At 38.9% G+C, this 144179-nt stretch overlaps 6 protein-coding genes across 12 annotated transcripts; 2 read left to right on the top strand and 4 right to left on the bottom strand.

The window, feature by feature from the left end:
- Nucleotides 1-879: 879 nt before the first annotated feature.
- On the bottom strand, nt 880-13787 carry LOC103706680 (phosphatidate cytidylyltransferase 1-like). Of its 3 annotated transcripts, none has more exons than XM_039116218.1 (13): nt 13408-13787; nt 13187-13268; nt 11478-11576; nt 10778-11031; nt 10477-10633; nt 9308-9449; nt 8460-8616; nt 4739-4786; nt 4567-4653; nt 3986-4114; nt 3847-3903; nt 1328-1411; nt 880-1243 (listed from the first exon to the last, which is right to left on the bottom strand). In XM_039116218.1, exons 5-13 carry the CDS (start codon nt 10607-10609, stop codon nt 1154-1156), a joined length of 927 nt encoding a protein of 308 aa, XP_038972146.1. In that variant the 5' UTR covers nt 10610-10633; nt 10778-11031; nt 11478-11576; nt 13187-13268; nt 13408-13787; the 3' UTR covers nt 880-1153. The 3 variants fall into 3 exon arrangements, with proteins under 3 accessions (XP_038972146.1, XP_008789103.2, XP_038972147.1); XM_008790881.4 differs by having other exon boundaries at nt 10477-10628; XM_039116219.1 differs by lacking the exons at nt 10477-10633; nt 10778-11031; nt 11478-11576; nt 13187-13268; nt 13408-13787 and adding an exon at nt 9530-10470.
- A 15424-nt stretch (nt 13788-29211) lies between these two features.
- Nucleotides 29212-38994, bottom strand: LOC103706689 (probable acyl-activating enzyme 18, peroxisomal). 4 transcript variants are annotated; one of them, XM_008790911.3, is made up of 15 exons: nt 38637-38948; nt 36849-36978; nt 36633-36665; nt 36406-36550; nt 36026-36227; nt 34340-34380; nt 33388-33516; nt 32173-32249; nt 31857-32077; nt 31668-31762; nt 31361-31577; nt 31137-31262; nt 30179-30277; nt 29861-30070; nt 29212-29613 (listed from the first exon to the last, which is right to left on the bottom strand). In XM_008790911.3, the coding sequence occupies exons 4-15, from the start codon at nt 36516-36518 to the stop codon at nt 29500-29502; spliced, it is 1644 nt and encodes a 547-aa protein (XP_008789133.2). In that variant the 5' UTR covers nt 36519-36550; nt 36633-36665; nt 36849-36978; nt 38637-38948; the 3' UTR covers nt 29212-29499. The 4 variants fall into 4 exon arrangements, with proteins under 4 accessions (XP_008789133.2, XP_008789114.2, XP_008789122.2 ...); XM_008790892.3 differs by having other exon boundaries at nt 36406-36665; nt 38637-38977; XM_008790900.3 differs by having other exon boundaries at nt 32173-32246; nt 36406-36665; nt 38637-38975.
- A 20910-nt stretch (nt 38995-59904) lies between these two features.
- On the bottom strand, nt 59905-66298 carry LOC103706713 (glucan endo-1,3-beta-glucosidase 4). Of its 2 annotated transcripts, none has more exons than XM_039116216.1 (5): nt 65893-66298; nt 63921-64060; nt 61840-63096; nt 60359-60386; nt 59905-60262 (listed from the first exon to the last, which is right to left on the bottom strand). In XM_039116216.1, exons 2-5 carry the CDS (start codon nt 63982-63984, stop codon nt 60214-60216), a joined length of 1398 nt encoding a protein of 465 aa, XP_038972144.1. In that variant the 5' UTR covers nt 63985-64060; nt 65893-66298; the 3' UTR covers nt 59905-60213. The 2 variants fall into 2 exon arrangements, with proteins under 2 accessions (XP_038972144.1, XP_038972143.1); XM_039116215.1 differs by having other exon boundaries at nt 59908-60267; nt 65893-66293.
- Nucleotides 66299-75973: 9675 nt separating this feature from the next.
- LOC103706723 (rRNA biogenesis protein RRP5) lies at nt 75974-123672 on the top strand. The gene is made up of 40 exons (XM_008790941.4): nt 75974-76285; nt 76390-76601; nt 78655-78795; nt 79021-79197; nt 82676-82772; nt 83094-83206; nt 83320-83442; nt 83539-83610; nt 85727-85819; nt 86340-86453; nt 86571-86693; nt 87165-87350; nt 87494-87568; nt 87755-87891; nt 89589-89723; nt 90443-90588; nt 90676-90741; nt 98779-98885; nt 99108-99188; nt 99275-99349; nt 99434-99535; nt 102424-102592; nt 102684-102817; nt 103045-103128; nt 103243-103343; nt 106910-107063; nt 107161-107235; nt 107339-107492; nt 108169-108814; nt 110163-110223; nt 116022-116167; nt 116250-116433; nt 116511-116609; nt 116766-117130; nt 117228-117404; nt 121028-121124; nt 121198-121353; nt 121418-121648; nt 121737-121820; nt 123160-123672. The coding sequence occupies exons 1-40, from the start codon at nt 76117-76119 to the stop codon at nt 123265-123267; spliced, it is 5769 nt and encodes a 1922-aa protein (XP_008789163.2). The 5' UTR covers nt 75974-76116; the 3' UTR covers nt 123268-123672.
- Nucleotides 123673-126938: 3266 nt separating this feature from the next.
- LOC103708106 lies at nt 126939-129780 on the top strand. Its single transcript, XM_026804202.2, has 6 exons — nt 126939-127102; nt 127218-127287; nt 127366-127490; nt 127581-128100; nt 128189-128278; nt 129459-129780. The coding sequence occupies exons 1-6, from the start codon at nt 126970-126972 to the stop codon at nt 129628-129630; spliced, it is 1110 nt and encodes a 369-aa protein (XP_026660003.2). The 5' UTR covers nt 126939-126969; the 3' UTR covers nt 129631-129780.
- A 5376-nt stretch (nt 129781-135156) lies between these two features.
- On the bottom strand, nt 135157-138352 carry LOC103706732 (40S ribosomal protein S28). Its single transcript, XM_008790950.4, has 2 exons — nt 138273-138352; nt 135157-135655 (listed from the first exon to the last, which is right to left on the bottom strand). Exon 2 carries the CDS (start codon nt 135652-135654, stop codon nt 135457-135459), a length of 198 nt encoding a protein of 65 aa, XP_008789172.1. The 5' UTR covers nt 135655; nt 138273-138352; the 3' UTR covers nt 135157-135456.
- Nucleotides 138353-144179: the final 5827 nt, after the last annotated feature.

Genomic DNA, 144179 nt, shown 5'->3' with positions numbered 1-144179 from the left:
ACCAGAACCTCAGTTTTTAGAAATCATTCAACAGACCAGTATGCAATAAAGGATAAGTTATACTTTGTTCGCAGAAATATCAACAAATGACGAGGATAGCATATGGTTCTTTCTTTTCCTTCAAGAGAGAGAGAACGGCGAGATGCATCGCATTTTAAACTTCATTGGTAGCAAATAGCTTTCACCGTAGGCAATTGCATTCTAATTACCAATCATAACTCGTGCTAGATCCAAATTTGATGGTGGCAAAGCTACTTGTCAAGGAACTAGAGTATCTCATTTTTATTTTTTTTCTAAAAAAGCCTTCAACATTAAAGAGGCATTAAAAACCTAATTTTTATTAAGGGTATAATAGAAATTACACATAACTTTTCCAAAAAAGTGGATAGTCAACGAAACATAAGTACTCTGAAAATCTATCACTTTTTCATTATCAACCAAACATGACAAAAGTATTTTCCTAGGCATTCTCTTTCCAGTAATCTACTTTCCAGAAATCATATTCATAGAAGAAAAAATGCTTCCCGCGAACCAAACGAGCCCTAAAGGTGCATCGATTTCATGGTTGGCTGCCACCTATTACTTCGAAATATTTAGGCCATAATAGGCAGAGACATTGCCTTCCAAGCCAAGCATGTCCACAGAAAAGCCAATGAAGCTATAAATTTGGTAGCTTCATATGTGGCAAACCACTTTGGGAGAGTTTTCTGAATTGATGAAAGAAAGCTGTCTAGAGTACTCCGAGATTTGTTACATTTTGACTTTTTTTGGATATTCAAACTAGAAGTATATGAGTCATCCATTGTAAGAAAAAAAAAAGCTATCAATGAACATTTTCCTGATCATTTTCTCCGCGATAAAAAGATCTCATCAACCATTTTCAAAACAAGTAACATATCCCCTTCCAATTAGTGATTGTCATGCAAATGTTTCAAATATAATGTTCGTTTGCTCCTTATAAATAGCCACCGGATGTGAATAACATGTGAAGCACATATGACAACTCCAAGACTGTACAAAGGCGTCTGAACTGAAAAAGCATATTGACATGGTTTACGGGGCTATACAAAGCATTTAAGACCATGTGATCGATAAAATGTTTAAAGCATATCGTTTTACAAGCACTGCAAGTAATGAATTTCATCAGACAGTTTTAGGCGAGCATAGATTGTCTGTCCTGAAAGATCTTCCCAAGTTGCCCGTACAGAATTTGCTGCTCCTCAAAGGTAAGGTTCCTCAGTATCTGCAGCCCATCCCCAATTAGTCACTGATTGAGAGCCAAGAAGTGGAACATGGAAATCAAGAATGTAAGAAGAAAATGCTGTACCTGGTCCAGAATCATTTCAACTGAAAAGCTCTGAGGCATGACAAAAGATTGATGGTATATGTATGCAAAAACTGCCATAACCATCTGCAGCAAAATGCAAGCAGAAAATCATTTAGAAGTACCTATACAGTTTAGTGTTATATGTGGCGTGCATGTATATCTGCATACAGGTCCATTTTCAGGCATAACAAATGAAAGAAATATAAACAGGTACAAAAAAAAAAAGGCCATAATCAACTTCAGCACAATGGCACCACACTATTCTTTTATTTCTTGGAAATGTAATCATTAGTAATCAGTGCATTTCTTTTTGAAAGGTGGGCAACCATCAAGATAAAGAGTAACAAGATGAATTAAAGCAAGAAGATGGAGTTTTGTTTTTGCTATATTTCTATTACCTCATAAATAATAGATTCATATTGATCAAACTTATTCTTTGCATACATCTATCATTCTATCGTAGCAAACCTTCTACACTTGAATTGCCGTACGACCTTAAATAGAGCAAACATGTGTTCATATGATTTTAAAAGACCTTATTCTTGGCAACACTGAAAAAAAGAAGATAGAAAAAAATGCCTACGATGGACAATACAGCTACAAGATTGATGTTATACAAGGTGATCTTTTCTGGATCAGATAATATAGAAGCTTCTTAGTGACACTTGCATTGGTGGACAAGGTGATATAAACTCCACTGGAGAACAAAGCAATGGTGTGTGCGCTACAATATGAAAACATCTACTACAAAATTGGATGGCTGATGTAGGACGGTCCCTGAAAGGACACCAATTAGGGTTTAAGATAAAACTTAAACTACAGATTCTGAAAATTTTAATTGTGACCTAAATGTTAGTTAAAATTGAAGCATGAAGTCTGACATGTCAATGCAAAATTGAAAGTAGATACAGTGATGAATCAAAAGAATATGAAACTAATCCTCAAGTAGGAATTTGGCGGATTTCAGAGTGCTTAGAAACACATCAAGTGACTTGCTGTCCATTCAGTTTCAAGTATGGATTTTCTTATCAAGAGAAATGACAAGATAAAGTGGCAACCGGAAATAGGGTTTGGAATCCAATGCAACCTAAAGTTTTGAAACCTATGTGGCGTGTGCATGCATAAGATAACAAGACAGGGACTTAAAAGACTGCTAGATAACAGATCTGTGCTGCAAAGATTCAAGGTTGCAGGAAAGCTGGTTAGGATAATAAAACCAAGTTTGGGGATTGATGCTTGGAAGGAAAACAAGGGAAAAGAACCAGATGTAGAGAAAAATAGAGATACAGAAAGTTAACATAAGAACGAAGAGGAAGGATGACACTGGAATTGCTCTGGTGACTAGAAATTCACACCTATGATCTGAAGGTCTCGCACCTCCGTTACCGAATTGCATCCCAAGAGAACAAGAATACATCCTTTGAATCATCATTTTCTATTAATCAACTATCCACTCTATTACACAGAACCCTAAAGCCCTGCTTTAACAAAAAGAAGCCCTGACAGTTTACTTAATTCCAGAATTAACCCTTGTAAGGCATGGTTACTATCATGGTCATCGTAGCATGAATAGTCACTTTGAAGTTTGAACAGTACCTATACAAAAATCATGCCCATCAAGCTGTTAAATAAGAACTGCAATTTTTTTAATCTCAACTGATTCAAAATAACTCACTAAAAACTTAAAATAACTAGTTAAGGAGGGAAAAAAACTAGAGCAAGTTAACTAAGATTAAATCTAAGAGAAATCCCCAGTCCCGCAGGCCTCTGATGCATCATGACATGAAGTTGGATCTCCATCAATGGATCTTATTATATACATACATACACACACACACACACACACATATATATATATATATATTTATATATGTACATGGATGTATACATACATAAACACACACATACACACATACATACATACATACATACATACATACATACATACATATATACATACATACATATATATATACATATATATATATATATATACCTACATACACACACATAAATACATACATACATACATACATATATATGTATGTGTGAGTGTGTATGTATATGTGTGTGTGTGTGTAATTAGCAAAACCCAATGGAAGATTCACCCAGACCCACACATTGTATAGAATGCATAAGCATACATGGAGATCATTGCTGGACATAAGAGTTGGATGGAGGTAGAGAGGAACAATTTACAAAAATTTACGTCTACATTCTTCAATAGGTGTCAATACAGAAGTAGATTCCCTTCAGCAAACCAAGAAAATGGAATAATGCTTAAAGGGAACTATTCCTCTACTTTGTCTTAAGCTTGTGATACAGTTATAATGACAATACAAGAGTCCAGTTCTTTGCTTTACCAAAAAAGCTCTGAATGAGCTACAACTGTCAAAATAGTTGATTAGAAGCAAATATGAGTATCATATAGCAAATATCTTTCAGTGTCTCATACTTTTGCAGACTAGAATATACTAGACTGTTCAATTCTTGAATGATATCTTAAATTCACGACTTACTTGGCAATCCATTCTATCAGTAATTCCACCATGTCCAGGGATGCTATCGCCGAAGTCCTAATATTATTGAACGGGAAAAAAGATGTCATTATTTACCAACTTTCTCAAATGTTTAATCCTATGGTTCAAAAATGAGCACCTTAAACTTAAATGCTCTTTTGAAACCACTTGCAAAAAATCCTCCAAATGGTGCTATTATTGATGCAAATAGACCAAGGGCAAGAGCATGCCACTGCACAGGCAAAATTGGCACCTCTTTCCAGGGAAACTGCAGGAAGAACAGGCAAATTAGATATAAATTGAAAGAGATAAATAACAAAATTAATATATACTATAAGAAAAGGAACAAATATATCTATAGTCTAAAAAGAGCACATCAAATATGTTTAAAGCATAAACAACTTCTTACAGATATCATAATGATATATCAACCAATGACACAGGCCTTTTATAGAATTTTTGAAATGTATGCTATAGTTAAGACTGACAAGGGTGACGGGGGAAAAAAGAAACATTAATTTAGCAAGAACATAATGGAAGCAGCACTGCGATTAGTTCCATAAAGACATTTTTCTTTTTTTGCATTTATGTTAAGAATATTTGTGGTGAAAAAAGAAGGGAAAATTGACCTGTAATCCAACAAGGAATCTATTTTAAAGAAAATTTCTAATGGAGATAAATTTACACAAGGAAACCAATTCTAGGATTTTGGGCTCTCACCCAGTGAGACACCCATCCTGGTAAAGGATAATATTCTGGTTTAAACATTGGACCAGGATCACAGTGAAGCCATCCCGTTGACAAGTCCTGTAAGTATTCCGATCATGAGATTCAGATAACCAACAACATCAGACAATATTGACATAATTGATGACTGCATACAAAAGGTTACCTTTCTTGGGCATGTTAGCCACTGGAAGCGGCCCATTAGATTTGCTAGCTGCACAGAGAATATTTGTAATTTAAAATATATTGGACCATATAAAGAGTTTGTGTGTGTATGGATGTAGCTAATATAAAGCTGATTTGTTAAAATATAATAAGCAGAAAGGCCTACAAAAGCTTTAAAACATATCATGAACTATTAAGTTGAACTAGAAGTCAAACAAATGGCAATGTCTGCCCAAGTGCAGGACCCCGAAAAAAAAGGGGAAGCTAATTACCTTTCAATGTGAAACATTTTCTATTTAAGTGCTGATACAAGTTTAAGCACTATAATGCGGAGTTGTTTATTTTTTGATTCACATTATACTTCAGGGTTTATATTGAAATGCTGTGAGAATTTTTTGAGTATCTTTCATAAATTTTAGATCGTGCCTTTGCTGCAAAAAAATATTTCCTTGAAAAATTAGCCTTCTAATATTTATTACCATAATCATTGATTTCACGTGCTAATTTCCTAAATGATTCCTATTTTTAGCATTTACCATTAGACCTTATGACCTTATGATGAGTTACGAACAGTGTAGCCAAGATATGAACAGTGTGACTTAATGATAAAGGCATGTAAGATGTCCAAGATATGCTGTATAGCCAACCCATGCTCTTGGACTGAGAGAATAGGGAAAGGAAAATGTCCAGTCTATTCAACACAGCTTAAATTCAAATCAAACCCAAGTTCAAGTACCAACTTGCAACTGGTGAAACTGTTTGTTTCTGCAACTGTGCATATAGCAGTCCGAGCATTTGCATCAATAATAGAAAAAAGGACAATATCCAGCAAATATAAACTGTAGAAGAGAGGTTTGCATGTCAAGTTCAAGCATAAATACTAAGGCATGAATTTTAGAGAGTGATATCCATCAGCACTAGTACCAAAACAACCTGTTCATACATAGAAAATGTAAGGCAATTAGAACTCTCACTTGGCGTAGAAGAACCAGGCCCTAACAGCAGCTAATGTATATATCTTAGAACTCGTACAGGTTTACATTTTTTGCTGTTTCACACTTGCTTTTTATGTCACTCTTTATCACTTCCCCCTTATTTCTATTGATTAGAATGTTTGAGTTAGGCCATAACAAGCCAACTCTGTCTCTTTCTTCATATATGGTAATGGTTTCAACGAAAGGGAACAATCATTGGAGACCTTAAAATCCAGGGGAGTAAAAGAGCCTTGTGCAAATAACAATATGATCTTCCACTTCAGAGAAAGCTCTGGCGACACTTGTAACAAACATCACATGGTTGTAAGTTTTTTTTCCTCTTTTCTTTTTCTTTCTTCCATTTGGATTTTGTTCAATTAAACATGGACCAGGAAGTTTGTAGATAAAGCAGCAATCAGCATTAGATTATTAATGATGCATGCTATACCGATAAAGTAATAAATGGGTTGATTCATTTCTTCATGAGTTTCCTAAGCAGGTGCTCCCCATGAGAGACCATGCTTGGTAGAACTTTGGAATTGTCTAAGGATAACAACATAGATCCATTGCTAAATTAGATGAATAGCTCCACCAGATACTGGACTTTTCCAAATTCAAAGGCACAATCTTTCAAGCTTAATATAAATCAATCAACAAATTCACTAAACTTTTCCATATGAATGACAGAATATAACCTTTATTAAATTAGGAATTTGAAATGTCTCAAGCCATTACTAAAAGAATAGGGGAAATAAGGACTTTGTCAAATTTGAAGGTGCATTTTTTCAAGATTACTATAAATTAATCAACAGAATCACCAAACTACTCTATATGGATTACAACATACACATTCATTAAATTAGGATGTTTCAGAGCATTAGCACAAGATTTTTTTTTTTTTTGGGGGGGGGGGGGGGGGTGGTGTTGGGGGGGGCGTAAAAATCATCCATTTGAGTGCAGGTTACTTACGCAATATAAGATCATAGGGAACAATTACCAATGAAAATCAAGTATAACATATTTAAAGATTACGACATAAGGTCACATGTCTACCCAGTGAATTTTTTCTGCAACATAATTAAATAGAAATGGAGCTTTCTATCTAAAATTATTCTAAAGAAAATTTCCTTTTGCTTCACAAGACAACAAAATTTTTTACTTCTACAACATACATGACCTGTAAGTCATAGAGTACTTAGGCAAACAACAAAGGAAAGAAAAAACAATAAAGCTTATTTCCAATAAAATCACCAAGAAACAATGACCAAACAGGGATGAAATCCACCGACTTTCTGCGTGCATGTGTGTGTGTTAGTTTGTGCATGCACGCGTGCGAGAGAGAGGCTGCAATTTGCATGGCTAGCAAATAAAAGTAAGCAGAAACTTTTTATCTTTTAACAAGAAACAATAGTTTCTGGTGGTGGATAGCATTTAAGGCAAAGAAAAATTTTCTTGGGTAACAAATTCATGGAAAGGAATGAGAAAAGAATGCCAAGGAAAAAGGGTGAGTGGCAGCCTATTGGTGTTTATCCTGCGAAGTTTCAAATGACAGATTCGGAATATTTCAGTTTTTAAATAAAATTATATTCATTATGCCTCACATGATACTCGAAAAACAATGTACAATTAAAAGATGCATGTTTCTTGAAATCAGAAAATGTGTCTGCAAATCATACTTTATGTACAATTAAGAGAGATCACTCTCATCAATTCAAAATCCGAAGAACCAAAAGAAAAGGTGCATGGAAGACATTGCAGTATTTCCGCATGAGTGCACATTTGGAGCAGAAATGTATGCATCAACAACTATCGAGTGGGCTGAAATTTAATGAAAAAGCAACATTCAAAATCATGTGGATATCCTTCAATGATTAGTACCCAACTCCTCCCTAAAAGTCTCAGCAGTTAAAACAAAAGAGAAGAAAATGCAGGATCAGCCCCCTTGAAACAGCAAGACAAGAGAAATTCATATTTAGTAGCAAGTTAGCAACAGTATAAGTGTTTAGACTTGCATGAAGAAACAGGAAAAAACGTTGTCGCATATATCAAATGGAGGCTAAAATTCAAATCACCAATCTCGTACAACTGATTACTATATACATAAGGGCTTGCTAATGGAGCGTCATTCAGCTAGTTCCAACTTTTGCAAGCAACAGAACAATTTGATGACCATATGAACTTGCTTACTGGACATCCAGCTCTGCAGTTTGCAGGCGGCTTCTATACCAGGCCAGGTGGAATTTCAAATTTGAAAAACTTTTCAAGTTAAGGATTGCATGTGGTTAGCAGTTGCATCCTGACATGATTTTTAAAATGATTATCAAATAAGTTCATAGTCAGGTTTCGGAGAATTAACACCAGCTGCTGATATTGTGAGAGCTCTCCTTGTAACAACATACAAAAAAAAAATATATAACAAACTGCTAAGCAAAACAGTGCTTTGATAGTTTATTGTGTCCCCTAGGAAGGTTTCAATATTATATATTTCAGTAAATATTTAATTGACACATAAGCAAATAATGAGAAAATATTTTCATGATCAATAAAAATTTGGAAAAGGTAAGTATCATTAGGAAATGCTTAGCTGACATAAAAGAGCAGAGTTATAATTGTCAACATGAATATAATATCCAAAGCTAGCATAGATGCACAAACAAAGTCATCATACCTTAGTGTGTGTGCGTCTACACATATACAAACGAGAACAGAAACATGATTTATAATTAAAAACAAGTTCATGACACTCACCACAAAAGCAGAGAACATAGTCGTGCCTAATGCCCCAATAAAACCCTCCCAAGTTTTCTTTGGAGAGAGCTTGATCAAAGGTGTTCTCCCAAAAAAGAAACCAAAAAAATATGCAGCAATATCATTGATGACAATAAGTGAAGCTGGTAAAAGAAACCTGCATAAAAATACAAGCTAGTTTATCATAAGTAGACTAATATCAGAAAAATCAAAATAATAAAAAGTGATGCTACAGGACATAACATTTAAAAGAAAATATAATGTGAACACTCATCAATCAAAAAAATTGGCCTTGTTCTTTTCTCAGAGCAGCCACAAAAAAAAAATATTCCGAATCAAAACAGGAGAAAGCGCTGCAAATCTTTCTTCACAAAAGAAAAAGAAAGAAAAAAAGAGAAAAGAAACGACCAGAATTGGTGCCATGTCTCCATGAGTCTCAAAATATTCAACACCTTAACCTCAATGAAACCTACCATAAGGACCCTTCCAAAGAATATAATATTTTAAAAATAAATAGATATGTAAATACATCAAATACCTTCTTGTCGAAAACCTGTTACCATGCCACATAACATGACAGAAAAAAAGGAAAATATATATGCTTTATTAATGATCAAAAATATAAACGTGGCACAATTAGGCTGACCGATGAACAGTCAAATAATCTGTAAAGTTAGCACACTACTCCAGAAAGAAAACATCAGGCCTTTTTTGGTAAATCAAACATCAGGCCTTTCAAAAATAATTTGTACATCGCCGAAGTACTACAAATCTGAAATAAATGATGTCGACAAGAAATTTTTTTTTAGCTTAATAACATCATAATAAGGGATAAATAGGCAATTTACCAGAATATTCCTTCAAATATATTTGCCACGGTGAAGGAGGACTGTACAAAAACTGTTAGAAGGATCATGTGAGTCCATGCATACTGGCTAAACTGATACTTGTACATCTTCTTCTTTAGTGTAAGAATAAACCAGACAAAACCTAAGCCACCAATAGACAAAGTTTAATTATTACAGGAAGGCAATAAACTATGAATGCACATATAGGAAAAATATATTTACCACGTTCTACCATGATAACCTAGGCAGGCCTAGCAGGCTGGTGCACCACTTCTGGATCTCCTCAGAAACTAGTCCTAACACTCTGCTTCCTAAGTGTTTTCTCATTAATTTTCCTTTTTTAAGAGACCTGCTTTCCCATACCCACACCAGACCCCTTCCAGTAACCAAGCCTCAAACTTCCTCCCACCCCCTCCCCAACCAGAAAAAGAAAACAATAAAAAGGAAAAGAGAGAAAAGAAGCTAAGTTAGTCCATTCCCCTTATGCATCACAAAATGGATACAACTTTGCAACATTTGTCAAGTATGTATTCGTTTTTACATTTTTAGTTTAAAAAAAAGATCTTCAATGCTAGTCATAGATGCAATCGGAAAAAAATATGAGTTACTTTATCATCTATATATCACTTTTTTTTTAATCATAAAGAGTGGATTACTTCCACCAAATTGTTTTTACATAGCAATGGCACTCTTAATTTTTATGGTATTACATCATGATATTTACATATTGACTCTATCATTGAAGTTAGACTCTAAAATCAGAAGTTGCTCTAGTTCTTAACTCCATTAGAATAAAGAATTTTTATGTCTCTTCAAAACTTGTTTTCCTTGTAATGTCAAGAGAGTTCTGTCATAATGTTAAATCATTCACATTTTATTGCATCATTTTGCAGTATGTTTACTCATTCTCTTCCACATTGTCAATTATAATGTGAAATCATAACTGGATAACAGTCCAAAGCAATTGAAGCAGCCATGAAAGAAGGAACAAGATGAACCACCAATGTTCTGGTTTTGTTCAAACTGATGGGAGGAAAGAACAGAAAGCATCTGGAAATTCTTCAATAGCACATAGGGGGAACATACAAAGATCATGGTTGCAAAATTTTTTATTTTAGAATGTGATAACAGCAGATTCTCATATATGATAAAAGAAAGAAAATGAAAACCTGCGATATAAAGGAAATAACAGATAACCATCTGGTATTTGATAACCCAGCTCACAAGCTGATATAGCAATTTATCTGAAGTTACAGTGTTGACAAGCTGTCTGCTGAGAAAGCGTCCATAAGTAAACAACATCGCGGTGAAGAAAAAATGCCTGCACTGTGAAGAATGGATAAATTAAATGAAACTTAATTCAAACCACAAGCACTCATTCAAATTCTTTAGGGAAAAAATCGTAGTCCAGTTGATTAGTACTGGCTACTAAACATGCTGGGAATTTTGTCAAATAGAACAGAAATATACCAATTTAAAAGCCTGAATCCTGGAAGCTGTCTGTCTTCATTAGCTTTCCTAAGTAGATTAAACAGCTCCCTTGCCATAACGATTTGGATGACAACAATCATGGCCCAAATATATAGATGGCCCATATAGATTATAAATGCGAAACCCCCAATCATCCACAATGATGAATACGTACGAATAAGCATTGATTTGTATTTGTTGCGGTCATTAACAAGCAAATTTGCCCCATTGGTTTTATTTGCATCCTGAGAAACCTGAAACAAGGAATAATTTTCTTTATAAGTTCCATCGAGAACTGCAGCAGTCCAACAATCCATCCAGTTAGCAGTAATAAATTTTACTCCACTCACTAATATAATCATCAATTGTTGCACCTAACAAATGAAGCTATACTTATCATTCTAACAATGATTGATAATGCAGTTACCCAAAGTCACATTGCGAGTAAATGGTAAAAAGATCCAGTGACAAATCAGACTAGAAAAGAGAAAATGATTTTTAATCCATCAATTAGCTTTCAGTGGTGTAAATAACCATAAAGTTTAACAACGAATCCTAGGCAGCATTGTTGCTGTTTTACCTCCATTGATTCCTCAAAACACTCACTTACGAGAATCAAAAGGAAATCAAGATGTCTAAACAAATGATTACAGAACAAGAAAAATAACTAGAAATGAACCAAGACAAGCAAGGAAACTACCTCACTCGAGCGTTTGCGATGCCGAACTCGACCCAGGTGATTTGATGGAGCTTCACTGTAGCTGCTATCCTTTTGCATTGTTGCTTTATTTTTTATTATCTACCGAAATGACCAAAATTGAAACAAAGTTCTTGATTAAACAAGTTAAGAACCATAACATCCACCAAAAAGAGACTTCGAATAATTATACCTCTGACTGTCAAACATTAAAGTTTGCAATTTTTTGATTCAACAGAAAGAACAGCAGCACATCCAAATAAAAAACAAGATTCATAAGCAGCTATTATGTGCAATTTTCCCCAATTCCCATGATATATTTTGTTTAAAGCAGGAAGCATAGTTTGCAAGCAACTTCAATTAGTTAAAACAAATTACATGCACATTTATTCAATTAATTATGTGCCATATAATTTGAGCTCCTCACTAACTTTAAACAAAAAAAATTCTTGACAAGATGCATGATTTAAATGATACTTAGAGCAACTGTACAGATAACCTAATTCCCTCATTGTTTACCCTATTTTCATTAGCACTGGAATTTATTAAACATTTTTACAGTTCAAGCATGTTGATTGATTGGTTAATCAAGAAAACAATAAAAGGTCTGTTAGCTCCAATCAAGGCACACTATGTCAACCCCTTCTACTTGCATGCTTCAGCTGCTTCACATTTAACCTCAGCCATTCTGCTTTCCATCTTCAGAAAACTACTGCTAGCAATGTCTTAAAAAACCAGCACAATATTTTAAAAATCAATCGTAATTTCAAGAGGGCACCCAATGCAACGTGGGTCAACACTAATACTTGCAAATGTTTAAATTGACTTGCATATCGATCTTTCTTTTCCCTTATCTTTCTTTAGGTCAAGTTTGATACCTGTCATTGGCTTATGACTAAATTCCTCAGTTCACAATTCATTGCTCTGATGCAACAGGTGTTTGAGCATGCTCTTATCCAGCACCTATTGGTATATAATCAACTTAAGATTGATTTTTATAGAGGTTATTGCCAACAAAAATATGAACTATTTATTCCAAATGTAGGCAGGAATAAACACATACGCATGCTCTAACTTGGCTCTCCAGTTGGAATGACTCTGGTTTGCCCTTTGCTCAACAGTGCTTCAAATCAAGCACTTTCCTTATTGATTTTTCACTTTTCGAGCTTTACTCCACACTAGGCTCACATTCGATGTATCCACTTTGAACCTTTGATATATTTGACTTCATGCTCTTTCATTGCATGAGCATTCCTTGCCCACATCAGCCAGATGTTTTCGAGCTTCAAGCTATAAGCCCTTTGCCCCCCTCAAGCAAAATACATAAACTTGCTACTCTAAAACGTTCTGCTTTGAGACTTCAATTCCACTGAAATTCATGGCTGCCCTTTAGTTTCATATATTCATCCACCACTCCCATTTACTTAACCAATACTCGAGTTGTGTAATTACAAACAACTTCCGCGTTCTTTCCAGGCCCAAACTTTGCATCAATTTTAAACCTAAAGAAAACCAATCCAATTCCCAACCCTAACCGACCTGCTCGAACAAAAGCACCAGCCACACAGGCGTAAATTACAAATCAAGAATTGCATAAATTACAAATCAAGAATCGCGTCCAAAGACCGTCTCCCCAATCCAAACAAACACGCAGATGTTTCTTCATATTAGATGCAACGATAGCAAGAAAAGGGAAGGAACACAAATCTTACCTCCTTTGAAACAGCTTCCCGGGGTAAAGATCTCTCGTTCCCTTCTCTCGGCTCGACAACCAGAACCACACAACAAGAAATCCTGCACAAATAACAACAAAAAAAAATCATACACCGCAAGAGATTCTCTTACTTTCCCAAGGCGCCGATCCCTTTCTCGACAGTTCGAAAGTCGAGAATAAAAAAAAGAAAAGAAAACAAGAAAGATCCTCTATAATCACCAAGAAAGGTATTCCGACACAGTAGATAGTAGCAATTGTTCTTGTTCCCTTTGGGCTTCGGGAGCTCGGAGAGAGAAGGGAGGAGAAGCTCACGAGTCTTTGGCCCGAACAAAAATCAAGAAACGCCGCCAAACGGCGTCCGATGGAGAGGGATTGCCGATGGAAAGAGTAATAAAGATAGTATCGAGGTCTAGATAAGAGCGCAGCCTTCTGGCATTTTCTTGGGGCGAGGGGGAAGCGGGGAGAAGAAGAGGGAAAGGGAGGTGGCTTCAGCACCAGGATGGAGGAAAAGAGAAAATGGGCGAGGGATGAGTTCTCGCCATCGGGGAAAGGGAGAACTGGAGAAGTGCTTGTGGTGGGGCTGTGACAATCTAAGAAGTATTCCATTATTTTAGGAGTGGGTCTATATTCTATTTGGCTTTTCCCCCAGTGTGTATCGGTCCGTCCCAAGCAACGGCTGTGATAAAAATGGGAAGTGATGGAATATGTGGTGCTAGATACTGCCACGTGTGACGTGCTTTGAAATGGACTTGCACCTGTTGGATGGCTGTGATGCTGTCAAAATAATTATTTAGCTTTTTTTTCATATAAACCCTTGCAAATATATTTATTGTATATTTATCCTTTGAAATTCCTATGCACTTATGTCTGCTCTTCAAATAAACTTACTTTTGCAACAATATCTCTATCAATAGATTTTGACTAACAGTACTAAAAAAATAATTATTTTAGGTTAAAAAATAATTTTTTACCTTTCACACTACTATTTTTAAAAGATGTATGCAGAAAAATCTTTACAGTACAAAATGAATATTAATTTTTTTAAATATTAATCCAAAAAGGATAATAATACCATTTTCATACTTAAAAGGGTTGTTGTCCGATATCTAATAATATTACCAACAATCCTATTAGTTTGGATAAATATACAGAAATTTTTATTCATAATAAAACAAACATACATGCAATCTTCTTTTTTTTTGTGTGGGAAAAATGCATTTATTTGTCAATAAAATTGAAAGAGGGTCAGCTGAAGAAATGGGATCCATATAATAAAGCTCCAGGAGTTAACACTAGCATTTGTAGAATATGGAAGAGACAAAGGAGAGAATGAAATATGTTCAAAAATTAGAAAAAATATACAACAAATTGCAAAATTGAATGTGAGAGGAAGGAAAAACATCATTGCTCCCTTAAATAGCACATGCCTTTTTTTTTTTAATTTGTTGTTGAAAGTTATGTTGATACTTATCAATTACTATGGCTGATGTTAGGAGGAAATGCTGACTTACTGATGTTCTAGTTTTGCATATAAGATTATCATGGATCATTTATTAGCTAACTTAATGAACAAATTTTAGATTGGTGATGTTGAATGTATTTTTGATAACACGAAGTGTTTTATATGAAATTATCTGATTGTAAATTTTTAAGAATTTTTTTTCTGAAAATATAGTGGTTTTCCTTCGCCGCTAAAATTTATCAGGCTAGCATTGCATCTTATAAATAAATAAATTTACTATATGTTTAATTATTTTGTAGAATTATGGGCAAATATTTCGACAATACCTCTGCTTTTCTGATACTTTGATATCATGACCCGTAAATCAATTCACGAAAGCTTGTTGTCGACGCGTAAATAATTGACATAACATGAGCCCTCTAGAAAGAGATGGTGCTGGGACGAAGCAAAAAGTCATGGAGCACTCTCAAACTTCAAAGATTTAAGCAAGGTATTGATTCCTTAGACCATCTAACATGGAGAATATTTAAAGCTGAAGTAATTGATAGATGTAATTGAAGTTATGACATTTCAATGATTTAGGGTATTTTAGTGGGTTTCACATGGGAATGTGAATTGATTCTTGGAAGGTGGGTTGCCTTTTCAATTATAAACTGCTTCACAAATATGGTTGAAGATGTTACTGTAAAGAATCCGTAGTTGCAGAATCCAGAAAACTTGCTTTTATATTTTTTTCTTTTCTTTTTTTTTTTTCTGGTTGTAGAATCCGTAGTTGTAGAATTCAGTATCTTTACTTTTCGGAAAGAATTTCTTTCAATGTCTATAAGATATGGCAAGGATGCAAGAAAGGTCATGAGTCGGTTCCATGTGTTAGCGAGATATGGAGCTCTTGTTGGTCCCAAAAACCGTCCTACATGAAGACGCTTGTTCCGATTTTCAAACACGCGCAAGGACTCCAAAGGAGTAGGTAGAAATTTGAAGGTGCGTTTATTGATGACGTGAAACTGTTATCAATCCTGAATAGATCCAGCAATGAACTGAAGGAAAATCAATAGAGTAGAAAACTTACAAGGATGTAAACAATTTTTTGAAAAACATTTACACATCATGACTAAAATGGCGAGTCTCAAAGCAACATTGAAATTGGGAAGACTCGTGATACTCAAAGAAAGTTTAGAGGTCAGCACGTGCATCATTAGCAATTGGAGCATGGATTCGTGGCATGCAATTTGCGCTGCAGAGTGTTGTGCTGCTCTCCATCAACAAATGGACACCTACCAAAAAAGGAGGCCTTACATGCCATATATGGTGTGTTGCTGTTGATGGAGGCTATCAATGTTACATAGCACTCTGTGGTACAAACCATATACCACATGATGGAAAAATTTAAATACGCACGCAGCCCGAGATTTAGCCGCGTACGCGTTTGAAAAATGGAAATGTCCGCTTAATTACCGCGGACGCGTTCGCAAAAAGACCAAAATAGCCATGCTTAAAATCCCTATGAATACCTCTTGATTTCATCCTATTCGGAACACGAAAAATTAGAAAAAAATATTAGAAAAAATCTGGAGAAAAGTTTTTCCTCTTAGCCACTTCTGATTTTTATTTTTGCAATTATATTTAGTTTATTTTATCCTTTTTATTTCGTTCATCGCTGGATCTGCAAGTTCGATCGGGTTCGATTTGGCTTCTTCCGAGACGTACCGAAGAAGAAGTTTAGAATCATCGTATCTCTGAGGAGGATTGCCGAAAGACCCGTATGTAAGGGCAAACACTTTTTTGAGGCAGCGTTTACGCGCTTCGACCTGCCTTCAATCAGGTTATTTCCTTTAACTTTTATTTTAAATTTAATATTAGCATATATGTAGTATTTATAATTTTATGATTTAAATATATTAAATGAATAGATTTATTTTGTGCTGGAATAGATTTCTTTTGAGTTAAAATAGAATTATTTTGATGCCGAATAATATATATATATATTATTCCCTTTAAGATTTTTCTTAATTGTAATTTTTAGATTTATTTGTTTATTTAGATAATATATTGCTAACAATCCAAAGAAGTGTTTGTTTATTTTTTTTGTTAATAATATATAATTCAGTAAATCATTCTAAAAAGATAATTATTTCTTTAACATTCAAGAGATTTATTATACCTCTATTTGGACTCCTCAAGGAGTAATTTTCAGATCCCATTCAAACGAAAAATTCGAAAATTGGTTAATACATAATAATTAATTCATTGAATTGACTTATTAGATCTCAATCAATTATTCTAATAAGGTAATAAATCTTATAATTCATTGAATTGACATTTTAGATCTCAATTACAATAATTGATTTGCTATCACAAAATTAGTAATCAATTATTCTAATAAGGTAATAAATCTTATAATTCATTGAATTGACATTTTAGATCTCAATTACAATAATTGATTTGCTAGCACAAAATTAGTAATTAATTATTCTAATAAGATAATAAATCTTATAATTCATTGAATTGACATTTTAGATCTCAATTATAATAATTGATTTGCTAGCATAAAATTAGTAATCAATTATTCTAATAAGATAATAAATCTTATAATTCATTGAATTAATATTTTAGATCTCAATTATAATATTTGATTTGCTGTCACAAAATTAGTAATCAATTATTATTAATTCAAAAAATTTCAAACGGAAAATTTGAAAATTGGTTAATTTATAACAACAAATTTAAGTTTGCACTTAGGCTTTTGCAAAAATTGAATTTGTGTGATTTCTAGTGAGTATATTCACTAACTAATAGTGTCAAAGAAAAGATTGTCAAAAAGGCATACGTGCCTAAGAAAAGCTAGTACTTAAGTGAGCCTAGTGCTCCACCACCGATCTAGAGCTGATCTGACTATTATTTTTTGGGTATATCAACTAGACATTCAAAATTCAATCCAAATTTTAGTGCAATCTTTTAACATCGACTTTTTGCCTTTATTAAGGTTTCTATTTGTTTTCTATAACCTTGAACCTATAGCCTCAAACACTAGTGACCACCTTAGTGCCAAACCTGAAAAATTTGATGACCATACTTTTAGGAGGTGGCAGAACCAAATGTAATTCTGGCTCACTACATTAGGGTTGATCTCAGCCATAGGTGAAAGCACTACTGAAGTTGATTGCGGGTCCAACCCAACTACTTCACGATATGCTACTCGCCAAAACTCAAATCGGAACTCAACCTCCTCCAACACTGAATCTTCTGCCTCCACCAGCACACCCTCTAGGACACCTAATGAGATAGACTATTATTGCATCCATAGAATCCTAAGTGCCCTTTTTGAGAGGTTGTATGATATCTATTACACAGCCAAGAGTGCCAAAGAACTCTAGGACACCCTAGATAGCAAATATGGTCTTGATGATGCTGGGGTGAAGAGGTTCAAGGCCTCCAACTTCAATAACTTTAGATGGTGGACTCAAAGTCTATGAATGACCAAATCCATGATTTTGAAATTCTGATCCACCAGCTTAGTGCTAATAGAACCAATTTGGATGAATCATTCCAAGTAGCCTGTCTGATAGACAAACTACCTAATTTCTAGTCTGATTTTGCTAAGACTCTGAGCCATACCCAAGGAGGTCTCACCCTAACCCAAGTTTTGAACTCCATTAGAATAGAAGAGCAGCATAGGCTCAGGAGTAAAACATCTACTGGACACAAGAATAATGCTTATAATATAGAGGCCCTACCTAGGAAAAATCAGAACCGATCCTTCAAAAATAAGCATTACAAAAAGAAACCTTACAACCCTAGAAACCCTAACCACCACAATGGAAAACCTATCCAATCCTAGGAGCAGAAGAAGAAGAAAGAGGATGGTGGTATCCGTTTCTGTTATGTGTGTGGTCGAACCAACCATTTGTCTCCCCAGTGCTTCTATAAAAAGACTGCACCTCTTCAATTCAAGAAGAAGGGTCCACACACAACTAGTGCTCAAGTGAACATGGTGACTTCTGGCGCTGGCTCCTCTGAGACAGCTTTCAGGTCTGTTTATTTCACTCATGAAGTTAACACGACTTTACAAACACTTGATTGGTGGATTGATATCGGAGCTGGTATTTATATTTGCTCGGATCGCTCCTGATTTTCTTTTCACCAGATCTCAAGTGGAGGAGCTGTGATCATGGCAAACAGCTCGGAGGCGCGTATGCTAGGAGTGGAACGAGAGGACTTAAAGCTTACCTCTGAAAAAGTTCTGTCCCTGCACGGCGTCCAACATGTTCCAGTAGTTAGAAGAAACCTCATTAGTGGTTCCTTATCCAGCAAGGCTATCGGTTTATTTTTGAGTCCAATAAAGTTATAATTTCTCATGGTGTAATGTTTATTGGAAAAGGGTTCCTAAGTGAATGATTGTTTAAGTTGAATGTAATAGCTCCTTCAATGAATGAAAATTCTTTGATTATGAATATAGATCCTCCTTCTATTTGGCATGGTAGATTAGGTCATGTAAATTATAATTCAATTAAGCAACTTATGAATCTAAATCTAATACCGAAAAGTGATCTTAAGAACCATGAGAAATGTCAAATTTATGTAGAAGCCAAACCTCCTAGGAAGCCTTTTAAATCTTTTAATAGGGATTCGGATCTATTAGAGTTGATCCATAGTGATGTATGTAACTCAGGTAGAACTTCTAGAGGAGGTAACAGATACTTTGTGACCTTCATAGATGATCTATCCAAGTTCTGTTACATTTACCTAATTAAAACCAAGGTGAAGTGCTTAGCAAATTTAAGATTTTTAAGATCGAAGCTGAGAACCAATAGGAGAAAAAAATTAAAATTCTTAGATCAGATCGGGAAGGTGAATATACATCAAATGACATAACTCAATTTTGTGAAGATCATGGAATCACTTATGAAGTGACTGCATTCTATTCTCCCCAATCAAATGGAGTAGCAGAAAGGAAAAATAGAACTTTAATGGATATGGTTAACTCCATGCTTATAAGCTTCGGAGTACTAGAGAATTTGTGGGGGGAAGCTCTAGATTCAGCCTACTATATCCTCAATAGAAATTCCTCTAAAAATAATGATATAACCCCATATAAAGTTTGGAAACATAGAAAACCTAATCTTAGCTATTTGAAAATGTGGGGGTGCTTGGCAAAAGTAAAAATACCTAATTTTAAAAGAAAGAAAATAGGACCTAAAACAGTGGATGCGATATTCATAGGATATGCAGCCAATAGTAATACCAATAGATTTCTGGTGATTAATTCAGAAGAAAATGATATTAGTAACAACATCATCATAGAAACCAGAGATGCAACATATTTTGAAGACACCTTTCCACTTAGGACTAGAGTAGATAGTGGTATAGCTAGTAGCTCTAGTAGAATAAGGACAAGTAAAATAGAAGTAGAAGCAGAACCTAGGAGGAGTAAGAGATACAGGGTAAAGAAAATATTTGGAGATGACTTCAATACCTTTCTTATAGAAGACTCTCCAACTATCTTTGAGGACGCAATGAAATCCTTGGATTCATCTTTTTGGAGAGAAGCTATGGACAATGAGATGCAGTCAAGCAGACAAAAAAGAAATCCGACAAAGACAAGCATGATCCAAAATCATACTTGGAAATTGACTGATCTTCCTCTTGGTTGTAAAACTATAGGGTGCAAATGGATCTTTAAAAAGAAACTAAGGTCTGATGGCTCTGTAGATAAATTTAAGGCTAGATTAGCTGCCAAGGGTTTTACTCAGAGATCTGAGGTAGATTTCTTTGATGTCTATGCACATGTAGCTAGGATTACAACTATTAGGGTCCTTATAGCACTAGCCTCCATCCATAGATTAGTAATTCATCATATGGATGTTAAGACAGCTTTTCTAAATTGAGACTTAAATGAAGAAATCTATATGGACCAGCCAAAGGGATTTGTAATCCCAGGCCAAGAAAATAAAGTTTGAGACTAGTCAGATCTCTCTATGGTCTTAAACAAGCACCCAAGCAATGACACTTAAAATTTGACGAAACCATGATGACATTTGGATTTGAAATTAATAGCACAGACGAATGTATATATCATAAGAGAGTTGGATACAAATTTGTGATCTTGTGCCTCTACGTAGATGATATATTGATCTTTGGGATGGATCTTCAGATGGTTGATGAAGTAAAACAATTCTTAAGTCATAAGTTTGATATGAAAGACTTGGGACAAGCTGACTTAATTTTAAATTCCAAAATAATTAGAAGTGCAAATAGAATTGAGTTATCCCAAAGTCATTATATTGACAAGATACTCAATAAATTTAACTATTCTGATTATCGGCATGTTTCTACTTCCTTTGATCCCTCTACACACCTTAAGAAGAACTTAGGAATTCCTATCCTTCAAAGCCTATATGCTCAAATCATAGGCTCACTAGGATTCCTAGCAAACTACACTAGCCCAGACATAGCATATGTTGTAAATAGACTTAGTAAATATATAGTTAATCTAAATAGAGATCACTGGACAACATTAGAGAGGATCCTTAGGTATCTTAAGAGTACCAGGTCCTATAGTTTGCACTTTAGTGGGTTTCCTACTGTTCTAGAAGGCTATAGTGATGCCAACTGGATCAGCGATACCTTAGATGTTAAATCCACCACTGAATATGTTTTTTTCCTAGGAGGTGCTGCTGTGTCTTGGAAATCCACCAAACAAACTCTGATATTTAGGAGTATCATGGAGTCTGAACTAATTACCTTAGACATCACTAGCACTAAGGCTGAGTGGCTCGGAGATCTACTAATAGACCTTCATGTAGATGAGTCACCTTTACCACTTGTCTTCTTATATTGTGACTGTAAATATGCAATAGATAAGTGCAACCAAGAAAATGCCAATATAAAAAATAAACAGGCACTTAAAAGTGCGTCATAAATTATTAAGATATAAATTGAAAAATAACATTATTGCTCTGAATTTTGTAAAATCAGAAAATAATTTGGCTGATCAGCTTACAAAAGGTTTATCTAGAATAGTGGTTCTAGAGTCGTCGAGGAGGATGGGGCTTAGCCCACAAAAATAGATCACCACGGTGGAAACTCAACCTTAAAAGGTTCAATGGGTAGAAACAAATCGGAGTGTGACCAAGAGGAGTACTATTTTATGTTTTCCCCATCCCTACGGCGGTAGTGCTCATAAAAGTAAGCTGTAGGATGAGTTTATTTGTATAACTCTTAATGAGTCCGAGACCCAAGAAGCAGGAGCTTCCTTGCTGGCTTCCTCATTAGGACTCATCTATATGTGCAATCGTGAGGCCGCGATCATGAAAAATGGGCGATTTCCTAAAAAGCACATGAAAAATATCTGCGCATGGCCATATTAGCGCAACCCGCTTAGAACCCAGATCGGGCTATATTATGTGTGCTATTGATTTAATCTGAGCCATAGACCGAAGTTAAAGGTTAAGACCACCTTGGCTCCACAGATGTAATCAATTGTCACTAAGTGAAGGTTCAAACTGAAAGGTACCTACATCTATTATATAATATAAGATATCCAGCATTTTATTTAGATTTTAAAATTATTTAAATTTTTGTGGGGGATTGATGGAAAAATTTAAATGCGCATGTGGCCCGAGACTTGGCCGCGTACGCATTTGAAAAATGGAAACGCCTGCTTAATTACCGCAGACGCGTCCGCGGAAGGCCAAAATAGCCATGCTTAAAACTCCTATAAATATTCCTTGATTTCATCCTATTCGGGACACGAAAAATTAGAAAAAAATATTAAAAAATCTAAAAAAAAGTTCTTCCTCTTAGCCACTTCTGATTTTCATTTTTGCAATTATATTTAGTTTATTTTATCCTTTTTATTTCATACTTCGCTGGATCTACAAGTTCGATCGGATTCGATTTGACTTCTTCCGAGACGTACTGAAGAAGAAGTTTAGGATCGTCGTATCTCTAAGGAGGATTGCTGGAAGATCCGTACATGAGGGCAAACACTTCTTTGGGACAGCGTCAACGCGCTTCGACCTGCCTTCAATCAGGTTATTTTCTTTAACTTTTATTTTAAATTTAATATTAGTAGATCTGTAGTATTTGCAATTTTATAATTTAAATATATTAAATGAATAGGTTTATTTTGTGCTAGAATAGATTTCTTTTGTGTTAAAATAGAATTATTTTGATGCCGAATAATATATACATATATTATTCCCTTAAAGATTTTTCATTATTGTAATTTTTAGATTTATTTGTTTATTTAGATAATATATTGCTAACACTACATAGGATTCTCGACCATAGCAATTGAACAAACAATAAGGTTCATAGACGAAATTGGAAACTGAGACCCTTAAAACTAGCTTTGACTAATAAAAAGGTCATTGACTATGAAGGCTCGGTCGGGGCCCGATCCACTGGATCAGCCTGACACATCTCTAGTCCGTGCATGTCATGTGCGTGATAGAAAGTGGAAGATTCCCAAAGAGTCTTCTTCCTCTTCGACGACTCCAACTAGGAGTCGGAGATTTAGGGCCACCAGAGCCCTAGGTCACCTCTATATAAGTACTTCCCCACCTCTCTTGGTCCTCTACCGATGATCATCAAGCTTTCTTCTTTCTCTTTTCTTCCATTGAGTTCGCAGTTGCTCGATCTTGTGCCCGCTGAAAATCGGGACCGTCGGAGTCGAGGTAACGCCCTGTCCTTCCTCTTCTTTTTCTTTTCTTCTTCCCACAACTTGGAATTATGGGTGCCGGCCGAGAAATCGGTCGGAAACCACTCAAAAAAAAAAAGATTCCTTGTTTTGCCCTATTTCACCTCCTTCCCTTTTTTTCGGCCATCTTCGCCACTAGTGTTCATCGCCGAAGCCCTCGACCGCTCCCTCATGCTGGTCCCTGACCGGAGCCAAACCTCTAGCCGCTGGCGAGCAGGTAGAGATCCGAGTACAACCGAACCAAAAATCACCCTTCTTGACCCTATTTTTGGGTTAAATTCGGCCAGCCGCCGCCACCCCATCCCTCTCTCTCTCATATTTTCTCTTTTTTCTCTCTCATCTACTTGTTTCTCTCTCTAAACAGATCCATGAATCCCAGGATATGTCCCATTTACCTGTTCTACGGTCCGTGGGCTATCTTTCTCTCATATTTTCTCTTTTTTCCTCTCCTCTACTTGTTTCTCTCTTTAAACAGATCTATGCCCAGTATGTGTCCCATTTACCTGTTCTATGGATTTGAGTTGACCTTGCAAAAAGGCCCTGAATCGCTCTGATGCTTGGACCGCCTACTAAACTGATCATCTCTGCCCTGTTGAATGTCCCCGAAACCATCATTAATGAACCTATATATTACATCCTCCCGGGCGAGGGGGTGGGGGATGATGGGGAAGAATTTTCATGTTTAGTAGTTAAAAAAAGATACCTATATAGCATGATTCAGGAAACAAAATACCATCACTAAAGCCGCTTTCTACTTTCTAGGGTTCTATCTAAAACAGAACATTAAAAGGTGTGCTTGGTTTCTAGTACGAACCCAAATCTAATAGACCTTCTACTTTCTTGTTTCTAAAAGACCTTGTACAACTCAGAAATTTCAGATCAAAACTAGGGAAGTATAAGAAACATACACATGAGGTGCCTTGATAAAAGAGAGGTACAGCATACCATAATCTATGAGATTAATGTCATTAGCAGGGTGGCTCAATACGATTTGATTTGTAATCATAAGAATCTCATACCAATCTGAGGAGAAGAAAGAGAGGACAAAGATGGTGCCAGCAAAGCTTCTCACACAGTGTCAATTTTCAGAATATCTTCACACTTTTGCCCGAAATGAGCCCCCATTGGTTAAAATAAAGATAGCAATACTGCAGAAGAAAAAAAGACCTAGAAAGAAAAAATAGAGAACCAAAAAATAAACAAGGGCAGCAGTTTTTTTGAAACCAGCATCTATGAGAGCCAAAAGAAACTACTCAACATACTAGATCAAATGCGATTCCTTAATTCCCTTGAGACAACTAGAAATCAATTTCAGAAGAACTGATCTCCAGATATTGCAAAGCAAGAAAAACCAAGAAACTACTTTTCCAGCTAGTATTGCAAGAAAAATATTATAGAATTACTGATATTGTCAGCAAAACAACTCAAAAAGGAATTATAATTGCCCAGATGTAGAACTAGACAGACCAATCTAGGACACACTATATCCATATTTCTTATCATAGTTGAGAATCAAGACGAGAAACTATCCTACAGTGCATCAGATCTTATCTCATCGCTCATGTTCCTTCATGCAAGATACGAGCGTTTCCTTACCTACTTGGAGCCCAATCATGGCACCAAATGGGTCCAATCCAAATGGGTAGTGCTCAAAGTAAATGAAGGCAATACCGAACAGATTTCTGAAACCAAATGGGTCCAATCCAGTTTATATTTCTTCTTCGGTTCTTAAAAACAAAATAAAGTAAATGAAGGCAATACCAAACAGATCCTTAGATATCCATGTTGATACTTTAAAGCATTTCTTATGATCCTGGCCCTACCTAGATTGATCATTGACAATAGGAAGATAAGAAGGTGAACATGAAATGTTAGCCAACGAGAACAACTTTGAATTGCCACTACGATTATCTGTAACATATAAGTTCTTAGATCCGCATACTTAAAATGACCAAGAGAGAGAGAGAGAGAGAGAGAGAGAGTCAAGTTTGATACCGTTTGACGAGGAAATAAATCCCTCTTATTTTTGAATTTGTAAATAAATCTGACCCTCTCACAAATGGGGCTGGCAAATTGGGTTGGATCGGACAAGATACAAATCGGATAGGATATATTATAGATCAAAAATTTATCAACCCAAATCCAATATGTTTATTAAATGGATCTTAGGTCCAAACCTAATCATTTTATTAAATAATTAATCTAGCTCGGTCTATAATGGGCTGAAACAAGTTAAACGGGCTAAATAATTAAGCATTGCCACCCCTATTAATCACAAAAAGTTTGTTTGGCTGACAAGAAATACAAATCCAATGGATTCCCATTTGTTTGGACTTGAAGGTGAAGGGAAGACATATGGAGCCTGAGGATGACGGCATAGGGGGTCACATATGCCTACCTGGCGTATCATATATGGTTGGACAGGAATACTCGGATATTCGGAGACAGACGAGAGTCACCGAGGTGCATTGTGGAGAGAGCCTTCCTTCATGCTGTCGAGATTACCAGAGCCACTACGACAGCTTCATCTGGGATAGCCGGGACATTTGGGACCCCTGCTCTTCTGATTTAGCATCCATGTTCGTCCTTATTTCTTGGGAGCCTCCACCCCCCGGCCATCTTAAGGTGAACTTTGATGATAGTGCTATCGGTAATGGAGACAAAGCAGGTGTGAGTTTTATGATCAGAAGTCATGACTTACAGATTACTGTTACGCGCGGGCAAAGCACCGATGGGCTGATAGCTATCGGGGCGGAGCTCATGGCAGCATGGAAAGGCATCTCCTATGCGAGACGGAGGATGAGGGAGAGCGCATCATCCTCGAGGGAGACTCGGCCACGGTGATCGACTGAATACAAGAGGAGGGGCAGAGGGGGGGATGGGAGTCATCTACTCTGCGACATTTGTCAGATGATAAGAAACTACAGCGCCTTTCAGGCAGTGCATGTATATTGGAAGACGAGCAGGGCCGCCGACTGGATAGCCTCCTATGAAGCACAACACTCTGGAGAGGTCCTCTGGACACACCAGAGGATTCCTCCTTCACAGTTGTACCAGATTGTCACTCTTGATTCTGCTTGCTGCACCTATACTAGAGTAGGGTGAGCAGCTGTTGTACAAAAAAAAAGAAAAAAAAAGAAAGCCATGCTGAGTTGACTCACGCCCTTACGCCCTCTCCATAAGTATCATCCTCTTGCCATGGCTTACCCTCTCTTTCATTCTTCACCTATAATATCTTCACCTAAAGAATCTATCTAGCGGAAGTGTCACTGGTACACCAACCTGGTCCCTTTGGAGGTATTTCAAAACAATAGCAGCTATCACACTCCTAGAGTAATTGAAGAATGGTGAATCTAGTAATGACTTGGATTAAGGGACTGTTAGGCTGTTGCATATTAGATACCTTCAGAGACTTAGATCAAAACATCATTAAAAAAAAAAAGTCTCTGGTTTTCCTCCAAAATTTAGATTTTGTGCCAAACATCTGGCAGCGCATGAAATTAGTTCTTATTATCCTTCTACCATAAATCTATCACTTTTTCATTTCGATGCCTCTTTGTAATATTCTTCATCATCAGCTACTTATACCCATATTGATAATGTATAAAGAGTAGAGAAAATTCACCCACCAAAATGATTTCCAAGACCAAAGCTGGGAGGTTATCCAAACAAAACTATATAAGTACATATTCTTTCCCTCGAAAAGTTGGACAAGGTACGTACTCACACATGGGACTCGAGCCAGAGCTCAGAGGAGTAGCTGAGCCGGGCCCACGGGTGGGGAGGGTATGAGTAAAACCGGTCGGGGTGCCCAACACACGGCCATTTCTGCCCGCATCGAACATTCTCCTGGCGGGGCGGGGGCCCAGTGGGGGCTGCTACGCGGGGATGGGCTTGTCCCTTCCTCCCCCTACCCCTTTTGCTTTAGCAAAAAAAAAAAAAAAAAAAAAAAAAAAAAAAAAAGTTGGACAAGGTATCCAATACCCGGTCACATTACCAACTCAATCAGGTGGCATCCTTACAAAACAATCTCAAAATTGAATAGTAAGGATAACAAATTCACCTAGCAAAGGTTACAGTCACGCTCCCAACCTAAGATCACAAGCCAGGGTCGCAACAACCACCACATACTCATAGAGAATTCTCTCCATAAGCATCCAAGGCATCTCAATATGATATTATAAATAAGCAGCAGAATAAATTTAAATAATTAATGCTCAAACTTTAATTTAAATAACTAGAATCAAATTTTAATGTCTCATACAACCAATAATTTTTTAAAGAATTTATATCAAACTCTAGTCAAATTTTGATCTCAATTAAAGATATCAAATCCGGCCTCTAGTCACTTTGATCATAACCCCTTGCTATCTTAGTTCTCAGAATATGAAAAAAAGAAAGGATAATGAGCTTGACAGCTCAGAAAATAATGAATACTCTAACTAGACAAATCATGTAATAACATAAGATATAATAGTAAAATGCTAATTATCATAAATCAGCATAAAGACAACCAATTCTGTTTCAAAACACAAATCTATTAAAATCCATATCTTTCAGATATTTATATATATAATCATAAATCCGATTCAAAATAATTTATATTCAGCTCAACATCCTTTAATTATGACCACACTTATACTCTATGGCTGAGCTAAAATTAAAAATAAAACTGCACTTATACCTTACAGAGTTGGCCGAAATACTGTACTTATACTCTATGGTAGGGACCAAAATACCATATTTATATCCTATGGCAAGGCCAGAAGTAGAAGCAATGAGCTCAATAATCAAAATGCCAATGCATAACTCCCAATTGGCAGAGTCCGGAACATAGTCAGGTTGAAAGTTCAAATCTGATACACATGATAATTCTTCTTTTTTTTGACTGAATAACATATAGTTAATATTCCAACCACAATCTACATATACGATATAAAATCAACAAACAATATAATAATAATTTGTAAAATATTATTTTAAAATTATGTCAATTTTTCATTTAAACAAAATCTCATAAAATTCATAAATTATGTATAAATCGATTAACAATTTATTTGATATTGAAAATAATATTATATCAACGAAAAATTTAAAAAAGGCGAAACATTACTTACCTTGCGAGCAAAACCAAACTATAGGTCTAATTGGATATCTATTAGAGAGTCTCATGTTACCTAAATTGCACTGTTACTTATTAGAGAACCTCGTGTTACCTAAATTCCACTGATGGAAAGAGGTCGATGGTATATCTGTGGACCGATCAACCTTGAGATCTAACCACTGTTACAATGTTTTTTTTTTTCCCGTTTTTGGGTAAGCAAATTGGATAGTTATATCCTCTGAAAAATAATTGTTATAATATACTTATTGCTTTTTTCATTTTTTTCCAGAAATGTAATTACTGCTTTTAAAACAGTTTCAAGACAGATCTGTTGCATTATAGTCATATACACAATAATGTGGTATCTGTGTGAAACATCATCTGATCCTCTGCGGGACTAAAATGGTGGGAATACCTCTTCAGTCTTATACATGATATTCTGTGGCACATGCGCTCTCAATATATTTCAATGTTCTTTCTTGGATCACAATTTTATATAATCCTCATATCAATCATGTGCAACAGAACTGCAGAATCTTTCGCCATTTTATTATTTATTTATTAATATTTTATACTATATTTTTTAAAAATATCTATAGTATTATTTAAAATATAAATGAACTTCAGTATATCTTGCTGTCATAATCAAAATACCTAGTAACAATCAATAATAACATTTAATTATGTACTTTGTGAAAGGTTCTCAAGGCATGAAAACACTACTAACCCATGACTTAAAAACAGATACAGAATTGGTAGACTAAAAAATGAGCATAATCCATTTTAGAGTCATTCTATAGCCATGCTGTACAGATGAACAACATGAAGGCCAAGTGATTTCAATGCACGATCTCCAGATTTTGCTGGATACTTATTCATTGGACATGTAAAGAACAAGGCTGGCCCCTATCTGATTATAATTAATGGAATCAAACCAGAGAGCCCAGTGCAATAGCAGATTGTTCACAGATGACAGCTACTGAAACTATTTTGATGCTCATGAAGAAAGCTACAACGCCGTTCATCTGAGAATTTATAGTACTGTCATAGTTTGCTGCGAGATGAAATCTCCTGCTTCAGCTGATCCCTTAGAACTCTTCTGAGTAGCTTGTTTGAAGCCGTCCGAGGGAACTCTGGAACAACTTTGACAAAACTGACCTGTTCAAAGGGCAAACCAAAGTATTCACAATTTGATAGCATCTCAAGATACAGACCAGTTGAGTAAATTAGATATTGTGAACAATCTATGTTCTGCTGCAATACAGTATTAGATGTAATTGGGCAGACAGTTGTGCTACTCAAGTATTCCAGCTTACCCCTTTGCTTTAAATTTAGGGTAGCAGCCAAACCAAAATGCCAACTGAAATTTTGTCTAACTGCCTTCTTCCTGGGAAGGGGTTGATACCTTAAATAGGGGATTGAGGTTGTTCTGGATGGCTTTCTGAAACTTCATTTTCAGAAGATTGAGATCAGCTTTGGTTGATCCATCCTTCAGTACTGCCAATACAACCAACTTTTCAGGTCCTCCAGTGCTGGACCTAACGCTAACTGCAGCTGTCTCCATCACACTTTCATCAGCTCTATTGCACACCCTTTCTATCTCCACTGAACTTGTCTAATAATCAAAATACATTTATGAATTACCGAGCTATATCAAAATATATAAATCATTACATTAGCAATGGAAAAAGAAGGGTGAGAAAATGGAGCAATGTTGTATTACCTTGATGCCTCCTAGATTCATGGTATCATCTGCCCTACCTTGTACAACGAAATAACCACCAATTGTTCTTTGAATTATATCTCCATGCCTTCTAAGGTTCTGGCAATGAAACGTACCATTAGTTTGTGATGAGAATTCGCATCTGTACGAATAGTATTCACAAGGATGCCCCTTGTGATCATGTGGATAAAACAACTATTTGTTTATTCATATATATTTATTGTGGTGTGTGTACTAGGTTTAAACCCCTGGGCCCTGACTTCCCAAAAAGCCATGTCAACTGGCTGAGCAAGAGGCCTGAACCCCGGTTAAATAGTTATAATTATGTGAAAAGTCCTATTGTACATCTAAGAAACCCTTATTGCTCATGAATGCATGCTAAAGATTAACCATATGATAATTATTTTTATGCTTGAAAAGGCACTAAGCATAAACCTTAGAACCATACCAGCCAAGCACTAATAGAAGTTTCAAGAATAAATGAAATGGATAATATGAGATGCCATGCAGATCAATTGGAGCAAGAACTATGGCAAATTTATTGCTTCACCTAGATGAAGCCATACAGATCAATTGGACTCACAGCTGATAAGCATGTCACATGGTCAATTGACAAAGTCAAGAAAAACGACAAAATATGGAATATATTTATGTTGTAGTGTCTGTAAATGATAGAGACTTCTATTTGACTCTGAAAACCCTAACTGCCAAATCTCAAACTCTAGGGGACTTACTGAATAAGCCACCAAGAGTTTGCTATGAATCTAAAACTTTTCAAATGCACATATACCACTAAGAAGGCAGTTCAGGTCGAGAATTTCAGCTTACTAAGGGTGTTAATTAACAAATGGACAATCCGAGTTAGAGAAAAGAGAGAGAGAGAGAGAGAGTAAAATTGCAACATATATGGGATATGCATTAAAATAAGTACTATCATAGCCGATGAAATGTTTCATACCATTCCTTTGTAAGTTGGCATTCCATCAAAATAAACCTTCTTGTGATCAGCATTGAGTAACCTATCAGTTGCGCCCATGTATACAGGAAACAAACCCACTTCGCCAACACAAGGTTGATCATCTGGCTGTCATGCATGGTGTAAATTTTTATTTGTCTGACCAAACAAAATGCTTATATACATTATTTGCCAGCAACTCTCACATTAAGAAAAAAGATACTTACATAAGGGATCCCATGTTCATCAAAAATAACAAACCCTGTTGACATTGATGGCGTGCTGAATGCTCCAAAAGCTTGTGGCTGCAACAGGCTTCCTTGAATGTAGGATGACGCAAGTTCAGTCCCACCACAGCATTCAACAATTGGTTTATAAGAAGCTCGTGAAGAAAGCCATAGGTCATCATCCTTATCAGAGGCTTCCCCTGTAGAACCAAATGCCCTGCAAGGATAATATTATGGATTTATTTTCTCTGTTATCAGGGTTCATGTATGACATATTGTACTTAAAGGGCTTGTGATTCTGAATTGCCTGATCTTGGTCCAATCAAGTCCGTCCATGCACTTGCTGTTCTTCCAGGCTTTCACTAGGCTTGGTACTGTTCCTAAGATAGTTACAGCTGCATCCTGAGCGAGATTCATAGAATTATCCATGGTGGTCAAATGAAAAAGATCCCTTGAATGTAGAAGATAGAAAACACAAAAGTTCGGCAGCAGCTACCTGCACAAATTTGCCAAAGCCGTGTCCAAGTGGGGAACCATGATAAAGAGCCAGAGTAGCACCAGTTAAAAAACATGAATACAACAGAACTGGTCCCATCACCCACCCCAAATTTGTTGGCCAGCAACAAATATCTCCTGATTGGACATCAATATGTGCCCATGAATCAGCTGCACATCTTATTGGAGAAAGTTGTGTCCATGGAACAGCTTTTGGATCTCCTGTATAGGAAGTCATACACATGGATAATGAGTTGGTTGAGATAAATACAGTGTAGCTGAAGGAAGAAGAAGTATGATGGTGAATTCCAGCTTACCTGTTGTTCCTGAAGAAAAAAGTATATTAGTCACATTCTCGGCTGGCAGATAAATTGGAGAATAATTATATGGCCTGCTGAAGGGAAAACTATTATTACATTTGTATATCCCAACTCATATTACTTTTCATCTGAAGTAAAATGCGAGCATTCAGAAATAGATGCATTTTTTAAGATTCCAGAATGAATTATCAACTAACAAGTAATATAAGCATTCTTTACACTACAATTTTATGCCACATGAGGAACTTTAGCTATTAATATGGCAGGTATCAGACATTTTAACAAGTTTCTACCAAAACAACAATTGCATTCTGCTGATTTTATCATGATAATGAATGAAGAAAGATAATTTTAACTTCAAATTTCAAACACTATACCATTCTGTAAGGCCCAGCATTATAGACCAAAGTATGATCCATGAAAGTAATGTGAAATTCCACAGCCATCTCTTAACCTGATATTGACCCTGTGGGATGGTGCCGAATTTGGGATCAAGGCAACTTGACAGGAGACTGGCCTGCCATTATGCCTGAGACACTAGATGGTAAGAAAGAAGCTCTAGCATACTGGTTCCCTTATTTAAGATCATTCAACCAAGTAGCCAGGACATAGAACCATATATCTATGAATTAAATTCCAACTCTGCTTGCTCTTGCGCTTGTTTTACCATGACACAGAACAATAGTTGTATGGAGAAGGGTCAAACTTAGAGAGGGAGATGTGGACTAACAAATAATAGTAACAAGGAACTTAACAAGTGCCAACACAATATCACTAGGCTATTCAATTTTTTGACTCAGCGGTATCCTTGTCCACAATCATTAACATATTGTTTAAAACGAAATGTAAGAAGCATGATATATTTAGTTAGCATAAAGCTGATTCTAATGGGTATATATCTCCATCATACAAGCATTAGAAAATTTCAAAGAACGGAGAGCAGGATTGCAAGCGAGAGGGCGAGTGTTTCTGGAATTGATGCAGTACCAAAGGCAAAGAGTTTTGCAACTTTGATCTTAGAGTTATCTTTTGGCTCCACTTTTGCATGTAAGTTGAATATGACTATGCATATATTGGCATAACTTCTTGCTCAGGTCTTCATTTGGATGTTTAACACTAGTGTCATATATAAAAACTATTATAATGGCTTATAACAAATTATTTCAAAAATCATAAATAAAACTAAACTAATAGAACTGAACTTGGGGATACCTTGGAAGGCCAGCAGCACGTGATATAAAATCTTTCCATGACAAATCATGACTTCTTAGTTGAACTCCCACATCATTTCCCAGCACAGGTACCACAATAGCTTTACAAGGGGTTCCCTCTCTAACACGGCTGATCAAAAGAAAAAGCAATTAACTTGTTAGATGACTCTCTAACAGAAATGGTTTGGCCATATTCTAAAACAAATAAAAATCAGCCTTTTTATTCATTTATAACATTTCATAAACTAAAGGAGGTCAAAAAAACCATTTGAGGTGAGCCTATCTAGAAATCTCACTTCGACAATGTTTTACTGCATATGCGAAAAGTTAGGAGGGAAAATTTAGAGGACTATAAGTATGAACAATTCAGCTTACTCATGCATATGTGCATAGTTTTAATGCCTAGATTTCAAGCTCCAAATGTTGCACTAATTCTCAAAAGCAATTGCACGGACTAAAAGAAAAGACAAAAGCACTGGATATTGTATATAAATCTCGTGTTTAGATTAAGGAAACAGATGTGAGATAGTCATCTATACTTCCGTTAAAAAAAAGACTTGGAATCTGGCCATACATGGCTGACCTCTGAAGGCTGAAGCCTTCCTTCCGTCACACACCCTGTGCCCAAAAGGAGTAGAGAAAATGTGGGATATATTTCCTATGTGTGTGCCTTGGCCTTTGTGTTTTTTCTTTGTATGCCCTGACCAGCAAAAGAAAGGTGCATTGCACATGCAAGGCACCAGTGCATTAGTAATGTTCATCACTCCAGACATGCCAGTGTTATACTCAGGTAGGAGGTGCTAATGTTTGCACATGGTAAATAATTAAATATGTAGCAAAGTTTGGTGGAAACGGAATGCAACTTCATGTGAAAAAAAGTTCATACTTTAGATAATTTTCAGAAACTTACTGCAGCATTGAAGTGTAAAAATCAAGTTATGAATCAAACTTACCCGTACAGAGGAAATTTTCTCCCTCCTCTAACTATGAAATCCTGAAATGCACAAGCCCAGTGTATCATGTAAGGAATCTTTCTATGGACAAGAGATGTGTCTGAGAAAAAAATAGACATGAGAATTAAATAATATAATTTTTTCTACACCATCATGTCCATTGAAGCATGTTAAATTTTTTTCGTTATACTGGATTGTGGATTGTACTATGAGGTAGTAATTTTTTTGAGTATATTTCTAGAGTCGTCTTTCAGTATCAGAAGCACCATTCTTTCTTTCCACCTTCCTTTCTTTTTTTCTTTGTCAGATGGAACGCAAGCATCTTAAAGCAATTTCCGTACTTCCTTGTAAATCCTATAACTTGAGGACCATGTGTTGGATAAACCTAAATTCATTCTGGCATCAGCCCAAAGACACCAAAATTTATAAGATTCATATCAAATGAGCGTCAACAGACAATTGTGCATATGTGCAGGCTCTATATAGCATATAGCTCAAATGAACTTAGCCAGAGAATGAACAAATAGAGACCGAGTGATAAATGTAAAAGCTGATAGAAGTGACGCAAGGATCAAGATATCACTTAAAGAGGGATAATGGTGTAGTCACAGAGAAGGCAACAATATAAGCAAATCAAATTGCTCTAGGTTCGAGATAAAAACAAAGTTGGAAATCTCACAGTGAACCAGTAATCAAATTCTAGTTGGATTCCATAGGACAGGAAAAAAATAAATATATATGGAGATCAAGTAAATTTCTCAACAATCAACTTATCTTGAAGCTTAGGTCATCAGATTTTCGCATGTTCAGGCTATACTGCAGGTCAACAGTACTAACATGAAGAGGATGAACCAAAGCATAAACCCTGTGGAGGTAACGAGTTATGATTATTTAAATCACTAGTAGTCCTTTTTTTAAAATGAGAAAATTAATAAAAGAATATTTTACCTGCAATCCTACTCTAATCTCCTTGTCTTCCTCAATCACTATTTGAGGGTCTTAAGTCTTAACTGGTAATGGAAGGGCCAAGATATCATGTTACTTGAAGAGCAGAAGTTAGCCAATTGCACAAATGCATACCATTCATTAATGGAGGCAGTACACTACGAATAACACAAGCTCCCCAACAGGTTGAGACATTATGTTTCATTAAAAACAACAAAAGAAGAAGAAGAATAAGAAGTGCATTTATGGATACACATATGAAATTTAACATTTGGAAATAAAAATAATTATAACATCATTAGTCTCCATCACTTTTCAAAACAATAAAACCTTAATCACATCATAGAGGTCAATTAAATAACTTTGATCAAACCCCTTAGGAAAGAGGAAAACCTTGGTGAGAAGAATCACAAACCTCCATCTAATCCTTCCCATTCTAACCTCACCTATCAATACAAATTTTGGTCTCTCAGACATGCATCACATGTGGCCAATAGATGTATACAATGCAAACATGATTGATCAATGTGATAACTTCAATATTTTCCCCCAGTGTCAGATTAATACTTATTTGGCACAAGTCAATCTTCTTTCAGATATCACCATTTGTTCGCTATATAAAATGAAATTCTGTGAGATTTAGATGTTTGAGTTCCTTTACTTTATATCTGAAAAGTTACACTAGACAAGGCAATTCAATTTTAAATTGTAAATGAAGCTAAAAAAATTGAAGATATTCACCTGAGTAAATATTCCTTTTGCTTTAGATATCTTCATCCGAGTGCCAATTTCATTTGCTGTAAAGCTATCAGCTATTGATACAACAACATATCCAGCAAGGATGATTGCAAAATATATGATGACTGCTGTGCATGTCATTGGCATGTCTATGGCAATTGCGTCTCCCTTTCTAAACATTGTATCAAGTGCATTTGCAACTATCCTATGAAGCAAAATTATGGTATATCACCATCCAGATTAAATAGAAGAAAGATATCTAGGATTAGATAATAAATTTCACCATATTTTTAATGTTTGATGATGTATGATGTTATTGCTTCTAGTAGGATTAGATATTAAGGGGGGAAAAGTGAGATGTTAACGATGCAAAATATACATACATAACTTGATTGCGGAGCTCCTTTAGAGACATATAATTAACTGGGGAATCATCGGAACCTTCATTCCGCCACACAATAGCCACACTGTCATCTGTTCTCTTCGGAGAATGCATTGGTAGCAGACAACATTCAGCTATATTTAAAACTGCACCAGGGAACCAATTTCCACCATGCTTAGACTTGTCTGAAGTATCAAGAATAGTTTTCGGAGCTTCATGAAATATTACCGAAAGCTCTTTCACCACAATTGACCAATAGACCTAAGAAAATCATATTAAAAAAAAACTCAGTGCAGAAAACAATGTCTCATAAATAAAATTTCTTAGCATGGATATCCATTGTTGATATAAAGAGAGACACAGCCAACATGTCTGACCGGTGGTCACTGGATGTAATTTGACAAGAACTCTAAATATGCAATCATGAAGGGTATGGCAAGCCACCTCTGGATGATTAGCCGAGAACTTCTGAAAGAGGCCAAAGCTTGAAATGGGATCACGATATGATGATCCTAAAAGCTTAAAGCCATTATTTTCCAACACTCGCCCAATATTTGTATGCTTACAGTAGATCCTGACAAAAATAATCACTTTAGTAGACTAGAAAAAGATTTGCATGCTCACACTTTCATGTTAAAACAGGGAAGGAACAATTTTGTAGTTTAATTTGAAGCCTTAGCAGGTTGCAAACAGAAAAGAAGAATAATCACTATATGAAGGCATGATAAAGAATTTCAGAGTTCTGGTCTCATAACAAGTCAGATGATCCACTTGCAGCTTAAGCTAAAAGCTATCTGTCTACATTCAACGCCTTGTTGCTTCAAAGTTCCAATCCCCATTAACTCCAGAGCTGCTGAATTTGCATTACTTAATTGCATGTTGAATAATTTGATTAGTATTTTATGTTAGTTTTGTTCTATTCCTTTTTCAATCTCACTTGGATGGTTGTTTTGCCTTATTAGTTGTTGAGGGGCTCTTGCTCTAATTAGCTCTTTTGTTCCTTAAATCTTCCACTAAAGTATAAGGAGTTCTGTCTAGAGTGCTTAAGGTTGATCTATTTGGGTTCTCACCTATCCTATACATCTAACTTAATCATATGTTACATTGTTAGTCACCTTGCATGCTCATTGCAATACAATTTGTCTAGAATGATCTAGAGAATCATTTTTTTCGGGGAATGGATAGTTAAATAGCCTGCTCCGCATCACTTTTATTTCTTATTTTTATTTTTAAAATAAAATAACAGGAAAAGAGAAAAACCATGTTTGGTGTTATTATTTTTATTTTTTATTTTCAAAATTACTTTAGTTATTTCTTAAGAAAAAGAAGCTAAGAAACTCTTATGTTAAATATTTTTAAAAACAAGAAATATATACTTTTCGACCATCACCACCAACATCACCTCAACCACCACCGTTGTTGTATCTGCTACGACCACATTCGTGATTCATCGCCCCCACCCTACCATTGTTGTTGCTTTCATCATATGATTGCCATCATCATTGCCGCCGCCGACATATCAATGGCATGCCCACAGCCACCACATCACCAGCATTATCATCATCGCCTCTGTTTCATGGTTGGCACCCTTGCCATCACCATCACCACTGCCATCACCACCGCCATCATTGTCTATCACCTCCACCACAAAACCAATGCACTCGGCACCACCACCATCGCCACATCGCCCCCTCTACCATTGTGCCACCTGCCGCCCTAGCCACCATCACCATTTTTATATTTTTAAAAATAATTGATTATACCCAATATGTTTAGAAAAATTTAAAAACAGAAATGAAAATTTTTATTTTTCTGTTTATAAAAATAGAAAAAATAAAAATAATGCGAAAGGGCATCTACAATGTTGAAAATATTTTCAAAGAGGCACGACAATACTAGCCGCGCAATTCAAGCAAATTTGGTCACATCATCTATAGCCAGTTTGTTTACTAAACAACCCAATTTCAGTGCAACCCGACCCGATTTAGACCTGAACCAACCAAATCTCACTCGAGTCTATAATTTCTAGTCCAAAAGTAATGTAAATTTAATTCGGTTAATTCAAGCCCAGTCTGGCCGAGTCGGAAAAAATATGCATCAGATTTGGTTTGGATGAGAACAATACAACTTAGTTATAATAAATGAGATCGGTTAGGTTAGCTTTCGATACCAAACAACTGTTTGTTTGTGTGTGTGAGAGAGAGAAGTTGGGATCGATGTCGGTGGCCTTACGGCGATGGGAACCAATAAGGGGGCGGGCCCCTGGTGGCGGTGTCCCAGGTGGCGTATATCGAGTAGTAGACGAGCTGGTGAAGGGCGTGCGGGTGGTCCGGCCGCAGGACACCTCCCTCCGCCACCGCCCGCCATATTTCCGCCTCGGCGCCCTTCCGCAGATGCGCGTCCGCCGCCCGCCGAAGCGCCGCGTGGAAGGCCCGGGCCTCGCCCGGGGACAGCCCGGCGCGCTCGACATCCTCCACGCCGATCTCCCACACGCTCCCTCTCGCCATGGCCTCCGCTGCTCCTCTCAATCCTTTCCTTTTCTTTCCTTTCTCCCTTCGCGGCGAGTTTAAATTGATTTTAATGTTTGACGGTCGAACCGGGGAGAATGGTTGGTGAGCGAGCCTGAGGAGACGGGGAAGTGGGGTAGTTGGGATGGTCCCAAGAGTGCTATATTTTTTAATAAATTTTATTTTTTATAAATATTAATATAAATATATACAGATAGCTATTTGTTCTGTATTCGAAATTCAATTTTATTTATAATTTTATTTAATTTTATATAAAATTTATAAATATTTAAAAATATATACTTATATTAATATGCTATTAATTTAATTTATCATCTATTTAATAATATTTTATTGTTCAATTTATATTCATAATTTCAATATATAGTTTATATCTGTATTCAGTTAAAATAAATATATATATATAATTTAAATTTATTAAATAAAATAAAATTAGGTAGGAATACACTGGCATCCAATCTAGTTTTAGCTATATTTTAGAATTTTTCTTTGGACCCATTAATTGGGCTGGGCGAGCTGGTCAAATGTGGGCTGATTATAGATTTGGTTCCAGAATCTATCCAGATGCTATTTACAGGAGATTTTCAGATTCTGAGAGTAGTGCAAAGTGCTAACTACCAATCATACAAGGCATCGAATCTCTGATAAAATGTTTTGTTAAAAAATGATTTGATGTGCAACTAATGTTGCCTTGGAGTATGACTATCAGGCATCATGATCTAGTTTGATATTGATAAGCATTAGACCTCTTCCATCTTGGTTGGTCCTCAATGTCTATGATTGGACATAAGATCCATACTGTAGTTATAATTTGACATTTGAAAAAGATTTGACTGCGGACGAGACTTGAAATTTGATGGCTATGCGAAAAATCTTGAAAAAAACTCGAGTAGTTAAAACTAAAGAAAAATTGACCAAAGTAAAGAATGTAATAATGTCAAAATAATTATGTATATTCATAGAAATCCAATGATAAGATGAAAATGATAAATACTGAAATATGTTTGTCGGCTCATAATTTCTTGTACAATACTAGCGCTAAAAAGTATGATAAAGTTTTTGATTAATATAATGGCCATGGTCCCGTCTTGATTTATTATAAAATAAAATAGGTTATAAAATGAACACGAATTTCTACGTTGTATCTTCTTTCTCAACGTTTATCTGATCTTGCATGCTTCTGGTCTTCAATTTATTTTAGTTTATGAGGTGGCTTTGATGACACCCATCTCCTATTTCCTTACAGAAAACAACTATAATAACTAAAAAAAAAGGTGGCCATGACTATTTTAGTCTTTAGTCTTTAGAAGAATGGTAGTAAGAGGACCCTTTACGTGCCAACTACCAACTTGGAGAGGCCATTAAGCTGAGGCCAGCGACCAATCTTCCAAGATGGCAGAGTAGGATCATATCCATAAATCAGTTTAAATCAGATTTAAAATGAAATCAACCAAAACAAACAAATAAGTTTATAACATGACCAGACCTTGATTGAGTTTAGGTTTTTTTTTTTTTAATTTGATTGGTGGGGGATAAATTGTTCAACCTTGATTAAATTCGTGGTTTCAAGGTCAGTTTAGGCCAGGTCATCTGAATCAGCTCAAATTAGTACCTATAGGTCTTTTGAATTCTGTTGATCATCATATATAGTTCTCGTTGGTAACAATGAGAGTCCAAGCGGGTCAGAGTTGTCCACATGACTCTTGGCCTTTCAAGATTGAAGCTAGTTTGGCTAGAGTAAGCTTATTCAGTGGGGTTGTAGCTCAATACCCTAGACTAAAGAAACCTAACGGGAGCCCAAGACTTGAAATTTTTAAAAATGCAACGGTAACCTGGAAATTTCTCTAAAAAAAATGTCGCTTGCAGCTCTTCCTCCATTTTATTAAACCAACTCAAAAAGAACAATGGAATTTCAACTCATCAGCAGAGTTAGATTTCTTGGTTACTCAAGCATTTTTTGTAAAATCTGCAATATGTTTGTATATAAAAAATGCAATAGAACGGTCTTAAAAATCGCAAAAATAAAAGATAAGAAAAAAGAGAGAACACACTTTTGTTGTGTTTCTTTTCTTGCATTTTTCTATTACCCAGGCAAGAAATTCAAGTCACAAGAACATGCTGCCAAGCTTGCTTCTTCCATTAGATTTGTAACCTGAAGCTTAAATCCATAGCAAGAATGAGATGAAAGCAATAAGACTAATACTTAAAAAAAAATAGCTATCTATAACTCTTTTGAAATACCAAGTATGCACCACCCATATAATCGTGATCGTGGCTGTAGCTTGAAATAAATCATAAAAGACGTCATCGGAGATGTACTACATCAATAGCTGGACCCCATTTTTCTTCTTCGAGCTACGCTTCACCTTGATCAAGTGGTTCAACACCCTCGAATATCGACTCACCAATCCGGCCATTTTCACTCCTTCGATACCCTCATCTTGCTTTCTTACTATAGGGAGGTTCTTCTCTGCTGGTGTTTCCAAGAGCTTCATACCATCTCGGTTGCTCTCTTTCATCAACTCCTTCAAGGAAACATGATGGAAGCCATTGTTGCTCTTCTTCTGCAGCAACTCATCTTCATCCTGAGAGCTTTTGGTGGTGCTTGTGGTTGTGGGCGACGTTCTTGTTCTTCTGGACATGCTCAGGTCGAATCGACGTTGCTTGGTTGGTTCCCATTCACTCGCCATTATCGTTGATTCAAGAAGACTGCCAAAGCATAGGGTGATTTCCTCCTTCAAGAGGGCAGGTGTTATAAGGCTTCTTTATGGGTAACTTATGCTTAGGTAAGGAGGGGCAGGTTACTTCATAAAAGGTGGAGTATCAGTTTCCATGGTGGAGTTTATTGATGGATCAACATCTCTTTAATGGCTGTTGGTTGGAATTAAGAGTGAGTTTGAAGTATTCTAGAGACTGATGGGAAATACTTCGCTGCGTGAGAAATATTGTGCACTTAAACCATTTGATCTAAGAATTTTATCAAGTCATTTATCACAGCATAGGCTTCAAGCATTTGATTTGCCTTCACCTACAGTTTCATCTAGTCATTTGTCACAACATTTGGAATTTTATCAAGTCACTTACTCCTCCACCTTTCAGATTGTCGCATCTTACTTTGGCCATGACTCTGGACTCTGTTTTGTTTCTACTTTCCCATTCAGATAAGAAAGGAGACTTAAGGCACAATCTTGAATCTGAAAATTCATTTATGATGCTTAAAGAAACGTCATATATTTGAGGGTTTTCCATCAAATGCAATGCCTATTGGGATCCCAACAATAGCCCACATTGACAAGTGGCGTCAATATGGTCTGCGTGGAAAAATGTTGGATCCCATTAAGTTAAGGCCCACATTGACAAGTGTCTCGTGAATTTTATAATTAAATTCTCAACAAGGGCATAAATGTAATTTCAGAGTCATAAAGAGTCATTTTAATGAGGGGTGACTTTTCACGGATGCAACCACCTGAGGCAGTTGGTTTCTAGAAAAAGCTTTAAATAGCCTGTGGGGACCCCTTCTCCAAGGCGCCAATACTGGCTTTTTGACTGTTTTAATTCCTTTGGTGGGAGCGCTAAAGGTGAGGGACAAGCCTGACCCGCATATGCCATTGAGATGGTATTGATGGTGGGTGAAGGGTTTAGTCCTACATGACCCAACCAAGGTTACATCCACTGATTTAAGTAACATGGGCTCTCTCTTCTTTACAGTTTTCATATAATAGTGTCCTCCTTTGAGGGATCTCTATTTTATGGTCACTACATGGCTCTGATGCCAATGATAAAAAATTTTGATGAAAAAAAGATGTTACCTTGAGTCATCCAATCTATAGAAGCCTGTCGCGCTTTGGGATCCGCAAAAAATTCCTTCCAAAAAGAGTCGATTAGAGATTGGCATAAGTTTTTATAAAGAGATAGCTCTGTATGATAACTCTTCACCACTATGAAATTACAATTTATGCCTTCATTGTGATTATCAAAATTTAATTATAAAATTCAAGAGACACTCGCCAATATAGGCCTCAACTTAATGGGATCCAACAATGCCCCCAGCCAACTATCCATCTTGCAAGTCTAAGAATATCACTTCGGATAGATCGCATGGGACAACTGCACCGATTAAGGCTGATGAGAAAATGCAAAAACTTTTCAATATTCTATCAAGGAAACCATTATCAATTCCCATGGCAAGAAAACTTAGTGCAATTGCTCTGGCTGGAAGAAAAAAAAGTGTTTTAAGATGCTAGTGGATTTATTATGCATTTGACTGGTATTTCCTTTTTACATTTTTTCTTGCAGAAAAAGACAGATCTTCCAATAACAAAGTCAAGAAACTGTTCCAGTTTGTAGACAATCAGTGTTCAAGACGCCAACGAATACCATTAAGACAAGTCATATTATGGGAAAATTTGAGGTACTAAGCTAGTCCAAATAGCCGAAGTTGCCAGGTGCCTTTGCACTGCTCATATGCTTGAATTATTGACTATAAGATGTCCATTTACCAGCATTGTAATCAACAAACTTTTAGATTTCTGATAAAGGTCATGGGTTCCTAACGGTGGTCTTCTATCATCCTTTATTATTACAACATATTTGATGACCAGACTATTTAGAAACCACTCTAAAGCAAAGAGTAAATGTTTGAAGCCCCAAAACATGATGCTCATTTCAGAAGTTTGTATGCCTCTTACGAAATGCTTTTACTCATCAAAGGAACAAGTTCGCAACAAAAACAAGACCATTCTGCTACATCTTAATAGCAGATAGATATTGTTCTTTTGATTCTCCCTCACAGGTCATGCAAAACGACAGAGCTCTTAACTGAAAGAGCAGGGGAACAGACTATTTCCAGCTAAAATCTACGCCAAACAACACGAGCAGAATATAAAGTTAGTTCAGTTCCTTGTCACAGATGTAATGATCATCAGGAGGGCTGTATCTAGCTTCTCAACCTATTGCAGGAAATTTTCTTTTTGTAGACCTCACCAATTTATGTTCATTAGCTTTCTGGTTGTCTGGAAGCTGAAAAACTTCATCTGGAAAAACTCATAGTCCACTGGCGGCAGTTTCATCATATTTAGCTCTATCTGTCAAATAAAACGAGGTTGTCACCCTTGGGGCTGGCGGAGCAGTCGGCAGGGAGGGTCGGCGTTGAGCTCCAGCATCTCCTTCTGGATCCTCTTCTTCCTGCCACTTTTAAGTTTCTAGTCAGGACTCATTTGGTTGGCAGGGAAAGGAGGGAAGGTGGGTCAACAGAAAAAAAAGGAGGAATGCTTTTTGTTGGACAGAGTTCTAAAAAAAAAAAAGCTTATTTATTAGAATAAAGATTTCAAATTTCATGAGATATATAAAAAAATTTAATTTCTAGAAATTGGTATAATTTTTTTAAAAAAATGCCCTTAAGTTTTAGTTAGAATAGAGTAAGATATTTCTTTTTATTAAGGGTATAACATATATTTTACATAACTTTTTTCGAAAAATAGATGCTCAACCAAAAATAAGCCACTCTAAAATATGCCACTTTTCTATGGTCAATTAAACATGCAAAAACTGCTTTCCTATACATCATATACTCATGCATCAGTTTCATAAGAAAAATATTTCAGTAAAGAAAAAAAAATTCGTGAACAAACGAGTCTTCAGTATATATCGAAGACGAGAATCGGCTCTAGCATTAAAACAATAAAAAAGAACTTATTTATAATTATAATATATTTTAAGTTTAAAATGTACAAAATGCAAATGTTGAATTGAACTAGTGCTGGCTAACGAGCAAGATTCTAATTAAGAGATAGGGAGAAATGTATGAGAATGCAAATACATTGAATTTGAGCTAATCCCGGCATATCGCTTGATGGGGTTGGTTAAAATTTGATTGAAATGGTTCCGCACATGATTGTTATGGTATTTGTCCTCTGGTCATCTTAATATTAGAAAAAGGCCACAAGCAATCTACAACCATAGGGCATTATGATGCATAAGCAGGGATAAAATTTGAGGGAGAGAGAGAGAGAGAAGGAGAAAAAAAAAAGGGAAAAGAAAAACATTCATGTAATGTAAGCCTCGAAGGTTGCCATCTAACAAATGTAAGCAGGGATAGAATTTTTTTTCTTTTCTTTTCTTTTCTTTTTTTAAACTATAGAATGCCTCGTTCACTCACTCACCCTGCCACCTCGGCTTAGGGCAAGGATATAAATGGGGTGGGCCTAAGCCGACAGAGACTAATTCCAGCCCACTTAGCATAAAGTTTGAACTCTTGGGCTTATATATAATTATGGTATATTTTAGGGTTAGAATGTATGAAATGCAAATGTTGAATTGAACTAGCGCCTGCTAGCGGCTTGACAAGAGTAGCATCATGATAGCAGGAACTCCAATTAAGAAACATTATAGGGTGAAATGTGTAAGAATGCAAATATACTGAGTTTGAGCTAATCCCGGTACTTTAATCGACAAGGACCAGTTCAATGTAGCACAAATAACCCTCTATTCGTCTTGGTATTAAGAAAAAGGTTTCTTATCTTACGTATGGTCTGCTTTCTCTACTATAATACTTGGACAACTACAGGTCTTCATTCTTCATCCACGCATTTCATGTTTTGCTCTATGCAAGGGAAAGAAGCATGATAGATGGACCAAATGAAACTGGAGGATTATTTATTGGGTTGCAAAAAGAATGATAACCAGTCTTTAACCAAAATAGTGATTATGGCCATCTAAGTTATTCTTTCATTTCCACTGCAAAACGAAAAAACACATACATCTTGTTCTCTTACTGACGCTAATGCATGCGAGGTTTCTTGTCTCACTTAGTCTTCATAATAGTGGCAGTGTATATTTGCATGTGAACAAGAGGACACTATTGAAAGAGTAGAGCTGAATGCGAATCTGAGGTTCAAATCTTAATGGTAACTGTTGCTGGAAATTGGACCCGAGGGCAATCTTCGGTCGAGGAAAGGGAGCGGCGTGTTCTCACGGCGGGGCGGCGGTCCGTCGGCGAGCGGCGTCCTCCGTCTGGGGCGGTCGGAGAGAAGGGACGGCTGACCCACGCGGCGAGGCAGCGATCCGTCAGCTGGCGGCGTCCTCCGTCTGGGTGCCTGCACACGAGCCGGTGGCCGGGTTTTCCGGCGCCGGCCCTCCGACGCTCAAGTCAGGAAGGGGGCAAGTAGTGTAGAAAGGAGATGAACAGTGTCTGTAGAGTGCTTCAATCTTCCAACCCCCTCCTGAGAGGCCAAGGCTCCCTTTTATAGGCGGGGTCGGTTTACCTGCGATGTAACAGGGCGAAGCCGTAGTACGGCTCGGCATGTCATTCGGGTCGGCGCACGGTCAGGCGAATCATTGCACTGATGTCGGCGGTGAGGGCGTCGTACAGCCCGAACTAGCACGCTATCAGGCGAATTATTGCATTGGTGTCGGAGGTATGGCCGAGATCGGAGACTTATCATAGTTGACTAGACTCTGCTGGGCTGATTTGCCGTGGAGAGCTGAGAGTCCGTAGATGACAGGAGCCATGCGCATTTATTGTGGAGTAAGCCGGAGATCCGCATTTATTGTGGAGTAAGCCGGAGATCCGCATTTATTGTGGAGTAAGCCGGAGATCCGCATTTATTGTGGAGTAAGCCGGAGATCCGCATTTATTGTGGAGTAAGCCGGAGATCCGCATTTATTGTGGAGTAAGCCGGAGAGTTACAGCGACCATGCGCAATAAATGCCAGAGGGGCTTCAGGGTATGGTCCTCGGCCAGACCTCAGAGGCGCACGGCCGTAGTAGGTGGCTGACAAGAGTAGACCTCGAACATCGGGGTTTTTCTTAGGTCGGAGGTCTCGAGGTCGGGCGTTCCGAAGTCGGACGCCGACTTCGGCCGTCCGGGGTCGGAAGTTGTACGGCTTCTTGGGGCATTTATGTCATTTGGGAAAAAATCTTATTCCCCCCAACACTACCCCCGACTTCCGAGTTCGAGCGACTTGTGGGCTCGGACGTGGGAAGTAAAGTCTGTCACTAAGGTTGGGGGGCGAGTCTCGTCCGCCCCCTTGCGCTTCTTGGAGCTTTCATGGTGAAACCTGCGCCCTTTGGCGTCTCGAGGCTGCTTTATTCAGTGAGCTTATGATGAAGCTCGTATCATTACGCTTCTTGAAGCGGAGGTGGCGTCTCTTGAATCGCCAGGATCGCTTTACGGCGGATTAATGATGGGGGTCCTCGAGCTCGTCGAGGCGGTGCCTCGATCCCGTAATCGAGGCTTCTCGCTCATAAATGAGTGTGCCGTTACGGGGTTTAAAACGGACACGCGGCGTGACCCAAGGTCGGACGCTTCCGATTTCGTGTTACTGAATCATAATTCCGGAGAGGTGGAGGCCACATCGAGGCTCCACGTGTCCCAGATCTTATTAAATGAGGGGAGCGGGGGCGGCGTCCGCTCGTTCCTCAAGATGATTTGATTTTGCGGACCCATGATGAGGCCCCGAGATCCGACGGGACAACGCTTCGATTTCGTACCCGATTTATTAATCCGGAGTGAATACGGTGCCTCGGCTTCCGAGGTCGACACGTGGCGCAACGCGATCGGGGGATGGGAACCGACCCCGTCGATCTGGGCCGTCAGGGGGGTCTATATAAACCCCTCGAGGTTGCCCTAAAGGTCTTGTTTGGCTGCTTCTCATTTTCGTTATCTTTCTCCCTTACTTCCTTCCTCAACCGAACCTTGCCGTCGGTGCCCGGAGCGATTTCCGGCGATGTCCAGTAGGTTTTCACCCTGTTTTCACTAGGGTTTCCTCTTTTCTTCTCCTCCCCAGCTTCCATTTTCTGCTTTTTTTAACTTTTATTTCGTTCTTCTGTGGGAATGGGTTTGGGTCCTGAGGAAGTGGGATCGAGCCTGTCGGGGGAGGAGTTGGAGCTGATCCGCTCCCGGTTCTTCTTCCAGCCCGGGTTTCGTCTTGAAACTGCGGGGCCGGAGGACAGGGTGACGCAGCCGCCGCCAGGTCGGATCGCGGTCTACCGCGAGACACTTTGGGCTGGCCTGCGTTTTCCCGCCCACGAGTTCGTGAGCCAGCTGCTGGCCGAGTACCAGCTCGTCCCGGCGCAGTTGGCTCCGAACTCGTGGAGGACCATAATCGGGTTCTTGTCCCTGTGCCTCGGGCACGGGATCCCGATCTCGGTAGGCCTCTTCCGCCGGTTTTTTCTGTTAAAGAAGAACTCGGCGGACGCAGGGTGGCTATACTTCGCCTTTCGGGGCGGTATGTCACTCTTCCAGGGTGCCCCTTCCTCGATTCATGAGTGGAAGGGGAAGTTTTTCTTCCTGGCGTCCGAGGCGCCTTGGGGGTTCGACCCGAGGTGGAGGGACCCTCGGTTGAAGACCCTCAATAAGCTCTCCGAGCCCTCGAGGAGGGAGCTGAGGACCCTGGACTCCGTGCGAGCCCTCGGGAGGGGCAACGACCTGACCGAGCTCCTGCGGGAGGACGCCCTGGCGAGCGTAGGTCTGAGCTCGGCGCGCCCCGAGGGTAAGGGTGGTTACATTATTTTATTTTTTCTTCGTTCTTTGCTTTTACTGTCACTGGTCTGACACTTAACGAAATTTTGATTTCAGATATTCCCCGCCTGCCGACCAGCAACACATCACTTTTTTCTCGCCTGAGAAGGCGAGAAGCCGAGGCCGGGGGAGCCGCGCCCCAGCCTCGGAAGAGGGCGAGGACGGACGGCGCCTCTACGTCGGCCGGGAGGAGTGGCCCCGAGGCGGGGGCCTCTGCAGCTGAGCCGAGGCGGGCGCGGGTCGCCAGCGACGCGGGCCCATCGGCCCTTCCTTGCCCTGCCCCCCTTGCCCAGCGGGGAGAGTCGTCCATGGCCCGGCCGCAGCAGCCAGAACCCGGGTTTGCCCGAGGCCCCGAAGCGAGCGGCTCCGGGACCTCGGGCTCGATCGTGCCGAGCTCTTTCCAGGCTTTCCGAGAATAGTCAGTCGAGCCGGACTCCTCTATTCCCGAGGGGAGTTCGGCTTTTCGTAATGCCGAGGTCGCACGCTCCGTGTTGCGGCGTGCGATGCTCCCAGCGGACCGGGCCGAGTTCCGGAACATTCCGCTGGAGGAGGTCGTCAACGGCGCCTACTGCAACACTGCCCGAGTAAGTTTCTTTCCTTGATTGCCTTGAGTCATTGGCGAGTTCATATGTTTTTCAACTCACGATATCTTCGTTCCTTTCTTTTCAGCATGTCCACGAGCTCGACGCCTTGGTGTTTATCGCCCAAGGCTGTCAAGAGGAGGCCTGGCGGCTCGGCCAACAGTTGGAATCGGCCAAGAAGAAAGTCGCCGAGCTGGAGGCGGCATTGGCCGATGCCGAGGCTCGGAGGACGGCCACCGAGGCCGAGCGCCTTGCTATGGCGGGGGCGCTTGAGGAGGAGAGGGCGGCTCACGCCCTGACCAGGTCGGCCATGCGCGGTACGGAGGCGCACTTGGGGGAGGTCCAGGCCGAGGTCGCGGCCCTCAAGTATGAGGACGGGGTCTCCCGCCTCCGAATCGAGCAACTTGAGGCCCGGGAGAGGAGGGCGCTCGAACGAGCCGAACATGCCGTGGAACTCTTCAAAGAGTCGCAAGAGTTCCGCGACATGTTGGAGGAGGAGACGGTGGACGGTTTCCTCCGGGGCTTCGAGAACTTCCGGGCGCAGATGCGCCGGTACTGCCCTCAGTACGACCTTTCGACGGTCCGTCCGAGGGAGGACCTGGGCTGGGGGTCCGACGTGGAAGCCCTTCCCGCCATCCTGACATCCGAGGCGGGAATATATGAACAAGACCCCGCCGAGCCTTCGACGGGGGTGGCCGAGGCGGACGGTGTCGTGGAGGCGGCTCCAGCGGCCGAGGTGGACGCCGTCCCGGAGCCGGTGCCCGAAGCTCCTGCCCCCGACCCCGAGCCTGTTCCGGATGAAGATCATGAGGTCATCAATGTGCCGGACGACCCCCCGGATGTTGCTCCCGCCGCTTAGGACTTAGCGTATTTTTCTTTTCTTTTTCGTTGTACCCGGGGTCGGCCCTTGAGTGGCCGACTTCCAATTTTGTAATTGGCCTTCCGGCCCTTTGTTAATGAAAAGATATTTTTGTCATTCCGTGTTCATCTTTTCCTCTGTTGTCGTGGATGAGGCTAGAGCTTTAGCTAACCGCCTCGACGACCTCTAACTTTGTATTTTAATTTTTGGGCTGCTTAACGAAGTTGCCCTCTTTTCCCGGGCTATGTCTTAGCCTTCTCGGGTTCCAGTCATTCCGACCAAAAGGAGCTCCGAGTCTTAGGTTTTTTAGAAAATTTCTCTCTAAGTCCTATAGCTCGGATCTGAGTGTCGTGAAAGTCATCACGTTTAACCTTCAGGAAAATCTCAAGGGCTCGAGGTCGGGCCTTGGCCCTTTTAAGTAAGACCGGACTAGGTCTGTGCGTGCTGCTATTCGGAGAGTTTAGCCGGATTTCCGAACTCAACTCCGAACCCCTCGTAGGGAGCGCGGGCTAATAAACAAATTATTGCCGAAGGTTTTCGTAGTTATCGTTCTCGGATTCTTCCGAGATTTCGGTGAGCAAGGCCGGGATTTTCAGAGATTGCCTTGGTACCCGTGTTTGGCTGGTACACTCGTGGCCGGGACCACTTTCTCAGCCGGACGTCGGAGTTTACGTAGAAGAGCCGAGTTGGGCCCTAATTTATGAAGCCTTTGCACAAATTGCGGAGACTTGACGAACGGAGCATACATAGCGTAGTTAGGGGGTCGGTCTTAAGCCGACCTATTGGAGAAGCCCGGCTTTGGGGCGTGATAAGACTCCAACGTTGAGATTCCGCTCAGCAGTATGTAGATAAAATTTGACAAGGAGGGCGTCTAGTTAGACGTACCTCTTGCATTCTCGGAGTTATGCTTCGCATGGTGGAGTAGGTTGCCTCCTTTCCTCGTCGACCTCCGGAGTCATTTTGACTTAAAGGGGGGCTCGGGTTTCTCACGGACCCAACGGCGCCCACCGAGATTGAGAGGATTTGGCGAGGCTTTATTGAATTGTAGCTCTCTGCGAGGTCGAGGGAGTTTCAGACCCCATGGTAGGACCTCGAGCGCCTCAACCTTGGTCGAGGGATCTTGCGTCAGGTCGGCGAGTCCGTGGACGCTTTACAGACCTGTGGTGCCTCCCGAGGTCGAGGGAGTTTGGGACTCTACGGTCGACCCTCGGGGCATCCCGACCTTAGTCGAGGGATCGTTCGTCAGGTCGGCGGGTCTGGGCACGCTCTACCGACCTGCGACGCTTCCCGAGGTCGAGGGAGTCTGGTTCTCTACGGTCGACCCTCGGGGCATCCCGACCTTAGTCGGGGAATAGCTCGCTTCGGGGATCGGGGATCGTCGACCGCTCTCGGGGGTCCACTTCGTGGCGCCCCGGGTGGAGCCACCCTTTCCACCCCTTACGGCTTCTTCCCGAGGTCGAGGGAGTCTGGTTCTCTACGGTCGACCCTCGGGGCATCCCGACCTTAGTCGAGGGATCGTTCGTCAAGTCGGCGGGTCTGGGCACGCTCTACCGACCTGCGATGCTTCCCGAGGTCGAGGGAGTCTGGTTCTCTACGGTCGACCCTCGGGGCATCCCGACCTTAGTCGAGGGGTCGCTCGCTTCGGGGATCGGGGATCGTCGACCGCTCCCGGGGGTCCACTTTGTGGCGCCCCGGGTGGAGCCACCCTTTCCACCCCTCACGGCGCCTTCCCGAGGTCGAGGGAGTCTGGTTCTCTACGGTCGACCCTCGGGGCATCCCGACCTTAGTCGAGGTAGGAGAACGAGCCGAACTCGTCTGGTCAGAGAGGACCGTGCTCATAGGTGGAAGTTGATGGAGAACGAGCCGAGCTCGTCTGGTCAGAGAGGACCGTGCTCATAGATGGAAGTTGATGGAAAACGAGCCGAGCTCGTCTGGTCAGAGAGGACCGTACTCATATCTTGACGTCTCGAACATCCCTATAGCCGGGGCATCCCGACGTCTCGGGGCATCCTGACGAACCGGGGCATCCTGACCTTAGTCGAGGAAATTTCGCGCCAAGTCGATGTTTCGTCGTCCTGCGATTCTTCCCGAGGTCGAGGGAGTTTGGGACTCTACGGTCGAGCCTCGAGGCATCCCGATTTTGGCCGGGGAATCTGAGGATCACAGACGACCCAATATTAGAAGAGAATTACAGCCATCAAGATAAGAGAATTGTTTGCGAAAAGGAAGCTGAGTCCATTGTCCTGATTGTCTTGAACCCTTAGGGGTTTTACTGGTAGTACATTCGTAGATTCTCGGAGTTCCAGCTTCGCAGGATCAGGGTCCCCTCTAGGGACTTTAATTTATACGCCCCTGGTCGTTGTATCCGGGCGATCTGATACGGCCCTTCCCAATTTGGGGCGAGCTTTCCTTGCTCAGTCGGTTGAGAAGCCTCGGCTCTCCTGAGGACGAGGTCCCCCAATTTGAAGAGCTTGGGCTTGACTCTAGAGTCGTAGTATTGGGCCGTTCGCTCTTGGTATCTCGCCATGCGGACCCGGGCAACCTCTCTTGTCTCTTCGACGAGGTCCAAGTTGCTCCTGAGCTGGAAAGAATTGGTGTCGGGGTCGTAATGCTCCACCCTTGGAGAAGGCAGGCCGATCTCCAACGGGATGACGGCCTCAGTGCCGTATGCTAGGTTGAAGGGGGTCTCTCCCGTGGGCAGTCGGAACGTGGTCCGGTACGCCCAAAGGACATTGTACAAGTTCTCGACCCACTGTCCTTTGGACCAATCAAGCCTAGCCTTGAGCCCCTGCAAAATAGTGCGGTTAGTTACCTCAGTTTCTCCGTTTGTCTGGGGGTGAGCGACTGAGGTGAAACGGTGATCAATGCCGAGCTCAGAGCAAAATTTTCTGAAATGAACATTGTCAAATTGTCGACCATTGTCAGATATAAGGATACGGGGTAGTCCGAATCTGCAGATTATGGACTTCCACACGAAGTCTCGCATCTTTTGCTCGGTGATCCGGGCGACGGGTTCGGCCTCGACCCATTTGGTGAAGTAGTCGATGGAGACGACCAGGAACTTTCTCTGTCCGGTGGCCAGGGGAAAGGGCCCCAGGATGTCGATCCCCCATTGGGCAAACGGCCAGGGGGCGATGATGGAGGTCAGCAAAGCTGAAGGGCGGCGCTGAATATTGGCGTTTCGTTGGCACCGATCGCACTTCCGGACGAAATCCGTTGCATCCTTCTGGAGTGTGGGCCAATAATATCCTTGTCGCAGGACCTTATGGGCTAATGCCCGACCCCCCAGGTGATTTCCGCAGATCCCTTCATGGACCTTTCGGAGGGCATAGTCCGCCTCGGAGGGGCGGAGGCATCTGAGAAGGGGAGAAGTAAATGATCGCCGATAGAGTCTATTCTCGTATAAGACATACCGGGGGGCCTGGCGCTTGATTCGGCGAGCCTCCGTCTCGTCGTGAGGTAGGGTTCCGTCCTGAAGGTAGCAGACGAGCCCATCGATCCAGCTTGGCTCGGAGTCGATGCACATGGTGGGCTCGGGTTCCTCCGTGCTGGGGATCCGAAGATACTCGAGCGCTGTTCCCTTGGGAAGCTCGCTCATGCGGGAGGTTGCCAATTTGGATAGCTGGTCTGCCCTGAGGTTCTCCGCTCTGGGAATGTACTGAATATTGAAAGAATTCAGGGCAGATATGAGCTCCCGCACCTTTTGGAGATACTTTTGCATGGATGGCTCTTTAGCTCCGAAATCTCCTTGGATCTGGTTCACTACCAGCTGGGAGTCGCTGAAGGCCGTCAGGTCTTCCACTTTTAGTTCTTTCGCCAGCTTGAGCCCGGCGATGAGAGCCTCATACTCGGCCTCATTGTTCGAGGCCGGGAATTCGAGGCGCAAAGCTTGCTCGGCCACCACTCCATCTGGACTGGTGAGGATAAGTCCGGCCCCGTTGCCCTCCGAGGTCGAAGACCCGTCCGAGTGCAGGACCATGGCTGCCTCGGGGCCTCCTCCACGGATTCGGGTGGCCGCTCGGGGTCGTCCGGAAGGGTGCACTCCACGATGAAGTCGGCGAGTATCTGAGCTTTGATAGCTGGCCTGGGCCGATATTCGAGGTCGAATTCCCCGAGCTCGACCGCCCATTTGGCGATCCTCCCCGCACGATCCGACCTCTGCAATATTTGCTTCATAGGCTGGTCGGTCAATATAGCTATCGTGTGGGCTTGGAAGTAAGGCCTGAGTCTCCGAGCTGAGATGATGAGAGCGAAGATGGTCTTCTCAAGTTTAGAATATCGGGTCTCAGCGTCCCTGAGAACCCGGCTGGTGTAATAGACCGGCTTTTGGAGCTTGTCCTCTTCCCGGACGAGAACTGAGCTCACTGCAGCTGGGGAGACGGCCAGATATAAGTAAAGGATCTCGCCTTTCTGGGGCTTGGTAAGCAGCGGGGGAGAGGCCAGAAGGCTCCGAAGCTCTTCAAAGGCCTGCTGGCATTCTTCTGTCCACCGGAAGTCTTTCGGCCGTTTGAGGCTCTTGAAGAAGGGGAGGCAGCGCTCGGCTGACCGAGAGACAAACCTTCCCAGGGCGGCAACCCGCCCCGCGAGCCGTTGCACCTCCTTAACTGTCTTTGAAGGCGACATCTCTTGCAGTGCCCGGATTTTCTCCGGGTTGGCTTCAATTCCGCGCTGGGTCACTATGAAACCCGGGAACTTGCCCGAGGTGACCCCGAACGCGCACTTCGCCGGGTTAAGCTTCATTTGGTATCTCCTGAGCTTGGCGAATGTCTCGTTGAGATCGGCTATGTGGTGTTCCGCCGCTCGGCTCTTCACCAGCATGTTGTCCACATAGACTTCCATGTTCCGGCCGATCTGGTCTTTAAAAATTTGGCTGACCAGTCTCTGATAGGTGGCCCCAGCGTTTTTCAGGCCAAAGGGCATCACCTTGTAGCAGTAGGTGCCCTTGTCGGTGATGAAGGCCGTCTTTTCCTCGTCTTCTGGCGCCATTCGAATTTGATTGTACCCTGAAAAGGCGTCCATAAAAGTTAGCAGCTGGTGTCCTGAAGTGGAGTCGACGAGCTGGTCGATGCTCGGGAGGGGGAAGCTGTCTTTCGGGCAGGCCTTGTTTAGGTCGGTGTAGTCCACGCACATACGCCATTTTCCGTTGGCCTTCTTTACGAGGACTACGTTGGCGAGCCAATCCGGGTAGGAGACCTCCCGGATAAAGCCGCAGCTCGTTGTCGTTCCGGGGCGGAGCCTCTTTTCTTCTGCTTCACAGGCCTGCTGGTCGGCCTTACCTGGAGTCGGTGGACCATGACTCCAGGGTCAATTCCCGGCACGTCCATAGGCGACCAGGCGAAGACGTCAGCGTTGTCCCGCAGGAAGCTGACAAGGCAATCCCTCTCGCGGGCGCCGAGGCCGGAGCCGACCTGCACAGTTAGCTCGAGAAAATTTTCTTGTAGTGGGATTTGAATAAGGAGCTCACCGGGCTCTACTTGCTTCTTCCAGAGGGTGTCCCTCGCATCGAGGGTTTCTATGGGCAGCGAAGGGCCCATCGGGCGGTCCGGCGCCTCGGCTGGTTGCTTTACTGTGTGGGCCGCCATGTAGCATTGCTTGGCGACCAGCTGGTCTCCGCGGACCTCGCCTTCTCCTTGGTTGGTGGGGAACCGCATGAGCAAATGGCGAGTTGAAACCACGGCTCGAAGGGCATTTAGCCCTGGGCGCCCAAGGATGGCGTTGTAGACCGAGGGCAGACGGACCACCAGGAGGTCCATCCTCACAGTGCTCTCCCGGGGGGCGAGGCCGACTGTGACAAGGAAGCTAGCCTCACCTTCAACCGGGACTGCATCTCCGGTAAACCCAACCAACGGGGCATTGACTCTCCGGAGATGCCCTTCTGTCAATCCCATTTTTTGGTAGGCATGATAATACAAAATGTTGGCTGAGCTTCCATTGTCAACTAAGACACGCTTTACATCAAACCTATTTACAATCATAGAGATGACCACAGCGTCATCATGGGGGGTTTCGACACCCTTCTAAGTCCTCGTCCGAGAACGAGATGACTTCACCAGTACGTGGGCGCTTCGGGGGTGCTCCCTGGGCGGCCGTTCCTGCCGAGGCCCGCCCGATCATGTTGATGGTGCCGGCGATGGGCCTGTTGTCGCCCGGATTTTCAGTTGGTGCGACATTCTCCGCCGGCCTCCTTTCCTCAGGTCGGTTCCTCACGAACCGGTTGAGTACTCCCCGTCGGATGAGCGCTTCTATCTCATCCCGGAGTTGGTAGCAGTCCTCCGTGTCGTGCCCACGATCTCGGTGGAAGCGGCAATACTTCCTGGGATTCCGGGGGAATCCCGTGTCTCGCATAGGAGGCGGGGGTCGGAAGAAGTCCCGACCCTCGATTTCCATCAGGATTTCGGCCCGGGGAGCGTTGACGGGTGTGTAGTTCTCGTACTTTCCCGGGTACGTCCGAGGCCGTGGTGGGGACCTCGGCCGAGGAGGGGTCCTTTGCTGAGATCGCCTCTGCTGTCGGGGCGGACTTCTCAGTCTGGGGAGGTTCTTCTCTCGGCGGGGGGATCGGCTCCTTTGTCGGCCGCGCTCCTCGCGGCGTTTCTTCTGCTTCTTGGAGGCGGGCTCAATTGCCCCCCGCCTGGATGCAACTGCCTCCTCGGCCTTGGCATACTTCCGGGCTCGGGCCAACATTTCAGTGAAGTCGGCCGGGAAGCTCTTCTCGATGGAGAAGAGGAATCGGTAGGAGCGAACCCCAGTCTTCAGAGCCGACATAGCCATCGACTGGTCTAGCTCGCGAACCTCCCATGTGGCGGCGGTGAAGCGGTCCAGGTACTCCTTGAGGGGCTCCCCCTCTTTCTGTTTGATGTCGAGGAGGGAGTCTGACGTCCGTCGCTGGCGCCGGCTGGCAGCGAAGTTGGTGGCGAACTGCCTGCCGAGCTGCTCAAAAGAGGACACCGTATTCGGCTTCAGTCCAGAAAACCAAAGCCGAGCGGTCCCTCGGAGGGTCGCTGGGAAGGCCTTGCAGAGTATGGCCTCCGAGGACCCTTGTAGGGCCATGAGGGCCCGATAGCTCTCCAGGTGGTCGAGAGGGTCGGCCGTCCCATTGTAGGGTTCCACCTGAGGCATTTTGAACCTCGCGGGAACCGGCTCATCCTCGATCTGGCGGGAGAAGGGGGACTTGGTGGTGAACTCAAAGTCTCCCTCTTGTCTTGCTTTCTTGCTGTGGAGCGCCGCAATCTGACGCTCCAGATGCTCAACTTTCCGGTCGAGCTCCCCCCCCCCCCCCCGTGGGATTGTCGCTGTGGTTTGCGCCGGCTCACGGTGATCTGGGGCTGACTCTGCCTCAGAAAGTTGGGGTCTCCGATCGAAACCTTCTCCCGGTAACTCCCTCCGGGGATAAGCTCGTTCTCCGTTGTTGGCTCTAGAAGAGCCATGCAAGTTTTGGCTTGGGAAAACCGGGCCGTTGGGGAGACACTCCGGCGGGGCCTGAGCCCGTGGGGGAGCGTAGGTAAGGCTTCCTCGCGCCGCAGACTCTGAACGGCGGCGGCCAGGGCCTGGACTTGCTGTACCAAGGCGTCGAACTGTTCCGGCTGGACCTGAGGAACTGGGTCAGCCGGAGTTGGAGAATTCTGGACAGAGTGTCCAGGGCTTTGCGGGGGACGCCGGGAGATGTTAGAGGCTCCCTTACTTCTCAACTTCATGACTGCTACTCGGGCCCTTCCTCTAGCGCCAACTGTTGCTGGAAATTGGACCCGAGGGCAATCTTCGGTCGAGGAAAGGGAGCGGCGTGTTCTCACGGCGGGGCGGCGGTCCGTCGGCGAGCGGCGTCCTCCGTCTGGGGCGGTCGGAGAGAAGGGACGGCTGACCCACGCGGCGAGGCGGCGATCCGTCAGCTGGCGGCGTCCTCCGTCTGGGTGCCTGCACACGAGCCGGTGGCCGGGTTTTCCGGCGCCGGCCCTCCGACGCTCAAGTCAGGGAGGGGGCAAGTAGTGTAGAAAGGAGATGAACAGTGTCTGTAGAGTGCTTCAATCTTCCAACCCCCTCCTGAGAGGCCAAGGCTCCCTTTTATAGGCGGGGGTCGGTTTACCTGCGATGTAACAGGGCGAAGCCGTAGTACGGCTCGGCATGTCATTCGGGTCGGCGCACGGTCAGGCGAATCATTGCACTGATGTCGGCGGTGAGGGCGTCGTACAGCCCGAACTAGCACGCTATCAGGCGAATTATTGCATTGGTGTCGGAGGTATGGCCGAGATCGGAGACTTATCATAGTTGACTAGACTCTGCTGGGCTGATTTGCCGTGGAGAGCTGAGAGTCCGTAGATGACAGGAGCCATGCGCATTTATTGTGGAGTAAGCCGGAGATCCGCATTTATTGTGGAGTAAGCCGGAGATCCGCATTTATTGTGGAGTAAGCCGGAGAGTTACAGCGACCATGCGCAATAAATGCCAGAGGGGCGTCAGGGTATGGTCCTCGGCCAGACCTCAGAGGCGCACGGCCGTAGTAGGTGGCTGACAAGAGTAGACCTCGAACATCGGGGTTTTTCTTAGGTCGGAGGTCTCGAGGTCGGACGTTCCGAAGTCGGACGCCGACTTCGGCCGTCCGGGGTCGGAAGTTGTACGGCTTCTTAGGGGCATTTATGTCATTTGGGAAAAAATCTTATTCCCCCAACAGTAACGTTGAAACAGTGGAACTGCCAATTGAACCCATTTCTATGCTTGTTCATTGTCTCTTTGGCCCAAGGTGATGTAAAGCTAGATCTTTGTCCAATCGAATGAGACTCAAACTGCAAATGGATCTAATCATTTCACCAAAAAAAAAAATCATATCATTAGATTCCGCTAAATAAGAATCATATCATTCGCTCTGTTGAAAATTCAAACAAGTACATTGCTAGTCTGCTTTGACTCTTTTAAATGTGGTCAGCATCACCGACCACCGCAAAATGATCAGACAAAATAATTGGTCAAGAGGAGGCTGTGGTGAGTAAAACTTCTAATGACAAATTCTGAGTGTCCTATAGTTTCACCTGGCAAGGCCAGAGGGCATTAGTGTAAGCAAGTACTTGACATACGGACCCAAAATCAAACAAGTGGAAAGCAAAGTCTGTCTGCAGCTGTCACTGATTAAAAATAATTCATTCGAGCTGCATTAGTTATTTTAAACAAGTTTTTGTTTAAGCGTGGAGCAGTTAAGACCTGAAGATCCACTGCATGTGTAACCTGAAAACAGAAGACAAGGGGCGCACTGGCCACCGGGTGGCTCTCCCAGCTAAACTCTGATGGTTCATGTCATGATATCAGTAACAGAGGCAGTGACATTGTTGGTGATCTTACAGAAGACCTCGCAATGCTAAAATTACTTCACATTCAGAAGCCACGGCCTTTTACATGTTATTCAAAAGGTTGGTATAGATTCAGGTTCAGAATTCTAGTCGGCATGTCTTAACTGTACAAGAAAGACATTCTATAAGCAAACAGCTCTGCAACATAGTTATTGAGAATCTTTGGTTCAAAGGTTAGTAAGCCATAAAAAAAATGTGACAGGCTTATTTACTATGAAATTGAAGAGGACTGAAACTTTAAAACATTAGGAATGGAATCCAGTTAAATTAATGACAGTTTTACGGGGAGCAAAAGCAAGCAAAATTGGGGGAAAATGACAGTTTTCTGATTTCAGTCACCCTAGTGTATATTGGGCCTTTAAAAGAAAATTTCAAATATTTGGATTTGCCTTCAAAATTATTGGGAAGTAGGAACTTAACAATTTTTGGCTCCTTTTTCTATATTTTAAATAATAGGCAAAAAAGCAATGACTGGGACAAAAGCAGAACAAGATTTTGGTTATGAAAAATGGTGAAGCTAAAAAATGCAAAATATGATCTGAACAGTTATTTGGTTCTTTTTCAAAAAGAACGTGTAATAAACACAAAATATACAAATTTAATAAAGAGCACCAAACTATTACAGAAAGGAAAATTAAACTGGTCAGCAGAAATTTAGGGTTAGACAAGGAAGACTACCATCCACACTGCACAACCTATTCGTAGTTTCATTGAGATAGGTGACCTTACCTGTTTTACAAGTCAAACCGGATAAAAGATTTTCAAGACCAACAAATATTGAAGAGAAAAATAACTACTCAACTGAGGCTAACCGCAAACAATCAGACTCTACAAACTCATCATTACATGGGGGAGATAACATAAGCAATTTTTGATTTCTCTGCAAAACTTGGTTGTTGAGTAGAAATGTTACAAGTCAAACCAAAAAAAACAATATTATTGGAATGAGAAAGGTAACACAGAGAATTTGCAGCATTGTAGCACCACTGCTAGGGCTTACAGGTGCGAAAGCTGTACCACCACCCGTGCTGTTCGATCCTGAGCTGCAATTGCGATCAAATTGTCATTTATATGGAACCAAAATAATTTCTATGAATAAGCAAATTAACCTTAAACAATCTTTGAATCACTCACCTTCCTGCAAAGATGCACGATCCATGACCTAAAAGTTTCCGAAATAGGAAAGACATGGCCGACATTAGTGTTTTTAGAATACTAAAAAGGAAGTGGAAGTTTATGTAAGCTGAATTTATAACAAAAAAGACAGGTAATTTCACTTCCATTACTGTCTCATTTACGAAACCTCTATAATATTGCTAACTGACCATGATCAACTAAACAGAATCAATTTCTTGATGTTTTATGTTTTCAACATACGTAAGTTCCCTGATGAACAAGCAGTAATAACTCTACATGTCAATCACCTTAAGACTTATCCAAGGCTTATATATTGCAGATTCCATACCCGGTTTCAAATCACAGAATCAAGGAACCAAATTATTGTTCCTACAAATAGCACCTCTACAAAAGAAAAGATTTAGTAATGTCAAGCCAACAGCTAGAAGGGAATCGATGGAGAAGGGAAGTGTCAATGTCATCATCAAAAAACCACAAGAAAGCTGTGAAAAGAAAGATATCCTGAATCAGCGTGTCATTATTGTCACAGGATATTTCGACCCCTAATGTAACAGGATCCCGCATAAACAACAGCGGAACCAGCACCACCCCATAATACCATACCACCCAGTCAACTACCACCCTAATCCAAGCTCCATAAAGCCAATTATCATCTTCCCTGCAACCTCACTTAAAGATGTGATAGGATAGAGGAATGGTTCGAAGAGGGATAGTGGAGATGATGGAGGGGCATTGGGGCAAGAAGAGATATGATGGACAACAAATGAAAACAACGATAGGGAAACTACGAATAGATTGTAGCGGTCTAGAGGCGTTATGGTGTATCTTGTATTTCGAAGATCCACCAGTAAAGGGCCTCTCCTTGCGCCCTAGGCCAGTGGCTGAGGCCCACTGTGAGGGCCATAGGTGCCTGTATATGTATATTTTCACCCATCCTAGGGTTTTGAGACAATATCTTTGTTATTGGGGTTTCGAGTGCTGACGAGATTGAGGGCTTTGTATTGGGTTTTCCCCTCATCTTTCTACTCTTCTGATATTAGTAAGCTTTCTTCAATCTTTGTCCCTTGCATATGTTCTCAGTATGCTCAAATAATCTTTGATCTAGATCCCTGGCATTACAAGAGGCAATGCCAGAAGGATGTCCATGGAGGAGGAGGAGAGGTGACCAGCAAAGGACGAAGGTAGGATGGGAAGAGAGGGAGGGTAATGACAACAATAACATAATGAGTGATGCAAAATGGACTGTTGGTGAATAGGTGATAATAGAAGCAAAGCAGTGGGAGCTATAGCCCATTGGTTAAATTAATGTATGATGGCTGATTTACATGAACAAGAGAATCAAGAGGATAGCTTATCCTGATTCTCATCCATGAGCAAGATGAGGATGCTAGCATAGCAGATATCCATATGTAAATTTTATTACATTAAGAAGCAATTGCTGTGTTGTTAAAATTGCAAGAAAGTATTCAAAAACTTACTGGGATCTGTGGTGGTAATCATGGCTGTGTTGTTGAAATTGCAGGTCCCACCATTTGCCTGTGTTCTATGATAATAATCATTGTATGCATAGGAAGCAACATCTACAAGATTGTCAGATTCATAGCATGGCTGCCCGGGCTGGATAGCACTACAGTTTGCTGAACCAGCCCCGCAAGCCCAGTCCAAACCTTCCTTCACTTCATTGAGGTCCGCACTAGAATTTGCTACACAGAAAAGTCCAACCAACCCTGATGAATCTGCACTTGGGTCAGATAAATGCTCAAATGTCAAAGAATATACTGTAGTCCCATTTGGAAAGAATACACCCCAGTTCTTCTCAGAAATAGGCCCAGGCCGGAGGTCCTCATTAAACAACTCATGGATATACGTGTTAACTGGTAAGGTTGGTCGACTTGGTGTTCCAGAACCATTTAGCACATGGCGGATCAGATTGCCATTGTAGGCCAATGCATTGTCAACAGTAGCATCATGCTCCTTTGCCCCACCAAGCCATGGCCACCCAGTTGCCGTCACAATAACAGGAATGTCAGAAAATTTGAGTGCTTCCATGGAGTAATAAGCAGCATCAACCATTGCATCAAACATATTGGTGTAGTAGAAATTTGTATTGGGATCCACAATCTGATTGTTCGGATTGAATGACCGGAATAGTGCATAGTCTAATGGGAAGATACCTTGTCCTTTGGTGTAACCATAGTACGGCTGTGCATTTAGCATGAAGGAAGATCCTGTATTCTTCAAGAACTGGAGATACTGATACATTACTGAGTTCCATGTTGAATTGAAGGTGGCTGTAAAGGGGGGAAATGATTTTGGCATGACATCCATGGATTGGGGGCTTGAAACTTTCACCTGGAAATTAAGGTTTGCAGCCACAAGAGCAGACTGGAGGAATTTCATTGCTGGGACAAGAACAAGAGAAGCATTCGGGATAGTGGAGAGGACCTCATTGCCAACAGCAATATAAGTAATGTTGGTTGCTGGAACAAAGGAAGCAACGTTTTTGTTGATCCAATCAGCTGCCACTGTTCTAGATTGTCCAACACTTAGTAATTGGTCATTGGGAACCCCAACCATAACCTCTATTCCAGTATTTGCAAGAGCATTCAGCATTTGATGGTCCGTATCAAACAACCGTACATGTTTGATGTGCTGAGCTTTAAGAATTGATACTATATCTGATGCTGATGGCAAGTTGGACATATCTGTGCCAATAGTAATCCCGACAAATACACCTAAAATGTTTCGCAGAATTGTCAATTCGAATACACACGGAAAATGGAAGAAAAAGGAACCAGTTAAATAGGAAAATGATATTGCAAAAACAAAACAATACAAGAGTAAATAAGTTCTTCTAAGAACTGAATAAACAAGGCAAACTAAGAGGAACAAATAACATCAAAATTTTTCAAAAGGTAGACTAAATCTCGAGAAAGTAGCTTCTAACGAGAATGACCACCCAAAGAAGTCAATGGACAGGTTAGACAATCTCAGCATAAACATTATTTTCCTATCAGAGTGCTAACAGAAACATCTACTGAAACATATAACCTCACAGAAATGGTAAATACCATAGCTAAACAATGAAGAATAAATGACCTAAACTAGTACTGAAAAAATAACGTTATATTTTTAACCTAAATAGACATTGGTTCTTGTACCAGGAAAATAGACCATAGTTTGCCATAGTGATTTCAGTCCCCATACTAGTACCATGCTGGTGGTATGGTATCAGTACAGGTCGATTTGTGGTACCAACATTCGATACATCTCCTACTGAGTATTGGTCGGTACCAACACTCGGTACGCCCCTACCAAGTATTGGTTCACCACCAGCACAGTACAGTAACCGCCAAGTATGGATGGTACGGTCCAGACAGCAAATTATGAAATAGATCAATCTCTATTTAACCAAAGTACATTATAATTCTCATTTAAAAGACACATAACCAAAGTGCAAATTCTGCAAGTTAATTAGCAGTCAAGAGAATAGACAAAAATATAGACTAAAATGTTCATTCCTGTGAACAAATTGCAAAGTAAAAATGAAATGCAGTACCTGATACATTTGAGAAAAAAAAGAAAAGCAACAATAAACTTCCATTCCATTTTTCAGGCAACATCTGGCTGAACAGAATTCAGAACTGACACAGTAACAGTTCAATGAATACTTTCTGCTCTTCTGATTATATCAAGCAACTGCAAAATCAAGATTCCTGGAGATTTAGTACATCAAAATTGAGAAAATAAAAACTTTTTACAAAAATTCGATTTAAAGTACATATCAAGTCATTCAAATGAAAAGGAAGATGTCAGAGGAAGAAACAAATATTTCTGTAAATATCATTCACTTTTTTTTCCTTTTCGATCAATACGGTGATAATGTGCCACCACCAGGATTTGAACCCCAAATATGTCATTCACATGTTGAATGACATATTTAAAGTTTTCCACAGCATGCTTATTTGCACAAGGAAACACGAGTGACTATTAGCTTCTGAGGTTGTGTTGTAATGTAGTGGCACAATATTGAGAAGGCATTCCAGACTATTTCAACGAAGATTTATCAAATAATAAGCAAGAAGGCACTTGCTGCTCAAGAGGCAGCAGACACAGCTTGACCCCACCCATTCAAGGAACAACCATCAAAATTTCTGATTCCTCGGGAAATGCAAATAGGTGGTAATGTTCCACCACTAAGTAATGTGCCGCCACTAGGATTCGAACTCCAAATATGTCATTCACATGTTGAATGACAGATTTAAAGTTTTTCACAAAATATTAATTTACACAAGGAAAAAGACAACTTACTATTAATCCAACACAGTAGAGGCTGCAGAATCTTGCATGGTAGAGATAAAGAAGCATGTGTGCCATATAATGGCATTCACTGTAATCTTAAAAACACAAGTCAGGAGTAGCTATGGAAAAGACCATCATCTCTCTCTCTCTCTCTCTCTCTCTCTCTCTCTCTCACACACACACACACACACACACACAATCGATCACAATCTAGGAATTGATGTATGATAAACATTGATGCAGTACCTGAAAACTGCCGTTGATGTTCTTCCAGTAAAGAAGAACAACCAGATTGTGTTTGCTCAAATAATTGTCAAACCCATTTCCCAGCTCCAAGACAAATGGCTACCGATAAGTTTCCATACCAGTTTTCATCAAAATGTTCATGATTATAGTCTAAAAAAAGAAAAAAGAAATCCACTAGTGATCTCTTCAAATGTTGATGAACTCCATATCAATGTATGGTGTTCGCATTCTTTTCCTTCCAACAGTCAACAATATGAATTCACAGAAGCCATGGTTGCAGTTATTATACCATTGCCGTGCTCCTATCTCCATTCCCAAGAGTAGCTGCCGAACTTCACAACATTAAATTTTTCTTTCTTACTCAGAATCCCCTTTCAATTTCACTTTTCAAATTCTTGAATGCGGCTAGAAAGGAAAATTCTTGCAGCATAAGAGTTAGCAGTATTTAACATTTACTGCGAGCCATATACATCAATAGTCCATTTACATATTTTCTCAGATTCAGGCCAGAAAGGATAAGTAACCCAAAATAAGTTGCAGTGTGCTAATAGTCTGCAAATAGCATTCAGTCGAAGTGACCAAACACAAACACATCGAACTTTCCCATGAATACTCTTTTCCTTATTCATAAAAACTTTATTACCGTACTGTTTAGAGATTTAAAAAAAAAAAATCTATGATTCAGAGACTGAGATTTTAAATCGTTGCATCCCCAAATGTAATAGAAGTTAAACTAAATAAACTTAGGCAGAGCATTTCCCATTGACCCACAGCTTTGACTTCACTTCCAGCAAAATAAAAGGACTCAACTACAAATTTTTTGAAGCTATCACAAATCCCCCCACCTTTAATTTTCAAACATAAGTCCCATACCTGTTCTAAGTGCCAAGCCACATGGTAAAACCCTCAAACAAAGTCACCATAACATCAAAAATCCAAAAAATAGTATTAGGGGGAGAGAGAGAGAGAGAGAGAGAGAGTACCTGTGAAGCCCTTTCCGGGGACACTATAAGCAGTGAGCGAGTGCGGCTCGCTGAGAAGCCCTTTCGAGAATAACAGGCTTCAAGCCTTAAAACCTTAAAAAGGGGCAGAATTGATAAAAGAGAGAGAGGAGAGGAGGGAAAGGGAAGTAGAAGACAAGGGGATACGGAGTTCACGAGGTGCGAGCCGGCCCATGGAGAGACGTGGAGGGAATCTCTTGAGGGGCTTTCCAGCAGCAGCGCAGCGAAAAGGGAATGAGCAGTGAGACCAGAGAGGTTTATGGGGGAATCCAAAGAGCCCTCGCTCTTAGATTGAAAGATTAAATAAACAGCAAATACGTAAGTGGAGATTGACTTCACGTATTCACTATTCATTTGTACATCTGCAATGAGGACGATGAAATCCTAACAACAGGTTTGCATGTCAGGTCTTGAAGCGGCCGCGAGTTTATAAAATTTATATTCCACAATAGGTGCCATTAGAGTGATAAATTTATCGCTATTGTTGTTAAATGCACCCCATGAGAAAGATTAAAAAAAAAATGGTTTAGATCACCACCACAGCTAATAAGTGCATTCGCAATGCTCAGCGAGTGTTACGGGCCGGCTTGATTATATTAAAGGATCTGAGAATGTCCGAGCAGTAGTGGGTAGGTCATCCCTGCTTCGAGATATTTGGACGATGGTGAGGAATGAAGTGGTCTTTCAGACCAAGCATGTATTCAAAGAGATTAAAGAGGCCACAAACTGGGTAGCTAATTACATAGCCAGTCACTCTGCAGGCACCCTATGGGCTATGGGTTGAGGAGGAGTTGTTTTGGGCATTCCGTGATCTGTAATTTTCTGATTTTGTTGGGTATATCTATACTTGTACTGTATGATATACTCGCTTTAGCAAAAAATAAATAAATAAATAAGTTTGCATGATTGTTGCCATTTTTAATTTAATTATTTTTGTTATATTATATATTATATCTTAAATTCGAGAGATGTATATCAGAGTTATTTTGGAATTTGGAGCATAAGTCCTGCAATCAAGGATTCTTTGTCTAAAATTTGGTTAGACTTAATAGATGTGTTTTTATTTTATTATAATTACTAAAAACACAAAGTATGCAATGTTTGCTTGACTGTTGTCAATTGATAATCTCTTAAACTTCAATTTTTGTTAAGAATAAAAGTGTTCTGGACTGGGAGTGCAGTAATTCAAAAGAAAGACGTGTATCTATCAGTCTCCAATTGGGTAAAAGGCGGTTCGAATTCACTGGGCGGGGTGGGAAAGGGAACATAAAGGGTCTTTCTCGACCACAAAGTAAATCTCAGGACATTTGGATACTAATACCTATGCGGGCCCGGATCCACCGTTGATATTGCCCTCCCGGAAATATGCCAAACTTTCTCGTCCGTTCCTTTACGGAAGATTCCGGAACTCGCATACAGACATTCCCATGGAAGCCACTCCTTTAGTGCGAACAGGAGCGCTCGGACCCGCAAAATAAGGAGGCCCGAATCTAAAAGCCGGGTTGTGAGAAAGCATTGGTCTCATTTGCCCATGAGGCGGACCCTGGGAACAATTTGTGGCCCATGGTCAGAAGCTGGCCTTCGGAAATTTCCGAGAAAGCGAGAGCAATGAGCTCACAAGAGAACTTTGGTCTGCTAAAGTTCTAGCCTTATATTGTGGCGAGCTGTCTCGATCGTATATTAACTCTAGAATTTTGTCAGGTTTCTAGCTCTAGTGCTGCACATGTAATTCTTTTCCTATGATTGCTAAAGCTTATTGGCTGCCTTTTTAAGTTAAAGCTGGGTCTTAGGTTGCGGATACTGTATGTGGGTGCATGCAGCCAACCACCGAGGCGCATTTCCTACAGATTCAACTTATCTTGGTGATTGACCCATAGAAATGCGCGTTGGTGATGCATGGCTATGCCAGTGCAGGCGATACTTTTGAGGGTTTGAGTTGTAACTTTATAATTGAGCTTCTTTTGCATCATCAACTATTGGATTGCATCTCATATGAATTTGAAAGCACTCTAATTTTTTTTCCGAAATGAATGTATCATATAGTATGGATCGTATAAATACATCAAAAAAGTCAAAAAATAATAAATTTCAGAGCGCACTAGGCAACTTTCTCTCTCCGATCTAAAAAGTATTTTTAGAATGGTTGGCCACCACATATCTCAGCCTAGATATCTCTAAAGAGATCAAGTGAATGTCATGCGATCTAACAGCAAATCAATCTTCGGCGCAAAAGATGCGCCGAGAAGGTGAATCGTTCTTTCGTGGGAAAGATACGGCCCGAATTCTTTTTTTGGGTAGTGGGTGCAAAGTGGGCGAGTAAAGCCAGGGGTGAAAGCGGACGCAGAACTTGTCCCTTTCCTTGGCAAATGGGCCGAGGTAAATTTTTTAGCAGCAAAAGAAAAAAGGTAAATTTTTGACATTGAAGGACAAAAGAAGAAAAAAAAAAGACAAAAAAGGTAAAATTTTTATGCATTTTTTAGCAGCAAAATATAGGAACGACTCTTCCCAAAAGCCTGCCGACTCCCTGAAACTTGGCTAGCTCGCGAGTGAAAAATGTCATTGGTATAACCACCAAAAAACTTGAAATAACGTATGTGGTAGGTGGAGAACTAGGTAAGAAATGATAGCCAACAAACTTTATAAAAAAAAAAAAAGGTGTCGGTACAATTGGTAAGAGATTTAAAAGTTATATCAAATGACTTGAGTTTGAGTCTCACTTTCATCCAATTCCAGTAGTGATTCCTCCTAACCTACTTTTTCTGGAAACAAACTCTCAATAATAAATGGCAATGGCCACCCAAAGCTCATAGCAACTGCGATATCTTCATTAACTCAGCCTGAAACTAGTAGGAATGCTGAAAAAGAAAGAAAGAAAGAAAAAGGAAACAATTACATGTGTTTTCATATGTACTTAGCATGCAACTGTGGTTTAAAATCATGCATACCCGGTAATTAGAAGCTAGCATGTGATTATGATGATTCTCAATGGAATATGGATGTGATTTTTTCTCTTTAGCATTTTGATCATTGTTTTAATTAGTTTAATGTTTTCTCATTGTGCTAAAGAGAGCATGATAGTCAAGTGCAATTTCTTGTTCGAGAATAACAGATCTGGATCTTGCAATGTCATCACTTTGTTGAAAAACCCGGTTCTCTTTTATTTTCTCCCTATTGTATTCGGGCTGGCTCACTTTAAAACTATTTCTAAATACTTATGAATAGAGGCCTAACTTAGTCCATAATCCTAAGATTTTGCTAGCTATACTAATCCAATCTACGAATCCAATAGAATTTTTGTCTCGGTCATCCAAACATGCCTTTGATTGTCACCTAAAATGAATGAAAACTATGGAAACATCTGTTTGTTAATATATCAGGATAATAATGTTCATTGTGATTGTTTTTTGCTTCAATTAAGGGTATGTTTGGTTGTTCCTACAAGATTAGGATGAAAATGTCTATTTAAACATAGCCCTATATCAAGCAAACTCTACCTAACTCAAAAATCGTAGGAAGAAAAAAAAAATCATAAATCTTTTTTTTTCCCCTTCAGCCTACAGGCTTGGATTTGAGCTAGGTTTGGATAGGCTTTTAGAAATTGTAAGCTAGATGGGCTTATAAATCCAATTTCTATAAAATTTTTACCCTAATAGTATAGAAATATCCAAACAGTCCCTAATTGTTAATTTATCGTACCTTTCTTGCCGCCCCTACCCAACACATCAAATGGATTAGTGTTAAAAAAAATAGATTATGGAATAATTTCTTGCATGTTGCATGTCTCCTCATAATACAACAGTACCTTACAATACTATGCAAGAGCATTCTATATATTTCCATTAGATGAAGCATGGATGGCGGGATCCCCATTTATTTATTTTGCCTTCACTAAAGAGTATCTCGATGGATATATTTTGATTTCTATAAGGGGAGAGCAAGATGCAATATCTTGTTTAGTCTAGTTTCTAGGCATACATGATGCATGTGAAAGTAAGCATGAAAGATTGTGATTCGATTTCTCTTCATTAGTTACGTGAGCTAATAAATACACTCAGGCTCTGTTTGGGGGAGCTGTTAGTGGTAGAGCTTTTGGAAGTAGAGCTGTCTGAAGCAGAGCGTTTATAAAAAGCTGTTTGCTGTTTGGTAACTACATTTCTAAAGTGCTGTGGCACTTTAACATGTGTTTGGTAAACAAACTGAGAAAGTAGTTTTGTGTGACAAAATGACCATAAAGGACATTACTAATATTATAAAACAGAGCATAATAAAATATAATATGTATTAATGCATAAATATATAATATAGTATAATATTAATGTAATGTAATATAATATTATTATAATATAGTACTATAACATTATGTATTATAGAATAATAATTTAATATAATATTAAATTATTTAACATAACATATTAATGTATTATGATATAATGTAATATAATATTATATTTATAGAATAATACAATAATAAATATATAAAATATTATAATTATTATTGTAAATTAATTTTTCATCCTTCTAATAACCATTTATCTCTCTAATAAATTTTCTAGCTAGGTGATAAAATTAGTTAAATAATTACTAATATTATTTATTTATTTAGATCAGATTATTTGCCACTCACCCATTATTTTTCTTTTTATTTATTTTATTTATTTATTTATTATTTTATTTTATTGAAATATAGAGGGGTCGCCGGCCATGGGTGGTGGCCGGCATGGTGGCTGCCACCATGGGCAACCACAAGCTCCCAAAACAAAAAAAAAGAAAAAAAAAGAAGAGGAAGAAGGAATAGTGACGGCGGCGTTGAGAGGAAGAAGAAGAAAGAGAAGGAGAGGAAGGAGATGGGTGAGAGAGGAAGAGGCGGGATGAGGGTTTTGGGGAAAAAAGTGAGATTTAAATGGGTTATTTTGGTCAAAAAATAGCTTCCCAACAAAGCTGAAAACAACGTTTTAAGAAAGCTCCAAATTGGAGCTTCTCCCCAAAAGCTGTTTTCAGTTTCCCGCAAAAGCTGAAACAACTTTTCGAAAATTTTACCAAACACCATTTTTTATCTGAAAGTGCTTTTGAAGGGCCAGAAAGTGCTTTTTGGCCCTCCAAAAGCTCCCCCAAATAGGGCCTCATTCTTGTAGGGCTCGTTCGGTGTGCGGGAAGCATTTTTCGTCTTAGAAATATGATTCCTGAAAAGAAGATTTATAGGAAGAGAATGCATGGGAATGTACTTTTAGCATGTTTGGTTAAACATGGAAAAGTGACAGATTTCCAGAGTGTTTATGTTTGGTTGACCATCCACTTTCCTGAAAAAGTTACGTGTAATTCGTATTATACCCTTAATAAAAATTAGGTCTTTAATGCCTCTTTAATGCTAAAAGGTCTTTTTGGGAAAAAAATAAAGATAGAGTGATTTCTGCCTTATGGGAAAGTAACTTTTCCATGTTTCTCATGGAAAAGACTTTTCCATGAAATATGGGAATCATATTTCTATGTGAATACAACTTTTCCATCTCTCTCCTTTGAAAACAACAACCAAACAAGAGGCATCTCATTACTTTTCCGTAAACCACACTTTCCTCCCTTCTATTCCTGCGAACCAAACGAGCCCTTAGTAGTAGATTCCTCTTATTTCTCTTTTATACAAGAGCAAATAATTAAGTCAAAAAGGTTTTCTTATGGAACCTAATGCATCTACAAATTGCTGTGACAGAGGACGCATGAGGCATTTAATCCTCCAGGAGCTTATTAGTTAAAGTTTAAACTCATAGATTGAACTATTGTGGGCAAATCACTTAGCGAGGATATACTAGCATATGCATTTTAACATAAACCCTCCTTAAAACAAACCCAACCCTTCTTACATCCCGGTCCTTCATTTATTTATTTATTTATTTATTAAGCTGGATATGTTAAAAACAAATGAAGGTGGCCTATATTAGAGACCATGAAGTAATATTTTCACCATTTAAGGATTTATTAGTAAATGGACATACAAAATCTTGCATGCATTTGCCAACAATGCTATGAAGAGTAGGCTAACCCGTTTGATCAAATTGTTGGCCGGTCGAGGTGTGAATGGATCCATCAACTGACGATCCTGATTATATAGGATTTGGATTGGATTGTTTGCACGAGAGAATAATTGATCTTCTTTCACGAGCCAAGTGTCCGATAGCGCCTAGCACTTTAAGATGAATATGGAAAGCTTAGATCCAAAACTTGATGCTTGGCCATATTGTATTTATTTTTCTTTAGACATCCGATCTAATAGCGATGGAAAAAAAAAATCATCCATCCCCAACGTCCTACGCCCTTCTCCATCCTCCTCCTTCTTTGCCCATAGTCACCCTCCCCTCTGAACAATTGATTTAATATTGAACAATGTACTTCTTTTTAAAATTTTCATAAATGGTGACATTTATCCCTACATAATATTTAGCCTGCAGCTGTACCGGAGTGCATGCAACTCCCAGTTCAGAGGCGTTGCGGTGTGCGGGTTACAGTTCCAGAGCAGACAATGTTTGGGTCATCAGAGCTTTTCATATGGTTTATTTTTTCTATCTATATGTTGCTTCTTTCATAAAGATATAATCTAGGTATAATCTAGGTACACAGCATTTACGTATCAGGCCATTTGTCTATAATGATTTTATTTCGAACCATATCAGCAACATTGAACATCAGAGCAGTCTCTTATTTTTTCATCATATCAAGCGCATGGTTTCTTGTGATAAGAGAAAAAAGAGTTGTTTCGAAAACTTCGTGAGCTTGTATTTTTTAATTTTATTGGATTTATTCGCACATATATTGTATAAAAATCTGTCAAAAAAGAGAAAAAAAAAAAGCAGCGCATGGTTATCCATGAAGCCTATCTAGAAACAGAGAAACCTAAGCTCTCAAATTGCTGAGGATACGCTAAATCCTGATATGATTTTCTTGGGCCAGAATTGTGAGCTGTTTTGGGTTAGCTTTGTTTTGTTCCCATGAAAAAAATTACACCCTGCAGGACTCGGTAGCCGGAGGCATCTTGTCAGTCTTTTGAGGATGGACTTTCAAATTTTATCACCGTACAGCGACCATAAAATTATCTCGTCAGACCAAGACTTTGTTGTTTGGGCTGGAGTTAATTCCCTGCCATTATTCCTGCCCTTCTCCCTCTGTCCTTCTTTCTCTTATGTACGCCATTTGCGTCATTTCATTTATCAATAAAGTATGAGAGGGGCTTGAAAATAGACCACTATTATGTGAACCTCCAAATTTTGTTTTATTGTACATCAAAAAAGTATTTTATAGTTACTACATAAAACATAAAAAATAAAATTTGATGAGAGATCCCTCAATTTATATTTTCAATTTTTCATACAGTATTACTATGAAAGATAGAGCCCGTCTGGTAGATCTGTCCGCCTTAGAGTTTTCAAAAATAAAACTTTTTGAGGTAGCAATTTTTTTTTTTTTTTTGAAGCAGAGCTTTCATAAAAAAAACTATTTATAGTATTATTTTTTTAATATAACATAATAATAAAATATAAAATATTACAATAATTATTATTATATATTAATATTTTATTAATATAATATTTTTAGAAATTAATTTTTTAATTATAATATTTTATTATGAGTATTTTGGTTTAAAAAGAAAAAATTTCAGAAATCAAGATAGGATACATGCTAAAAGTGTTCTTCGAAAAATAATTCATTTTAGAATTTTTTCCAAAAATCTGTTTAGCTTTTTGACAAAACTAAAGCAGCTATTCGATTTTTTTTATCAAACACTCCTATTTCATTCAAAAGTATTTTGTGACCCACCGAAAGCTCTGCCAAATGTAGCATTAGAAATTAAATTTGACTATAAGTTCCTTGATTAACATAAGGCTCGGTTCTTATGTTTTGTATGGTGATCAGAAAATGTGGTCATTCTGTAGTCCTCAACTCACATTTGATCGATGTCATTATGCTTGCTCGGCGCTTATTTGTTTCTTAAAATGAAAAAACAGCAAAATAAGGGATTTGCAAGTCAAGGAAGTAGTTGTTTGAAGCACTGCGAGTGAAATGAGAGATGGAATCGAATTAAAAAAAACCTAAACTTGCAAAATACAAAGTACACCATCCAATTAGTTGGAGAAGGCATGAGATAGCGTGCAATTTCCAGCATCAAGACGACTTCGCCCCCGCTTGGGGGAGCTTTTGGGGGCCCTCCAAAAAATACCTTTTGGTCCTCCAAAAACACTTTTGGATGAAAAAAATGTTTGGTAAAAATTTTGGAAAGCTGTTTTAGCTTTCCCAAAAAGCTGTTTCTCCATTTTGAAGATTTCCGAATTCCGAAAAAGCTGTTTTGAGCTTTGTCGGAAACTATTTTTTGACCAAAATACCCCTATCCAAAAGTTTTTTTCCTCTTAAAATATTCCATCCCTCCGCCTCATCCTCTCCCACCCATCCCCCTCCCTCCCCCTCTTCAATGCCAAAGTAATCCCTCCTCTCCCTTTCCCCCGCTGTCGCCCCCGACGCCCTCCCCCTCTTCTCCCTCATCCTCTGCCACTCCCTCTCCCCCTTTGCAGCTCTCTCTCCCCCGCCGCCCCCCCGGTACCCTCTGCCTCTTCTCTCTCCTCCTCTGCTGCTTCCTCAGCTACTCGAAGTCGAAGAGGCCATGGGAGTTGAGAGAAAGGACCGGCTCGCCTGATCCCTTCCAGTACACTTGGATCTCGAAGGGGCCGTGGATGAGGACGGCCTCGAAGCCGTCGGCCAGGTAGAAGAAGGAGGAGGATCTGGTTGCGGGAGAGGAGAGGCGGGGGAGCCGGAGGTGGCGGTTGTCGAGGTCAGGGAGGAGAACGTCGGAGACCTAGAATCGACGGCAGGGGGCGGAGGGGTCCTCGTCAATCTATAGGCGGAGGATGCCACCTGGGTAGATAGATAGACGGAGGAGGAGGGGCGAGGGGGATCACGGTCGGACTTGGGTCATCGCTAGTGGTGGCCTGGCGGAGGGGCTAGGATGGGAGGAGGCAGGCAGAGATGGCTCTGTTGGAAAGGGAGACGTCGGCGACGGAGAGGGAGGGGATGGAGTGGGGCTTACGACCGCAGGCATGCTTGCAGAAGGGAGACTGTTCGCAAGGGAGGAAGAAGGGAGAGGGAAAGAGAAGAAAGAAATCTTCGGAAAGGAAGAAGAAGAAAGAAGAGAAGGAAAAGAAAAGAAAAAGAAGAAAAGAAATTAAAAAGAAAGAAAAAGAAAAAAAAAGGAAAGAAGAAAAATAGAGAAGAATAAATAAACAAACAAAAAAATAAAGAAAAAAATATTAGTAATTATTAATCATATTTTATATCTTTATTATTGTATTATACTATAAATATAATATTATATTAATCATAGTATATTGATATGTTATGTTAAATAATTTAATATTATATTAAATTATTATCATATAGTATACAATATTATAGTACTATATTATAATAATATTATATTTATATTACGATAATATTATACTATATCATATATTTATATATTAATATATATTATATTTTATTATGCTCTGCTATATAATACTATGTAATGTCCTTTATGGTTATTTTGTCACACAAAATTACTTTCTCAGTTTGTTTACTAAACACATTAAAGTATCACAACACTTTAAAAATATAGTTACCAAACAGTAAACAACTTTTTATAAAAACTCTACTTCCAAAAACTCTACTAGTAACAGCTCTTCCAAACATGACCTTCATCATGGCCATGAGTTGTGCTGCACACGAGATGCAATTCAAATTACATAAAATTGTAATGGATCAAAAAGGTGGGTAGAGATGGAGGAGGATGCCGGGCGGCGGAGATGGAAGAGGGCTGCAGGGAGGGCGGTGATCGATGGGGATGGAGGAGGGTTTCTCCTCCATCACGATTAGATCGGACGCTAAAAAAAAATCTAAAATGGCTGAGTTCCAAGTTTTGGGTCCGGGCTCCCTTCCCGTACTCATCTCGAGGCGCGAAGCGCTGTCGGACGGCCGGGCTCGCGAAAGAATTCTTTCGCGCAAAAGATACAACCCGAACCCGTTTATTTAAGGCTCCGAAAACCTAAAACCCTGTTTAAGCAAAAGAAAAACCTAAAACCCTGTCACCGCCTCGGCGCCGTTCCAGCACCCAAGCCCGACGCCGAGAGCCAAGAAAGTTCTCCTATTTCCGTCTCTTGTCCTGTCTCGCTTCCTTCCTCGCTCCCCACGAAAATGGTGGCTCTCAGTGAGAAGAAGAAGCCCCAGATGAAGCGGCCCATCGACGGAACGAAGCCCCACAAGTCCTTCAAGAAGCCGAGGAAGGAGAAGACCCGCCCCCCCGCTCCATCGGAGCTGCCCTCTTCCCTCCTCGTCCAAGACGACGATCCTGATTTCCCTAGAGGTTTTTTCTTGCCCATTCGTTGATCCTATCGTTTCAAAAACTAATCTTGATGCTAAAAGAAAGCCCTTTCTTTGTTCTTGGGTGATTTTTAATTGCGGGATCAGGAGGAGCGAGCGTTCTTACTCGGGAGGAGATAGCAGAGGCTCGGGCGGAGGCCGAGGAGGAGTTTGTGAGGGAGTCCAAGAAGAGCAAGGGCGGAAAGAAGAAGAAAGGGACCAAGAAGTCGTTGGCTGAAGCCGTGGATGATTTTGGATCCCTTTTCGGTAATGGCGTCACCGGGAAGCTACCTAGGTTTGCCAACCGCATCTCGTTGAAGGTATTCAGTGCCTTTAATTCTCTCTGCGTTAGATTTGTGAGCTTTTTATTTATACACACGAAAGAAAAAAAATTCATATGCCTTCCCAGATACTATCTGCATCCAACTTATGGGCTGTTGTTGTGTCAATAGATCAATCTTCTCATACACACTCTATGCAGAGTAATCCTTCTTACTTCTGTAATTCTTGTTTCACAGAATTATTATTTGGATTCCTTGAATTTGATAATTAACAAACCTTGATGAATCTTTGCTCATTACGAGTTGTATTGGAGGTACATTCTGTTTGCAAACGTTACATGATGGTCTAACACATGGTTCTTGATACATGTAATAGAGTTATTGGTGTTTGGTGGATTTTGTTGGGTGCACAGTCCATGGGTATATGACGGTTTCTTGTAAAGCTATATAACCCAATCTGTCTTTGTAAACAAACCAAGAGTTTATGAATGTTACCTGTCAAGAATTGTAGGACTCCAACAGTTTGTTATTTATTGATTTAAAGTAAAGAGATGGAAATTAAAATATCGTGTAAGGAAATGAGCTCCAGAAATTGCGCTCAACACGTAACAGTGTAACACTGATGCAACAATACTCATGAATGACTATTTCACATGAAGTGGAAAGCAATATATGAAGCACAAGACACTCGATATTCAGTCTTTTATGGAATTATTGGTGATCACACACCAGTGCATAATGTTGATCCATTCACCCTGAACACTGTCATATTAGAAGCGCTTCATGTTCAAACATCTTAAGATTTATGGGGTTAGTAGCAGTCTCCAATTTGATGTTTCTACATGGACAAACATAAGTTACTGCATTATTAACATGCGAAAGCCCGTAATTGGAGCAAGAATTAATGGTAACTATGGTCTTTCCTTGTCACCCAGTGAATCAATTCCCTGAAGGAAGCTGTGCCAACTGGATTAACAATTTATAAAAATTGACTGTAGATGTGAATAGCATATATTAATAATCTCAATAGAAAACAACTATTACTACTCCTTGTGTAAATCCTTTATTTCATGGGTTTTCTAGGCATAGTCCAGCCCCACCCTGCAGCCCACCCCCCCACCCCCCAAACCAACAATTTCTCTTGGATATGTCTAGATGCTTTGTACCTTTAAAGTATTCGACCTATGCTATATTGTACAAGTTTCTTTCATTTTTCTTTAGAAAACTTGGTCCATGTGGTCCTTCCTTCAATCATATTTCAACTGTTAGTAGACTAATCTGTTAATTCCCTCAAACAAATGCTGGACACTAGGTCCTTCAACAAGGTTTCTAGTGGGTAAAATTTTTGAGGTTATTACATCCCTCTCAGGAGCCTTAGCCATATTGGATTTCTACCAACCGACCATGATCACAGAGTCCTCCATGAACATGACTATGTTGGTATGAGCAGTGGGAAGATGCAGTTCAGATCTTTCCAAAGCAGCATGGATTTCTGCCTTTATATGCATATCTACGTATATGCATACATATATACATTCCCCATGAGATTTTACAAGCAAGCTAGAATGGTAGTTTCATTTAGTTTAACAGCGAGCAACAAGAGGCTCACTGCCTGCAGCAAATATTTCACCTCCCTCCGATGATGAAGCTTGCATTCTCTTGATTTAATAAATTAATCACATCTTTCATGGTGTTTCATTTGTGGCTATCAGATTAGACTGACGAAGAATTCATAATTATAGATTTACTGAAATAAATTTTCAAGGAGTTCAAACTGCATCGATCATATTGTTATTGATTATATAGATAAATATCTGCTGTATATTGGTACAACAATAATTGCCCCATATGTCGTGTCATGAAGGGATCCCTGTCAATATTAAGAACAATGCATGCTAAAAAAGTATACGAGGATTCGTGTCGTCATCAAGGGCTTGTTGCATACAATGTGGTGTGATAATGAAACCATGAGATATGAAATGTATAATCTCATATTATTTTTCGCTCCTACACACCATTTCTGATTCTTCAAAATCTGCAACTTGTTTCATAAGTTGCTTAGTAATTGATACCTTTATTACTTTCTGGCCAGAATATTTCACCAAGAATGAAGCTTCTGGGAGTCGTTGTTGAAGTAAACCCAAAAGATCTTGTAATTGGTCTTCCAGGGGGGCTGAGAGGATATGTTCGTGCAGAAGAAGTATCTGACATTATTATAGATGATGGAAACAAGGTATTTATATATAAACACTTCAAATAGAATTTCTTGAGGGCACTAAAATGATATGCTCCTCATGACTGCTCTCTTTCTCTCCTTAAGAACTAGTTTACTACTATTTACTTTGACATCTAAATTATGTCAAATCACTTTAAAGTTACTGTACTTAAACTGAATTTAACATTAGAGACATGCTGTTGAGTTAGTTTAAGACCATTTGTTTTGTTCTTAATTTTGCAGGATTCTAAAAGTAATTTGCTTTGTAGCATATTCCATGTGGGGCAGCTTGTTTCTTGCATAGTGGTACGGGTGGATGTTGATAAGAAAGATGGAAAGGGAAACAGAAGAATTTGGCTGTCACTTCGCCTTAGTTTGCTGCACAAGGGCCTTACGTTGGATGCTGTTCAAGATGGGATGGTACTCAATGACCACTTAAGGGAATAAAAATTGCTAAAAATTCTTTTGTTCTTAGAATGATATAACCGACCCTTGCTTTATCTGTTCTTCTAAATTTTGGTTTTTCGGTCATTAACCTATTACTAGCCTATTACAGATTAGACTTAGTCTATGCATGCGAAATTCTTATCTTGAAACAATTAACTGAAGTAGCAGCATAGAACTTCAGATCCAAAAATGTGCTTCTGTGTTGGTGGGAGGAGATACCACTATTTTGAAATTACACTTAATGATCATGTAGTCTAAGTCCAGAAATTTGTATCCTGTTAAAGCATAGAAAAGCCACTTTTGTTATGGAGAATTGCATCTTTGTTTCAACCTGAGGTAGACATTAGAAACATCTTAGTTGTATAAACAATAATAAATTTTAGAGTTGCGATATATTTAGAGTTGTGATACCATGAATGAGTTTTAGATATATTATTATTCTTTATAATAATCAAATAGAGCTTTGGCTATGCCATTTCTTCCATTATATCAAATAATATACTTTAATGAAGCGCATACGTCTTTCGTGAGGTAACCTTTTGCTACAAGAAATTAAAAAAATGTTATATAGGGTATATTATCAAGATTATTCTAGGTTTATAGCTAATTGACTTCTACCATGCTGGTCCCTCACTAGCATTGCTATGGCAGGTCGGATGCCCTATGGCTTAGCTGGCCAAGGGATGTTTTTCTCATCTTTTAGATTTGTTTTTTAGACCTTTTCTTGGCTAGGCAGACCACATCTGATGCATTAGGTATCAAAAAGAAGTTAATTTGATCCTGGATTCATGCTCTTACTGTATGAATAAAAAAAAAAGAACCTAACATGTTGCACCCCCTCATGAATTTCCAAAGTACATGATTTTGGTATGCATTTTGACAAAAAAAAACCAAAAGAATTGGGTTATAGAGCCATTACTGAGCTAGCAATGATTAATTGATTTCTCATTAATTTCTTACTCTATATCGCTTGATTACTACAAATTCTGGTCCAAGCTCCCTCCAGCTGAAAATCTCCCTCCTAATGTTCAAATGAGCACAAGGAAAAAAAGGAGTATTTTCTCATCTTTAATCTCAGTATTATTGGTTCAGAGCAGTTTGCTAACGAATTGGTGTTCAGAGTGCTGGTTGCTTGTTTTTGGTGGTGCATGTACTACATCTGTTGACACCTGCACGGACAAGTGCCACCCCCCACCCCCCCCACCCCACCCCCCCAAAAAAAACAAAAAAGGGGAAAAATGCTATTTGATGGAACGAGGAGCTATTCTGAAAATGTGAAAACACTATACCCGTTTCCATATGATATTAGGATTAGATTTTAGGTCTCCTTAAGTCATTCTAAGCTTTCAGGTTGATCTCTCTCTCTCTCTCTCTTAAAACCATGTAAGCACCTATTCCTTAAGCATTTGAAGATCACAAATTAAAATTTGTAAAGACAAGCAACTTATCCTATCCAATATTATTTATGATTTTGGTCTAACAATGTTAATTTAGTAAATGATATTATGGTTTACTCAGGATACTAATAATTATTATTGCCATAATTTAGATATATCTTTCTTGGTGTTCACCTAGTGACCTCTATATGTCCCTGTCAGTTCTATTCAATCTCTTTCTGAATATACTTTTGGTCTCCTAGTCTAAGGACCTAAATAATTTCTTAATCAATTCCTAGTCTTCCATCTTATCTTTTGCTTGTCCCATAACGTTACAATGAGGTCAGTATTTTAATGCTGATCTAGTTGTTTGATTTCATACTTTATTTTATTTTTATAATTTGATGGTTGATTGCATCACTATTTACCAGCATTTGATTGTGATCAAGAATCCATGAAGTTAGCTAGCTGACTATTCCATCTTGCTTTTTCTTGAATTTCATTACTTCTATTTGTATCTTCCTAGTGATAGTAACTTGCTCATGCTAGTTCACGCATTTGCATTTACCTTTTTCCCCTAACACAATGCCTAATCAAGAAAAAATTAGTTATATGGTCAAGAGAGAGGCATCTCCTAACTTAAAGTGGCGAGGACAACATGGTTAACCTTGTTCAAGTATATTTTATGCATTTTAACTACAATTTGTGCAAGACCGTGTTGGCGGAACTGAATTGCCCGGTTCTCGTACCGAGCCATACCAGTGGCAGACCGGGATAGTTCCAGCGTACAGAACAAGAAATTGATGAAGGAGGGGGAGAGGGAGAAGGACATAGAGGAAGAGAGAGAGAGGGGGGAAGCGAGAGGGAGGAAGAGAGGGATGATGGCAGATGGTTGATGGAGGCCGATGAAGGGCCTCTGTAGCCTCTCCTTGGCCCTCTGCAGTCCTTCACTGGCTGTTCGCCACCCTCTATCCCTCTTCCCCCTTCCCCCTTTCTCCCTCTTTGTCTCCCTCTCTCCTCCTCTCTCTTTTTCTCTCTCTTGTTTTTCCTTTCCTTGCCCTCACTACCATGTCGGGCCGCTTTCCACCGGCCTCTACTGGCCTTCTCCCTCCCTTCCTCTCCTCTCTCTTTTCCTCTCTTCCATTCTCCCATTCCCCTGCCTTCTCTGCTGTGTCGGTATGAGTCCAATATAGAACGACATTGAGGCATACCAAACTGCGCCACCGGGCAACATGTATGGACCCGGGTACTGGCACACCGATCCTTTGTGTAAGTTATTGAAAAATCCACCAACTCCCCCCCCCTCCCCCCCCACAAAGCCTTTAGATGTGGATGTTGTGATGCAAAAAAAAAGAAGCATGGCTAAACCTGCAATCTCTTATGGTCTGAAATCTATTTTAGATTTGAATTTTTTTTATATTTTTTAATGAAATATTACCATATTTCTTACAAAATGTCGTGGGAATAAGTCCAAACCAAAATTGAAAGAATACTCATTTTGGAGGCTGTTGTAGGAAACGAGAATAAAAGTTGAAGAATGAAGGGGATGGGATTATAAAGGACCATAATTTTTCCATAGTTACATCAAAATGCTAAATTCTCAGTATTTTTGCCCTGCTGTATATAGCCCCTTCTTTCTTAGGAATCTTATATGTAATCTAAATCATTGATTTAACTAAATTAACCTTGAACCTCAAACTAAAATTGTGATGAAAGGAAAAGAAATATCACAGTTACAACTTACAACTCTAATTCTGTCACACCTTTAGGTCAAAATAACTTGGTTAAAATGGGCTCTTTGGTGAACCTAACACATCCAATATATGCACCTGATATGGTATCTCCCAAAACCAGTGTAATTTTGTTTACATAGGCTCCAGAATTTCAAGCTACTACCCTTTATGACTGTATTTGCAGCTAATAAGGAAGGTTGAAAACTAATTTTTAATCTGAAGACCCATTTAAACCTAAACTGCCAAGCCTTCGCTGCATCATTTTGTCATTTTGGTGCTGGCTTTTCCTGATGTCCCTTAAATCAGAAATGCTTATCTGTTGAGCATGTTTGTCCATTTCAGGTTCTGACTGCACAAATAAAGAGTATTGAAGACCATGGTTACATTCTTTACTTCGGAGTGTCATCTTTTACTGGTTTTTTGCCAAAGAGTGAACAAGGTAGTGAATGCCAACCTGCCCAACTGTTCCATCATGCTAGTTTATGTACATCCACAACTACACATGGAGATGCATGCACAATCTCTCTCTCTCTCTCTCTCTCTCTGTGTGTGTGTGTGTGTCTCTTTCGCACGCTTGTTTATGTATCTTGTATACTCATCCCTCTCATGCTTTTCCAATTGTTGATCATAATTTGTTCATGGTCCTGTAAGCACTAGTCAATATTATGCACTTTTTTTGGTGGAGCCTGGTAAGGGTGCCAATCAACAAATTACTTTATTAATATACTTCACAATCTTTTTTCCTTTTCTCTTTTGGCAGATGGTGATTTATTTATTAGCAGACAACTTTTACAATGTGTTGTCAAAAGTATAGATAAAGCTCGAGCTGTTGCTATTGTGACTTCTGATGCCGATTTGGTGTCTAAAAGTGCTGTATGTTTTCACTTGTTCCTTTGAGTTCCATCCTTGAAGTGCTATGTCATTTCTAGTTCACTTCTTTCTTCATACATTTTCATTGGATGTCAATACCTCTATGATTTATGTAGATGAAAGATCTAAAGGGACTCTCAATTGACCTTTTGGTTCCTGGCATGATGGTTAATGCTCGTGTCCACTCTACCCTTGAGAACGGAATTATGCTGTCATTCCTCACTTATTTTACTGGAACGGTGAGTTCTTGACTGCCTTTGTGTTATTGATATATCCACAGCTAAAAGTTGAATAGCAATTCAAATTTGTTCTTTAATTTACTTTTTCCTTTTCAGGTAGATATTTTCCATCTGCAAAACTCCTTCTCCCGTGCAACTTGGAAAGATGACTACAAGCAGAATAAGAAGGTATCTAGAATTCCATCACTTTCTAGGTTATTTACTCCATTGTAGTCTATCATCTTCAAACAAAATAACCTGTAAGTCTTTTTAGTTTTAACTGTCTAGAATCTCTAGATAGTTGTCTTCTTCCCTTCATTTACATTGTCAATGTTAATATTTAATACTCCCTCCCTCAAGCACACACGTGCACACAACACATACTCCGAAAAAACCCTCCACACAGAAAAAAAGGAAGCGCAAACTAACCTGCTCTCTAGTATATTTGTATATGTTAGTGCACATTTAAACACCAAAAAATGAGATTTGTCAACACTTTGAATTGGTATAGGCTTTCAAGGTGTAAACTTTTGAAAGTAATAAAAATTATAAGTTAATCAAGCAACTAAACATCGTCTTTCTAATAATTACAATTATATACAATTAGAATATTTTTCATTGGAAGTTTTACTGAGGAAAGTATTGGCAATTTTGGTAGAACAAACTATATAGTATATAGTATATACTCCTGGCCTCAACTTGCTCTCTTTAAAACAGCACATACACATGTTTGTTTGTGTATCTATACATGTGTGTATATGCCTATATACATATGTATATCTATCTAAGCCCATGAATATGCTTATATGTATGTACTTTTATGTAGATAGATATATTACATATAGTTTTGTATGAGTACATATATATATACATATACATATATGCATATGCATATACGTATATGCGTATACATATATGTTTATAGATACATGTATGTATACATATATGTTTCTAGATACATGTATATATATATGTATGTGTATACATATATATATATATAAACTACTCACTTCTCTTGTGAAGTCTTGAATTCTGATCAGACTGAAGAAGATAGGGCATGAACTATTCGATCAATTTGGCAAGTTCAAAACTTCTCGCCCTTCTTCCCGTCCTTGCCTTAGAAAAAGCATTCTTTTCAATTCTTGCTGATCAAATAAAATGAGAGATCGGTACCGAGACAGAGGTGTGAGTTCCATATCCTAAGGAAGGGGAGGGGGTTTGGAGGAGGGGACTCCCATCCCCTGATCCCAACGAAAAAATACATCAAAAATTAGGAAACCTTATATCTGCGCAGTGAACTGGTTTTCTTAAAGGTTGGAAGATCTTGCCATAGAAGCTGATAGCCTTGTTCATTCGTTCCTATGGTTCGATCCTTCCCAGTGGATGCAGCAATTTCCTGACGCATCAGTCAAATACCTTTCCGCGGGCCTTTCAGACCACTCTCCGGCCATTCTCTCCATGCAATCTGCCAATATTCTGCCAAAACCCCACATACATACATACATACATACATACATATACATACATTATATGTATGCACATGCATATATGTACATGCATATATGCGTACATAGATATATGCATATATGTATATACATAGATATATGCATGTATATTTTTTGTTACATGTACATATATAAGGACAGACATGCAGACCTGCACACAACACCGACATTTGCTTGCGCGCAGGTATATATACATACATATATACATTTCTGTTTGTCTATCTATCGACCTCATTACCTGTGTCAGGCCTTTAGTTATATTGTGTTTTTTTTCCCTTTGAAGGTGTGACACACTTGTAATTCTTCCCTTGTTCCTATTATATTCATAGCACTACGGGGAAATGAATAATGAAAACCATAAAAGAAATAAAAAGAACATGGAGAAAGCGATGCTTAAAATTAATCAGCATATCTTTGGATAAATTCACTACTCATAGAATTTGTATGAAAATTTAAATTGCATTGTATATTTGTATGAATTGAGATAGTCTAGAAGAACTTTTGGCCCATCAATTTCTTTTGTCAGTTGCCATATTCCATCACTGTCATCTTGTGATTCTTGATTGTCAATGAAACCTGGCTTCTTAGTTGCAAGATGTGTTGTTATTCTGTATTTGATATATTAACTCTTGAATGCTGTTTTCCTCATTTCGTTTCCATATTACAGTCACTTTGTGTCAAGATATTCTATTATAATTTTAAATATCCTGATCATCATTGTCTATGCTATACATATTCTATCTTTAAACTTTATTCATCTTACAGTTTTGTCTTATGATGTGTACTCATTATTAATCTAGGTGAATGCTCGGATATTATTTATTGATCCATCAACTAGAGCTGTCGGACTGACCTTGAATCCTTACATTGTTCAAAATAAGGCTCCTCCTGCTGTAAGTGGCATAATACTTTTATGTTGTTCTTGTTGTTCTCTTCTTTTCTTTTTCTGGAAAAATGCAGACCAACTACAGTAGTCGGAACTGGTGATTACAGTTGTGTGGTTACTGAGCTGAAATCTCTCAATTGGAATAACTTTACTAAAAGGAAAGGAGACTTGGCAATGAGGATGTATCAGAAAGCTGGAAAGAAAATAACTATTACTTGGGTTCATATTTTGCAACATCATAATGTGATGCAATATTGGATATTGTTTTTTTTTATAGTTCTGGCATATTTTATGTATGGAGGTCTGTTGATTCTTAGTAGCCAGAATCTTATACCTAGATAATGCACTCGCTTCGAAAATTTTCCAAATCCCGAACCTCCACTGGCATTTGAAGAGCTTCTTTGCTAAAATTATTTATTGTCTGCTTCACCTGCCCGCATGCCTGCTTCTGATTCTGGCAACTAAGTGCTGGTTATCTTAATTTTTACTTGTTTCTCTTTCTACTAATATCTAACTCTTATCTGTAGATTGTCAGAACTGGAGAAATTTATGATAATTCACTAATTTTAAGGGTTGATAGAGGGATTGGTTTTCTTCTTGAAGTACCGTCTTCTCCGGTTCCTTTACCTGCATATGTCAGTGTAAGTGTATCTTTTAGTAGTTTGATGCTTTCTGGTGCTTTGGTATAGGTTTTTGGGCACTTGTTAACATGAACACACCCCCACACCCCCACCCCACCCCACTTTTCTGTTTGGCAGATATCTGATGTTTCTGATGAAAAAGTTACAAAACTAGAAAAAAAGTTCAAGGAAGGAGATTATGTTCGCGTTCGTGTTCTTGGAATGAGGCATTTAGATGGACTAGCAATGGGCACCTTAAAGGTACTACTTAATGCTTTCTTTAACTTCTCTTAAATAAGCCAATAGGACGTGGTCGTTTACAGGCATCGTACTATGCATTCCATTTAGCTATTTTCTGTACCCTGTGGCTTCATCAGTATTATCCTGTTTTAATCTTTTGACTAATGCATCAGATATACTACATAGACCAAAACTAAACAAAAATGTTACAAGGAGGAATTAACCTGAAAGCCTACTATGATTGAATCATGGATAAACTTTTAGTTGCACGTGTTGCTAAATGGTGTACGGTAATCATGATATTCCCTACCTTGGATGGGTTATATCTAAGGTGGGGCAGATTTGTGTTTTAAATTTGTCTAATACATCATTTATTCAGATTTTTAATGTTTAATATTCTTGAAGGTAGCTTGCTTTGTGGTATTTTTTTGCATCACTTTTAGAGAAAAATCTGAATGCAGGACCTTCTCAATCATGTTGGTTTGCTTACAGGCTAGTGCCTTTGAAGGGTCTGTTTTCACTCATTCAGATGTCAAGCCTGGAATGTTGGTCAAAGCTAAGGTCACTGCTGTGGAAAATTTTGGTGCAATTATACAATTTTTTGGTGGTGTAAAAGCTCTTTGCCCCCTTCAACACATGTCAGAGTTGGACATTCTAAAGCCTCCTAAGAAGTTTAAGGTCCTTTCTTTATTTCCATTTTCTTTTTACTGATCCATGAGTCTCGAAAAGTAACGTGCGCCAAATATCCTTACCATCAGAAGCTTAAAGTTGACTGTTCCTCGTCTTTCATATTTTTGTTTTGTTATTCTTTTATCCTGCAGGTTGGGGCTGAGTTGCTGTTTCGCGTGCTAGGTTGCAAATCCAAGAGAATAACTGTCACACACAAGAAAACTCTAGTATGTTTTATTCCACCATAACCGTTAGAGCTTTCATACTGTTGGTTCTGATGTCACTATCACTTAAATTATCATATCATATGGATAAAATTTTATAATGCTTTGATTTTTTAAGTTCATTTATATTTATTTACTTTTTAGCTCTAATAAAACGTCTTATTTTATTTTATTTTTTATTTCTGGCAGGTTAAATCAAAGCTGCCTGTGTTTGCTTCATATGCTGATGCTACTGAAGGATTAATTGTGCATGGATGGATTGCTAAAATTGCAAAGCATGGTTGCTTTGTGAGATTTTATGGTGGAGTTCAGGGTTTTGCACAAAGGCTAGACTCTCTCCCCAAGTTCTGTCTTATAAGTTATTTTTATTTTTGTATATAGTGCTATTACTTGTGGAGATTTGCAGCCTATTAATTTTACTCTCTCAGTGATTATATCTATAGCCCTTTTGTGTGATCTGGTGAGTCCTTGTGGGCTGCACTTTGCCACAATATAGGTATCTTGTGCTGGTTTTGTAGGAAGTCTATGTTCAGCTGCATGTTTTTGCTTGATAGTCACCTGCATACTTCACCTTTTTTTCAAAAGATTTCTTGGTCAATTCAAATTTATAATGTGAAATTGCTGGATTATATTATAGAAGGAAGGTTATTTTTGAAAGTTGCACTTGTTTAGTTGTACGATATTCATCAAGTTTTCCATTTAAATTAACAAGGATAAATTGTGGACTCATATCCCATGGTTTTAGACTGATGGGTGTAATATGGTTTACATACCAGATAAATGAGATCTTCATGAGGATATTATGTTCCAATGGAGGTTATGGGCTATCGTGTCCTTTTGCTAGTGATAATGGCAATATGCAAGAATCAGCTGGAGTTTTTTTTTTTTTTTTTTAAAGAAACATTAAGTACAGAATGGAGCTACAAAAGATTATCTTGGATCAAATGTTGCTTAAGTGACACAGCTTTTGAGCAATGTTGACTTTTGTCGAGATCTTCTTCCTTGAGAAATACTTTGGAAAATAATTAATGGAGAGAGAGAGAGAGAGAGAGAGAGAGAGAGAGAGAGAGAGAGAGCATACAATGTAGTAAAATGGTTGATGGTTTGATGGGTGATGAATAATATGAAATAAATATGTTGGCAGCATTTGACGTGCACGAACAAATTTGTCGAAGTTGTGGTGAAATTAGCTGCATCATAGGCAGGAAATTGGCTGTGAAATTTGTGTTTGGACCATGTAGATGAACTGGAACGGCTTTCATGCTGAGGATCTCTTAATATTTGTTTTTATATTGGTAGTTTAGTAAGTAATGGTGCTAGGGTCCGAATGCTTGTTTAACTTGCATTGGGTCTTATTGGAGGATTGGGGTCTGAATTATTTATGTGAAATCGAAATACATGGGTGAAAAATTCTGTGAGATGTTAAAACAGATGGCATTTTGTACTACTGGTAAGGAGACATCCAGAGTAACAATCATATATGTTTAAAATTAAGGTACTCTAGAGTAGAATAATACATTGTGACTATGCTAAATTTGGATTGATGGTCATCCAGTGGAAACATACTTTTGGTCTTTAGTGTTATCGCTGCACGTGACAAATTTGTTAGGCTACCATCTATTCATCTTTCAAGATAGGTGATGTAAGCAATGGTTTTATTTTATGCTGAGATGCCTTGGTTCAGGATTGACATTGAAAGATTAGCTAGTTGATGCTCCTCAAGCCCTTGTTCATATCAATGAACAGGAACAAAAGTACCCTTGTGAACAATTCCAAAATTTCAGACTGTGACATTGTGACTTTGTTGTTGGAATCTGCTGTTTAAGTGGAGGGATGAACTTTAAACTGGACCTATATGTGTGGAGTGGATGCTTATTGGCTGTAGTTTCTAATGTACAATTTGATGCTTCATTGGTTTTAGTGTTTCCCATTCCATTTTATTCAAATTTTAGCATATCATTTTCTGTTACATGAGTGATGCATATGTAATATGTTCTTTTATTTCTCTATACATTTTAACCAGATCAGAGCTTGGATTGGAACCAGGAATTGAGGCAGATGCTGCATATCATGTTGGACAGGTGGTCAAATGTAGGGTAATTAGTTCAGCTCCAGCTTCGCGAAGAATCAACATTAGTTTTGTTATATCTCCGAAAAGGTTTGCAACTCTCTTACCTGATTTCTCTATTTGTGTGTCAAAGAAAAGGAGGATGGAGCGATAATGTTCATTTGGGCGGTCATGTGCATGTGAACATGTACAAACCATCAGATTAGAAAAAGGGTTGTACTGGTTCTTACCAGTTGGGCATACCATATCATATTGAGTAGGGAACCGCTACTTGGTATGATGCTCATATCATACTGATACACTGTAGTTGGTGTCACCTTCACTGTGCTGGTATCAACTACATTTCCATGTGTATGGTGTGTGCCGATTGCCAACCCTCTTATGGGTACTGGTTGTAGTAGTTAAAGTGGAAAAAGCTTGTTTGAAACTCTTCAGCCAATTAGTTCACTCAGTGTTGCATCAAACAAAGCTTTCCTTCTTCAACATTATTTAAAATGGTTATTTCATTCTTTGTTCGAAGTCAATTTAAGCTAGAAGCTTCTTTTTGCTTTCTGGGTGCATGGCTGTGCATGTAGTTTCATGCTTGAAAATTTACGTGTGTCTGCCTGCAATTTTAGTTTTTCGCATAACCTGCTCAACAATATTATATTATCAGTATTTCGCATAACTGCTGCCTGTCCATCAGTTTCCTTTCAATCATGCTGTGCTTTCTGTTTTAATGCAAATCTTCTGTTTTCAAAATTTCAGCATGCTTGGTGTAGGTATACATATCAAGAAGCTATTCCTATAATTCATTATTTTTGTGGCAGGATTTCTGAGGATGACATTGCGAAGTTGGGCAGTATTGTTTCTGGTGTTGTTGAGCGACTTACTCCTGCAGCAGTTATTATCCATGTGAATGGAAACGCTTATTTGAAAGGGACATTATTTGATGAACATTTAGCAGATCACCAGGGTACTCATTTGATAAAACATGCTTTTGATTTTTATGCTATGACTACTGGCATGATGTGTGACATGTCTCCATTCATATACTATTCAGGGCAAGCCGTTCTGTTGAAATCTTTATTGAGACCTGGATATCAGTTTGATCAGCTTTTGGTGCTAGGTATAAACTGTTTCTTATGGGTTTCCACATTCTTATTGCCGTAGCTCATTTCAATTTCTGCTTCTTTATAATTGTTTTAAGCATGCAGAGAATCCTTCTTTCTTTCTTTTTTAAAAGAAATATAGTCGACAAAATGGTTGAGGACACAACACATTATTATGATGATCTGAAGTTCTGAACTTTTAGTTGCATTTAGATTGTATTTAGTCGCAATCATAACCATCAAATCATGTGAAAAGAACTTGGAAACTTTTCCAAATTCTTTACTGCAACTTCCATCTTTCCTTCTGTAGGCCCACTTGTCTTTTCTGACCTTTTGATGTGGGTTTCAGCTCCTCTCTTTACTTGGGCCTCCTTATAGCTTCTTCATGGATCCTTTATTGCTTTGTCCTTATTTCTTGCAACACCTATGCCTTGTCAGATACACATCCATTAGTTGGTTGACCGTCTTTTCCAGTTTTACCTAACATTTTCTTCTTGTCATCTTTTTTCCTCGGCCCTCTGAAATACTTACCTTGCTGAACAATATTGTGTGCCTTATTGCTGTTCCACCAATCTGGCTTAAGTTGCCAGATCATTCATTCATCACAGAACAGCCCTAGAGCTCCTTCCTACTTCATTTGCCAAGCTCAAATTATATTAGATATATTTGCATGCATCTCTCCTCTTTTAGTATGCAACTGGTGCATATTATGCTGATACTGCACCCACTAACGTGGAAAATATGCAAGTTTTGCAATAAGATTCGTGATTGGCATTCTATAATTGCTAGATTATATGCGTATGATTTATCATAGATAATTAGATTAGCGAACAAATGAATAACTACATAGAGAAGAGGATTCATATGTGGCCTGGGTAGTGGGGGGTGTGCCTGTAATGTTGTCCTCTAAAGTGCATCGAGATGCCTCTCTAAATTTTGTGACATTTCAGTTGTTTATTTACTCTTGAGGTACAACCAATACTTGCCACTAAATAATCCCTCATGAAGGAAAAAGGAACAATGGTACTTCAGACTGCCTCGTCTCTAAATTCTTTGAATAAAAATTATTTGTAATAAAGAGGAAAAATCTCTGGTTTGTATACGTAACTTTTCATCTCTCTTTTATCTTCCCACCTTTCTCCACAATAAAATTATTTTCATTCTTAATGCATTTAGTTTGTATATAAACCAAGGTTTACCGTAGCGGTCGGTATTATATAGTACTGGTATTGAATTGGCATGAAGTCTTATACTGTATCGTCACTCAATTCACCTCGTTGTTTCTCATCGTACTGTGTAGCAACACTGTAATAGAATAGTATTGGTACGGGGTTCGGTACCAAGACGATAAACCTTGATATAATATGTATTTCTCTTCCTCACAATAGATAATTATAGACATCTCGTTTCCTTCGTCGAAGACTAGTGTTCCATCGTAACTAGCAAGTCAAGCTTAACATTTTTCCATCCTTATCCATTTCATATCACTATTGATGCTGTAAATTTCTGCCATTTTCTTAATTTGACTTAATTTCCTTGATTACCTCTAATATGTCATTATTCCGATGAGATGTTCCAATGAGATTAGAAGAGAAGATATTGGCGAGGAGCTGGCGAGAAGTGACTAGTTCATAAAGGGATTTGGGTTGGAATACAAACTAATCGATCGAGAGGCAAGAGAGATCTGGTCATTTCTTTGGGTTCTTCTAGCTTTGATCCCGGGAACAAGGGCCATGTGAGGGTCCTAGATCACAGCAAGAGAGACTTGTCTTTTGAAGGGATGGATTGGGTAGAACAACTTGTCTTCGCGACGGTAGGTTGCTCCTCCTAAGAGGCATCAACTTTCCAAGCCAGATCCTTCTAGCCATAAATCCTCTTTCTTGTTTGGTAGTATAAAGGTGCATTGGCTTTCCAACCTGGAACCTGGATCTTTTTAGCCATAAATCTTCTTTCTCATCTAATAGCAAAAGGTGGACCCCTCAAAGAGGGCTAGTGCTAAAGCATTGAATTACCTAGTTAACCTCACTTGCCTCAACCCGCTCTTTTGTTACAAAGGGATCATGTTTTAGATGCAGGGAGAGGGGACATACTAGAAGTGCTTGTTGAAATAGTTTATTCTATCCTTTTTGTAAAGATTTAAACCACTCCTTTGCAACTTGGAAGTGCCGGCTAGTCTCGCTGAAGACAAGGATGTTCATCCAAGGGAGACTAGATAATCTTTTTGCTTTCATCCCAGTGAGAGAGAATTTGCATTGTTAGACTAGCTATTGTTTATCTATTTGGTCCATATCTTCTTTGAGGAGTGGTAGAGAGTTGATGTGATATCAAGTTGCAATGGCCCTTAATTAGCTTCTCAACGGTTATGAATGGGAGCCGAAGAAGTTGGATGACCATCGGTACATTGTGGAATCTTCTAAGAGATCCACTCTCATTGATAGTGGTGCAAAGGAGGTGATTAATACTAGAAACTTTATTTTCCACATTCTCCCGTCTATCATGGAGATGGTTAGCCACATTGGCTCGTTTGTAGGGGTACGTCTTCATCTTTGGAGAGAGCCTATTATTTGTTGGGAGGTGCAAGATTTTCGTCTCGACACCAGACCCCATACCGATACCACCTATTACAGTGTCGGTATGCGATACAGTACGAGATGGTGAAGCGTATTGAGTATCGGTATGGTACGAATTCTTGTACTGGTTTGGTATCGGTACGGTACAGTATGCTTGGTACAGTACGATACTGATCGGTACAACAAACTTTGGGGAGGTGGAATCTATTAGATCTACTATTGCTAATTTTTTCTTCTTCGTCGGGTTACTCTAACGTTCTTGTAGAAATGGATCATGCCAACCACGAAGTTCTCGCTCTCATTGAAAATCTCACAAGGATTCCATATTCGAGTTTGGGTTACTCATGGAGATGATCAATATCAAGTCTTTGCGGATCTAATCGAAATCTATTCTAGAGATCCCCTCCATTCGCATACCCCTCTTTCGGATCTTCAGGCTTAGAGCTGAGGTGCTGGTCAAGCCTTGGGGTGACAGCCTACATGGAGGATAATGCTTTCAATCAAGGCCCCTTCCTAGTCAACCGAATGACTCTTAAGGTGTTGGGCCTAGTGCAAGTTGTCGGTGATCTTACTATTAGTAGATGGACTCTGTGTGAGCACCAAAGGAGACGACTAAACAATATGAGGCTTAGATTCTTGACTAATCCTACGATCCTAAACCTGAGACTTCGGGCATGACTTGTAATTTGCCTGGCTTCCCTCCAGTGGTTGCTCGCTCTACTTCAATGTGCATCCCCTTAGTTCTAGTGGTTGCTTGCTTGACTTCGGAGCAGAGCATGGTGGAGCCATACACTCCTCGATAGATCAGTTTGTTCCATCTGTTGGTGCCAAGAAATTCTTAAGACTTGCTAATCATTTCCTAGTTCCTCTCCAGGTTGCAATTTCCAAGGAAATCACCATGACCACCCACGACGTGTTGCCTAGGAGAAGCGTAAACCAGACCACATCTGAAAAAGAGGCCTAGGAGATCTGATAACACTTGATGATGATAGAAACAAGATCCCTTCTAAGATTATGGAGGTTGTAATCTCTGACACTTCCTTAAATAATGATCGGAGTTTGAATTTGGGGCCTATGTTGGTGGCTGAGTCTATTTGGCATGTGGACTTGGTGGGCTTGAGCTAATAGGTTGATAGGTGGACACTCACCTTTTACTCACCTGTTGGAAAAATTGCCATGTCTTTCCCATCACTTGAACCTTAGTTTTCTTCCTCAGATTGGGCCATCCTGTAGACTTGGTCCACTGATGTCATTGCAGAAACCGAGGGTTAAAGGAGATGGAACCAATTAAAGTCTCCTCTAGAGCCCAATTGCATTCTTCTTTTAGACCCCAGGGCGGGCTAAGATGAAGGCTGTCAAAAGAGTGAAAGCTGCAATTACCAAGTTGGTGCCTAGGAAGAAGAAAAAACCTCAACACAAGCTTCCATGTGCTAGAGGAATAAACTCTTCATATCTATGCATGGCATCCTTCTGGATCAACTTTGTGAATGAGGGAGAAAAGTGTGGTTTTTTACTTTTGATGGCAAGTAGGCAGAATTGGTGATCAAGATAGTTTTGGCCCTTGAAAAGGAGAAGGCATATATTAAATCTACTTGATCCTCTCTTTTTTTTTCTCATATTATTTAATTTGCTGCTCATGTATCATTTTTATCTTATCATGTTGCTACTCAGTTTCTATATCTAATAGTGGCCAAGTGGTTTTCTAATTGTTTGCAATGAAAGTATTGTCTTGAAATCTGACAAAGGGGCAATTCATAATTGACTATTGATTGCCCAGAGTTTGTAGGTTTCATTTTAAAACTTATTAATTTGGATCTGAAAGGGTGTGATTTTACCTGGAGCAACTTGAGAACCCACCCACTGGCAAGACTAGACTGGTTCCTCATTTCCTCTAAATGGGATGATAAGCTTCCCCTTACAACCCAAAGGACGATACCAAATATTGGCTCATACCATGTACTGATCATTCTTGAATCTGGACTACCTCTAAAGAAATCCAATATCTTCGTTTTAAAGTCTGGCGGATAGAAGAACCCGATCTTGATGATGTTATCAGAAACAACTGGATTTCTGTGGGGGCTAGTGACTGCATGACAAGAGGCTGGGTAAACAACTTCTAGCATTGGCAATTAACACAAGCGATGTGCAGGGCGGAAAAAAAAAACCAAGCCTCTGAAACTGAAAACAAATTGATACTTGAGATTGTTCAATTAGATAAGAAGTGTTTGACCTTGCTGATCAAGAGCTGGCAACTTCTAAAATCCTGAAAGACGAGCTGTGTAGACTTTACTAGAAGGTGATCGAACTGATTACTTTCACAGGGTTGCTTCTGGATGCAAAAGAAGAGACACTGTATTTTCCCTTGTGGAGAATAACATGTAGTACTTACTGATGATGACATAGCCACTCGATTCCTGGAGTATTATATATAGTTATTCTCTTGCACTTCCCTTCATCTTGGAGGAAATCAAAGATGCTGTTTTCTCCTTAGGAAAATAAAAAACACCAGGGTTTGATGGTTTTTCAATGCCATTCGTTCAGCGCCACTAGGATCTCCTTAAGGATGACTTTGCAGTTCTTTTCAAAGAGTTCCCTAAAGGTAATCTCAATCTTCTAAGATCACACTTTGCCTTAGTTGCTCTTATTCTGAATATTGCTTTGCGATAAAAGGTTCTCCTGTGGACAGCTTGGGCCTGTCCCTACGATGGGGACGCACATGGATATCTCGCTTCCCCGGGGATCCCTTCGTCTATTTGGGTTGTGGTATTTGGCATAGGGAATTGATTTGATGGTTCCATTAGTGTGCTGTTTGGGATTCTGTCGAGTGGAGATTTTAGACCAATTTGTCTGTTGAACAATATGTATAAGATAATTTTGGAAGTATGTCATCTAGGTTATCCAAATTTCTATTTTTGCTCATAAATGACGCTCAGATAGCTTTTACGAAAGGAAGGTCCATGCTAGATAGTTTCTTGGCTACTCAGGAAATCATAGCTAACTACGAGAGATCGAAGGACAAAGCCATAATACACAAACTTGATCTTGGAAAAGCCTTTGACTGGCTAGAGTGGTCCTTCCCCTTTGAACTGCTCAAGGTTAGGGGCTTTCAAATTGAATGGATTAGGTGGTTAAAGTCCCATTAACTACGACTCCAGTTGGGGTGCTTGTGAATGGAATTGTGATAATTGGATCCCTTGTAAACAAGGAGTTAGACAGGGAGACCTCGTCTCCTGGCCTCGTTATTGTTGCTACAGATGTGCTATCCAAGCTCCTACAGCAAGCCGGGAAAGCTGGACTAATCAAGAGGATTACCAACCATGGAATTATGGGCGACATTCGAAGCCTCCAATTTTGCAGATGATTCCATATTACTTTGCAATGGCACAGTGTCAGATCTGATAGCTTGAAATGTGTTATCGATCTCATTTGAAAGTGTCTTAGGGCTGAAGGTGAATATGCACAAAAGTTCCATCATTTGTCTCATAGATATGATAATGAAGCCATCCAATTAGCCCAGTTAATGAACTGCTAGTGGTACTTTTCTGTTCACATTTCTGGGACTGCCTATCTGTGAATAAAGAACCTTCCCAAGAATGCTTGGCTCCCACTGCTAGATTAAGTTGATATCAGGTTGGCTGCTTTGAAGGACAAGTTGCTATCTTATGGAGGTGCACTAACACTTCTGTATGTAGCAGTAACAGCTCTTTGGTATTTTATAGCCATTTACAAGCTCCAGAAATGGGCCACTAACAGGATTTTGATGCAAGAAGTATGGCCTTCTTCTTGAATGGTAAAGAGAAATTGAGGGGATTTAACTATTTGATTAATTGGCTTAATGCATGCAAAATAAAGCAGGTGGGGGAACTCGGCATTATGAACCCTAAGGATTTTAACTTAGCTCTTCTTGCTAAATATGGTTGGAAATTCTTAACAACGGAAGAAGCAACATGGAGGAGTGGGATAATATTCGTTTCTGGGAGGATGACTGGTTGACTAATATGCTGTTGTGCTATTTATTTTCAGCTTTGTATGGATCAATTCCTAAGAGAAATATCTTTGTAGCCTCTCAATGGAATCGGAGGGAAGAAAAGTGGAAGTGAAGACAAGAAGGCCTTTAAACAAGCAGGAGGATAAGGAGATATATGGACTTAATACTCTGCTATTGGAGATTCAACTGGCAAGGATAGTGGATAAACCAATTTGGAAGCTAAGCAAAGTAGGTCCTCTGTAGCCTCTAATTACTTGTTTTTAAACAGAAAATTGTTATGCCCCTGTCAAAGGAATCTTTGGAAGACAACAGCTTCTGAAAAGGCAGAAGTATTTTAATGTGGCTTGCCTTCTGTAAGAGAATTCAATCAAAGATCTATTGTTGAGAAAACGATGGAGTCTAGATTGAACATTCTGTATCTAATGATGCAAGACCTGAAACTGCCAATCACCTATTCATCCATTGTTCTTTTGTTAAGAACATTTGGAGCGTTACTCATAACAGCTTGAACATTAAAGGTAGGATGTCGATCTTGTTGTCATTATAGACCAAGTGGAGAAAGAATAGAGTGAAGAAGAAATGGGGAAAGGCTGCGAACCAGCTTGTTCTTGCAGTGTGCTGGCAGGTGCGGAAAGATTGTAACGGATGTATTTTCCTCCAGAAGCAAGCCTCTTACAAGTCAGTTCTGATGATACCTATCGGATTATTCAAATCCACCGGTGGGTTGGGGGGGGGGTGACCTGGGCTCTCATAAGGATGTGGGAAACCATAGTTTTGTACTTTTGAGCAACTGCCTGTAACCCTAACTACACCTGAATGCATGTAATACTTCACTTTTTTCATTCTTTGATAAATTGCTGGGGTGTTGTTCCCCTTCCTTTTGCTCAATTTTTTTTTTTTTTCATTAGATACAGAGTATGACACAGCCACAATTCCTTTGGCAACTCATTTCTATAAACATGCCATTTGATCCTGCATCCTATGCTATAAAATTTTTGAGTTATAATTTCCTTATATAATTTACAGTATTCCTTCCCATATCTGACTACCTTGCACTTGGTCATTTTGTGGTTCGGTTTTGTTTCTTCTTTCTCGTAGCATAGACATCTACTACTCCTAGTCTTAGTTGTTTGGGTAGGGTATTGGGCTTTCTTCTGGTGTCACCTTATAAATGATCGCATGTTGCCATCTTTTCTTTTAGGAAAAAATGTGTTATCTGCTAAGCGATTTATCCATTCTAAAAGAGTAACAAAGTGCTCGTTTTCTCTTATTTAAATACTTTTGTCATTGCCAGATAAAGGGCAGCTGTGATATCTTGTTTCAAATAATTGATGGCTCTCTAAATAATGATTCCCTGCTTGCCAAGGAGTCCTACTCTGTAGTGTTATCAAAAGAATTATACAACAGCATAGCTTAAAACTGACTTCAGGTTAGCGAATGTCCTGTTGTCTTGCTAACTTATTATTGTTATTTTTTTGTAAATTGTTTGGATGCAGATACTGAAGGCCAAAACTTAATTCTTTCGGCAAAGTACTCTCTTATTAATTATGCTAAAGAGATACCTTCAGATCTTTCACAAATTCATCCTCTGTCTGTGGTCAATGTAAGAATATTCCTTTTTTCTCTGATGCCTGTATTGTTAATGGAATCTTTACTTTTCAATTGATATACCTATACACATAAACAGACACATACATATACGTACGTACATATGTACACATGTAACCTACATGGATACATACATAATAACATTTCTTCACTCATCTTTTGATTCTATGTAACTGTTGATAACACAATTTTGTAATACTTCATTGACTTAAAACAGGGATATGTCTGCAATATAATTGAAAATGGCTGCTTTGTTCGTTTTCTTGGACGTTTGACTGGATTCTCTCCAAAAGATAAAGTAAACATTACCCATGATGTGCATGTCACTTTCTTTCTTTATACTCCCTTGTTTTTCAGCTAATCTTTTCTTGCTTGATTCGAAAGGTTACTGATCAACAAATCGATAATTTATCGGATGCATTCTATGTTGGCCAATCAGTTCGTAGTCACGTCCTAACTGTGAGTAAAAAGTTTGATTGTAGGTTTATTTTGATATTGCATTGTTGATGTTTTATGTAAACAGTCTGAACTTTCTGCGTGCAGGTTAATGGTGAAACTGGTCGGATTAAACTATCCTTGAAGCAGTCTTTATGTTCCTCATCGGATGTTTCATTTGTTCGAGGATATTTTCTTCTGGAGGAGAAGGTTTGGGTCACAATTATTTCCCCAACATTGCATGTATTGGATTGCATATTGTTGTTTAATGATCTTCATTGAGTATGGTTTGTGTATATTATTTGACATTCTTCAAGTGGAAATTGTCCTGTATAATTTTAGATGGCTTTGGTGGTTCAATTTCTGGGTTTTTGTTTGAATAATACATAATTTGTGAATACTTCATGCTTCAATATATTGTTGCTTGGTCTTCCCTATTAATGCTTGAAGATGCTTATTTGTTGACTTCTCTCTGGTGTTTGCTTGCTTGTTCTTCATTTTAGTGAAATAGTTATATTCCATATCGTCTTCAATAACATGAGGCTAATTTGTTGAAAGTTGAATCCATAATACTTCTACAACTTGGCTAGTTTATATTTATTTCTTTTGTTTCAATCCCTGCTGCCTCCTCTAACTTTATATTTGGCCTAAGCTTTATAATATCAAACTAAGCTTGCTTAGCCAAGTCCCAATCAAATCTCCTAGAAGGTACAATCGGAATATTTCAGGGTGAAATTGCAGTGCCTGAGATTAAATCTCATGGACGGATTGTCATTGAACAACTATAAGATGACGTGTGACATGATTTTCTTAATATGCATCTTTATCCTAAACTTACTGTGTGAAGTTTGCATAATATGAGGTACAAAAATCAAGTCTATCATCATTCTCTTGATATGGTTTATGTTTCTCACTTTCCTATTTTTCAAACTTTTTCGGTTGGAATTGCTGAAACTGGGGTTGAAACCCCCTGAAATCATCATAATCGAACCATGTTTGGCTTTATTGAACCAAAAAAGTGAAACAGATGTTTTTAAATCTGGCAAGTTGGAAGATGGGTTAGCTAAAATGTAAAAGTTGGATTGCTAGATTATGATTTCAATGATATATCAAGAAGAAGGCGAAGGGTAAGTAGATGTCAGGTTAGGATAAAAAGTGCTATGTCGTCAAATATGAGAAAAGATAAAGTTTTGTTACATTAAACCCATAGAGAGGGAGGATAACATGCTCCTCTAGGATTCTTGACCTTTTACATGAGAAAGGTGAGAGTACTAGAGTGTTTCAACATATCCTAATTTGTGGAAGAATGGAGATAAGTCGAAGATAGGGAGCTATGTATTAGTTATTGGATTTCATATCTGTAAAATTTTAATCTAAGCGTTGCCTATGAGGAAAAGGGAAGAGAACAACTCCTATTTCCCTTTAGATAGATGCCTTGGTCCGTATTTAACTGTTTTGCTTTGCCCCAAGTCAACTTTTCAGATATGAAACCCTCTTCCTGCATCATATTGGCAGCATTACCTCCTACTTCTAGAAGTAAATGTTGTAGTACTGAAGGAAGAAAACATTAGCACTCCAAAATCATGCTAGCTGGTTTAATGACACTAGTATATGTGAGGGAGGATGCCACTGTTGGGAGAGCCTTGAGGTCAAAGATGGACATTTAAATTGATAGGACCATGAGACCTGGGGGCCCCTTTGAAAATAGCAAGTTCCATATGACTGAATAATCTTGGTAAGTAGCCAGCGCTAACCTGTTTTATCATCCAAAATTGAGGGCAGAGAGAGGAGAGGGAAGGGGGGGGGGGGGTTTAGTAGTCTGGATTTTGTATTTGTGTATTCTGTAATGCATAAATCCTAGCAATACCCCAGGGAACCTTATTAAGCTTTCTAGATGAATTAAAATAGAAGATGAGAAAGACTTTCATATACATATTGATCTGTCAGGAAACTACTAAAATTGTGTCCCATTCGTATCAATATCATAATCTTAAAAGGACTACAGGTTGTGTATCCAGTGGAAACATAGTTGCGTTGAAAAACTCATAGATTCCCGATGCCGAGCTACTATTGGTATAGTTTCCAATCCCAACCATGGTGCACGTAAGCTTAGAAAAGCAAGGAGGACGTTGGGGATCTTCTCCTTGACTTGGGATTTCCTTTATTCATAGAGGAGAAATGAACCCTAGGATATTTAAACCTTAGTCTTGACTTCTCTATTAAACCCATAGAGAGGGAGGATAAGATGGTAGACATGAATCACTTGAGGATTATCTTATGCTGTTATCCATAGTTCAAGGTTCTGCTTTTACTTGGATATGTGTAATTGCTTCTATGACTTGCAACTTTGAAACAGAAATAATTAATTGTTTCGTGATGATTTTGTATAATCAGTTGGTGTATGTTAATTTAATCTGTAAAAGTTGATGCAAATTTTCATACTGACATATTGCTAACTTTGTGTTCGTAAGAATTCTTTACTGCTTACAACTGACTACCGAGAAATGGTTGTCCTCGATTTTAATTGCTGGTGGTGGTCTGAATGCTGGATTGTGATTGAATGGTCACTAATTCTTCTTTTTCTATTTTTTCAGTCCCAGCTTTTGTTTTATGCTGCCTTCCTTATCTTTAGGGCTTTTCTTCACTGTATCATGTATGCATAATCTTGATACTTCTACACTGGTCAGAGATGTGATTGGCCAGCAACAAGGAAGTGTTTCAATTTTCTTTGTTTTTTTAATTCAACCGATCTTTGCTCTTTTCATTAAAATTCTCTTTAATTTTCACTTGAATGTTTTGTTATGCAAGCTAATGCTCTTTTTTTTTCCAAAAAAACTAGGTTTTTTGCATTGGTGTTGTCTTACAGTGACCAGACAACTTAAATCTCATGTCCTAACTGTTCTTTTATATTTCTTGTGTATCCATGATTATTCATTAACTTTCCATCTAATAATCCTTGGTTATATATGTACTAGTATCCTCTGTTTTCCTCTTGACCATGTCATTTTGTTCATTCCTTTTTATTTCTTTTGTGTGATCGGTTTAAAAAATTAAATTTAACCTTGGTATGCTTTTAAACATTTTGCTTTGTGGTACAGATAGCAGCATTGCATATATCAGATGCCAATAATCCTGATTCAAGTTGGACGAGAAGCTTCAGTATTGGCAGTTTGGTTGAGGGAGAGATTCAGGAAATAAAAGAATTTGGTGTTGTTGTTAACTTCATAGATAATGGTGATGTTGTTGGCTTTGTTCCACATCATCAATGTAAGTCATTTATTTATTTATAAATGTTGATTTATATTTTATATATTTTGCCTTCACATAGTGAACACTTGGTTATTTTAATGTTCTACAGTGGGTGGAATTAATGTGGAAGTGGGATCTGTTATTAAAGCTTTAGTTCTGGATATAGCTAAATCAGATGGCCTTGTTGATCTATCCCTTAAATCGGAGCTGGTGACAAGTGCTTGTGTAGATGGAGCTAAGAAGGTTGGGTCTTGGTTAAATTAGCTTTATTTTAATGCATTTTCTATTGGAAAAGATTGAATATGTGATGATGTATACAAATGTATATGAAAATGCTTTCAGCTCTAGATGATCTGGATTTGTGTTGGGTATGAACATTCCATGGTCTTTATCTTTGTCTATTGAGGTGTCAATGCAATCAACTGTAAATAAATTTTTTCCTTAAGTTTTTATCTTTTTCTTTTTCCCAGAAGCGTCGTCGAAGTACATCTACGGACTTGCAGCTGCACCAAACAGTAAATGCTGTGGTGGAGATTGTGAAAGAAAATTATTTGGTAAGAAGATCACTAGAGTTTCTGTAGGTTATCTTTGTTACTAGATTTTGACTTGGAATAGCTTTGCTTTGCTAATATGACGCTCATCTTAAATCCCATTTCCCCCATTTGAAGGTTCTTTCGATTCCGGAGTATAATTACGCTATAGGATATGCGTCAATGACTGACTATAACATGCAAAAGCTTCCTCACAAGCACTTCTTGAATGGACAAAGGTGAGCATGGTACCTGTTGTCACTAGTTTGTAGTAGTTCTGATTTTTAGCGTGTGCCTTCAACTTTGATATATCGGCAAAGACAATCACTCACTAGTTGCATCAACTTAAATTACATGATAAAGATGATATATTCCCTTTTTTGATCCCTGTTATTACTGTTGGTGCCAGCTTTTCCCTGCCCAATTTAGGTTTCACATGATTTTTTTCCCCGAATAGATGGTTTGCCATGAAGTAAAAACCATGTGAGTTATGGTCCTGAAAATTTTCATGTTCTAGCTGTGAAGTTTGACTTTTAAATTTGTTGTGATGAACGCCTTTTTGCATGTTCTATTCATGCCAGGATCAATACCCTAATCTTAAAAAAAAGATGAACACCTTTTTGTTGCATGGTTATCTGCTGAGTGTGAAGTCTATGAGGGCCACCTTTGATATTTCAATTCCTCATATAAATCAAAAGATACGAAGACCCAATGTGCTACAACAATTTTTTCTTCTGCTTTATTATCATTTTTTTTTTCAGTTAAAAAACATTTTGAGTAAGTTTTGTCCCCTATTTTTGTTGCTAGATGCCCTAACAAATTATGTTGATGGGTACATGATTTGAGTATTTACTAGGGATTAGCAAGTGTTGTTTTGTGAAAGTAGGCATAATTTTGCTATTAATTGTATGGTTATGTTATACTAGAAGGTGATGTATTTGACCCAGGATCGGCGAAACCGTCTTGAAGCGGACGGTTTCGGTCGTTCCGATCCGTACCGGTGGCTCACCGGTATGGTTCCAGCAATGGAAACAAAACCTGTTGCTGGAGCCGGAGAGGGAGAAGGAAAGAGAGTGAGTGGAGAGGGGGGTGGGAGGCCGCGGGAGTGAGGCTGCGGCTGGTTTTTCTGTTTTGAAAGAAACAGGGGTCCGGCCGTGGCATAAAAATTTTGCGATTTTTAAGCGAAGTTGGCAAGCTGGCGTCCACTACCCTCCGCTGGCCTCTCTCCCTTTCCCCCTTCTCTCTCTCTTTTTCTCTCCCTTGGTCTGCGTGTCGTCTCCTCCGTTGGTGCGGACCTGGCTTGGCACGACCCGTACCGACTCGTGTCACCGAAGAATCGGTACGGTGCCTGGTACCAGTTCCGTCGACCTTAATTTGACCTTTCAGAATCTTGCTGTAAGCATGGATATGCTCCATTTGCTGTAACTTAAATCAATTTGTTCTAGGTCTTCAGCCTATATCTTGGAATCTTGGCTAGTCATCATGTGACATTTAATTTTTCATTCTCACTCTTTGCATTTCCGTGCACCATTTTACTAAATTGCCTATAATAGGTTTCTGTTTCCTATCTGTCATCATGGGTTGTTTGCACCCTCTTTGAATTCCAATAGTTGGTTTTCTCCACTATTTATAAATGACGATAGTTGAAAGTGATGAATGTTGACTATATTGTTGACTGGGTCAGTTTTTGCATTTTCATCCTCTTTCTCCGGTCAAATTCATCAGCATGACTAAACAGTAGTGATTAAGTGTGGAGTTGGAGGTCTATAAGCAGTTGCATATTCCTCTTTTCCCTTGGGACGAAATTTTGGTTTCCTATTTTTGGCACCATGGTTTAGGCCATATCTATCTCTATCTCAAGACTCATTTGGTATCCTAGATTGTATTTTTCCCATTTGTCAAAAACATAAGGTTGCAGGTTTGCGCTTATCTGTGCTTCTTTAGTTGTTTTTCTTGTTGTTTGTTTTTTTAAAAGTTATAGTTTTTAATATTTTTAATTAAAAAAACCTTTTTTATTTTATTTATTCAAATTAAGCTTTTTATTGGCACCTTTTCACTTTCATTTCAGTAGGTGGAGGCTAGCCTCTTGCCTTCTAATTGTGGCTTTGCCATCTTTTTTATTCCTTAAAGTTATCTTTTATTTGAATTGGACTTACCTTATGTGCCTTTCTTTTGCTTGGATCATAGGAAATGGACTCAGCTGTCTTTTTAAAAATATCATGAATTATTTACAAACCACAATAAAAATGCAACGGAGTTGTTTGATGAATTATTCATTTATTCATAAATGGATTGCAACTAACTGAAAAGTTCATGAATCTTGTGAAAAATCCAAGAGAGGTCAAGGTGCTTGAGCATGTTAAGAGACCAGGTCGCCCTCTCATGGATGGGTGAAAGTGCGGAAGAAAATAGGCTGGTTCCCAGAATTTGGGAAAGTTAAAGATCACCATGAACCCCATCCCACATCCTAATTTTCTCAAGGAGTCAGTGCTCAATCTTGCTCTTATCTTTTTCTGGAAGACTCTTTGCTTGAGTATTTTAACTTCCTTCTATATTTTTGAAACAAAAATGATTTTTTCTCTTTTCCTTTTATATGCTATTAACACAGAGAATTGGCTAGGAGCTTTCTTTTTTGGTTGTGGCATAAAATTGTAAATCCTTATATAAATCCCAATTCAAACTTTACTATGAAACTGAGGAAGTGACTTTACTATGAAAACATGTTGGCAGTGATGAACTTATATACTTATTATTATTTTTACAAATATTTTTATTTGGATATTTATTATCTATCAATTTAATTCTGAATTTCTCCAGAATTTTATCTGATATGCCAGATTTTTCCATATTCTGAAATTTTCAAGATTGCCAAATAAGTCGCAAACACCAAACTTGTGGCTGTGGCTTGGAATTGTACTTTTTTAGTCATTGATTTGGTCCTAGTAGTCTTCTTGTCTATGTCTCATTTGAAATTCATATTGTTCTACTATGCTGCACTATTTGTAGTATTCTTTTGGATGTTTATGAACAAAGTCAAGAAAAGCTAAGTGATAGTGGTGTGTCGCAAAACCCAATTAAGATCATTTTTTTCATGGTGTGATTACCATGCTTGCCATGGTGGTCTTTCATTTATGGTGGATGCATTCCTTCTATTTTCTTGGTGCAATGCGAGAGAGGTGGGACTGTGAGGTTGCAATGATCTGAATAACATAGGGCTGTTGAATTGGCTTGATTGGAAGAGGAAGTGGGCATGAGTCAATTTGCAAATGATTAGCAAGCAAAATGCATGTGGTCTGAGGATGTGGAAAAAATATTTGATCTGAAACTTCAATCAGATGGTTTAGGATTTGAAAACACTAAAGCAGTACTTGTCTTTTAAGAGGAGAAAAGTCAACCTCATACAAATGCATATATATTATTTCCACAATAACAATCACATCTGATGCTATGTCAAGCTAGTAGCTGATAATCATAGATGCGATATTCCAACTGCAGTGCTGCTGATTTGGTTAATGCATGATATTGGATGTTGATCAGTCTTTCTGGAATCTTCCATCTTTTGGTTGCTTTTCATTGCGGTGTCACTTCATTTGGCATTAAAATATTGAAGCTCATATTTGTGTCTAAGACTCTATGAACTGCCTATATTGTGCATATATATGCTTTTTTGTATGCCTTCTGCAGGTTTCTATAGCCTAGTTTTTCTTTAAGGATAATTATCTAATATTCATGTCCTTTACAAATGATCATTGTACAATTTAACATGGCATTGTATTTATTTCTTTTAATGTTCTTGGAACTTTAGTGTCCTTGTGACTGTTGGGGCACTTCCAAGCTCCTGTCCTTCTGGAAGACTATTGCTGCTGCTTAAGTCTACGCGTGAGGTTTCTGAGACTTCTAGGTCTAAAAGGGCTAAAAAAATGTCTAGCTACACAGTGGGCTCACTTGTTGCAGCCGAGGTATAATGCTTTTCTCTTTATGAATTACTAAATGTAGATTGTCCTTTAATTTGCAAATTCAAGCATCACTTGATTAATTCTCATTGCTTTGATCCAGATTATTGACATAAAACCTCTTGAACTTATTTTGAAATTTGGGACCGGGTTTCATGGGAGAATTCATATAACCGAGGTGAATTTTACGTATGATTTTTGTTGATTTACCAAATTTCATGTTATTTCTTTTAACTACGTCTGTTGTTGCTTTAATTTGAATTCAATTTTTGTATGTGTAGGTATTCGACAATAATCATGATATGGAGAATCCTTTCAGTAAATTTAAAATTGGACAATTGCTTGATGCACGGATTGTTGCGAAGCCTGAGCAGTCAGGAAAGAGTGGAAAAGGATATCGATGGGAACTGTCGGTTAGACCCTCACTGCTTACAGGTGCGTTAGGTATCTTTTCTTGGATTTAGTTTCCATTATATCTTGAATATGTAAATTATCTTCCAGCACCTTTTTATTACTTATTTTTATTATAATTATTGTGTAATAGTCAAATCATATCTTGTTAATAGACAACTCAATATGCATTTTCTTTCTATAAAAAACAATGTTAATTGGTATAGTTTCACAATTTACTACGGAATGCAAAAAATGTAAAGCTCTTTAGTCTCAACCTATCATCTATCAAACTGACAATTATTGCTCTGACTATGAAACAAACAGAATGTCCAACCACACCTCCTCCCCCCCCCCCCACCCCAAAAAAAAAAATCATTTTATTTCTCCTTTTCTCTCATCAGTATTCGTTCTTATTGCAATTCACATCTTTCTGAATGCCTTGAACCATCATAAAACGACAAGCAGCTTAAGGTGAAGGTTTACTGAGTGAATATCAGAATAACAAAATTTTTGTACCATGTAGCCAACATTTTGCTTAGATGTTGTATTTATCTTCGTTCCTATTCCTTTGTGGAAACTATATTTTTATGCACCATTCAATGTAATACCCGCTGCTCTTTTTTAATTTGTCTCTGTTTACTTGTTATTTCATCTTCTTAGCAATTTTCAGATAGTTGTCATTCTGAGTTGGAAAAATTCTCGTGTAATTCTTACACAGGAGAATCGACGAAGATTCCCACTGCCGAGGAGTTCAATTTTTCAGTGGGAAGCATTGTCAAGGGATATGTTGTCAAGGTGGATGGTGAGTGGGTCTGGTTAACTGTGTCTCGATACGTCATGGCTCATATTTTTTTCCTTGATAGTTCTTGTGAACCTGGTGAGCTTCAAGAATTTCAGCAACGTTACAGTGTGGGACAAGCTGTCAAAGGCAAAATCGTAAGCGCTAATAAAGAGAAAAAGCTGTTGAGATTGACATCATGCCTATCTTCTTTCGTTTCTGAGTCATCGGTTGATCATGAAATTGTAAAGGTAGACATTCAAGAAAATAGAGTTTCTAATGTGAATTGTGCTGAGCACATTTTACAAGGTAATATTGTTGGTGGTAAAGTCAAGAGAATCCTTCCTGGTGTTAGCGGGCTGCTTGTGCAGATTGGGCCTCATCTTTTTGGAAAGGCTCATTATACTGAACTTGTAGATGCATGGGTTGCTCAACCCCTATCAGGATATCATGAAGGCCAATTTGTCAAATGTAAGATCCTGGAAATAACTCGTTCATCGGAGGGAACTGCACATGTTGATCTGTCTCTACGTTCTTCATTACAAGACATCCAATCAGTTAATTCTACAGCGCTTGACAACAATTTGTAAGTGGCAAAGACTTTGCCGTATCATTATTCTGTCAGTTCAATCATGAAAAATATCATATTTAATTATTGTCATATGTAAGGATACAAATGTAAGGATAAAGCTGAATAAGTGTGGATACAACTAAAGACTGTTTTGGTTGAAATGTTTTATCTGGATTTAAGAGGAATAAGTGAATTAAGGGTTCTCTTCCGGTTTCCTGAAATCCCAAAAATATTCTTCCTCTGACATGCTTTGTCCTGGTTTGCAGAATAAAGCTGAATAAGTGGCTTTTTGTAGGGTTGTTGCTGTTTATTCATGGACCATACAAGGCCCTAATGTTTTATACACAGCTGGAAGTTGCACTGAATATTATCATGTAATCATTTTGTATTCTTGTAAAAATATGTCGCCTAAGCAAAAAAATATATGGGCTGAATGTTATTCGTCTCGGAACCTATTTGGTATTAACATCACTATGAAATATGTTCAGGCTTTTTTTTTTCTTGTGCAGTTTAGTCTGTCACCAAATAGATGGGATATGTTCTGTTTGTTATGGCTATGGTCTTTTTGTTTAATTTGGTATATTTTCCTGCCAGCTTATCTCCTTGTGTATACTTTATTCGTCTTATTCAATATTTTGCGGACCTATTTCGTTCTTTTTACCTGCTTATGAAGTGATGCTTCGTAGGATGGGATAAAGGCAGGCAATAGTGATGGATATGAATGAGGGTTTGAATCAATTTAACTAATAAATCCAGCCTTGGGGAATGATTGTCTGTATTCTTAATTAAAAAAATGAGGGGAATAAAATCTATCTAATGTGTCCTATCAGAGTATAGTTCTTGTATATATATCAGATCCATGCAATGTGTGCCTTTACCTGGATATATTTATGATAAAGAATCTTCAGGTCATATCAATACAATCAACTTATATGCACTTCTATATTTGGCACTTTTGTATGCGCACATTGTATGTCATATACAGAGTATATTTTTTACAACTCTTCATTATATCTCTGCTTATCCTCCCTGGATATTGGCACCATTGCAAAGGCAACTACAAAATTAGACACACTATTTGAGCTTCTTAAATAATTTCAAATGCAGTCTAATACAGCAGTACTCTGTAGTCTGTACAATGCATTGGTAGTGTTAATATTTTTGAAACATGTGTATGAGGATAAAAGAGGTACATGAAATTGTTAGAGCGGTCATATGGTACATAATACTTATTAGTTAAGTAGAAAAGCATAAAAGAGGCCTCCTTGGTAAATACCTATTCAATATAACTTTGTTGCATGATTAATTATGTATTCTTTCTTTATGGGAATAAGATTTTAAGAAGGCTTATTATGCATTGTAGGAATACTCACATCAAGCGGTTTGAAAAGATTGAAGATCTTCATCCTAACATGGATGTGCAGGTAGTTCTTTTCTTTTTGTATTGCTTTTGTTTATTTGAACACTGCTTAATTAGTGATATTATGCAGTCATCTTATTGACAATTATCATCAAGAACTGCCAATATTTGTGGAAATTATTTGTTATGACTGTTTATTTGCTTACTCTTAGATTTGAAAGATGTACTGCTTAATGCATTAAATTATGAATTATTTTTATGTCTCATGTGGTGCAATGAGGTGTGATTTATGTGGAACTTTTTTAGCTTTTAGCTTTTAAGAAGAAGTGAATCGTGCTTGTGGTAATCAAGGGCTACCATGGTACATGCACCAATCAACACTTGCTACAAACGGGCATTAGTGCTTTTATTGCAGTTATTTAAGCGACATGATAGCCTTATAATGTGTAGGGTGAGCTCTTTGTGTTGTAGAGAATTCTTTTTGGTTTGAAGCCTTAATCCTTTCAATGCAAATTCAATGATGGAACTTCCCTTTTTTTTCCGGTAGAAAAGACCAGTAGGCAATGGACTACATAATGGGGATAGCCTGGGATTTAAATACCGTTAGTTTTGTATGATAACACATACCATTTAGAGAAAAATGACACCGGTGTGGCTTCAGATGCTGCCTCTCGCTTGAACCGGTCTATATGATCTGTCCTGCTTGTGTATCAACAAATTCATATGGACTACCAATTACTTTTTATACTTGTTGATTCTGATTGTCTTGGTTCATTTGGTACCGGAATCGTACCGGTACCATAGCCTTCTGGGACAAACTGGTACATAAACCTTTGGGGGCAGTCCTCCCCCAAACACCCCAACCCCCCAAACCTTTGGTGTAGGCAGGATTGGAACCCGGGTTTCTTGCCACAGCCAGCAGAGATTTTGCTTGCTTGTTTTGCTGGGGCCTTTCAATCATGGAACTTCTAAATTGAATATCTGCATAGTTCAACATGATGAACCACATCTGAAATGCCTCAAACCTAAATTTGAATAAGTTTTCTAAATTACCTATTTTTTTGTATCAAGTATCATGAAATAGGCTTTTCAGTTTCTACAAAAGAGTATTTTGATATAGTTTATGGTTTAGAAGCATCCAGATCCGTGTAAATTTCATTTGTCTGGTAGAAACATCCAAATTATCGATGGGCATTATACATTAAGGATCAATACTGTCGATCATTATTAAAAAAAAATCAGATGGTTACCAACAAAACAATGAACATCATATGCCATACAAATTGAGAATCCAAACTAGCAATCATAATCCATACATTTCTGATACACAAAAGAAACAAAAAGTTGAACTGACCTTGGTGCTTCTAAACCATAAATCAAAGAACTATATTTTAATATATTTTGCAGCTGTGTTGGTGGAAAGATGTGGGAAGTCAGAGCAGGAAAAGGAGAAACTGACAGCTCTAATGGAGGACCTGACCAATTGTGAGCTCATCAGATTTTGAATTCATAAAGTTCAGGGATAAAATAAATCCTCAGATTTTAGTATTGTCAATTTGGACACGTCTGGATCAACAGTTTCTCTTAAACCCACAAGTTCGCCCTTCACTACTTTCTCACCTCTTTCCAGTCTGAAAGTTATCAAGCAGATATGGTTGGGCATTGCTTTTATGGCATCTAGGCATTTGGGTGTTCTTTGCTGTGTTTAATGGCATTTCTTTTCAATTTAGATGTTTCATTGTTCATTTTACATTCATAAGATTGAGCCTGCAATCCTCAAAGATGGATTTTAACGCTTCTCATGTATGTGTGCGTGCATGCATGTTTATACAAAGCACAAACACCACGTACATGGATGGCCGAACCGGACCAAACAGCCCGGTTCGGCCCGAACCGAGCCGACCCAGTGGGAAACCAGGTCGGTTCGGCCATCGAAATTGGTTCCAGCCACGAACCGGCCGGAACCGGTTCTGAACTGACCGGAGTCGGCCGGAAAAGGTCCGAACCAGACCGTACTGGCCCGAACCGTTCGGAAACGGACGGTTCCGTTCGAACTCGGTGCGAACCTTCTGGCTCGCGCTGAGTTGACTAGGTTCTAAACTAGGCCCTCCTCTCCTTTGTATTGGTGATAAAATGATGTTGGAAAGGCTCGAAGCGGAAAAAATTCTCCTTCCCCTCACAGCGAAATTGACACCGATTCAACATTTTAGAAGGAAGATCCAAGCCTAATAAAGTATGCTTCCTCTCCCCTATCTCATTTCCTCATTTGTTTTTGGGGCTTAATAAAGTAGCTCGAAAATTGCAAAAGAAGAAGAGGTCATGCCAAATTTTTTAATTTGGGCTTGATTTTATTATATGTTGTAGATCTATGGATAATGTACATGATGACATTTAATTTTTGGATTATATATAATTTTGAAAATTAAAAATATATTTTTGAATTAAAAATAAAAAAAAAATAAAAATATAAAATATAAAATTAGAAACGTATTTAGAGGCATGCAAGCTACTCTCCAGCAAAATTTGGTATCAATTTATTCAAGTTTTGATGTGATCATGCACACAGTGGCCTGGGCCTAAATTTGAAAAAAATTGAAAAATAAGTAGCTTTTGATGCAAGCCCACGAGCTTAGAAAAATATATATAGCATTCATTGTTAGGTTCTAGTATAGATCCTCCAAGCTCGAAAGATATCTACGGTGAGCTTCTAGACATAATAAGGACCTGGAGAAATTGATTGCCTCATACAAGAGCAAGTGGCCTACATATGGACTGATGGTTGGATTGGTTCTATCAGGTGGAGCATTATCTTTTTGACATATTATGATATGAGAATTTTTTTCACAAGTCGGTTGATGCTTCTGATTAGGTGCACGACGCCGCGTACATCCTCAAACTTATGGAGGTGATTGATTAGGTAGGAGAGGAGAATGTTGTGCAGGTCATTACTGATAATGGGCCACAATATAAGGCTGCCGGAAAGATCTTGAAGCGATGACCATATATTGTGGACCCAATGTACTGCACATTGTATCGACCTCATGTTGATGGATATTGCGAAGGTTCATAGGGTGTAGCAGATAATGAAGACAACCCAAACCATCACCAGATATATTTATAACAATGGATTCTTTCACTGATGAGGAGGCATGCAGGGTGAGATCTTGAGACCATGAGTCACACGATTTGCTACCAACTACGTTGTACTTAATAGCCTTCTTGAGAATACATCAGATGTTTGTCAGTCCTGAGTGGCAGAAAAGTAGATATGCGAGAGCCGACACTGAAGGGAGCATTGTCGAAGACTTGGTGACGAGACAGACATTCTGAAAGCGAGCCACTACGATAGTAAAGGCTATCAGATCATTGTATGAAGTCCTTTGGGTCATGGACAGCGAGAGGTACCTCCAAATGGACTTTTTGTATCACATGATGTTGAGGACAAAGATTCAGATTATGGAGGCAGATCCGACGTATGCCCACGAGTACATCGACATCTTTGAGCGGCGGTGGGACTACCAGATGGGTAGGGACTTGCATCTAGCAGGTAAGCAAGAATATTGAAAATTAGAGTGTTCCTGTACTTGTACAATTTTACTAAGATAATAACGAACTCTATCTGTAGCATACTATCTGAACCCTCGGTTTCAGTATACCATAGCTAGAATTGATATGGATGACGAACTTCTGGTTGCTCTTCGTAATGTGATTTACAAAATGGAGCATGATCCAGAAATTGTGTCCTATGTCTCGAAGAGTTAAGTTAACTTAGGAAACATGTGTAAGTTAACTGGTATCTTTCATTATTACTATAATACAACATGGTTCTTTTTCACAGAACAAAATATTTAAAGAGGGAACCGACAGCTGTCGTAAGTAAAAAAGCATGAATCCATGTATGTTACACATCAGGACATTTACCTGGTGTTAGATGGTTATTAATATGGTGCTATCTTATATGTAATTTTCTTCAATATTTTTGCATCTAAATGGTGGATTAATTTTGGTTTGTCTGCAAAAAATCTTAAGCGGCTAGCTATCCGAATCCTTTTCCAAACGGTCTCCTCGAGTGGCTGTGAGCGCAACTGGTCCACCTTCGCCCTCATCCACAACAACCAGAGGAATCGTTTGACATAGAAGCGCCTCAAGGATTATGTATATATTCACTACAATTTGAGGTTGAGGTTGAAGTGCATTCAGAAGGAAGTGGAGCTAAAGTACACAGATTCGATCCATAGTGCTTTCGTTGATGATGAGGATGATCCTATGATTGGATGGCTTGTGGGCCAGCAGTAGGAGCCGGAGCTTGATTAACGAGGATCGCCTCCACGACCGGTCAACTTCATAGCTAGCAAGGCTAGGGTCGATGCAGGGCAATAGGCATAGATCAATATTACATACATCCTTCCAGCTGATTAGCTATGGCCATAAGAGAGCCGGTCACCACATGACTCCTTGTCTGAGACATCCTTAGATATGATCGAAAGATGCTTAGACGAGGCACTACGTTATCCGGTCGACTCGATCAGAAGAGCGATATGCGTCCCAATATAGCTAGACAGAGAGGGGCACGAAGGGTAAGCAGGTAGCGAGTGGCATGAAAGGTAAGAAGGCAATTGCCTAGCACACCAAAAAAAAAATAAAAGGCACCTGCAGCTTTAATGGAGTGTCGAGGAGTCAGTTCACTCAAATTCAGAGACCAGGAGCAGTAGTTCTGTTTGCTAAAGAGGAAGTGGAGGAAATAAGACCATTGTTTATGAGACAGTCGCAGGATGCAAACTTTACTGCATGACTCCCAATCATATCAATATCAGTTATTCCCAGAGAATTCCAAGCTAGTTCTTGATTTTGATTACAATGGCAGAAAACTTTAACAACCAAGTTAGGCCCTAGATTAAACCCTAGGTTATATAACAGTCATCTATTACCCACTCTTTTCTAGAACATTAACTTTCTACTTCAACTTTACTGAATATTGAGGTTCAAACCTAAAATTCCTGCAAACAATTAAGACAGCCCTAATGCCGTATGGACCTCATTTCTTCCTTCCCCTAGGCTGTCCTATATCAGAGCACCTCTTTCAGAGTCCCACTATAAGAGTGTTATGATCAAATCTTTAAGATCAATCAAATGAAATTTGAATAGGTTTATTTCATAAAAAAAAAAGATTTATTCTGACTATATTTTTGACCTATCCAAGGTAGCAGTACAAGACATTCTTACACTAGGTTGAAGTATTTTTTAAGACATCAGCAGTAAGAGGCATGTCACACCATAAGAATCAGCATCAGATGTGGGTTTTTTGGAGTCGAAGTGTGACTGCTCCTTTGCCACTTCATAATATTCGGTCTAGTAATCAAAAGACTAGCTTACCATAAGACATTTAGGCATTCTTGAAGCAGACATCCTAGTGAGAAGGCACTAGTGGCTGCAGGCGAAAGAGAAATATTCCCACCATGGAAGTGTCAAGACACTGTACAGAAGGCAAACTGACAACATTGCTTATGCTGGATTGCTTGTATAAGGAGCATACATGTTGATCTGGTAAACCACCTTTAATTGCGTATCACTTACAGGGTATCAGGATTTTTTTCTTCTTTTGGTGCCGCGGTGCCGTTTGGGGGGAGGGGGGGGGGGGTATGTCTTGGACATGTTTAATCTAATTATTCGAGTGAACAGTAACACAATATGTAGATGAAAGTAATCTCTCGAGTAATTATCTTTCTCTGTAATTGCTTTTTCCTTAATTGGATTCTTCCCTCTGGACTGTAATTTGTAACAATGGTTGAAAACAATTATTGTTAATGGTCTCAGTATAAAGGATTTGAGATCACAGGTAGCTCTACTGCTTTGAATGTGCAGGGATATGTCAAGAGTGTAACTTCGAAAGGATGTTTCATTATGCTGTCTAGAATGATTGATGCTAGAATCCTCCTATCAAATTTGTCTGATGGATACATTGAAAATCCTGAAAAAGAGTTTCCAGCCGGAAAACTTGTACATGGCAGGTAACGTATCAAATTATCCACCATAATTTGATTAAGAGAGAGAGATTGTCAGATGCTTCGAGGTAACAAAAGGTTTGTGCAGGGTTTTATCCGTGGATCCTGCATCCAAAAGAGTTGAGGTGACATTGAAGACGGATATGAAGACCGAGGTAGCAAAATCTGATCCAGGTGTTTTCTGTAATCTACATGTCAGTGATATTATTTCTGGGCAGATTAGACGGACTGAGCCATATGGCTTGTTTATAGCAATTGATAACACCAACGTGGTAAATGTCCTTTTACCTAGCCTCCAAGAGGGCATTACTCTGGAATCAGTGATTTGATGTAATTTTTCTTTGAACAGGTTGGTTTATGTCATAAATCAGAACTTTCAGATGAGCCCATTGATAACATTGAAACTAGATATAAAGCAGGTGATAGAGTTGTAGCAACAGTTTTGAAGGTAAGTATATACACGCATTGATAGCCAGCATGCTTCCATCTTGTGAACAATTCCCCTTCATTAGTTTTGAGGGCCTCATGATAATATATCCCAACATATGCTCGGATGTGTTTGTTCATCTAACTGGCTACCTGTGTGCTTACTTTCAATTGCCAGGTTGATGAGGAAAGACATCGAATATCCCTTGGAATGAAGAAATCTTACTTTGGAAATGCCAGCGATGTTCATATCATCTCAAATCATGGTACAGATGATGACAGTGTTGATGGTACATTGCTTGCTTTGCAGCAGAATGACGACCTACCCCATATTGAAAAGATGTTTGGGTGTGATAGTGAGGATCCTGCAGTTCTCAAACAAGCGGAAACAAGGGCTTCTGTTCTTCCTCTGCAGGTTGTTCTTGATGACTCGGATGGTTCTGATTTGGATAATGTGACTGTAAGCCAGGAAATTGTCAATGTGACTGATATGGCTGCAAAAAAGAGTGCTCGACGCATGAAGAAAAAAGCCAAGGAGGAAAGGTCTGCTCTCATCTCTCTGTCACTTCTCACTGTTGGGTAAGTCTTCACAATTTCTTCTCTGGACTTACATTTGCTACTATTGCAATCATTTGCATAGGGAGCTAGAAATCAGTGCTTCTGAGGAGAGGAATCTACAGAAGGATATACCAAAGACAGCAGATGAATTTGAGAAATTGGTCAGAAGTTCTCCTAACAGTAGTTTTGTCTGGATAAAGTACATGGCTTTCATGTTATCTCTCGCAGACGTTGAAAAAGCACGCTCCATTGCAGAACGGTATGCCTCTGGCAGTAAGATATTCACAGCCCTGAGTAAATAAAAGACTGTTTGTGCATTATTATCATTTTAGTTCTCACAAATGATGAGAAAGGAAATGAAAAGGGAAATCAGGTAATGGTAGAATCCTTTATTACTCTGCCACACATTCAGCACATTTAGTGGGGAATATCGGTCAATAAAGGAGACTTACATTGAAACAAAAATGACAAACATACTTATGGTGTTTGGGTGTAATTTCTTTGATCTCTTGAACGTTTTTTGTGGCCACTGATAAGGTGTGTTGTTGTTGCATAAATTCTCATGCTCAATCGATTTTTTTTTTTCAAAAAGAAAAGGAAATTAAAAAAAAGAAAAGAAAAGGTATTGTATCTATGATTTAGTACCAGCAAAGATAGCAAAGTACAATAAGCATGTAAAGTTCATAAAATATTGAAATTTGAGGAGATGAATTACGGTAATTACTGCTGGCTTTGACTTGAGGTTGCGGAACCTGTCCATTAAATTAGCCAACTTGATGCCTCACCCTGTATATTTTTTTTTCTCATTTAATTTAATGTTTACCTCCTCCTTCTTTGTCTTCTTTGCTATTTTTTCTTTTAAGGTGATACTTATTATTTCTGTTGAAAGGTGGAATATGAGTGAGTTAGAGACACTCTATGATTATAACCATCAGACCTTGTCCCAACCGTAGGTAATGCTAGAATGAAATGAAATAAAATAAAATAAAATAAAATAATGCAGAACGTGCTATTTTGACATTTTCGATATGTTATGCTTTGTGTGCTGTATGAAATAAATCATGGTATTTTGGTTTCCCCAACATCCAACTACAACCCCAGCCTGTGTACTTCCCTTTCCTTTCCTCTTTTTTTACTTCTTTTTCCTTCTGTGCCCCAATCCGTGCCAGCTTCTCCCCTGCTTTCTTTCTTCCTTTATCCTTGAAACCCACCTCATCTCCTTGTTTCATAACCTCTGACCCACAACATGCGGCGTACAACCTTCAGGTCAAATCACTTCAGTTTTTTTGAATGTTTGATCAAATATATCACAGGTTCCAAAATTCTAGTTCATGGTTTTATCTCACAAAGTACTTGGTCTGTTCATCATGTTTAATTTGAGGTCTTGATCTAGCTATGGTGGCGATATGCTATCTGGGAAGTTTCTGTTTCGTGAGAGAAAAAATGAGGGTTTCAACTACCTAATAGTTTTCTTTTTCTTTTTGCTTTAGAAATACTGTAGGAAAGAAACCATCTGGATTCTAATCGCATGCCTCTCTCCGGTGCATGCAGTGAGGAAACCAAAGGACCCAAGTCCTATTGACCAGACACCCGCAAGCTCAGAGCCCAACAAATTTTAGTCCATCTCCTTAACCATTCAACATATTAACATGATTGCCTATTTTAAAGAATCTTAAATCTCTCCTTCCATCTAAACATAGAAATTTTATTGGTTCAGATACTCCAGACCATCCTAGAATCATGTTGCTAAACCCAAAGCAAGCAATTCTGACATTCTGTATCTGGAAAATCACCCTTTCTCTCTTGATCATAGACTCTAGAAGGCAATGACTGGTTTTGGCGTATGGTTTTAAGCATATTGTTTAGCCTTGTGGATTACTTCATTGTAGCCATATCAAAAGCATTATGATGGGTTTATTAAACAACCAGCAAATCGCCATGATCATGGAGAAGGTTTGAAAAGAGTGGGCCATGGGAAAAGAGTGGGAGAAGGGTAGACATGGGCAATGGGAAGAAAGAGAGGATGAGAGGTGTGAGGGAGAGTAGCGGATGGAGAAGTGATGGACCGTGGGAGTTGGTGGGTGGTAGCTGGTGATGGGTAATGGGAGGACGAGGCATGGAATGTGGGAACCATAGGTGGTCGGCATAGTTTGTCGTGGTTGGAGGTAGGAGGAAGGAGAGGTGGTATGGTGGTGGGAGAAATAGGTGGCGGGCCTTTGAGCAACATGATGAGAGGAAGAGGGCTTGTGGTGAGTGGAGCAAGAAGAAACTAGAGGAGAAAGGCAAAAAGGTTTCTCAATAAGGTTTTGAGTTTCAATGTATAGGACTAGCCAATTTCTCATGAGCTGTAGGGATATCATGAGATTTTTGACTCTTGGAAATGACCAAACCTATCTGCTCCTTTTTAACTTTAGGAGGGTATTCCTTGTTGTTTTCCATTAGGATTAACCTGGTTGCTCCTTAAAAGAACTAGCGTGCACACATATGCGTATGCATACATAAACGTATATACAAACATACATATATACATAGAGAAAGATGGACTTGGCTACACCCAAATAAATCAATTAAATTCAGTCAAGTCTATTGGATGACGGGGGTCCTACATCAATGATCCGAACTGTTGAAAAGGATCTATTACCTTTAAACTGCTTAGACACCAAACTCATATAGATCCCTAGTCCATGTATTTTGACTACTTGATGCATAGGTTAGGAGTCTCCAAATCTTGGAATGTAAGCAATTTAGAGGTAGTAGATCACGCCCGATAGCTCGGATCATCGATGTGAGGCCCCCATCATCCGATCTAGACTTGGCCTGCTTTGAATGGAGATCCACTTAAGTATAGCCAAGTCCACCTCTCTCTCTCTCTCTATACATATACACACATATGTATATACATATACATATACACAAACATATGTGATATATGATACATGCACACACTAGCTCATAACCATGCATAGATACACACACATAGTAGAACTATTGTTTGGCACCCATAAAATAGCACTTGTGAGGTTGGTCTTGACGTTATAATGAGGGCCTACACCAAACAATTGGATGTGATCCACTATCTCTAAATTGCTTATAATAAAAAGATTATGTGAATATAGGGCTGGAAGTGGGCCGGGCCAGGCCGGGCCACACCCCTACCCAAGCCCGGTCTGAAATTATTTTCCGGGCTTCGGGCCAGGCCTAGGCCCGAACAGTTTTACAGAAACTCGGCCCGAGCCCAATTGGGCCAGCCCGATTGGACTAAAGTCCGCCAGGCCCGATCACGAGCCCGGCCCGAGCCCATTTGGTTGCCATAAAGCATTTAGTTTAATATCAAAAAATAAATTTTGTCTCATTTACATGTGGTCAACCTATTGGTTCATGGCATACTTTTTTGAAGTTTGGGAACAATTTGCAACAAGCTTCCAACATGCTGTCAACCCTCTATAATTTGTACAAAATGCTTGGGCTCGGGCTTGGGCCGGGCCCGGGCCGGGCCAATGAGATACTCGAGCCCGGCCCGAAATAGAAATGGGCTTAATTATTTAGCCCGAGCCCGGCCTGAAATGCATTGGGTCTAGCCCATAGCCCGGCCCGCGGGCATCCCGACCCGATGGGCTTCGGGCCGGCCCAAGCCCACTTCCAGCTCTATGTGAATATATACATACGTGCATGCATGCGTGCATGTGGGCATGTATACATAGTTTATATGAAACTATTTTATTGTCTTAGAATATTGTGCTGAATTTGTACTGACTATAACACGGCGTATTGACCTAAAAAAAAGCAAAAAATGTTCAATCTGCCAACATACTGTAGTTACTATGTCTACCATATCAGAGCCTTTCTGTTTCTTGACGATTGATTTTATCTTGTGTTTTGAAGGGCTCTGAGAACAATAAACATCAGAGAAGAGGGGGAAAAGCTTAATATTTGGGTAGCATATTTTAATCTAGAAAATGAATATGGAAGTCCACCTGAGGTAAAATGGAGATCTTTTACAGTCTATTCTATCTTTTGTTTAGTGGCACAAACTAATACTGTGCCATTATCAGGAGGCTGTTAAGAAAACCTTCCAGAGAGCATTGCAGTACTGTGATCCCAAAAAATTGCATCTAGCTCTTCTGGGAATGTATGAAAGGACTGAACAACACAAGCTGGCAGATGAGCTTCTGGAGAGAATGACCAAAAAGTTCAAAAACTCATGCAAGGTAAGTGATGGAATTTGTCCATCATCCCAAATACGACAAGCTGAAATCCCTTGTGGTATTGTAGGTCTGGCTACACTGTGTTCAAAGCTTCATGAAGCAACGCAAAGATGGAATTCAGCCTATTGTAAACCGTGCTCTTCTGAGTCTGCCACACAACAAGCATATTAAATTCATCTCCCAGACTGCTATCCTAGAATTCAAGTGTGGTGTGCCTGATAGAGGACGGTCTATGTTTGAAGGTATATTGCGGGAGTATCCCAAGAGAACAGACCTTTGGAGCATATACCTCGATCAAGTAAGTACTCTCAGCCCCTCTAATATTCAGGATTCAAGTGTTTGCCTTGTGCTGGAGTTACCTTCCCTGATACATCTCTCTTTGGCAGGAAATTCGCCTGGGTGATGTGGAAGTGATACGTGCATTATTTGAACGGGCAACATCTCTGAGTCTTCCACCAAAAAAAATGAAGGTGCATGCCCCTTTGCAGAGCTATTGTAGACACATTCTCTGTCTCATTCTTTTATAGCGTCCCACAATTAAGAAAATATCAAGCTGTTTAAACCCTTTCTCTTCCAACAAGAATATTGCACATGTATGCGAAGCTTTTTAAAGGGTCATATGAATAACTGAAATCTTAAGCAGTGCATGTTATCTGATGCACTAAATTGGCCTCGCATCAACCAGTGATTATGCTAGCATTATTCAATGTATATGCTTCTTGTTTCTCTCTCTCTATACTAAAAGCATTAAACAGAAAATTATTTGGGTGAGCCATTTAGCTATATGCATTTCAACTTTTTTTATTGCATTCATCAATTGTCTGTCAACTTTGAAACTATGGAGTGGAACTACAAGAAAAGGACGGTCAAGTTCTCATTAACGAAGGTGGTAATGCACTTGGAACCTTAGGTCCGTAGTTCTGTTTTGTTGGTTCACTTGGTTTTGAGTGAGTTGTTCGCAGTTCATTCTTTCCCAATGATCTTTTGCAGTAGGATGAATACCTCTGCCTTTTTTATTTATATTCTAAAATAAGAATTCATATTTAATTTAAAAAGAAAATTTGTGTTTATTTACTAGATTATTAATAAAATAGTGTGGATTTATCAAAATATACATGCTAGCTAATTCACAAACATCTGAGAATAAAGTTAGGGCACGTGAATTAAGTGAACTAATCTGCATGCAGAAATTCTAATTCCGTAAGGCCTGTCTGGAACTTCCTGCCATATCCGGCAGGAATGGCTGGAGAGAGTGCATAGAGGGAGGGAGGAGCAAGAGAGCAGGGAAGGGAGAATAGGGTAGCAGGGTAGCGGGGCCTGATCTGTGGGATCAAAAAAAATAAAAAAAGATCTCAAGGTGCCTCTGTTTTTTTGGATCCTACAGGGAGTTGGCTGCACGGCCCTCCAGGCTCTCTGTTCCTCTTGTACTGCTCCCTCTCTCCCTTCACCCAGCGGTCCAATCCCGGTCTATCCGACCAGATCTAGCCAAAAAGGGCACTGGGCTTTTCATGTTAGACCAAACACCATCTTGTGTGGGCGTGGTTATACCAATTTGCAAGTTGGTTGTGATTAGAGCATCAAGTAAACTATACCCTTGAGTTTGTGTTATACCAGACAGTTGATATGATTTCATATTATTATACTTGATTTTTCTAGTAGTCTTTAAATTGCAAAATTGTATCGTCATGGCATAATTTTCTTGAGAATGCATTATCATGGTTTTCTGGAGAACTTTTAGTGCATTGTCTTCAATATTCTTGCTAAATAGCAAATAATGATCTATAACATCGTCTTACTCTATATTTGCAGTTCTTGTTTAAGAAGTATCTAGAGTACGAGAAGGCTCGTGGTGATGACGACAGGATAGAGCACGTCAAAAATAGAGCTTTGGAGTATGTGGAGAGCTCGCTCGCTTGACATTGATCCGTGAGCTGGAATTATGGTGATGGAACATACTCCTTGTTTCTCAAGCTAACCCGCCAGAGTTGATTATCATGTTTAAAAATTCATTCAGACATCATCCATGCACGCATGTTTGAACCCAAGTCGGATTATCAAAGTTGAAGCAGATGCCCTAGCATGGGTGGCTATTGTAAGCAATAGTAGATCATCGAGCAGATTTACTGTATTTTGAGCCTGAAAAATAGCATATTTTTTTATTTGTATACGTCCTAATGTAACAAATCAACTGATACTTGAAGTGGAAATTTTATGATAAAAGAAGTGTTATGCTTGGATATAACTATTTGTAATTTAATTTTGTATATGATGCCTATGTATGATGCACTTAAATACAAGTAAAAGCATCACACATTACCTTTAGTCTGGCAATTGAACAAGCAATAAAATTACACAATGTAATCCAGAAGTATGCGATCAGAACCTGGATTCTCATATCCTTCAGTGATTCTTGTTAAATTTCTCAGTTCAACCTTTACTCCATATATGATATGGATAAAAGATTCTAATGTCCAAATCAAATCTTATAATATAGATTACAGTCGAAAAATAAAAGAAAAATATCTTCTGGAGTATAAAAGCCCGCTTAAGGAGTGTTTGTATATGACAGGATTTCCTCCATTTGTTGTTTTGCAGATTGTACAAAAAAGTTGCATGCGCTTGAATAACACACCATAAATAGGAGATGTTAGCGCTGCGGTACCAATATCCAGTAATAGAAAATGAGTAATTTTTTTATAGATTTACATATTTTAGCGTAAAAACTAGTGAGTAGAACAAAACGTCAGATGACAAGGATCCATTATGGTAATCTCCATCCAGTGTGATATGATGCTGGAGGTTGCTTGCCAGTAGTTTATCCATCGAAGGATCTGTTTCTAAGGTCTGAAAAGAACAGAGAAAAAAGAAGAAGAACAAAGAAAATTCTGTTCCTAGTGACCTGTTCTGCTGCTTCACTGAGGCAAGATGAGAATTAGCTGTCAATAACTAACAACCTTTACGTTCTTTCTTCTTTCTTCTTTCTTTTCATTAGTTAATGAACAAGAGAGAGAGAGATATTAGCATGCTTTACTATGCTTCTCTTCTCCTGAACTGATCATAGGTATTCTGAATTTCGAGATACTTGCATTTTTTGCCATGCATTAAAATTTTAATCCTTAATGCGGTCATGCATAAATAAGGAAAAATATATAGGGATTATAGATTCAAGGTGATGCATATATGCAAAATTAAATGGGAGAGTATCATTATCAAAGTGGTCTTCTAACATTTTAAGTAATTTGAATTAATTATGTATAGGTTATCTACTCTAGAAAATATACAAACTTCAAATTAACAGCAGAATAAAATACCAAAGTTTTCATCTTCTTGCTTATCGCTTGTGATTCAACAAAGGAATAGGATCTCATTTTCGTATCACTTTCTTGACCCTCAACTCCCACAACAATGCCTCCTTGCTCTTGACTCGATGCAACTTGGTTTGAGTTGGCAAGAACTCAATCTAGCTCAACCGAGTTAAGGTCTTCAGAAATAAAAATTAAGGACATGAAATGTTGTTTTTTATTTGCTAATTCAATTGAGTCATGAGTTGACTCGCCAAGTTTTTCAAATTTGTTCGAATCCAGATGGTATTTATCATCTAATCTTGGTTAGGAAATGGCCCAACATCATGGCAGCTGTGGATTGGGTGGGGGATGGGGTTGGCCTAGCTCAAGTTGCCCCAAGATAGATGATTTGTTATTAAAGCCACAGGAATTTTATAGCCACTGTCCAATGACGTTGTTCCCTTCATCCCAACCAACAAGGCACGCTGCTGTCGTTTTCAAATAAGAACAGAGCTTCTCCTGTTCTTTCATGTCTCCATCCGCTATATTAAAGCTGAGAATCTTCACATCCATCGTCAACCTTTGTGTTAATGGAGTTATCCAGGGAGAGGCATCTTTAGATCATCTGCTACAAGAGTCGCCGGTGAGCTTACCCCTTCAGCCTTTCTGCTTTCATGTGATGTAAAGAATTACAACAACTACAACATTATCATGGCTCCCATTATTATACTTTTAAATGCCAATACTCTAGCCATTTTGATTCCTAATAAATCTTTGACCCTTCCTGTTTGGCTCAAGAAAATTGAATTTACATAAATTTTAGAAAGATTATCGGCTAAAAAAGTAACATCTTAGTATGAATAATTATCGCTATTTTTTATTTTAGTATTTAATATTTACCTAAACATACAAAGATGCTAAATCCAAAATAATATCAAAGTGCAAATAACTATCTTGTCAAAAAAAAAAAAATCACCAATTCATTCTTATTATCTGTTATTCTTCATTGGGATGAGCAGCTTAATGAATAAAATAACAGTGTTAGCTAAACCTTGAACGCAGTAAGAGCTTATAAAACAACGATGCCGTTATGCTCACCGATGGTAACCATACCCGGGATCTTTTTTATAGTACCCCCCCTCCTCATCCCTTTGGTTTGTTAGCCTTTCGCTTCCTTCGGTGCTAACAAACCGCCGAATGATTTCAACGCCCCAACCGTCTTTTATGGCGATAATAACATCTAATTATAGCGTGATAAAACCATACCGTGCGGTCTACCGACCAACCATCTCCGGATTTTGTTGGTCATTACATATACCCACAGGGGTGTTCGAGTCATTGCAAAATAATAAATTATGGTTATAGAATAGAACAGTTAGCCTATTAGCAGTATTGAACATTTTAAATAAAAGTTTTGATGAATTTTTTTTTATTTTTTTATCACGATCAAAAAGGTTATTTTTGTTTATTTATCTTTAAAAAATGATAAACTTTAATGGTCTAAAAGTATTTGGGCGTTGAAATACAATGATCTAATAAAATTTATGGAAGACGCTATGAGGTGTCTATTAGTATATACAAAAAGTTTCTTAAATCCACAAAGGAGAATTTTTTCCATATGCACGAAACAAAATCCCATAACATTATTAATAAAAAAAAAGGGTCTGCTTTGCAAAATAAAAATAAACTATTTTTCTCTTGTAAATTAATCTAAATAAAATTGATAGTTTGATACCCACCGGAGGTTGAGCTGACCTAAATACCCTCCAAACTTCATCGTCTCTTTCTCGCTACACGGGAAGAAAGAAAAGGTGGTTGCGTTTCTATAATTTGAAAAAACCGCGGGAAACTCTCTCCCGGTTCTCAAGCGCGCCTCCGTATATAAACTGCGATCGTTCTAATCTAAATTTTTCTCACTAAAAAGAAGGAAGATAAAGGTATAAAAAAAAAAAGAGGAAAGGAACAAGTCCGAGCGCTCTCTCGATCCGCGATTATTCGTTTCCAATTCCACGAGGTTGGTTCTTTAATCCATTCTTTTTTCTACCATCCTTGCATTTTAGAAATACTCGAACACAAGATTATAATATAGGAATTGCCAGGCCTGCCATATCTTCTTTCGGATTAAAAAATGGATAAGAAATTAATACCTGGTTAAAATGGTGGGCCTCGCCATGGAATTGTTTTGAATTCTTTCCCTATCCGGGATTTTTGCTTCCTCGGGGAAGCCGGCAGTCCCCCCATCCTACGTTATATTTATTTACTTTGGGAGGTTGGAAAGCATCGATATGTGTGAAGTATATTGATGTTGGAGCGATCCCTTGGCAGTAGCGGCTGCATGGAGAGTTCCAAAGGAGGAGGAGAGGTGAGAAGACTCAACATCGTCTACTTCCTAAGCCGGAATGGCAGAGTCGAACACCCTCACCTTATTCGGGTTCACCACCTTCATCGTAATGGCGTTCGACTTCGCGGTAAACATACGAGATCATCATTCTTTACATTTTTTTCTTCTTTTTTTTTCGCTTTGTTCTCGTCCTTTTATTCTAGTTCATATATTATATTGCGATTGCGGAAATATATTTGTAGATGTCAAGAGATGGTTATCAGAGTTGAGGGGGAAGGAGATGCCGGAGTCCTTCGCTTGGTCATATAAGAGGTAATGGAGGAAGGAGAAAATAGATAGAAAAGAGATTCTTCTTTTGCTTTTTGAATGCTTATGAATCTGGTCTTGCAGGAGATACAAGACGGGGTACGTGTGGCAGGATTTAATGGATGATGATCTTATCACACCGATCTCCGACAATGAATACGTCCTCAAAGGCTCCGAATTTTCTGATGCTCCAACTTTCCAATCTTTCAGTAATCTCTTATGTCATTCTCTATTTACCTTTAATTCTATTAGCTAGCTTTGCGACGAGTTTTATAAGTACGGATAATTATGTGGGGCAGATGAGCAGTCTTGTGGTGATGGGAAGAAACCAAAAGCAGTGGAAGAAGAAGAAGAAGAAGAAGAAGGAGAAGGGACGAAGAAGGTGGCGCCCGAGAAAACCGCCGCTGACACGCTCCAAATCGAGCCCGACGACGACGGCGTCTCTCCGAAGCCACCGCCGTGCTTGGACCAGGACTCGCCGCCCGGTCAGCCGCAGGGCTCGGATGCATCGGATGAGCCGATCCGAAGAGCCGCTTTGTTTAAGTTGGATTTGTCGAGGGAGCTCGAGAAGGAGAAGGAGAAGAAGGGAGAGGAACGGCAAGGAGCTTCTCCGGCGATGGCATGTCATAGTATCAATCACAGCAACAGGAGCAAGAACAATAAAAACAATTACTCTAGCAGGGCTTCGCACGTGATTAGGAACATTCTCACGTGTGGGCAAGTGGAGACGAATGACTCTGCCTTAAGGACCATCGTGCGGAGGAACGGTGGTGATGGATCCCAATCATGCCATCAGGGGGACAAGTCCAATAATTCCAGGTATTGGTTTGATAGTTGATATATTTCCAATGCTACAAAAAAGATTTTATTTATTATTTTTTGAAATTTACTGTTGAAATTTGAGTAGAAAAGGACGGTCAACGAGTGGAGCGAAGACAAGGCCGGGAGAGAAGGCAGTCCCAGCGGCCTACAAGCCGGCAGCAGCGCCCAATTGCTCGTGAGTACTAACGTCCTCTCGACCAGGTCTCATCATTCCTCTCCGCACTTCCACCAAGTGCATTTAAGCCGCTTGCTCACAAAATAAGGAACTGATATTAATATATCTATATTTATCTTAATTTTAATTACTAAATATAGATATAAATATAAATATTAAATTAACTATAAAAATTTATATTTATATTATTTTAAATATATGTGAATATAAAAGTATAGTTAGAAATACAAATATAAATTGATTAATTAAACTTTATAACTACAGGATTAAAGGTATTATTAACTACATGATAAATCAAGCCAGTAAAATTGCTATATAAAATTAAATGAAATTATAAATAAATTTAAATATTTGAATATGAAATAGATAGTTGCCCATCTATACGTATATTTGTTTTTTTTTTTTATGGATATGAATATGGATACGGATATTAGTTGGATCCATTTTGATCTCTAGTAGTTGCACTGTAACATGAAAGTTATTTCCCCCTAATGGCTGATAACAAAGACGCAATCCATTAGCATCGGCCACTGGGTGTTTTACTGCTGCAATAGACCCACATGAATCCCATCTCTCGCCCACATTGCACTGTACTCGTTTAGCTTGTCCTTATATGACACGCCTGTTGTTGCTACTATTCCGGACCATATTGTTTAGGTGAATTCATCGCTTGACAAGCGCCCGTTTAGACTGGCATCAGTTGTAGTCATCACTGCACTCACTATAATGGATCCCAAAAAGCAGAACCATCTTGTGCTCGAGCAAGATTGATTCAGAGTCAATGCACAAAATTTAATTTGTTTAACTAGGAGGCTTAGGATGCAGCATTCTAACCACACACCATAACCCGCTGTAAATTCGACACCGACCATAAAGTTGGTAGGAAATGAATTAAATTCTAATTCAGTCACAAATGTAGGCCACCTGACTGCCTGATTTGAGAAGAAACCATCTAATTCTAAATTCAATTTAGCTGTAGGATTAAGTCATGGGCAGACAAACCCAAGGCTAACCTAAATCAATGCAAAGGCCTGTTTTGCACATTGAATGGATAGGCACTTTCTTCATTCTGAAAATTTGACGTCTCACCGGCAAACGGTGCTGGAACTTGGCCTATGTCCAGTCTGAGACTTCAAATCTGGAAACGTATCATCATTCCTCTTGCTCATAAAATTTGCAGGCAATGTGGAAAGGCATTCAAGCCAGAGAAACTGCATTCGCATATGAAATCATGTAAAGCTCTAAGAGTGCGAGGAAGAAGCATGGACTCAGAGAGGATGCCATTAAGAACAGAGTCTCTACGGGAGGACTTTTCTACAGAGTCAGACCAGGGTTTTCTATTGACGCATTAGTTCTATAATCCTCTGCCTCTGTATAAAGCTAGAAATGTACAAGTCATCCATGTCAGTTTATTGAAAAATGATTGGTGCCTCAGATAATATTTCAAATATCAAATTTGAATAGTTCAAAAACCTGATTTTAATTTCCCTTTTTTTTGAGGGGTGGGGGAGGGAGAGAGGGAGAGACTTGGATGGAGATTATATGATCATATGACAATGTTATTGATTGATATAAAGCACTACTAACTTTGGTGCTATTTTGGTTGACATATTGTTATAGCTAAACAAAAAAAGAAAAAAAAAGCAGAAAAACTAAGGGGGCGTTTGGTAATCCCAACAGGATCACCACGGTGATCCGAATGCTGGGGTGATTTGATCCCCAGTGATCTAAGATCAATTTGTTTGGTAGGCCATGGTCCAGTGATTAAAAATTTCCGGATATCCATAAGTAACTTATTTGGTATGGTACGTAGATTCAAAATCACCGACCACATAATACCACAAATACCCTTGATATATCTTAGATGGATTTTTTATATGTTTTTAATTCTCATAAATCAAAAATGTAAGTCAATATGCTAATTCTTATAATAACTCTATAATTTTGTCCATATTCTACTTTTAGTGGCTCTTATCATACATTTATTAATTGTATAAAATATATTATAATAAAATAGTAATATATTTATCAATATAGTAATTATTAATATATTCTATAAAAATATATCTATTGCTCCTATAAATTATTAATCTTATAAAAATATGTTATTTTTCATTATAGAATTAATATTTTTATTTATACTTATAATAGATTTTTTTAATACTAATAGTTATTTTGATTAGAAAAATAAAGTAAATAGGAGTAATATATTAAATATTTTCATTATATAAATATAAAATATAATAATATATTTCTACTATAATTTAAAAGTATCCTTCAATAATAATATGATTAGTAATATATTATAATATAATATATATCATTAATATAATATATAATATCAACATAATATTATATATATATATAATATTGACATAATATATTGATGGTATATTGATATATTAATTTTTTTGCTAAATTGAGGGGTATTTTTGTCTTTAACTTTCAACCCAGGATCACTACCCTAGGGATCTTGAATTCTCGACCTTAAGGACGGGTATCCCATCATCGGATTGGGTGGTGATTTGAGAAGTGGAGATGATTTAGGATCACTGCCACGTAGGATCACTATGGTGCAACCAAACGCGTTGTTCTCATCACCTCCACTTACATCACCCTTGATCCTCGGATGATCATCCCATACCAAACGGCTCCTAAAAGTAGTAACAAAGCAACAAGATTTGAAGACAAAAAAAGGAAAACAAAACAAAAAAAAACATCTGACTCTATTGTTTGTTTCGCTTTATTTTTTCCGCACACTTATTTCCACAAATAAATTTGAAGAGGGCTTAAAGCAACATTTAGTTACGGACTCCATAGTCTCCGCTGATATAGTAGCAAAAACTAATTAAATTCTTGTAAATATCAACAATCAACATCAACTTGAGCAGCATACATATCTAGATTTGTAACTGCAGTTTTTTGTGGATGTCTAACTAGACATTTCGTAGATTTGAAACCATTTATCATTATTTAAGACATTAAACTGCTAAAATCTTTTCTTTTTTCTATGGAAAGAGGTTAACAGACAATGGTGTGAGGGCCCTGTCTATTGACAGGCTCGCATTTGGTTGGGCCAGTGGACCAGCCCAATGTGGCCGGCCCAAGGCCACGTGCCATGGCACGATACAATAAAGAAGAAGAAGACTCCGATTGGAGTCTTTTTCTTCCTTCAAATCTGGCAGAAATTGAGGACTCCTTAGGCAATCTAAGTTCATCTAGAACTCGGGGCTCCATCCTACTAACCGGAAATCAGGATTGACTTCGCCTCTTTAGCTTCCTTCTTCCTCCTTAGATTTCCTCCACAGAAAACGCCAAAGATCGCTGCCGATTTCAAGCTTCTTCTCTGAGCCTTCTTCCTCGTTTTCTCGTCGGAAAGAGCTGCTGGAGGCTTTGCCGGACCAAGGTAACTGCCCAATGCCTCCTTCTCTTTCGTGGTTTTAGAGTTGATTCCATGATGATTTGGGCCGGTGAATTGCTGGATTACCTTCCGAAACAGGGTCCCTGTTTTGGCTTCTTCCTCCCGTGCTCGCCGCCACTAGCCGTCGGGATTAGTCAAGCTCTGCCACCTCCCGAGACCTTTGAGAGCATGTGGTTGCCGGTTAGGGAGTTAGCCATAGTTTATGCCGAGTTTGATCAGTTTTTTTATAGTCTTCTTCTTCTTCTGTCCTTCTTGTGCCGGCCGGTCACCGTCATTGGTGGTGTCGTGGCCGAAGGGCTACCAAGGCCGTCGTCGTCGAGGGTTGGGCCACCTTGGCCAGCCACCCTCTTTTCCCTTCTCTTTAGCTAAGAAAGAAAAAAGAAGAAAAGAAGAAGAAGAAGAGGAGATTAGACAACCATCCCTCTTTTTCTCTCTCAGGTTTCCTCACTCCTCTCTCTAATTTCTCTCTCCTCTCTCCACTTTCTCTTTTTAAAATGACCAAGGAACTTGGAGTCGAATCATGTCGACTTGATCTACGAACTCAAGTTGATCCTTGTAAAGGGTTCTAGTTCCGTCCTGGTGCCCGGACTGCCTACTGGCCCGATCACCCCCACCCTATTGAATGTCCTTGAACCTTCACTGATGAACTATGTTGATTAACCTTAGCCCTGATCAAGTACATGCCCTATGATTTATTTATTGAATCGCTCATGTCATACTCACCTGAAACCGTCGAACATTGTCACCCGACCAACCATCTTATTTCCTATTTATTTAAATTCGAATAGAAATTAATCTCGCTTTTAATGTTTTTAATATGGTTAACTGAATCGCCCAGTAAAGTTTGACGGTTTAAGACCAAAGAAGTAAGTAAATTTAAGCTCTTTACTAGTTTTCAATTTCCACTTATATTTTAGTATTATGAAAATATAAAAATAGTGTTAAATATTGATGATATTATGTTTTTTAAAAATTAAAGATCAAGCATATGATATTATGAAATTTATGATTTATTGTGAATTAATGGATTCATGATTGCTTTACCGTTAGATACTATTTGTGAACTATGAACTTTATATTTATGAAATTGTATTTTTGTTATTAAAAAAATAATTTATTATTAAATGCTTATTTATTGGTTATAAACTCTATAAAGTCGTTTAATGTTTTAATCATATATGATTCAAAGAATATGATTTAAGAAAAAATATCTTGATGATTATGGAAAAAAAGGTTTTGAGATAGCTGCTATGTATGTCTCCTAAAAGTGGGGTAGATCGACATTCAGTTTTATATGACCTCGCCAGTAGGTAATAGCAGTTGGCATACGACCCTGCCAGTGGATAATAATAGTTGACATACAACCTTCCCAGCGGATAATAATAGTTGGCATACGATCCTACCAACGGATAATAGTAGTTGGTGTTTGTCGATTACAACCCTATCACGGATATAATATTGACCATAGCATCTAGTGTGAGAGAAGTAATTTAAGCAATAATAAATAATATATGATTTTATGTTATACACCATGAACCATATTTTATGAATGATTTATACATACATGATTGGCTTTATGAGTTCTTTTAATGTACTGTACTGTGAAATACTTATTTTGGAATAATTATTATTTTTCTTAAATGATGTATTGGTATAGAAAAACTTATGCTTGATACAGTACGATAGTGAAAGGTTTACTTACTGAACTGTCGCTTATATACCTCTATTTTTATTTTTCTCTCCAGACGAATAAGATCAGTAGGGACAAAAGTTGGTGGCTTGAAGTTCGCACTAGCAAGCTTGGCAATTTTGTAGAAGACTTTTAGTTTTTTAAATTTACTATAAATTTGTAGTCAGTAATTTTTTAAATATTGAGAATTATGGGTTTGATTTTTATGTTTGAATCTAGACACTCTGAACCAACATAGTTTGATTTAATAAATAATAAAATTAGATTTCTATTTATTTATTTATATTTAAAATGGATTTGAAAATTATATAAAATGTTTGGCTTCATGTTATGATGGGCCGTACCCTTCGGTAGCACAACCAGATCATACTCCGAATCCGGGGCACAATAAATCATGCTCTGAATCTGGGCCATGACAAATGGATAATACAACATAAGAAAAACCACCCCCCGTCAACCACCAACACCGCAGCTCAAACTTCTCCAAGACAGCTGAAATTTTTAATTCCACAGAATTCGATATCTTTAAATTTTAAGTAAGAAATCATTTCGTTCCAGTTATAATTGTTCTGTCCATTTATTCAAAGGTCAAGCACGTTTCTTTGATGTCAAAACGATTAATAAGCTAATTCACGCATTCGCATTGGTAATGCTGATGTCTAAGGTTTTGATCTCAGTTATTTCATAAAAAAATAACATAAAACTTTCTCAAAGAGATCAATCAGTGGGTGTCTTGAAGGGAAAGTTCAATGTTTACTCCTATATTCAAGTCCAGTGAGTAGCAATACAAGGTCTTCTATTGCTATCCTGGGGAACAATGATAGTTCAATATTACAATATATCATCCATCCATCATCACCAGTAAAAACACCAGTGAAATTCATCAGATCATCAATCAATAATTGTCCATATTTCCCCCAAGGAACATGAAAGTCTAACCTGGAGAATATAAACTTTGCTCAATAACACTGCTAGGTTCAGGAAAGGAAGGCTAAAATGGAGCAGAACTTTAAGCTTTGATACAGTCCATGCGAAAAACACTTTTCTTGAAATCACTATTCCCTCGAATAAAGGAATTGTAATCTAACAGACTTATCATCCCAATCCGCCAAAGATAAACCATATTCTTCAAACAAAATATAAAATGAGAATGAATAGCGTCTTACACATGAGCAAAACTTATGGCATGTAATAAAAGAATTATTTCATTGCAATATAACACAATATCATTAAATTTTGTTTATATTACATGATCAAGTATATATTCCAAAAAAAAATGTAAATTAATTTAAACCTAAAATATATATAACCCAATAAAACATTATAAATAACATAAGAAATTCCCTTCTCACAAACTTCTTTGTTTCAGGTCCAAACAATAGAATAAGAATGTCAATTGCTGCTCCTTTTGTTAATTCGCACTCCATTCTTATTTCTAGTTTGATTATTTTTAATCCTATAAACCATACATCTCGAAAGAAACCATATATCTTGAAAGATTTCTCAATGACATCTGCAGATTGCAGCACCAAAAATAAAAATAAATCATGTTATAACCATTTCTTATGCACTTGGAAATATTCCTCTCTAAACACTGTATGAAGAATGAAACCAGGGATAAAACGATCCAACCGGCAAATTCAACACCAAAATATAATCACGAAATCCCACAAAAGATATCATATAATTATGAATAGCAAGGGGAGGGATAACATTTTACATAAGAACCTCTTTAAATAAACAACTATTCGAGAAGCTGTTGATCTGCCTCCAGAAAGACTCATAAATTGAGGTATCCAAATAGGAAACCAGCATATTTGAGGACTTCAGAAAACTTCAAAAAAAAAAATAGAGAAAAATCTAAAACATTATGACAATGGAAGAGGTTCTAAACAAGAAACAAAATTAACCATGCTGCACTTTGTCTAGCTTTTTAGCAACGTCACACAAACTTTAGAACACTCCAAAAGGCATAATTCAAAACCAAGTACTAATACTGAAAGGAAAAAATGACAAAGGCATCAAGATACTACATATTAGAAACATCCTATGTAGACATGATCCAGATCAGCGCAGCCTCCTAGCTTCCCTTTCGGATTCAAGCAGGGTAAGGACATCACCTTCCCTAACCGGGCCCTTCACATTCCGCATGATAAGTCTATTCTGATCATCCAAAAACTTGACCCTGACCTGGGTCACCTGACCTCTTGATCCAGTTCGGCCCATCACTTTAACCACGACAGCAAGCTTAACTTGAGTATCCATGCTGCATACAGAGATAACATGGAACACAGTCAAAAATAATTAAAACGGATAAGTTTTTTTAAGGTTTTATGGACAAACATGATAAAGGAACTCCAATGATAATCAAGAATAAATTAAGAAAGGAGAGAAGAACAAATCTGAACACGAGTCCAAGTGGAAAATACTTTCAGTGACAACATGTTTTTGAAAGCTTGAAAGAAATAGATTAAGCAGTAGAAGTGGATTTTTCTTAAGATATAACTGGCAATGCACTATCAGATCTGATGACGCTTGCATGATCGCTACTAATCACTATGGGCTGCAGCAGAAGACAATGTTATGCATGCTTTGGTATATATACATGCACATACATGGATGGGATCTGCTTGCTGGTTACAGAATTGGGACATATGATTAATCCTACATGTCTACACAATGTCTTAACACTAGTTTTCTATCACTTAAATGCAAGATAAAACAAAATTTGCCTGTACCCTTTAAAAATCAGTTGATTTAAAGGGTTTAAATATCTTGAAAAGCAAGCACAGCAATATAAAAATAATTAGGTTATTATAAGGCATTACTATAATTATCTCAAGCACGAGATCATTGGGAGAATGTTTCACACTGTTTTGCATCTAATATCATCTAGCAATTCTAAAATAAAGATTACAAATATTATCAGCCTCTAAGGAAAAGCAGAAGCAACAAGAGGACAGGAGCGAAAAAAGGAACACTCGAATGTCTATTCCATTGTCCTAGAGAATAATAGCTGATGTTCTAAAACATGTCACTTTTCCAAAAGACATATTTCAATGTGTATTAAAAAATATACAAGTAAAATTGTCGGATTCAGGATTCATACATAGCCACCCTCAATTCCATCCTGAGGCTGTCCGGTGAGGTAGAAATAAAGCAAACTTTTGGATGCTATAAGAATTCTAAAAAATTCTAATTCTTAGACTAGACAACTTGTTGCTGCTTAAAATTTAGTCACATTTTGTAAGATACATAAAGCTTGAAAACACCAGCAGAATGCACGAAAAGGAGAGTTTGCAGCACTAGAAATCCTTTAAATAGTCAAAATCAACAATCATTAAACACTTCTAAATATAACTATCAAATAACATAAATACATCAGGATGAAACAATCCACATGTGTCACAAAGTATAAAACCCAACTAAGTCACCATTCCAAAAGAAGTGGAAAAGGGGGGCAAAAAAGAAAACTGAGAGACACACATACTTTTGGTTAACAGAACACACACCAAGTCTTGATGTCTACAAGCAAAGAGTGCAAAGGTAGTGTGGAGCCAACAAGCAGGAAACATGATGTTAGCCGGCATTCAGAGAATTGCAAATTTGCAAACAGAGAGAAATAAAAAAAAAGCAAAGAGCATGGTTCAAATTGATCTAATCAATCTTTAAAAAAAAAGCCAATGAAAATAATCATACTATGTGAAAAATTACATATGACAACAAGCAAAAGTTCTAGATACCATAATTGTGTACATAACAGCTTGTTTCTTATTACATTAACTTTTATTTGTTTGGTATTACAATTAAGATGTTTCTTAATCATATAAAAAAAACATGAGACACCATATGTAAAAGCACATGCATAGAGCCAAAATTAAGGATGCTACTGAAAAGAACTTGTTTATTCTTAACATGTAAATACCTATAAATATAGTGAAAGAACAATCGTTGAAGCTAAAATTTATTATACAGCAATCAGTTCCCTGCATCTCCCACTTTAGAGGTGAACCCGCATTTTCTGCCTGCGCAAAGCCATAAGTTACACTGTTTGGGAGAACTCTTTACATATCTCTATTTTATCATTTAGTTATCCCAGCCACTCAATATTGAAACAGGCAAAGAGAGGATAAGTGAAAGAACATTTCTACCTCCTATTGAGTCAATAAGCTTAATAGGGGTCGGAAAGTGGGATAAAAAATTTAAATTGAACAAGATGGAACAAGCCGAATAGCATCGTATGTCCCCACCAGCAAGCAATTGGGATAAAAAGGAAGATAGGCCAAACTAGTAGGTGGAGAATCCTTTGTAAAATAGGGATGGAGTACAAAATAGAAATAAATGTCTTTTGAGCCTATTAACTTTTGATCATATTTTCTTGGAATAACCTTTACTCCCAGCTGACAAAAAAAATAATCAGAGTTTCGACAACAGGCATCGAGCAGTATTTAGAAATCCTTACGGCATATATTAGCGGGAAATCCACAAACATTAGCACAGACATAGAAATTTGGCAACAATATTTGTTGATCCAAATTTATCGCAAAAAAATAAATAAGATGTAATATGCCATCAACGTCGACCATGAGGCTAATTGATTTGTAGCCAAGAAACAGGCTATAACTCGCAAGCAGGAAAGTAACAAGAAAATATTGGCGGAAAGTCATAAGCCCAACTATAAGATAAACCATCGATCTATGCGAACACCAAATCATTAAAAATCTGCCAATATATCGATGCAGTTAAAGAGAAAGCCATAAGAGTAGTGAAGAAATCTAGAATCAAGAGATATTCCCAACCTTAATCAAAAAAACGCAAGCAAAAGATCGAGTTTTGAGAACAAATCCGAGGATTTATTAGGGTTTGGGACGGGATTCACCAACCTCTCTGAAAGCGAGGAGACGCTCGAAGCAGCGGGACGTGGGAGATGGAGGCGGCTGCGAGCGAGTGGGCAAAACCCTAGTTCTGGGGGCTTATATAGGCCGGTTTCGGCGAATTCACAGTCTTGCCCCCACGGTGGCACGGACGCGGGCACCCGGCACGTGCTGGGCAACATTTAGGGCATAGCCGCATTGACGGCGTTATAACGGACCCAACCAATATATTTTTGCCCCATTAAATACTTTTTATTTATTTTTAGTGCTAAAATAATTACCGCTACAGCAACTCTTCGAGCAGTAATGATAGAAAATAATGACATTTTTTTCCAATGACCATTTTTTTAATTAAAAATATTTTTCATGCTGTATAATCTTTTCTGGGCAAAACAATTTAAATTCTAAAAATATTTTATTAGAAAAATTGTATAGATAAAAATAATGGCTATTATATACATTGTAACAGATCATAATAATGCTCACCTAACTTGTTATAAGGAATGTTATTATTTTTTTTGGTGACCATATAAAACATATAACATAGTAGAGGGGCTTGAATTCATTTCTTGAAAATTTGGGCTTATAACTTTTATAATGATCGTTCTATCAAATCTTACTTGGAGGACCAGAGGTAGGGTGGGAGATGTTGTGTGGATCCTACAGCAGGATTACGAGGCAGGGTCTGATTATGCTTGGGTCTAGTGGCTAGGGCTACACCCGAGATTGTTTTTGTTTCTATGGAAGGTAGTCTGGAACCGCCTTCCGACGAGATTGCTGCTGAGTAGATGTGGAGCGAGTATCCCCTACTGGACGATGTGTGGGGATGACGAGATGGTCGATCATGTGTTGTTTCAGTGCATGTGGGCGAGGAGATCCTGGCGTCTTTCAGAATTTCCACAGGATGCCTGGGGTATGCAGGACCAGTTTTACAGGTTATTCAACACTGCTCGAGTAGCCCCCAGCGGCGCCCTATGGTTATTGGAGCTACCTGTATTGCTTACCAGATCTGGTTGGCTAGGAACGCTCAGATCTTTGGTGAACGTAGCTTATCTCCGAGATTTGCGGTGGAGCAGGCACGAGTATAGACAATGGAGTGTATTCATGGTACCTATTCAGGTGGACCTTCGACAGTTCGGGACACCTGGGGCTCCTTTTTAGCTTAGGTAGCGCATCGTACAATGTTCTCCACCTGGGAGCCCCCACCTCCGAACTTTCTCAAGGTCAATTTCGATAGGTCGGTAGTGGATGAAGGGCGTCGAGGAGGTGTGGGGTTTGTCATCAGGGACCCAGGTTTGAGGGTGGTGGCGGCTGGTGGTTGTCAGATAGCTAATACCTCGGTTTCTGGTGCTGAGTTGCGAGCTGCATGGGTGGGTCTTCGATTTGCGCGATGCGTCCTATAGGCCAGCTCTATCACTTTGGAAGGTGACTTGGCCATAGTGATAGGTTGGATACAGGGGGCCCGAGTGGGATGGGGGGACCACTCTCTGATTCGAGATATCTGGGCAATGGGGACGGATGGCGAAACCTTCCAAGCCCGATATGTATTCAGGAAGGCCAACAGAGCCGTGGGTTAGGTGGCAGCTTATGTGGCTAACCATTCGGACCGTACTCTATGGACCCAAGAGGGGGAGCTGTCTAGGGCACTCCGTGATGTTTTGTTTTCAGATTTTATTGGATGTATTCGTACTCATGCAGTATGATGTGCCCGCTCTAACAAAAAAAAAAAATTTAGGATGGGCATCACTGCACTCACCTTAATGGATCCCAAAGAGCAGAACCATCTTGTGCCCGAGCAAGATCGATTCAGAGCCAATGCAAAAAATTTAATTTGTTTAACTAGGAGGCTTAGGATGCAGCATTCTAACCACACACCATAACCCGCTGTAAATTCGACACCGACCATAAAGTTAGTAGGGTACAATTACAAAGCAAATGAATTAAAATCCTAGTTCAGTCGCAAATGTAGGCCACCTGACTGCCTGATTTGAGAAGAAACCATCTAATTCTAAATTCAATTTAGCTGTAGGATTAAGTCATGAGCAGACAAACCCAAGGCTAACCTAAATCAATGCAAAGGCCTATTTTGCACATTGAATGAATAGGCACTTTCTTCATTCTGAAAATTTGACGTCTCACCGGCAAACGGTGCTGGAACTTAGCCTATGTCCAGTCTGAGACTTCAAATCTGGAAACGTATCATTAATCCTCTTGCTCATAAAATTTGCAGGCAATGTGGGAAGGCATTCAAGCCAGAGAAACTGCATTCGCATATGAAATCATGTAAAGGTCTAAGAGTGCGAGGAAGAAGGATGGACTCAGAGAGGATGCCATTAAAAACAGAGTATCTACGGGAGGACTTTTCTACGGAGTCAGACCAGGGCTTTCTATTGAGCATTAGTTCTATAATCCTCTGCCTCTGTATAAAGCTAGCAATGTACAAGTCATCCATGTCAGTTTATTGAAAATGATTGGTGCCTCAGATAATATTTAAAATATCATATTTGAATAGTTCAAAAACCTGATTTTAATTTCCCTTTTTTTTTGAGGGGTGGGGGAGGGAGAGAGGGAGAGACTTGGATGGAGATCATATGATCATATGACAATGTTATTGATTGATATAAAGCACTACTAACTTTGGTGCTATATTGGTTGACATATTGTTATAGTTAAAGAAAAAAAGAAAAAAAAAGCAGAAAAACTAAAAGTAGTAACAAAGCAACAAGATTTGAAGACAAAAAAAAAAGAAAAACAAAACAAAAAAACATCTAACGCTATTGTTTGTTTCGCTTTTTTTTCCGCACACTTATTTCCACAAATAAATTTGAAGAGGGCTTAAAGCAACATTTAGTTAGAGACTCCATAGTCTCTGCTGATATAGTAGCTAAAACTAATTAAATTCTTGAAAATATCAACGATCAACATCAACTTGAGTAGCGCACACATGTAGATTTGCAACTGGAGTTTTTTTGTGGATGTCTAACTAGACATTTTGAATCATGTGGATTTGAAACCATTCATCTTTCTTTATGATATTGAACTGCTAAAATCTTTTCTTTTTCCTATGGAAAGAGGTTAACAGACAATGGTGTGAGGGCCCGATCCATTAACTTGCCCGCACTTGGTTGGGCCAGTGGGCCGGCCCAAATTGGCCAGCCCAAGGCCATCGTGCCATGGCACAATACAGTAAAGAAGAAGAAGACTCTGCGATTGGAATCTTCTTCCTCCAAATCCGGCAGAGATTGAGGACTCTTAGGACAATCTAAGTTTATCTAGGACTCGGAGACCGCCTATTTAATTTTCCTCTTCCTCCTTAGATTTCCTCGACTGGAAATGCCAAAGATCACCGCCGATTTCAAGCTTCTTGTCTGAGCCTTCTTCCTCGTTTCCTCATCGGAAAGAGCCGTCGGAGGCTTCGCCGAACCAAGGTAACTGCCCAACGCCTCCTTCACTTTCTTGGTTTTAGAGTTCATTCCATGATGATTTGGGCCGGTGAATCGCTAGATTACCTTCCGAAACGAGGTGCCCTATTTCGGCTTCTTCCCCCTGTGCTTGCTGCCACTGGTTGCCGGGATTAGTCGAGCTCTACCATCTCCCGAGAGCTCCGAGAGCATATGGCTACCGCCTACCGGTTAGGGAGTTAGCCATAGTTCATGCCAAGTTTGATCAGTTTTTTTTACGATCTTCTTTCGCTTCTTCCCTTCTTGTGCCGGCCGGCCACCATTGCCGATAGTGCTGCGGCCGAAGGGCCATCAAGGCCGTCGTCGCCGAGGGTCAGGCCACCTTGCCCGGCCACTCCCTTTTTCCTTCTCTTTTGCTAAGAAAGAAGAAAGAAGAAAAGAAGAAAGAAGAAAAGAAGAAGAAGAAGAAAAGAGAGACAAGCATTCCTCTCTTTCTCTCTCATGTTTCTCCACTTTCTCTCTCCTCTCTCCACTTTATCTCTCCACTTTCTCTACTTTCTCTTTCCTCTCTCCACTTTCTCTACTTCCTCTCTCTTTTCTCCACTTTCTCTCTTTAGAATGACCAAGGAACTCGGAGTCGGTCATGTCGACTTGATCTACGAACTTGAGTTGATCCCTGTAAAGGGCCTTAGTTCCATCTTGGTACCCAGACCGCCTACTGGACCGATCACCCCGACCTTATCGAATGTTCTTAAATCTTCATTGATGAACCATATTGATTAACCTTGGCCCTAGTCAAGTACATGCCCTATCATTTATTTATCGAATCGCTCAGGCCTTACCCACCTGAAACCGTCGAACACTGTTACTCGACCAACCATCTCATTTTCTATTTATTTTAATTCGAATAGAAATTAATCTTGCTTTTAATTTTTTTTAATATGGTTAACTGAATCGCCTAGTGACGTTTGATGGTTTAAGACGAAAGAGGTAAATAAATTTTATGCTCCTTATTGGTTTTCAAATTTATACTTATTTTTTAGTATTATGAAAATATAAAAATAGTGTTAAATATTGATGATATTATGTTTTCTTAAAATTAAGGATCAAGCATATGATATTATGAAATTTATGATTTATTGCGAATTAATGGATCCATAATTGTTTTACCATTAGACACTATTTATGAATTATGAACTCCATATTTATGAAATTATATTTTTGTTATGAAAAGAATGATTTCATAATTATTTTACTATTAAATGCTTATTTATGGGTTATAAACTCTACAAAGCCATTTAATATTTTAATCACGTATGATTCAAAAAATATGATTTAAGGAAAATTATCTTAATGACTGTGGGAAAAAGGCTCTTAAATAGCTATGTATGGCCCCTAAAAGTGGGGTAGATCGACATTTAGTTTTATACGACCCCGCCAGCGGATAATAACAGTTGGCATACGACCTTGTCGGTGGGTAATAGCGGTTGCCATACGATCCTGCCAGCGGGTAATAGCAATTGGCATATGATCCTCCCAGCGGATAACAGTAATTGGTATACGACCCTCCCAGCGGATAATAGTAGTTGGCATACAACCCTACAAATGGGTAATAGTAGCTGGTATTTGTCAATTACAGCCCTTTACATATATAATATTGACCTTAGCATCTACTTTGAGAGAAGTAATTTGAGTAATGATAACTAATTTATTATTTTATGCTATACACCAGGAACCATATTTTATGAATAATTTATGCATGCATGATTGGCTATATAACTTGTTTTAATATACAGTATTATGAAATACTTATTTTGAAATAACTATTATTTTTCTTAAACAATGCATTGGCATAAAAAACTTATACTTGATCCGGTAAGGTAGTAAAAAGTTTGCTTACTGAACTGTGTTGCTTATACACCTCTATTATTATTTTTCTCTCTCCAGACGAATAGGATCAGTAGGAACAAAAGTTGGTGGCTTGGAGTTCGCACTAGCAAGCTTGGCAATTTTGTAGAAAATTTTAATATTTTAAATTTACTATAAATTTGTAGCTAGTAATTTTTTGAATATTGAGAATTATGAGTTTGATTTTTATGTTTGAATCTAGACACTCTGAACCAACATAGTTTTTTTTAATAAATAATAAAATTAGATTCCTATTTATTTAATTTTATTTGGGATGAATTTGAAAATTAAATAAAACATTTGGCCTCATGTTATCATGGGCCATACCCTTTGGTAGCACGACTAGATCATACTCCAGATCTGGGGCACAATAAATCATGCTCTAAATCTAGGCCATGACAAATGAGCTACATAACATAAGATAAACCACCCTCAACCACCAACACCGCAGGTCAAACTTCTCCAAGACGCAGCTGGAATTTTTAGTTCTACTGAATTCAATATCTTTAATTTCAAGTAAGAAATCATTTCGTTCCAGTTATAATTGTTGTGTCCATTTATTCAAAGGTCAAGCACGTTTCTTTGATGTCAAAACGATTAACAAGCT

Source organism: Phoenix dactylifera, unplaced genomic scaffold (assembly GCF_009389715.1).
Source record: "Phoenix dactylifera cultivar Barhee BC4 unplaced genomic scaffold, palm_55x_up_171113_PBpolish2nd_filt_p 000076F, whole genome shotgun sequence".
Lineage (NCBI taxonomy): Eukaryota > Viridiplantae > Streptophyta > Magnoliopsida > Arecales > Arecaceae > Phoenix > Phoenix dactylifera.
This window is presented reverse-complemented; position numbering and strand designations above follow the sequence as displayed.

Excerpts from the sequence above, each read along its gene's own strand:
- LOC103706680 (XM_008790881.4), bottom strand. The coding sequence starts at position 11,555 with ATGCAAAAGGATAGCAGCTACAGTGAAGCTCCATCAAATCACCTGGGT. Across the intron at positions 9,450-10,476 it reads TTATTTCCTTTATATCGCAG|GTTTTGTCTGGTTTATTCTT; the intron begins GTTTTCATTTTC and ends TTGGTGGCTTAG. Across the intron at positions 4,654-4,738 it reads GGCTAACATGCCCAAGAAAG|GACTTGTCAACGGGATGGCT; the intron begins GTAACCTTTTGT and ends GAATACTTACAG.
- LOC103706689 (XM_008790892.3), bottom strand. The coding sequence starts at position 38,911 with ATGGCGAGAGGGAGCGTGTGGGAGATCGGCGTGGAGGATGTCGAGCGC. Across the intron at positions 36,666-36,848 it reads TCTCGGCTAATCATCCAGAG|GTCTATTGGTCAATTGTGGT; the intron begins GTGGCTTGCCAT and ends TGATTTTCTTAG. Across the intron at positions 36,228-36,405 it reads GAGCTCCGCAATCAAGTTAT|GATAGTTGCAAATGCACTTG; the intron begins GTATGTATATTT and ends TTTGCTTCATAG.
- LOC103706713 (XM_039116215.1), bottom strand. The coding sequence starts at position 63,984 with ATGTTGCCTGAAAAATGGAATGGAAGTTTATTGTTGCTTTTCTTTTTT. Across the intron at positions 60,387-61,839 it reads GATTACCACCACAGATCCCA|GTCATGGATCGTGCATCTTT; the intron begins GTAAGTTTTTGA and ends GGAAACTTTTAG. Across the intron at positions 60,268-60,358 it reads TCGTGCATCTTTGCAGGAAG|CTCAGGATCGAACAGCACGG; the intron begins GTGAGTGATTCA and ends TCGCAATTGCAG.
- LOC103706723 (XM_008790941.4), top strand. The coding sequence starts at position 76,117 with ATGGTGGCTCTCAGTGAGAAGAAGAAGCCCCAGATGAAGCGGCCCATC. Across the intron at positions 103,129-103,242 it reads TTGTGAAAGAAAATTATTTG|GTTCTTTCGATTCCGGAGTA; the intron begins GTAAGAAGATCA and ends CCCCATTTGAAG. Across the intron at positions 121,354-121,417 it reads AGTTCAAAAACTCATGCAAG|GTCTGGCTACACTGTGTTCA; the intron begins GTAAGTGATGGA and ends GTGGTATTGTAG.
- LOC103708106 (XM_026804202.2), top strand. The coding sequence starts at position 126,970 with ATGGAGAGTTCCAAAGGAGGAGGAGAGGTGAGAAGACTCAACATCGTC. Across the intron at positions 127,103-127,217 it reads TAATGGCGTTCGACTTCGCG|ATGTCAAGAGATGGTTATCA; the intron begins GTAAACATACGA and ends ATATATTTGTAG. Across the intron at positions 128,279-129,458 it reads GCAGCAGCGCCCAATTGCTC|GCAATGTGGAAAGGCATTCA; the intron begins GTGAGTACTAAC and ends TAAAATTTGCAG.
- LOC103706732 (XM_008790950.4), bottom strand. The coding sequence starts at position 135,654 with ATGGATACTCAAGTTAAGCTTGCTGTCGTGGTTAAAGTGATGGGCCGA.